The sequence below is a fragment of the Oryctolagus cuniculus genome, chromosome 5, assembly GCF_964237555.1.
Source record: "Oryctolagus cuniculus chromosome 5, mOryCun1.1, whole genome shotgun sequence".
Taxonomy (NCBI): domain Eukaryota; kingdom Metazoa; phylum Chordata; class Mammalia; order Lagomorpha; family Leporidae; genus Oryctolagus; species Oryctolagus cuniculus.
The window spans coordinates 153,596,078-153,717,973 of NC_091436.1; the positions used below are offsets into that span (position 1 = coordinate 153,596,078).

Consider the following 121,896-nt stretch of genomic DNA (forward strand, 5'->3'; position numbering starts at 1 on the left):
TATTCATTTTCAAAGTAAACTGTTTAGCTCTGAATGGTAGCTAGCTTGCTGTTGTGACAACCACACAGTTTGTGAACACAAATCCCCAGAAAAAAAGGATGCTGAAATGGGGGCAGGGTTGGTTTAATGGAGCAAACAGCATTTCTGAGAGGTGGAAACTTGAACAGGAAAGAGGGGGAGGGATGGCCTTACCCTGGAATGATAAATCTTAGGGAATGTCCGGGAAGATAGCAGCCCCATAGTACTTAGCCAGTGAGGACCTGCACGTTAGGGATAAGCTGTCCACTGCAATTGCGCTGGTAGTGCCTGCCTTCCAGACACCTAATCTTGCAAGATTAGCATTGAAAGTCTCACTTCTGATGTGCTTGTGTCTCCTGAGTCCATTCCATGGGTTTGGACAAGTGTGTTTCTCACACTACCCTAACCGTACCTTCCTCATCTCGCTGGGCTGTGCAGTTGTCTGTGCCCTTATATGGTTCTTATGTCCCAAGATGAAGGGGAAAATCAAGCTAGACATAAAGCCTAGTTCTCAAAGCCCCTTAATGAAAAAATAAATAAATAAAAACTGCAGAGGGGCTCTGCAAAACTCCAACTTATGTGTCTGATTCTACAGCTGGCTTTCCATGGACTGGAGCAACCGGCCAGCACCACCTCTACCCTTTCCTGACAACACAGCCAGCATTCCCTAACATGGACCAGCTGTAAGCCTGCAGGAGAGATGTTCCCTCACCACAAGGTTTCAGATGGGAAGGAGACTTGAGAAGCGTACGTTACCATTCACCACTTCTGAGTTATATAGTTAAAAGGTGCATGTTAAAGGCTTGAGAGCAAACCCTGAGAAATCTCTGTCACCAATAAGGGGCATTTTTAGGACAGGTGGACATTTGAGCCCAGAAGAGAGATCTGGACGGGAGGTGATCCTGAATCCATCAGCACAGAAGCTATGGTTTATCAATCTTCCCTTACCCTATTTCTGTATATAGATTGGAGCCATTGATGAAATACAGACCCATTTACTCATGAATATGCACAGAGATACTGGGGGGGGTGGTGGTGTGCAGTGTCAGGAATGTGGAGATCCAAGTGTCTTGTTCTTGCTTTGGAAGTCATCTTGATACACCTTTTCAAGCTATCAGCCACAAAATATCAGATGCAATTATTCTTCCCCTTGAGACAAGAGCCCACTTAGTGAAGGAGATTTGACTCTCAAATATTGTCTACCTTTGAGTTTCACCTACAAGTGTTCTTTCTGCTGGCTAAAACCTCTTGAGCTTAATGAAGAGCCAAGATAGGATTTTCTGTACAACACTTTAGTGAATCCAGATTCTTAAAGACAGAGGAGGGTCCAGGAATGTCTTTGTCAGAATGTTTATTGTGGATAAATTTCTTACCAGGCAAAAAAGTGAGAATTTCAGAAGTTATTGAAACACGCTGTTGATTAGCTTTCTAGAAAAGATAAAGAGCATTCTCAGCTCATTACCTCTGAGTCTGGAATTTTGAAAAAAAAAAAAAATTTCCCCCAGAAACCTTTTATTTAAGGAATACAAATTTCATGCATTTCATAGGTACAACTTCAAAAATATAGTGATTCTTCTTCTCACCATACCACCCTCCCACCCCTCTTCCTCCTCCGTCTCTTATTTCCATACTTATTTTTTACTAAGATCTATTTTCGTGTAACTTTATACACACATGATTAACTCTATACTAAGAGTTCAACAAATCGTATAAAAAAAAAAAAAAACTGTTCCCCAACAGTGGAGACAAGGGCTGTTCAAAGTCATTGCATCTCATGTCAGTTTCACTTCTATGAGTCTGGATTTGAAGCTGGTTCATTTTCCCTCCCGCTTTACTAATAGGATGTGAACTTGGTTGTTATTAAATCCTTAGTAACGTCAGGAAGTATACTATGTGATGTGGGTACCATGTGGGATATTGAAGAATCCTTGCGTATCTGTAGTCGTGGCCGAGTGGTTAAGGCGATGGACTAGAAATCCATTGGGGTCTCCCCGCGCAGGTTCGAATCCTGCCGACTACGGTAGTCACTTTTTTTTTCTTCTTTAAGGACTTGACCGATTAAACTTTAGCGTCACTTATGAATTACATCAAAACGTGCGTCTCATTGTGCATGAGTAAACTAACTTAAAGGACTCGGTGGAATGACGCTTCGCTGAGTTCCGAGAGTTTTTGAGTTAAAAATGGAGATGACCGTGAGTAATAACATGAAAAGAAAAGTTTTCCATATTCGGCTTTAGTGCAGTGCAGTAAATTCCACCACTTCCTTTTTCTACAAGGGTAACGACAGGGCCAACGTGGGTGGGCCAGTGGCGCAATGGATAACGCGTCTGACTACGGATCAGAAGATTCTAGGTTCGACTCCTGGCTGGCTCGACAATCCCTTTTGCTTATCCTTGAGATCGCATTAGTTCCATTTTCCCAGACCTCCGCATATTATTTTATTATCTTCTATATGTGAGTCAAATTGTAATTTGTTCGTTACCTACATTTTTGTAGAAACATCATTTTACACAAAATGACAAAATTGTTCATAATATAGACTCAAGCTTTAGTTCTCTACTCTTGTATACGTAAGTTTTCTTGAAGTCACATAGCTAAACGGATAGTTGTCAAAGTCGATCTTTCCACGCGTTAATCGATAACTCACTGAGATGAAAACTTTTAAAGACATCAGTCTAGGGTAGTTGCCAATGAGAGATTCACAGAGATCTCTAGAGAGCAAAATGTTTCAGGTTCTTTTCTACCCCTTTTACCAATTAAAGAATGAAACACTTCATGAGATTTTGTAACCAACACCAACAGTCCCCTCTCTGCTGCCTCCTCCAGCGTTTCCTGCCCTCCCGATGAATCTTTGAATATTTCCTTCTACATCTCTAAAGAACATGCTTGTACAATCCTTCCGTTGACTTCACTGATGGCCAGTTACTTTATTTTCCGTTTCACAGCCCTGGACCTCTGCCACACACTCGCACCCTTCCTGCAGCTCGATTCTTCCGATACCATTACAGCAAGGTTAAAGTGTGGCTTTGTGAAAAAACAATCCTGCTGGGGAGTTACAGAAGAAAATGTTACGTTTTCCCTGCCTCACAACTTTTATTTCCCCTGGGGAATTGGTAACCATTTGTTCTTCTTGTTTTTGTCCTTGCTGTTTAGTCTTCCGTGCATTTACCAGCATTTCAGCCCCAAGCTCTCCAACTTGTCTAAACAAGTCTTTAGAAGTTTGAGCGCGTCCTGTCTTTCAGCTCCTGTTAGACTGACTTCAGCCTGAAGAGCTGCTCAAAGCCGGAGGGCTTACCTCCTCACTAGGTGTTCACACGCCCCACGGGTCTCTCGAGATTCCCACTACTGTGAAGTGCACCCCGTCTCGATTTGCTCTCTTATTTTACAGTAGTGTGTCTTCCGATCACCTGCTGAGAAAGCATCGATGGGAGGTGAATGTTTGAGATCTCCATGCCTGCAAAAGGTCTAGACTCCACCACCTCACTTGGTTAATTGGGCCAGGTATAGAATTTTAAACTAGAAATCATTATTTTCTGGCATTTAACGTTGCGCCAAAGAAGTCTAACGCCATACTGAGTTCTGATTTATAACTGACCTTCTCTCTTCCTCTCTCTGTCCTTTTCAAAGATTTTAGGTTCTTTTCTGCGGGGCTGGTTTCTTCTTGGGTTGCTGGTAGCCAGCTTGCTGTGTCGCACAAGTTCTTTCCCGACTCCATGGGCATTTCTGGTGTGTCTCTCTGGCTATCCAAGTTCTACCCCCCTCTTTTTTTTTTTTAATAAATATATCTCTCAGTTTAGATCTGGGTCCACCTTCACAGCCTCATTTTAACATAACCCCTGCTTTGAAAGCCTTATCTCCAAATGCAGTCACATTCTGTGATGCTGGGAGCTAGAGCTTCAGCATATGAATTCTGGGGAAAACAATTCACACTGCAACGAAATTTACATGCGCATCAGCTATCGGATACACGAGTGATCTAATGGAAAGGTGTGGCTTCTTAGAACATGAATCCTCTTGCAGGAGACTTGTATTTTCACTGATGGTGCACTGATTGCTAATGGTTTAACTCAAGAAGTTACACACTACCCTCCCAACTAGATACAGTTTCTTAACGAAGGGCTTTTTCAATGTAAAGAACAGAAGAGAGGAAGGACAGAGTTCAGAGTGATTGGAACTAAGCAGAAACTTCTGCATGAAGCGGGTTGCTCATTCTCTCTTCCTTCCACAAAGTATTTCCCTTGCAGTTAAGACATTTCACTAAACGATAGAAAACTCCGTTTGTGCAGAGCTCAGCTGAGGAAACTCAGAAGCATGAATGTCACAGGGAACGACTGCACTTTAAGAAAATACACTTAAATTAAATTTCAGGGCTCAAAGCAGAACAGGAGTCCCCCACAGCATGTGAGCAATCTATGGCTTTAATGTTTCCAAAATCTGGCCCTTTATGAAACACATGAAACTTGTTCACCTTACAGAAATTAAAAAAAAATTGTTAATAAAAAAGTCAAAAAATAAACAAATCTGACCAAGAAACCTTTCTAATAGTAGCTTTTGCTCCTGGGTCACAGAGTTCCACACCCACCGACTGCTCTTCCAGGAATGCCTCAGGCACTGGCTCATCTTCCTACTGCAGGGACAAGATGGCACATCACAATCTCATATCTTTTCAGTCTTTACCCAAATGTCATCATTTAAGCAAGACCTTCCCTGGCCTCCTTGTTTACACTGGTATCCCCACCCACCCCAGTATTAACCCGCACACACAATGCACTTTACCCTCCTTTCCTGTCTCCTGTCATTTTTTAATTGTTTTCCCTTATATAAGGTGTCATAAGGGCAGTTAGTTACTCACTACCAGTCGGAGGACTACACAGTGACCAGCAACCATTTTTTTCTTTGAACTAATGAATACTTAACAAGTGTAACAAAGTAAAGAAAACCAGGAAATTGAAAAGGGAATACATGAATATATTCATTGGTCACTGCTGTGGCATTGAGTGCGCCACTTCCACATCATTATAATTACTGTTATTATTTTATTTATGATTATTCTGTTATTATTATCCGTCTCTGGCCCCAGTGTGCTGGAACGCTGGTGTTCACAGTCTGGCAGAGAGGTTTAGAGCATCTCTTCTGCTCTGCTGTTTCCTATCTGAAAGATGCTGAACAGTGTATCAGCCTCTAGAAACTCTAGTGCCGTCTTACTCGGCAAGTGAGTATTAACCAGAATTGACTGCCAAGTTGCAAAGCAGATGAGACAGTGCACAGCACATAGTAAGCCGTGTCTTAACCGCCCCCTACCACAATGCCGGCTGCCTGTTACTTTTAGTGAGCCAGTTTTTGTACAGTAGTGTGTTGTACCTGGAAAAGCAAAGCTTCAAGAGCAGTGAGAATCAAAATATTCCCTTCCATCTCCGCGACAGTAGCAAGAGCCTAAGTCGGAAGTCAAGTCTTCTGGAATAATAACAGTACATAGCAGAGGATGGTTTCGATCCATCGACCTCTGGGTTATGGGCCCAGCACGCTTCCGCTGCGCCACTCTGCTACGGGATAATAGTATAGCCATGTTACTGAGTGTTGTCCTTTCAGAGTTAGTAGTCAATTTCCAGAGTAAAGATCTAGAACACAGTAGAACACAATGGCTGAGGCCTACACTCTTAAAAACAAAGAGTTAACAAGAAACAGGTTATTCTGAATATGCTCCTCTGGCGCATAAATGCAGGACTCAATATGAGGGCTCTCACTGGATTTTGTGAATGTGTACAGTCCCGTGCAAACATCTGCGACATCCCAGCCACCTTCAATTATGAAAAGTACTAAAAACTCTTAGGAGGAAATAAATATTTCCCTTTTCCTCTACGCCGGAAAGTGCTAAGGCACAACCAGTTTAGGCAGCTCTGCCCCAGGTGAGGGAGACCGGCGCATCCGTGCCGTTTTTAACCTAGTTTTAGGGAGGGCGGGGAACTTCCAGCCCAGAAGTTGCAATGGTCCATTCCCCAGAGTCTTAATTTGGCAAAGCCCAGAGCCCAGAGCCCAGAGGTAGGCGCGGGGAGGCCGGAAGGGTTGAATCGGCGAAGCGTGAAAGTCAGAACTTTGCAATAAAAGGTTCCGTGGTTCGGCAAACAAACCTGACCCCGACGTGATTTGAACACGCAACCTTCTGATCTGGAGTCAGACGCGCTACCGTTGCGCCACGAGGTCCCCCGGAAGGTGTCCCTCATTCACCTGCTAACCTGACCTCCGGGACTGCTTTTCCGTGCTCGGTGCGAAGCGCACAGCTGGCTACAAAGAAACGCGTGGCTGCCTCCCTCTGCATCACAACGCGGTCCCCTTTATCGTTTTCTTTGCCTCCTAACTGCTTCTATTTTCGCGTCTTCCTGCTCCTATTTCATTTCCCTTTCTTATCTCGTTTTCTCCATAGGTTAAAAACAGGCGTTTGGGGAGTTTTGTTGTTAAGAAATACTAAAGGTGGTCGTCTGGGGCGTGAAGGAGGTAGCGAAAAGTAGCTAAGAGTGCCCCTTACCCACCTGAGCAGCTGAAGGTTTAAGATGCCTGCGACACTCCCGCAATACCTGAGGTTTCTTTTTTCTTTTCTTTTTAAAAATTTTATTTTACTTGAGAGGCAGAGTTAGAGAGAGGGAGCGACGGGGGGGGGGGGGGTTCCATCTGCTGTTTCACTCCCCAGATGGCCCCAAAGGCTGGAGCTGAGTCAATCTGAAGCCAGGAGCTTCTTCTGGGTTTCCCACGAAAGCGCAGGGGCGCAAGCACTTGGGCCATCCTCCACTGATTTCCCAGGACATAGCAAGAGCTGGATCTTGAACCAGCACCCATTTGGGATGCCAGCACCACAGGCAGCAGCTTCACCTACTACATCACAGCGCTGGCCCCCCAGTACCTGAGGTTTCATGGCCTGACTCCGACTGACCCTTACGGCATCAAAACCAAGGCCACAGCCTGCTCCTTTTGTCTCTGCTCTTTTGGCTTCTGGCCCGTCCCTCTGCCTGGGAACCTCCCCTTCATTCCTGCACCTTATCCTGATGAAACAGGTGCTTTGTCCCCGATGGGCCCCTCCTGGGACACCTTTATAACCCCAGCCTAAGTCGGCCCACCCCTTGTGCTGTTGTAGTTGTCCAGGCCTCCCTCACTGGCTCTTTACACAGCCCCCTCCCCACTTGGCAGCCTTGTGGGGGCCATCCTCCCTCGTGCCCCTCTAGAGAAGAGATGCCCTGTTCCATGTTTTTATTTTTTGACCCATTTCCACCAAGTCCTCCTTGTAGGTCATGTCCTGAAGGTTTCCCACTGTGGTCGATTTGTCTCTCCGTATCAAAATCTCTCTTCCCCTGACCTTGGAGCATCTGGCAATGAGGACTCAGGGTCATAGCAGAACTTCTAGAAGCCCACTTCCACATGACGGCCATCAAAGTTGGCAAAACGCCAAAAATCAGAGAAGGGGTGCTGGTCTCTGAGCGAGTCAGGGGAGGAGACAGGTGGAGGTAAGAATGTGTCTGCCTCCCCGGCTCGCCTCCACTGGGGGCTCCTTGATGCTATGTGTCCAGAGTTCGGGGACTGGGGAGACATCTCAAGTGGACAGACACAAGACTCAGGGATGGCTTGATTTGTCGTTCTATTGCAAATCGGCAATAAACATTTAAGCCACACCCCCTTCCTGAGTGCATTCTCAAGACACTGGGGTTCCTTCGACTCTCAAACCTTGAAGAAGAAACTCCTGGTCTTTGCGCAGTGGTGTGGCCAGGTGACAAACTTGGAAGATGGAGAGACCTGGCCCCAGAGAGGAGTACTGAGCACAACGTTGTTCTCCGGCCAGACCTCTGCTGTGGCCGGGCAGGGGAATGGCCGGTGTGGCCCTACACGTACAGGCTTTCCTTGCCCCCCGGGAGAAGCTACGCCACTGTCAGCTTTGTAAGGTAGATTCCTCATAATCGGGACCCCTAGGGGCATGGCCCAGACCTTTCTCCTGCTTTGGCCACGGTGGTCTCTGCTTCAGCCCCACCACCTCCTGGGCCTCTTCAGCCCCCGTTCTTGTCCCCCTTGCCCTGGGCCCCTCTCCAGCACGGCAGCCTCACTGTCGCTCCTGCAGCAGATGCCAAGTGAACCGGGACCTACTCAAGTGCAGGTTCCTTTGCCTTGCAACACCTAAGACAGAGTTTTACAGGTGATCCTGACCAATATGTGAGGCTTTCAGAGGTTTGTCCCAGGTACTTGCATTAACCTGGAAAGACGCAATGTTGCTTCTTAATCAGACCCTGACAGGCACAATAGCAGCCCTACCAGCAGCTGAAGGACTTGGAGACATTGGTCTCCAATGTTTCTGTCCATGGCTCTGACTTGATAGATCTGAGCCCAGGAGAGAAGTGTTTCCCACTGGTCCACAAGCAGTTCCCTGAGAACACCCTCCAGTGGGATCCTAGCTGTCCCATGGGAATGTGGAAGAGAAAACATTGCATGGCCTGGGTCTGTGCAAGCTTACAGGAGCAAGGACCAAGCCTTTAAATTATTCTAAATTATCGGCAATCCATCAGAGTCCAGAGGAAAGTCCCTCTGTGCATCTAGAAAGGTTGAGGGGACTTGGTCAAGCACACGTCTGTGTCACCTGAGTCGATGGAGAGACAGGCAATTGCAAAGGGTAAGTTTATCACTCAGCCAGCCCAGATGTGAGGATGAAGCTCCAGAGGCAGGCCATTGGACCTGAGAGCACCTGGACAATCTTTTCAAGGTTGCCACCCCAGGAGACCCAACAGAGGGCGAGGAGAGATAAGAAAAGCTGGCTGTCTTGGTGGCTGCCCCAAGACCTCCTGGGGAACTCCACATGCTCTGACACTACAAGACTTGTCTCCCTTCTCAGTAACTCTCCACAAGAGTTTCCGCATGTTAATCTCACCACCTGTGTTGAGTGACCTAAAGGTAAAGGTGAGTCCTTTGCATTAAATGGCATCTGTTACTACTCCCTTGTACTCTGTGGACACACTGCAATTGGTACCACACAAAATGACACCGCTGGGCAACTATCCATCCAGTGCCCAAGAAACATTCTTCTCAAACTCTTTAGGAGTCCTATCTGTTCCTGTCACCCCAATCGTTACGCCTGCAGAATCCTGAAATTCAATGGAACAGTTCCTTGGCAAATGAACACTGACACCCACTGGGCCTGCCCTGGGTCCTCCCTGACAAGAGAATGAATCTGCTCGGCCAGGGCACTAGGATACCCCTTTTCAGGGGCAATGGGATATTTGCTTCTCCACAGCACACAGCTACATCTAGTGCTGCCCTTGAAGTGGGCAGGGAGATGTACAGTGAACACCCATGGCTCATGTTCTTCCCCTACCAATGGCGTCCTCTGGACAAGTTTTAAATGTAGACTCTGAACACTCTCTTTAAGATTATGAGATAAATGAGATGTACCAGGCCCTGAGAACTGGAAAGTATAAATCACAACACCTTCTCCACTGGGCTGGGATGAGGTATCTATGGGGGCTATTCTGGTTTGTTGATAATCTCCTCTTAAAAAAAAAAAGACATTCTGAAATCTCACCATCGAGATCCACCAAGGATCAGAAGACCCAGTAAGAGCTGTCGAGGCTCCACAAACTTCTCTTAAATCTTTAACCCCAGTGATCTGACGAAATAGTTGGGCTCTAGACATTCTCACAGCCCTGACAAGAAGGAACCTGCACTTTATTGAACAAGATTTGTGGCTTTTGGATAATCACATCGGATAGAAGACAATGCACAGGTCCTTTAAAAAAAAATAAAATAAAGTATAAAAAGCATAGCTGACCTTGAGGCTCAAGCAGGATGGGGCATGGATGACTACCGTCTCTCCCTCCTCCCTTGGAGGTGCTCTTTGGAGGCAGGTCCTTCCCTTGCTGGCAGCTGTCTACTTGTGGTCATACTCATGTTTGGCCCTTGTCTGCTACATATTATGACAAGTCTTTTTTCCTCTCATATAGAGGCCTTCAAACTCCAGAGAGTGTTACAAAAGAGGCCCTGGATGGAGTACTCATGCCACCAGGGTCCCCAGACAGACCCACGGAGTAGAACTTGACCACAAGTTTGGCCCAGGCATCCTCTCTCAGCAGGAAGTAGTTAGAGCAGCCATCACCCAATCCTGACAGAGTTAGAGGACTTCCTGGTACTGGAGGAAGGGGGGAGAAGTGGGGGATGTTAGGAGCTGGCTTACACTGGGTGGATAGGACAAGGGACCTCTGTTCTCAGAGTGAGGAACAGATGTAGGGAGGTTACCGCATGGATGTTTTCTGTGTGTGATGTGCTCTCATTAATGCTGGCCTGCATTGGCTACTTCCAATGACTATTGTTTAGTCAAATCATTTAAAATCTTAATTTATTTATTTTATTTGAAAAGCAGAGAGATAGAGACAGAGAGACAGGAAGATGACCAATCCACTGGTTCACTTTAAATGCCCACTACAGCCAGGGCTGGACCAGGCGCTCCATCCAGGTCTCCCACATGGGTGGCAGGAATCCACACATTGAGCCATCACCTGCCGCCTCCCAGAGTGCATGTTAGCTAGAAGCTGGAATCAGGAGGCAGGACTCGAACCCAGGCACTCCAGTATGGGATGTAGGTGTCCCAAGCACATTTACCCACTTCCCCAAATTTTGGTGAAATTCTTAAATGCATATGCACACATCACCAGCCTTCATACAACAGATTGTGCTAAAACTTAAATTTGTCGGTAGTTGGTTTCTTCCACCGACTTAGAGTTTGATGTCATTAAACAAAAGTAAATGAATTTGTTCTTTAGAGATCTTCAAATTACTTTGTCTTTAATAAGGAAAAAAATTAGTAAAATTGGCCATCAACACAGGTTGCAGCTAAAACCAAACAAGACATTGACAACATAGGGCCACAGAAGAACCTGGAAATCAGTATCAATTCAAGTTGGTAACTGGAATTACAACCCAGAAAAACACTAACTCATAGAATATTCTTTATTAGGTTGTTTTATCTGGTATTTAATGGCAATTCATAGTAAGCTGGTTTCCTTCTTATTATTTATAAGTAATTATACCTAACAGTGAAGCAAGTCTGGATAAAATTTTAAAAATGAAGTCATTCAATCCTGGACACATTCAAGTTAAGGGTGCTTCTTTCATTCCTTGCCTTGGTTGGCAGCCTATGGAGGCTTTTCCTTTCCAAAACCGGAGACCCACGATCCTGAGACTTAGGAAGAGAATTTTCAGAACTCCAGCTCCCTGCACCCCAGCCCTGGTCTCAGCATTTAGTCACCCTTATTGTTAATTCTGACTGCGAGCACCAGTTCTGAGAGCTGGATTTGTCTTTGTATCCATATTCTTGTCACTACATAGTGCCAATTCCAGAAACTCAGATCTGGTCCTGAAGAGCTAAGGAACGGGTCTCCAGAAATAAACTTTGGCTCTGCTCGGCCCCTTGCCCACCATCACCACCCAGCACCACCTGCGGACAGATTCCCACGAGATCGGTGGCATAAGCCACTGGGTCTCCAGATGTCTTTGGTGCTGTCATTCAGCTCATCACAGATCTCTCCTGATTCCTGCAGTGAGCTGGCCTCTCTGCCTACCTCTGAGACTCATCGGGAGTGTAGACCCCAAATCTTATATTAATAATCCTAAGAGGGTGGAAACAAAACCCGGTATTTAGAGGTGAGGCCTCAGGGAAGTGACTGGGCAGAGTTGTCAGGGTGGAGCCCTAGGAGTAAACCTGGTGGCTTTGCCAGGACAGTCCCTGCAGCACCCCCAGACCGCCAGAGTCAGCACCATCCCCAGAGGCCAAGTCAACCGGAACCGGTTCATCCTGGACCGTGAACTCTCAGAACCGTGAACCCCAATAGATCTCAATTTTGATAAAGTCGCCTGTCTCAGGAATTTCATTATAGGAATGAAAACCTGGCTGACCCTGTTAGGGAATGCTTGGAATGTGTGAGCCTTGCAGAGAATGATTATTTCCCATCTTTAGACAGAGTCCCTCTTAATAACAATGTCAGCGATAACAACGCAGATCCCTGGCAGGTGACAGGCGAGGCTGATTCCTCAGTGACTGCACAAGCAGAGGTCTTCTCTTCCTGGCAACCTGAGAGGCCATCCCGAGGAAGAGGGGAGGCCCCCAGTTAAAGTCCTGAGCTGACCAAATCGGAGACCGACTTTGGAGGATTTGCCCAGGCAGGAGAGGACTTCGCGAAAGAAAACTCAGCTTGCGCACGAAGCTGCAGAACTTCGCTCCTGAGTTGGCGGCGGACGGGGCCCTCACCCTGTTGGAACCCCAGTGGGTTCTTTGCGCCCCGGGCTCGCCCCCGCCCCCGCCCCCGCCACCTCTAGGTCCCTCAGCGGCCTCCGCTCAGGACCCGGCGTTTGCGGCGACCGCCGCGGCCACCAGGGGGCGGAGAAGCTCCAGATTATTGCTGAGACGCGAGGAGGAGAAAGGGACATGAGGAGGGAAGAAGAGAGAGAAGGAGCCAGGGGGAGAACCCTGGGAGGGAAGGAAGGGAAAGGGGTGGAGTGGGAGAGCTGGGAGCAGGAGGAGAAGCAGGGGCGGGGAGAGTCAATGCCGGCAAGGGAGAAGTAACTCTGGACAGCAGTGGGGTGGGAGGCACTTGGCATTTTTTCGTGTGTCCACAGTAACACTCCAGTTAGGTGGTGATTGCTGTCCGCCTTTTATTTCGAAGCTGAAATATTGCACTTCATAAAACACACTTTCTGCATGCCAAAATAAAGAGAAACATGGGGACAAGTGTGAGGAGCGATGAACTGTTTCTACATTGTACAGTTTTTTCAGATGTGGCAATTCTGAGACCTGTGAGGAACCTGTCCCCAGAGGGTGCAGTCCTTACAGCAGAGGGATAGAGTAGTAAGCAAAAGTCCAGTGGGAGCAAGAGAGAAAATAACTAAGGGTGCATGTCAGGTGGTGACAGTGTCGGAGAAAAACTAAGAAGGAAGAGAGAATGTGGGAGAGAAAGGAGTGGCGTAGGTGGTTGGAAGGGTTTTGTTGTTTTTTTTTTTTTAATGTGCTTCTTATTCAAGTTGGCAGAAACTGTATAAATTTCTGATGTACATACAACATATTTTGAAATACTATATATATAGTGGCATGTCCAAATCAATCTTATTAACATATACATTATCACACATTTTTTTTTGGTGTGGAATGAGAACACTTAAAGTCTACTGTCCCCAGGATTTGTCAAATACACAGTACACTGTGGTTAATTATACTCACAGGAGGGCTTGGCAGTCTCTTCATCTGTAAAATGGGGGCAAGAACCCCCTCATAAAATTCTGGTGGGCAACAAATGAGTTTTTACGTGGATAATTCTAGCATCAATGCAGACAACATTAACAAAGGTAATTTATTACTGTAACCAATCATTTGGAGCTGTACCATTTGAGGGATTGGATTAAGGTGTTTTTTTGTTCTTAGCCTCACAGTACAAACAAAAGTTGAAAGCTACAAAGAGGTAGATTTTGTTTCATAGGTGCAAGAAGTTTCTCACAATTAGCTCTATCTTGTGAGATAATGAGTTCCTCATTTGGGGAGTTTTAATAAAATGTATAGAAGTCATTGGTTTGGACTGGGCTCTTATGCTGTGCCCCAGGTAGCTTAACCAAAATGGAGTCCCTCATGCTAAAGTTCCATGTCACCTCTGGAGAAACCAGGAGAGTGAGCAATAATAGCCAATTGTGAACCAAGCCAAACAGAGTGACAAGGGAGTTCTGTCTGCGCTAGGCTTTATGAAGAAAGTGACTGAACAACCTATCTGCTTGTTGTTCTTTGTTCTGATTTCTTCAGCCTTCCCTGTAAATCCAAGCTCCTCAGCTCAACTCATTGGAACAGTGATTTCTCTTTTCCGGAATGAGATGCTACCTGACTCCAGGCTTGCAAACAAAAGCCAAGCGCCATCCTGCAGCTCAGGTTCCTATAATTTGGTCTTTTCACAGGAGTGACTCAGCGGACACCTGATCACGCCGCGGGAATGGTGTTGAGGGGGCTCTTCCTGCTCTGCATGGACACCTGCGTTAACCAAGCTTGGAGAGTCCTTCCAAACCTCAGGCTTTATGAGCCAAGTCAAACTGAACAGTAGGTCGTTCTGATATGTATTGAATGGTGCACCTCCACTCAACAAATCCTTTTTGTTGGTCATTTTGGGTGACGAGGCATGGAATTTATAGCCTAGTGAAATACAACTGTTTCATCACGCTGGCAAGTAGCAGGTGGCATAGCATCTTTCTGCTTTCCTCTCATAAAGTGGAAATGTTGTCCTTCACGCTGTGTTTGGTTTGTAGAATCCACACTGTAAATAACGGTGCAGTGTTTTCTCCATCACCCCACAGAGGCAGCACAGCGTAGGAGTCGTGAACAGAAAGTTTCCAATGAGACAGATGCGGCTTTAGGTCCCAACTATCTGTTCATCTCCTAGTTACGTAACTCCTCTGCACCTCAGTTCCCTGGTGTGGGTGTGCAGAGGCAGTTCCATATCACCTTCAGAGGGTTCAGAGCACTTGCAGAGCCCCTGCATCCAACGATTGCCTTTTCTCCCCCACAAATAGGACTTTTTAATTGTCACTATGAAAGTCTAAATTTTAAACAGATTCTTGGACTAGTAGGTCATATCCATTGTGAGAGGCCAGAGCCACGCCATGACAGGCTTCTCACAAGACAAAAAACTGCCTAGGCCCAGGATGCGCCTGGTGTGAGAAGATGAAACCTGACACCGGGCAGTCCTTGGTCTGTTCCGCAGGACCAGGTGGAGGCAACCAATAAGATGGGCCATCCTTGGTCCTACAGGGCCAGGGGAAGGAAGGAATGCTGATGTAATACTTGTTTGCCTGGGAACTATAAACACACCCCCCCACCCCCCCCCACACCCGAGAACAAAGAGAAGGGGGTCTTGGTCTCCCAGCACTACACCGAATAGGAGGTCAGGCCCCAGCATGCTGGACCTACAAATAAAGTCCCTTTGTTCTTTGCATTACGGTGAGTCTCACTGGTTCTTTCTGTCTGGGCAATCCGGAACACAACACCATCAGCTCGTTCGACTGGGGCAGACGCCTTTTAATCCCACTTTGGTTTCTTTCATAGACTCTATCTGGGGCCAATTTGTGGAATTTCAGAAGTTCAAGTTCATAGTGTCCAGTCTAAAAGTAATGCTCTGAGGATTAAGTGAGATGATACATGCACAAGGCACTGGAACAGTGCCCATAAAAGAGTAAGCCAGTAATTAGCAGTTAACTAAACTAGGCTCCATTCCCTTCCCCCAGACAGCCCTGACTGTGACTCACATTAAATAATTTTTGGAGAATAGCAAAGTGTATTTTTTAATGAATACAAACTTTATGCATTTCATAAGTACAACTTGAGGAATATAGTGATCCTTCCCACCTACCCACCCTCCCATCCAGTAGCTTTGGGATCCACATGGAAGGAAGGCCTATACTTCTGGGAATGAAAAGTCCCTACCTGTACTTCTTGGGAAGAAAGTCCTTGTCAAGGTCCCCACGGGTGCCTAAAGGTCAACCAATGAGGATCAGACCCACCTCAACCTTTAACCCCCTTGCCCTGAATCTGTAAAAGGAGCTCTCCCAATCTCTGACGGGCAACTCCCCCCCCCCCCACTCTGTTGCTCTGTTGGGACCGGGAGCGGAACCCCACTAAAAGCCTGTGAATTAATTGATTCGTCTGCCTGGGAAGATTTGTTACGTGCCGAACACCTTGCACCATCCACTCTCCCATCCCCAGTCCCATTCTCCACTGCGATCCATTTTTGATTAACACATTAAATAATGATCTGATTTGTTTGGACCTTAATTTGAACAAACCTAATGTAAACAATATTGAGACAATTGGAGGAACTTGTATATGACTAGGCTTGGATGATTCAAAGCAACTACAGTGTGATCAGTTTTACTAGGCATGATAAAGACACTATGGTTCTGCAATTTAAAAAATGTATCTATTAGAGACTCATCCTACCATGCTTGTGGGTGAAAGTGTGTGGTGTGTGGGGAGAAAAGCCAGGATGGGGAGGTGGAAGTCTTTTCATCTGGCAAAATGCTACAGTTGCGGACGCTGTGACCCAGCCCCTGAAGAGCTGTCTCCACTTTCCGGCTGATTGAAAATTTCCATAATAACATGTTTTAAAAGGGACTGAAAAAGAAATGGTAAGAAAAGCGTCCTGGTACATTATTGAACCATAAAAACAGCAAGCTAAGGCTCCCTTCCAGGGGCCAGCAGGGTCAGAGTCTTTGTGAATTCCCCCGCATCTATGGAATGTGGCATACTCCTTTTAACCTGGTCTCTGTTTGCCTCGGTGTCTCCACCTGGGGCCAGTCTGTGGCATTTGAGAAGTGAGACTGTGTGAGATCCTGTTTCCTCCTGGGCTCCAGTTTCAGTTGCCCTGGCTTGCTGACCTGTTGACCCTCTTCCTTATCAGCCAAGCTCTGAAAAGCAAGACCCTTATTTATTTTCACATTCGCATACTTGAAAGGACCGGATTACTGCCTGATAGGGTACAGATGCCAAAATCATGGGTAGAAGGGAGAGAGAGTGAGCACGCAGCCAATTATCATGACTTACCTTTGACTTAAAAACTCATTCGCTCTACTCCTTTCACAATGCATCTTTTATTGCCAGTGGTGGAATAAAGGTCATGTCCCTCAATTAACAGACTTCCAAACAGGGCACCAGCAAGCAAGAGTAAGCAGGCTGGGAAGGTATTTTCTGCTGGGAGTCATCTCACCACTAAGATTATCCAAACCATTACCAGAGAAATTGCAGGGTTCTTGTCTTCGCGCAAGAAAGAATTCAGGCGTGAGACAGAGTAGTGGGAGGTAAAATAGCAAGGTTTATTAGGGAAGGGACATCTGTAAGGATGGATGGGCACCTCTCCAGACAGGACCCGAGAGAGTGCCCAGTCGCTTGGACGGGGGAGGGGGGGGAGTGAGGTTACATGGTTGAGAGATTACACCTGGCCAGACCAGGCGGGCAGCTCAGCAGAGAGGCAGAGGGCTGAGCGCGCAGTCCGGTTGAGGCTGGGGGTTTTTAAGGAGAAGGATCTTGCTTCCCCACCTCTGCTCCTCTTGGAACAAAGGGCTTTTTGGATGTAAATAGAGAAACTTCTGAGTTTTCCCCTGAAGGTATCAGACAGGAGGAAGCCTAGCTGGCACCATCCTGAATTTGGAAGAAGGGTGAGCAGGACCCCCTAGAGAATGGGGATCAGAGCAGGGTGTTTGAAATGCAGATACTGGGCTGCACCTGGGAGATTGTGGAAGACTGTCAGGCCGAAGGGGTGGGGACCCCCCAACCTGGCAGGTTATCAGGTAGAAGGGGGCAGGGCAGGGCAGGATGCAAATACCGGGCTGCCCCTGAAACACCACCAGGATGACTTTGAGATGCAGCATATGCTGGACATAGATGTCTTCTCTTTAGGCCTTTATGTCACACACAGAGAAGCTCATAACTGACTTCCTACCTAAAAAAAACCACGCCTTGGAGTTAATCCTGGTTGTAATACTTTCTCTGGGGTGGGGAGAGCAAGAGCCCCTTCTCCCTCATGTTCCTTCCCAGCTTTACCCTCTTGGATGATCGAACACTCGGAGCTGCAAAATGCGGCACTTCAGACCTCACCAAAAGAAACTCCCCTTGGAGCAGTGACAAAGAACCATCATCAAAAAAGAAACAGCGATAGTAGCAGTCATGTTGCACTGTGTGTATGTGTGTGTAAGGAGCAGCATTTAAAGGGATGTATCTGGCGGCTGCCCCAGGCTGAGTGGCTGGTGCCCCACAATGCTGATTTCCTGTTGCCACAGACTCCGGTATGCATGGTGGGCAGAATAGGGTGGGCAGTTGTGGACACCTGGAATTCCATCAGGTGGAACACTCTGAAGGTTTTAAAGGCACTGCCTGTTCAGGGCTTGGAGAATGGCTTCAAAGCTCTGCTGTTTCCAAGAGCTTCTTTCAAAGTTGGAGGCTTTGCTGGTCACCTTGACCAGGAGGCCAAAAGAACACCCAGGTGGGTACATTGTCCTTCCAATGCCCAGAGAGGCTTGCCAGTGGTTGGGCCTGCCGCTCACCAGTGGGTGCCTCCAAGGTTTGTTTTTTTATACTTGACTCTGTCTGCAACACTTCTTTGGCTTCCCACCTAAGTAGCCTTGGCATTTAGCCTGTTAGTCTGCATTGTCAGTCTCCATGCCCCTCAAGGCCTTTTGGACCTGCTGTCATATTGGGACCACAGAGTTGGTAGCATTTTGATCTGTAGCAAGTGCTGTGTTAACCCAATAATGTTCTCTTGTCCACATGGTACGTAGGGCTGCTTCTGCCGGACAACCCATGGTGGTCCGGGTGGCCTCCTGGAAGTGCCCAGTGCTATGCTTGTATTCTTGGCTGTGAGAGATGTATTCCTGCAGAACAGTGATGTTCTGTGCCACGGGCAAGGTGTCCTGAGGACCCAGGAGCTCACCCACATAACCCACTTAGAGCGACACAGGAACGTGGTGTCCATGGCTCCCTGTCAGGCTAATCTGCCGGTGCCTTCCCGGCCAGCAGGAACTGTTCTGTGTATTGCACACTTGGCTCCTGATACCATAGCTGCCACAGCTCCGAGGCATGCTTATCAAGTGAACTCACCCACTTTGTCTCCAGCTTAAAGCCTTAAAGAGGAAGAACACGTGGGCTTTGGCCTGATCTGAGGGGCAAGGTAGAACAGGCTGCTGGTGGCAGAGTCTGCTTGCCCCTGGCCTTGCTGAGAGCTCCGGGAGGCTTCCCTGCACCCCGATTGCTGCTCCCTGCAGCACCTGCTGTTTCTGGCCTCGCCACCTCCCAGGCCTTTCCCTTCTCCCAGCTCGGAGGCACCGGTGCTGGCCCTGCGGTCCGCACTTATTTCTGCCAGCAGCCTGGCCTGCCGCCGCCTGGCTGTCCCTGAGCCCTGACCCCTGGCACAGGCTCTTCTGCTCTTGTGATGACCCACCCAGCTCTGACAAGTCCAGAGAGTGACCGTCGCATGTGGCTCAGCCCAAGGTGCTCGAAGACTGGGTGGGGGGTGCGCTTAGAGGAACAAAGGGCGCAGTTGCAGGAAAACCGGTGAGATGAGCCCAGGTTCGTGTCCTGGTGCCGAGGACTGTTTGAGACCAGACACGATGGTGGGAGTGGAAGAAATGAAGTTTTGCTTAAGTAAGGAAAGGAGAAGCTCCCCACAGAGGGGAGGGGCTGCTGGAAGAGAGGCCGAGCCACTGAGGTCTCGCAGCCTAGGGCGTTTGCACATCTTGAACGTGCCATCCCCAAACAGCACACGCAGCGGTTACACATTAGCCTCCGTGAAGACGGGGGCAGTCTCAATGAGCCTTTTTCAACTTGTTTCTGTCGAAACCTAGATCTTGTTGTCCATTGGCAAATATTTGCTACAAGGGGCTCCCATGCTGTTCTGTGCCTTGTGTCTGTGCCAGGAGGCGCTGCAGTGTGTGTGTGCTGGCAGGGCGCTGTGGGATGGCAGGGATCTGGCCAGCTTCCAGAAAGTCCCGGGGGATCCCTGGGTGCCACGGTGCGGCTGAGCCGGTTAAGCCACTGCCTGCACCCCATGTGAGTGCCGGCTCCAGTCCCGTCTGCTTCTGACCCAGCTCCCCCGCTAATGTGACTTGGAAAGCAGCTGAAATGTCCAAGTACTTGGGTCCCTGCCATCCCCATGGGAGACCCAGATGGAATTCTGTGGAATTCCAGGTGGCAATTTGGGGACTGAGCTAACAGATGAAAGTTCTCGCTCTCTCCTCCCCCCCCCCACCCCTTTGTAACACTGTTTTTCAAATAAATAAATCAGTTTTGTAAAAGAAAAATATTTGTATATGGAAGAGCAAAGGGGAGGTGAGCCAGGAGCCGCATGTGGGAAGCAGGTGTGGGCAAGAACCTGTGACAGCCAACAGGAAATCCATGTCCCCCTCTCATGCCACTCTCTGGTGCATGTGAACTCTGGAGGGGCAGGAAAAAAAAAAAAAAAAAACTCCCTGTGTTTTGGCCAAGAGGCTTTGCACTGCTGTGTGCCATCTCTCTGCTGGCTAGCTGCACTGGGCCCAAGCTGGCTGGCCCGCTGATCGGTTTCAGTCACTAAGCTGCTAAGGTCCTTCTTTCCAGGGCCATTGCAGGTGACCCAGGTAGGCCAAGCCATTAGGCAGAGCTTGCGCCAGAAGCAAGGCCTCCGAGGTGGGGCTTGGCACACCAAGTGGCTCCAACGCGGGCATTTCTGCTCGCGAGGGTAGTGAGTCAGTCCACCTGCTCAGCTTCTCTTAGCCTCAATTTCCCGTAGAAGAGCGGCGCCATCCTCCCTGGCCTGCATGTTGCAATGAGAAGGAGAAATAAAAACTCAGCATGCCTGGGGCTTGCTTGAGGGATGCACCAGCCCCCTAGGGCAAAAGATCAAGCCCCAGGAACTACTGGAAGGGTGTGTGCTTAGAATGGACTCTCCCCCCTCTCCTACAGGCTTCCTCCCTTGGGAGAACTCTCCAGTTTCCTGGGGGAAGTGATAGAAGTTCAAGCAGTCTGGGGGGGGTGGGGCCCAGGGGGGCACAGCTCCTTTGCAAGGACTGGAAAAATACCAGCAGTGTAAAGAAGGGAGCTGACGCAGTTCAGGGAGGCACCTGCAGCTCCCATGGTCCCCCGCTTCGTTCTGCGTGGTCCACATCGCACTTGGAGGGGGAGGTATTAAACTAAACTTAGGAGTTTAGGTTACATAGACCAAGAGACTTCAAAGCTCTAAGCAAGTAAATTGTTGGTGTGTGAAGGGTTGGGTGTGAAGAGTTGGAGTAAAACTCACCATGTTCGGTCCAGAGGCCAGAGCGCTCACAACAGTGCAGTGATGCACACACGCTTTTGTTCTGCAGCTCCTCTAGCTCAGGGAGCAAGCAGTAGGGAGAGGGAAGGATGGAGGAGGAGCTGAGACTGGATGCCGCTTGGGTGGGGATCAGCAGTGATGCTGAAGGGGTGAGTGCTGCCCGAGTCTGCCCCAAAGCGCCACCTCCGCTCTGTCCTCCACCTACTATCACCTCCTCTCCTCAGCCCCTCCCTCTCAGGTCCATTTCGGCATGTCCCTTTCTCGTGTCCAAGGGTCCCTTGCCCTGTTGTAGGTCTCTGTCTTTACAAGGTCGGCCTTGTCTTCCATGCATGGAATGATTCCTTGGGCAGGAAACCTCTCAGCCTGAACACAGAAGCAAATCCACCAATCCCAGTCTCCAAATGCCTGAGAACAGACTGCCGCCCCCAGGAAGCCTCTGGAACTGGCACTCAGCCAGGCAGGAGCAGCTCAGGGCAGGGGAAGGATCGCTGGGCTAAAAATCCAAGAACCAACTGTGGGCTTGGACAGATCAGTTAAAGTATAGTGGCCTCGAACATCAGCGAAATGATAAGAAGAAAGGGGGCGGGGACTAGACAGGATTGGGGAGACTTGAGTTCCAAGAAGGAGAGTTCATAGGGTGGTAAATTTGTAACTCCTCTCTCCTGCCCTGTGTAATGGTATGGATGTTCATCTGGCTAAGAGAAATCAAGGATGGCTTCCTGGAGGAAGTGATATTTGAAGACACAAACAAAAAAGTGAGCTAAGCACCCAGTTACTCACATTCCTGGCAGGAAATAGGGCTTGGTATAGAAAATTGGTTGAAGAGTTTAATGGAGGGACTATTTTTGAAAACCAGGGAAGGGTTTGAGGGACATCAACAGGGGCGTTATATGATATCGTGATATACATTGAGCCTACAGCAGGAGCCACTACTGGGGTCTGAAGGAGCAAAAGGAAAGCACTTTCAGTCTTGTAGCCACAGGCGGAGGTCCCGGCAGCAGCTGTGGCTTCCGCGGCAGGAAGGCGGCCCTTTCAACACCTCCTGGTTAGGGAGGGAGACTGCAGGTACACACGTACCTGTACAGACATCAAGGCCTCTAACAGGAAGTAGTCTTATTATGCCAGCATAAGGCCCAGGTGGAATTTCTTATCCAAAATCCTGAACCCCAAACAAAGAAGGGTTTTGCCTTGTATATGGTTTTAGCCTCTTCGTCTCCCTTATATGGCTACCTGCAAACATTTGATTACATATTCTAATGTTACATGGGGGGCACAGTATTGATACAGTACTGCGGATGCGAAGGTAGTTAACTGAAGATATATATTTCTCACACACGTACTGAGCCGTCCAATGTCTGGCGAAGGTTAACAGCATGCTCTGTACTCACAAGCAGAACCTGAAGTGGTTCCATCCATTGGAGAAAGAGTTAGTAGAGCTGTAGTTGGTACCTACTGGGCCAGCACTGCCCCTGTTCCGGCTTCACGGCCGTCCTGGGAGGCCCTCGCCACTGCTCAGCTCATTTGGTAGAGAGGACGCCCCACATGCCCAGGATCACACAGCCCACCAGGGTGCCTGCACCCAGCGCGATCCCGACACTGGAACCCCGGCGCTCACACGCCTGCCCAGGAGTGAGACCCGGAGAGGTCTCACGTGCAGCTGGTCTGTCGCTCTCAAATGCTGATACTGAGAGCGCTTATCCCACCCAAGTTCTCTGAGCATATGAATAGATTGTGACCCACGTGGTCTGGGTCTTTCCTGGGTCCCAGCTGATCCAAGAAGTGAAAAATGTTCGGCAGACGCATTTTTGGCGCTGCGCTTTTTTGATGTCTGCTTTCATAAAAAATCGGTCTCCTTGAATTTGTTCTCCATTCCCAAGGCCGCCAGCCCAGTCGCCTGCTCTCTCCCAGCACACTCACGAGGGTGCTGTTGACAATCCTTGAAGCACCAAGGCCCTCATACGGGGTGGCCTGAGCGCCAGCGTGGTCAGTGAGGCTGTGTGTGGTCTGACCGACAGGCGAAGTCTTTTCCCCTGAAATCATCGCTCTTACATCATGAATGCAGGGAGAAGGGGTACACGGTCCAGAGTCCATGCTGCCATGACCTGCTTCAGGGCTGGAGGGCAGGGGCGTGGCGACTCGCGTCTCAGCCACTCACCCATCTGCACGGTGTCCAGCGGCACAGCCCGGCTCACCGGCACAGCCCGGCTCGGTCTCCTGCTCTGGCTTCGGACTGTGCTGCCGCTTGAGACACAGGAGGCGGGGCGAGTCCTGACAGCAGGGCGGCATCGGGGTCATCAGGTGATCCAGAGACTGTGTCCATCAGAGGCGCACAGAGAAGCGGTGGTCCGGGGCTGCGCTGGGGGGAGCTGCCTGGTGGGCGGGCGTGGGGGTGGGAAACAGGAGGCGTTCAGAGGGCTCCTGGAAGCCCAGGGCGCTGCCTGTCTCCGCTCTACCCAGCCCGCGTTTGGCCCATAGCACAGACACAGACGCTCTGCTCCTAAACTGCCCTAGGCTCCTTTTGCCTACCAGAACCGGCATGAAGGGAGGGCGAAGAACCAAAAAAACCGAATTGTCATGCACCCGTGACATTCGGCTGTGCCGTCCTAAGTACTTTTCCTGGGTCAGGCTGCGCCCGCCCACCTGCCTCCCACGTCTCACAGCAACGTCTTGGATCTGCCCACTGCTCTGCCTGGCTTGTCTGTTTCCCCAGCTACTGCCCCAAGCAGGCTAGCCTTCATTCCTTCCACAGATATTTCTTGAGAGGCTCCTATGTTTAGGGTTGCTCACTTGGGCAATAAAATCACAATACCTTTTATCTGACAATCTGACCTCCCTTCTGTTTTTGGTGCTGGGGATTGAGCAGAGGGCAAAACAGAAAAATCTCTTACATTCTAGACAGGGAGACAGAAATGCACAAAGAAGCTCTGAAGTTGGTGCTGTGGACAAAGATCACGCCGGCATTCAGATTTCCTGCGGGTTCCTTGGGGGAGGGAGGGTCCGGTGTCCTACCTTCGGATCATGCCTGTCTCCTCCTCCTAGCGCCTCTGGCAGGGAGTGCCCCTTGAAGTCACTGGTTTTCTGGCCAGTGTCTAGAGGACAGCCAGTTCCCCACACCTCGCTCCCCAAGGTGAAGAACCAAGTATTTGGAGGTAGAGCAGCGACCCGTGCCGTCAGCTCTGCTCATGTCTTTGGACCAGGATGGGACCAGTGTGCACCACAGAGGGGAGTTCTGTGTTGTGGACAGCGCTTCTGCCACGACGTGCCCCATCGGAGCCCCGGGATACTCAGCATTTGTACAATCACGCGCCTTCCCAGAAACCACCGCTGGACAGGAGGAGGCAGGTGGGGATGCTGTTAAAAGAAATGGAGAATTTGCATGTGTGTTGTTCTGCCTGCTCAACTTAGACCCTTTGCAAATGAGCTAGATAATGCCTGGGAAATCCCCTTTTCTGTGTTTTTTTTTTTTTTTTTTTTTAGCACTACTTAGCATTTCTTGAGGAAAGAGTCTGTTCATCTGTTTAATATTTTAAACAGATTAAAATATGTTAAATTATTTTATCTAATAATTTTGCTACCTTGTATGAAGTACTGCTGCCTGCTATGTGCTCAGGAAAAAATGTGAAAGACTAAAACTGTTTAAAATAAAAAGCACTGGGTGCGCAGGTTAGTGTCTTAGGACACAGTGGGCTAAGCAGCAGCTTGGAACGCCTGCATCCCGTAGGCAGAGTGCCTGGGATGAAGTCCTGTCTTCAGTTCCGAGCCAGCGCCTTGCTGATGCGCACCCTGGGAGGCAGCAGGTGATGGCTCCAGTGGTTGGGTTCCTGCCATCCACCTGGGAGACTCTGATGGAGTTTCTGGCTCTTGGCCCAGCCCCAGTTATTGTGGACATTTTGGGAGTGAACTTACTGGTGCCCACCACGGGCTGGATGCTAAGCAGAATTTAGAACAAGCACACACATAAAAGTTCATTTCGATAGCCCAGCTCTTGTCTCACATTTCTTGTTGATCTGGAAGGGTCAGGGCCCAGGTTAATAGTGAATTCTCCATTTTCTAAGTGGGAAACTAGACAGAGAGACAGTGCATGGCTTAGCCAAAGCCGTTAGAATAAAGAGAGGTGGGGGGCTCAACCTCAGAGTGCTTCTTTACTTATTTTTTAAAGACTGTTGGATTTTTTTTTTTTTTTTCTGTTTTGAGGCAAACAGAGAGGTCCCATCTGCCAGTTCACTCCTCAGATGCCTGCCATGGGAACTCAGGACTTCATCCAGGTCTCCCATGTGGGTGTCAGGAACCCAACTCCTTGGGCCCTCACCATGACCTCCCCAGAAGGCACTGGCAGGAAGCAGGAAGCAGACTGGAGCTGAGACTTGGGCGTTCAGATGTAGTGTGCGGGGGCAGCTGAGACGCCCACCGCAGGACTAGGGGCTCCCGCCCAGACTGCATTCAGGCCCTCAGGTGCAAGGCGGTTCTCAGCAAAAACCCCTTCTTCTGAGTGGAGGAAGAGGAAAAATTCCCACCCATCCCCCAATCCCAGCTTCCGTCCTGTTTTCCCAGCAGTGATCCTGTCTGTCCCTTCTCCTCCTGTCCATATTGGCCCTGGACCCCGGAGGCTTTTTTTCCTTTTTTTTTCTGTTAGTGATACAGAAGGTTTCCTAGTTGCTTAACTACCCGTGGGGGAGTATGGGGCGAAGCTGGAAGCACTGTCCTTGTTGGGCAATGGACTGCCCTGCCACTGGACCAGACCAGTGATGCTGGGGGTCCCGAGGCACCCGCAGCGCGTGACCCTCGCCTGTCTCCCTCCGCAGGAAGCAGGCACGGCCCCTGTGACGCAGGTGCTCCTCTCCCGAAGGAATTCCCTGGGGCGGCAGTTCTGACCTCACTCTCACTGCTGCTGGTGCTTCTCCTGGCGGCCGCGGTTGGCTTCATCTGGAAACTGCACCGAGAGAAAGAGCAGGAACGCGGGAGCAGAGGTAAAGTCCTCGGAAGACCAAGGCCGTGAGGGCCAGAGAGCATGGAAATGGGACTGGACGGGGGAAAGAGAGAGGCTCGGTAAGGTCTTCTTCCCGAGCTGCTTCCTGTGGTCTTTCCACTCAGCCCCACCAGCCCCCCCTGTTGACTCTGTCCCAGCTACAGCCTTGCCCGGGCCCCAGAGCTCCGTCCCGGGGGCTCCTGCAGGAAGGGGGTCCCACGTAGGAGACCACACCTGAGACAGCCTTCCCCGAGGAGCCTCGCTGCTCTGTGGTGAACACTGCCGATTTGTCTCCTGTCCTTTTGCAGAGAAACTCCAGAGAGAGCTCCGTAAGTTCCGCGCCTCCCTCTCTTCTGAGTAAGACCCGAGTCCTGGCGCCACGCCAGCCTTCTCACGCGCTTTCTTTGTTCTACTTCAGGCTGGAGAAAAGCCCAGAAAGTGGACGGTAAGTAGCCGTGGCTTTTCCCCTGCAATTTTGCCTGCCTCGGTGACTAGATGCCTTTATCTTGACTCTTTCCCTGGGGCCTTCCTCTTACCCAAGGCAGACTTAATCCATAGTCCAATCTCGCCTGGCTATCACCCCACACACTCACCAAATGTTTTCAGGCCCAAACCCAGCTTCATACCCTTCCTGTCAGCCTGCTCTTCTTCCTGTCGCTTGACCGTCTACCCAAGTGGGCTCCTTTCTCTCCTCCTGCCCAGGACAGGCCTTTTCTCAGGCAGGCACCACTCCTCCAACTTCCTCTTCTATCTTCTTCTTCTATCACAAATTCCCATGGAGCGTCTCTCAACAGCAGTCACCCACAAACCACGCACCCTCTCCTGGGCTCCCGCTTCCCTTCCGCCGAGAGCTTCTGCTGCTGCTCCGTTCATTTCAAGAGGTTCAGCTTAACTGAACATCAGGACGCAGACAGGAAGTCTGAAAACAACCAGCATGCCCAGCACATTGCTTCCCGGAAGTCTCAGAACAGAAAACGCACAGGGCCTTCTGTCGAGGGACAAATACTCTGCCACCCCCCGAAAACTGCCCGTGCCCTTGGACTTGGCCTCGCAGCCAGGGAGTCCGTCCGTCCATGGCGCTGTTCTGTCTACACGGTCCTCCCCGCATCGCTCGCCCTCCTCTCTGCCTCTCCCGGTTCTTTCCCCCCTCCTAGGCAGTTCAGTGCTGGGATCTCTTTTCACAGTGCACATACTCTCTAAGCTTCAATCTGTTTCCAGAGCTCTCGCCCATAAGCTGGCCCTTCCAGCCGCTGGGTCCTGGCTCCTTAGTGCTGTGCCCACTCCTTAAACTCAAGGGCCTCTAGACTCCCAGAAGCACCTCACAGCCAGTGCACCCAACACCAAACTGCACCAACCCTGGCCGGCTCTTTGTCCGAGCACAGGACACCACCGTCCAGTCATTTTCAAAGCCTCTCGATCTCTCCCACCCGCCGGAGCTAGCCAATAGCCATTTTCCCTTCTTTCAAGCACTGCTGCTCTCTGCTTAGAGTGTGGACCCTGGAGCTGGGCCACTTGGGCTCAAGCCAGCCCAGCTGGTAACCTGCTGTGTGGCCTTAGGTGAGTTATTCAGCCTTGCTGGGCCTTGGCTTGTCGGCTGTAAAATGTGGGGAGTACGAGTGTCTACTTCCCCATGTTGTGAGTGTGGTTAATGCCCGTCAGGTCCTAAGGGCAGTGCCAAGACCAGGGCGGGATCTGCGCAGGTGTCAGCTGTTGCTAGGCCACTCCCCTCTTCTCTAACCCTCGAACGTCACGCGCCCATCAGTTCCCGCCTGGAATGTCACCGTCGCTTTGTGCCCAGTGCCCTGGCTCTCCACTAAGGACACTAGGCAGATGTCATCATCGTTACAAAGAGCACAGTGCCAGTAGAACCCCATGCATCCTCTCCCCCACACCTGCCCCTCTATGATCATCAAACGTACACATTTCCTCCTGCCAGACTTCTCCAAGACTTTCCCTTCGGTCTTGAGCTAACCCCTAACTCCACAGCCGGCACCTGCTGATGCTGTCTCCTGCGGCACCGGTGCAGGGATCATAACTGGATCTTTCAAAACAGAAGGCAGGGACATTTACTGAGGTGAATATGCACAGGTTCTGTGCTAATCCCTCTCCAGCGAACATGAAACAGGTCCCACGTGTGCTGCAGATGAAGAAACCGAGACCCTGGTGGGGGGAGGTGTAATTAGCAGGCTTTGAGTTGCATGGCTAGTGAGTCATGGCTAACAACAGCTAGATGTAGAAAAGGACTGTGAGCCAGCAGGCAGTGAGCCATGGCGCCTGGGACATACGGAGGGCTGCTCAGAATAAGCTCTAAAGAAAGTCTATATTCTGAGTCCCTGATGGCAGCAAGAGGTGAACTAATACCAATGAGAGACAGATATTCCCTGACAAGGCTAGTGAAGTGAGAGACAGACTGAGAGACAGACTTCTGGACAGCTGGCCACGCTTGTCACAGGCAGGACACTGCAAGAGGAGATGGGCCGTGACACCTGTCTAACCACAGGCGTGTGTGGATCACGGCCACAGAGCAGAGCAGGGAGGGCCCAGGACTGGGTCCCAGGTGTCGGCAGTGTCATGTGACCTGGTGCGTGCTGGGGCCGTGCAGAAGGGCCTGTTTCCTCTGGCCCCACACCTGGACACCAGGAGTGTGAAAAGGGGAAGCCACGTAAGCACCAGAGCTGAGTGAGGTGGGCCAGGAGAGGCAGCGCCGGCACCAAGGATTGGGACATTGACGGCTCTGGTACTCACTGCTCTTTCCATTGCAGATTGGAGAAAAGCCCGGGCCTGTGCTGGTGAGTGGCCATTTAATTCCCAAGGCCTGAAGACGCCATAGGATAGGTCGTAGTGGCTTCTCTCCACCGTCCGGCTGCAGCCAGGCCCTGGCTGAGCTCCATGAACCCAGCTCAGCACCTGGGGCTCTTTCCTTCCCAGAAGTGCACATGCCAGGTCCTGTGCAAAGCCCTCCCCTCCCACTTTCTCTCAGGTCTCTCTGCCCCTCAGTATTTTCAGCTGACACAGTTCCTCCACGTACATGACCCATTCTCACAGAGGTCAAGTGCATCTTGGAGGAGACCCAGCACCTCCAAGCTCCTCTCCCCTCAGAACACAGGTGCCACCCCCTGAAAGGGTCCCATGCAGAACCCTTGGAAGGAGGGAGGAATTACATCATGTAAATTTTTAAGATTTTATTTGCTTATTTGAAAGTCAGAGTTATAAAGAGAGGGAGAGACTGAGATCTTCCATCCACTGGTTCACTCCCCAGATGGCCATAATGGCCAGAGCTGAGCCAATCCGAAGCCAGGAGCCTGTGTCTCACACACAGGTTCAGGGGCCCAAGCGCTGGGGCCATCTTCTTCTGCTTTCCCAGGTCATAGCAGGGAGCTGGATCAGAAGTGGAGCAGCCGGGACTAGAACCGGCACCCATATGGGATTGCCAGGTTGCAGGTAGTGGCTTTATGCGCTATGACACAGTGCCTTCTTAAGTAGCCAACATTGCAAGCAGCGCAATCCATCAAACACAAGGCACAGGTCTGAATGCTTTAACTGTGTTATCCCTTCATTTATTCTAGCAACAGCCTCAGAGGGAGGGGCCACTGTTATGCCAATGGGGGAAATGAATCCACAAGATGGGGGAAAAAATCTTGCTCCAAGAAAAAAAAAAAATGCCTTGCTCCAAGTCACACACCTAGGAAGCGGTGATGCCAGGATGTAAGCTCAGGGAGTCCGTGCCAGGCACTGTAGTCTTTAAGGTACTTAGTTAGCTGAAGATTTGCTTATTTATTTGAAAGGAAAAGGTATAGCGTAGCAGGCTGCCCACGGGTCTGCCTGGAAGTGGCAAAGCTTCTCCCAGGCACCGAGGAAGACTGAGAAACATCACACAGCTGTGTCCCTGGAGGGAAAAGGAGCCACAATTTGGTGAACAATTCGAGTTTCTCCCATCTGAGTCTTCTGAGTCTCACTGCCAGCTGCTGGCTCACCAACACACAGCGGCTGCCTCCTGGGCCCTGCTGAAGTCCGGCAGAGAAACACAAGGGACACAGCGCAGTGACACGGAGCGCTTTGCAGGAAGGCTGAGGGAGAGGAGACAGGTGCAGGAGAGGGATTCCCGAGTAGCTAGTCTGCTTCCAGGCCTTGGAATTCCAGCTTTCAGGAACTTGGAGTGTCTGCTCCTGGTGAAAGTGGCGGCTGTCCCTGTGGGTCTTGGAGGCTTGCCCTTGAGGGCACGTCGCGGGGAGATGCTATCACTCCAGCTCTTGAGCAGGGGCAGATCACTGGGGTCCCCCTTTGCCCAGTCCCTGAGGGTCCTGAGATGCCAGAGTTGACCTGGGGCTCTCTCTCTCCTCCTCCTCTCACAGCCACTGTGACTCTTGATCTAGACACCGCCTTTGCTGAACTCTTTCTGTCTGAGGATCGCCGAAGCGTGCAGCGCAAAATCATACCACAGCATCTCCCTGAAAAACCAGGAAGGTTCCTGCATGACCCCTGTGTGCTGGGCCACGAGGCCTTCTCTTCGGGGAGACATTACTGGGAAGTAGAAGTAGGGGATAGGACTTTCTGGGAACTCGGGGTCTGTGAAGATCATCTGGAAAGGGCGTGGGCAATCCAAGAGTCACCTCAACATGGAGTCTGGGCCTTAGAACTGTATGGGAATAAGTACCAGGCCCTCACCTCCCCACGGACCCTTCTCCCCCTGGGCGAGCCCCTTAGGCGAGTGGGGATCTTCCTGAACTATGAGGCTGGGGATGTGTCTTTCTATAATGCGGCTGATGGGTCTCACCTCTACACTTTCCCCCAGACCTGCTTCTCTGGGCCCCTCCGCCCTTTCTTCTGCCTCTGGTTCTATCACCCAGCCCCCCTGACCATCTGTCACTGAGGCCACGGTGGGTGGGGATTTTCAGTTGAGCCTGCAGGACAGACCGCTGCCTGGAGGTGAGGGATGGCTTCAGGGACGGCAGCCTGGGCTCCCTTCCTGGCCAGCTATGGAGGCTGAGCCGCTCTGGCCTTGCTCTCAAGAGTGCAGCCCTTTGGTTCCCATTCTTCATGTGGGGAGTCCTGGGGCTCAGTGATGCCGAGAGCCCATGGGGGACAGTGCAGCACCCCAGGGTCCCGTCAGGAAGGTTCATCTGATGTCACCATTGTAGCTAGAAACTAAAAAATGAACCTCAGAGGGAAACAAAGACAAGAAATCCTGATAGAAAGACAGGGATGGAGAGGGAGGTCTGACCTTGATCTCCTCTCACCGTCATGAAGAGGACAGGGTGCACCAACACGCTTGTCTTGAGCGCGTGCCTCAGAGAACAGCAGCAGGAAGCGGATCTGGGTGGGGCTCTGCCATTCCAGCTTTTCCTACAAATGCTTCATCTGTTTTGACCCACCTGGGACCCAGCAGACAATGAAGTGCATGGAGAAGAGTCACCTCACCAGAGCAGCCCGCTGGTCTGGGACTTGGCTGTCCACCTGCGTTCTTCCATCTAATGCCAGATAATACCGTCTCTGAGAATCCAATAAATCCTCTATCAAACAATTTCAATATCGTTTGCATTGCCTTCACCCCAGATGGCTCAATATTCCTTTTCCAATTTGCAGATTTGTTTATTCCTCCTCCCCACAATAGCTTTCTGCTGAAAGTATTTCCCTTCACCAGTTAAGGGCATTTGGACTAGCATTTAAGATGCTGCTTGGGATGCCTGCATCCCACAGCAGCCCACATCCCAGAGTGCCAGGGTTTGAGTCCCAGCTCTGTTCTGGGCTCCAGCTTCCTGCCAATCGGAAGCAGTGGAGCAGTGGTGATGGCTCAAGTAATTGAGTCCCTGTCACTAACACAGGAGACCCAAATGGAGTTTCTGGCTCCTGGGTTCAACCTGGCCCAGCTCCCGTTGTTGCAGACATTTGGGGAAAATCTCTCTCTCTTTCTCTCTCTCTGTCTCTGCCTTTCAAAAGAAAAAGATGAAACCCCCTGGGGGCTGTGCTCAGTGCTTTGGGTTGATTTTACTCAACTAATTCCGACAACAGCCTTGGGAGAAAACACCTGTGAGGCATTTTCACCTTGCAGGTATGGAAGCTGAAGGAGGGCAAAGTTGAGTAGTTTGTTAGCTCATGCTGTAGGTGGTGCTGCTGGGGGATATTCAGCCTCTGTCCCTGACCAACTTCCCGTTTTTTGCTGTCTTACTGTCCCCTTAGAAAAGCATCATGTGTGGCCCTGTGGTGGCCCACCCAGGGGAGAGATGGCAGGGTGGAGGACACACCCCCTCTTGATTCCTTCCCAGCTGATTGTCAAAGCCATAGGCCCCACAATCCTTTGGGTTGGCTTCCCGGGGTGTATTGGTTGGGAGAATTCTCTCACAGAAACTGTCTCGCACAGAACTGGGGAAGGGACTAGAGACTAAAATCAATAATGGAAAACAGCTGTGCCCACCCATATCTATGAGGTGTGATCATGGAGCCAGAACCAATCTCCCTGCATACTTGGTCTTTGATAAGCATAGCAAATAACCCAAAGATGGTCTATGAAATAATATAACTTGAGAGAAGTTAGAAGAACTTTGGGGGCATTTTTCACTGCATGTTCAGTCTGCCTCCAGGACAGGGGTACATCCACCACAGGTCACTGGTGGATGTTAAACCCATTCCCTTTTAACTGATACATGCTAAGCAAAAGCCAATATTCTCACCACTTATCCCCTAACCTGACACAGGTCAAGTTCTGTTTGTTCAGTGAACTTGTCCGTGATGCTCACTCTTCTGCTGGCCTTTTTCTGCACTCCAAGCCTGCCTGCCACAGCAGAATGGTCCACGCACGCATTCCACTCCCCGTTTTCAGTTCACTGCATTGTGACATTTGTACAACATCTTTATCAGATCAATTTTCTATTGCTGCCATAAAGAACTACCACAAATGAACAGACTTAAAGCAATGAATTCTTGTGCAGCAAATTAAGCCTCTGCCTGCAATGCCCACATCCAATATGGGAGTGTCAGTCTGAGTCCTGACTGCTCCACTTGTAATCCTGCTTCCTGCAGTGGATGATGGCCCAAGTCCTTCGGTTCCTGCCACCCTTGTGGGAGACCCAGACAGAGCTCCTGGCTCCTGGCTTCAGCCTGGCCCAGCCCTGGCTGTTAGCACATTTGGAGAGTAAACCAGCAAATGGAAGATCTCTCTCCTCCTCCCTTATCAGTCTGTCTTTCAATTAAATAAATTATCTTTTTAAACAATTCCATATGGCTGCCAGTTCTTGTCCCTGCTGCTTCTCTTCCAATCCAGCTCCCTGCTGTGGCCTGGGAAAGCAGCAGAAGATGGCCCAAGTCCTTGGGCCCTTGCACCCATGTGGGAGACCCAGAAGAAGCTCCTGTCTCCTGGCTTTGGATCGGTCCAGCTGTGGCCTTTGTGGCCATTTGGTGAGATCTTTCTGTCTGTCTCTCCCTCTCACTGTCTGTAACTCTAGCTCTCAAACAAATAAATAAAATCTTTTTAAAAAAGATCTATATCTTTCATTCCATCTAGAAGGTCCCTTTGCCATGTAATATATCATATTCATGAGTTTATATATTTACAAGCTTCACAGTGGACAGCCTGGGTGGAGGGGGGTGCTATGTAGCCTACCAAACTTTCTTGGGAGGTATTCCAGAAACACAAGTTCAGAAATAAAGTGAAACGGAGATGGGAGAAATCCAACTAAGTGACAAATGCTTTAAGTACTCATTACTGAGTTGGTTACCATGTGGACTAGCAGGCTCAATTCCACCCAGGACTCTGTCTGTATGAAATTATGGGATGTACTTCAGGATCTTCCTAAGGGATTGGGATCCTAGGTCACTTATGCACCCTTCTTATCCTCCTTTGCTTTCTGTATTGCAAAAGAACCAAGCTCACAGGTGTTAGAGAAAGTCTCAGAGGACAACAGAGGCAGGTGACTGAGGTGGGAAGTTGTTATCCTTGCAAGAAAAAGTCTGCCTCAGTTTTTGGTGAACTGAGATGGGCCAAGAGGCTACAGAATGGGCTGTAGTGCTGCTAGGGCCTGCCTCCGGGGATGGAGTGAATGCCTGGCCGCTCACCTCCAAGCCTAGCAACTTGAGACCTCTGAGTTTGGAAGGAGGGCTGACCCTGCCCACCTCCTCACTCCATGCCTCCCACCCCTACCCCTGCACACATCCCTTGGGCATCTCAAGGTTTTGGAAAAAAAGGAATGAAAAAGAAGAAAGAAAATAATCCTGCTTCTGAGCAAAGAAAAAGGAAATAAGATGACCGGATCAGCTCAAAAGTCTATTTCTCTACTTACTGGTTTTTGGTTTTTTTGTTTGTTTGTTTGTTTGTTTGTTTTCCTTTTTCCTCAAACTGTTTCTGTGTATTCTACCTGGTAACTGATGACAGATCAGGCTCAGGCACACCATTGGCTGGCAGACCCACTGGCTAGATTGCAAAGCATTCCGTGGTGATGTTGGCACTTCAGATGCCTTGAGGGGACGGTTCAGAGGTCCCGGCCCCGCAGTTCTGGACACCTCCACCAATGGCAGACAGAAAGGGGCTTTGTCTCCTCTTTCCTGACTGCTTGTTTCCTGGTGCTGACCGTGCCCATGGGTGGTCGCAAAGAAGAACCTCCGAGGATCATCCTTTGTGTGTCAGAGGAGAAAAGAAGATGCAGAGGTTAATTCTAGAAGGCAGAAAGGGAGGGGATGTGCTCTCATTTCGTGGGGGTGGGGGTGGGGTGGAGGGGTGCTTGTAGGTGGGGGTCGAAACCTGCTAGAGAGGAAAGCTGGGTCCCCGGGAGCTGGAGCCCACCTGTGGGGAGGTGGCCCTTCCGCCTGTCCTCTTTACCTGGGTCACCTGGCCTGATCTACAGGGAGGAGGGGGTGCAGGGAGGAATATCGAGTGACCTCTGGAGAAACCGGACTCTCAAAGAAGAGAGTGGAAAACTGCCTGCCTTGTCGTGCTGCTCTTGGCTTCTTGCACGGAAGGTTTACCAATTCCACCCACTGAAACATGCCTGAACCATGGGACAGTGGGGCTGCTGCCCAGACCGGAGCTGAGGCGCTGATGAGACCAGAAGGGGTGACAGGAACGTCTGACCTACACGACAACTGTGGCCCCAGCTTTCCTCACAGACTTCTCTGTGCCCCTAGGCCTGTGGTCCCTCCCTGTCCTGGGTGACTCGTCCTGGGCACTGATGCAGCCAGCTGCTTCCCTGCCGGCCTCCCTTCTCTTCTTCTCCGCTCTCAGCCTGTGTGCCCAGGTCTCAGGTAAGGATGTGTGCCGCTTGCTCCTAGCAGCTCCTCAGAGAGCAACCTTGCCCCTTCGCTCTGCAGACGAAGCTCCAAGGACTGCAGCAGCACCGGGTCCTCACCCAGCCTCGTCCTCACTCTGAGCGCTCTCCTCCTTCTCACCCTTGTTACAATGTGCGTGCTGGTTTATACCAGCACTGCCCAACAGCAAAGCAGTGAGAGCTACAAGCGCCCGCTGCACATACAGCTGCAGATCTCCAAGCAGCAACATTTCAAAAAGTGAAAAGAAGTGGATGCAAAAATGTTATTAATACTTAACCCAAATCACCAAATATTAATCTTTATATGACTACTTAATGAAAGATATCACCAATGTAATATTTAACATTAATAATTCTAAATATTCAAGATCCAGTGAACACTTTGCATTTACCACCCATTTCCAGTGAAACTACCTGGTGAATATTCTATTAGAGAGCTCAAGTTTGTCCTGCATGCAGGTACTAATCTAGACTGGGGACTAGACGGGAAAGCCCTTAGCCCTGGGTGTAGGGGATGTTCAGCGTGATTCTCTGAGGTTCCTTGCCCGAGAAGCATTAGCTGTTTCAAAAATGGCTTCCCCAAGGCTGCTGCCCTCCAGCCAGGCCCCCAGAATCCTCAGTCCTGTGGCCGTGAGAAGCCTATGTTCCCTGGAACAACTACTTCCTTTCCTGTCTTAGCTATCTGACAGCTGGAGTCCCTGTCTGATCCTACCCCTTCGTCCAGCAGCCCAGTTTACTGTCGTGGGGCCAACCGATCCGATCCTGGCCATGCTGGGAGAAAACATCACGTTAAGCTGCCACCTGTTGCCGGAGAAAAGTGCTGAGGACATGGAGGTGCGGTGGATTCGGTCTCAGTTCTCCCCTGCAGTGCTCGTGTATAAGGGCGGACGAGAGAGACCAGAGGAGCAGATGGAAGAGTACCGAGGAAGAACCACCTTCGTGAGCGAAGACATCGGCAGGGGGAGCGTGGCACTGGTCATACACAACCTCACCGCCCGCGAGGACGGTATTTATCGCTGTTACTTCCAAGAAGGCAGGTCCTATGACGAGGCTACCGTGCGCCTCCTGGTGGCAGGTGCGTCTCTTCATTTTGTTTCCTTGCCTTTCACAAGGTGACTTTGGGGGACAAATTCTCTCCTAATCACGGGTCATCTCAGATCAGCAGATTTTTGCCCAGGTCGGGGGTGCTGAAACAGGGAGGGGACTTCCTGCTGCCCAGTGGCTACCTGAGTGGGTTTGCCCTGCCATCTGTGGCGTCAGCTCTTGAGAATCAGCCCTAGAACACAGCGGAGGGCTCCGGCAGGGGAGAATGGTCTATCCCTGCAGACAGTTCTTAGGTCCACTCAGTCATTGCAACTGAGCACTTTGAGGGTGGCAGGAGCCCTCTCGGGACTTGCTCGGGGACAACTGGAATGAGGATTGTCCACGAGAACAAGGTGTAGACATCTCAGTGATTGAGCAACACCAATCCTACCTTCTACCCCTTTCCCCTCAGTATTGATTGCAGTTGAAGTGACTGATATGCAAATCGCTGATTTCATTAAAGCATGATTAAGCACTGAGACACAATTATGTGCTAAGTCTGGTGCCAATCCTCCCAACCCCCGGATAAAAAGAGAATTCAGCCTGGAGACATTGGGCAAGGGTGCAAAGTAGATGTGGTATTTTAAATGGGGGTTTCTAGGAATGCATTAATAATGGCTTTAAGGGGTTGGTGTTGTGGTGTAGCAGGTCAAGCCACTGCCTATGACACCAACATCTCATATAAGCACTGGTTGGAGACCCAGCTTCTCTTGCTTCAATCTAGCTCCCTGTTAATGCACCTGGGGAAGCAGTGGAAGATGGCCCAAGGGCTTGGGCCCTGGAATGGAGTTCCAAGCTCTCAGCTTTGGCTGAGTCTTCGTCCAGGCCCAGCCTTGGCTGTTGTGACCATTTGGGGACTGAACTAGCAGATGGAAGATCTTTATCTCTCTCTCTCTCTCTCTCTCTCTCTCTCGCTCTCCCTCTCTCTGTAACTGTGCCTTTCAAATAAATAAGTAAGTCTTTAAATAATAATTTTAAACAATATAATAAATATAACTTTAAACAATAATAACAATGGATTTAAGGGATGACCTCACTCCGTGGGTAAGTGTATTTTGCCTTAAAAGAAGCATCCGAAGACTGAAAGACTGCTAAGACACAGAAGACTGTGGTGGCCTGCCAGTCCCTGAGAGCGTGGAGTGAAGTTTGGGGAGTGTGAGAGTTCCCAAGGGGCTTCAGACTGTGAGTGGTGGGAGGCTGCATCTTCCGCTCCTAAGGAGTCTTGTATCTGATCGTACAGAACATCAGGGAAGGCGAGGTTCCCCACCTCTGTGTCCTGACTGTCCCAGCAGCCTGCACTGACAACCCATGTGTGGGGCAGGAACTCTCCATTCTTCCCCTTTCAGTAGGACCCTGGCCCTGTCTGGCCTGCCTTGCTCTTAATTCATTGTTGGGGAATGTTTTGTTTGTTTGTTGTTTTTTTCATTTGTTCTGTAGTTGAGTGACTGGTTTTTGTCCCCCAGTTTGCCTTTTCTGGACCCCACAGAAAGTGTCAGAGAACTTTTTTCCCCTCAAGTTTGCCGAGTTACTTTGATTCTAATTGCACTTTAAGATTTCTGTATGAAGTGCTTTCTCTCTCCCTCTTTTTCTTGGCAAAAATCAAAAGAACAGGAAGCACTGGACTTAAACGAATGTGTTAATTTGCTGTCTTCAGTATAATTTTTTGAGTAGGCTTATCAAAGCCTTAACTGCTCAAAAGAGGTTTAGATACTCACACACGGCTAATGGCTAACAGGTCTCCCAGGACCATGAACTTGCAGCTCCTTCATATTTGGTCATCTCCCTCAATGGCCACTCTTTTAAAGAAAGAATATAAACAGAAAAGCATCTGGCTTCTTAGGATTTCTTGTGATGGTCTTTTTGAAGAGGTGACATGGTTACCAAGAGCACCCAGATCTTTCTAATACACTAATATTCTCAAAGACGATAAGAAAATCACCTAACTGAGCTCCTGGGAGGTAAACATCTGTGGATCAGGATAAGGGTTGGTTTTGCCAGCCGGCTTTGCCCATTCTTCAATAAAAAGCAGTCTGCTTTAGGTTAGGGGATAGATGTGGTGATGGAAAGCTCTGAACTAGACAGAAAGGATGGTGTCTTGATGTCACAATATGTCTTAAGACTCTACCAAGCTGGCAGGCTTCGGTCTTTGCATTCTAGAACTTTAGGAAACTGGGGTCCACCTACCAGTCATCCCAGAGGCTGAGAGTGAAATCCTAAACTTGTCTGTCTCTGGACACACCTGCCTGGAAATGAGAAAAGCAAAGTCCATGGCTGAATAAATGGAAATTAAGAATGTGTATCAGACACACGGATGTGTGATACCATGATGGGACCCCTAGGTGGAGCTCACAGAAAGCACGCAATGTGACACTCGGACGCTGAGACATCTTGATTTACTCGGCATCTTGGTTTCCTGATCTACATCAAGGTCAAGTTTCTTTCTTCTTCCCCTTCATCCCTCCTCCTTGCTCCCCAGCTCCTTCCCTCTTTTCAAACCTCTCTGCTTCCTTGCTTCACAGAAGTGCAAATGCAGGAAGGTGTGCAACTTGGTGTTTCGTGTCCCCGCGTGCTGCCCACTCGATCCTCTCCAGCCCCAGGGCTGCCCGCCTCGGCCGCTGACCCGAGACACGTTGGCTTAGACGCCCCCTGGCTTTGGCGCTGAGCTTGGTCTCCCTCCGCAGGCCTGGGCTCTCAGCCCGTCGTAGAAATGAAGGACCACGAGGACGGGGGCGTGTTGCTGGAGTGCAGGTCGGAAGGGTGGTTCCCCGAGCCCCGCGCAGTGTGGCGAGGCCCCTACGGCGAGGTCGTGCCGGCCCTGGCCGAGGCGTACATGCTGGATGCAGACGGCCTCTTCACGGTCACCTCCGCTGTGGTGGTCAGGGACGGCTCTGTGAGGAACATGTCCTGCTCCGTCAACAACACGCTGCTGAGCCAGGAGAAGGAGACCGTGGTCTTCATTCCAGGTGGGTTCTCTGCCCCCTGAGACTCAGCACACGGAGGCAGGGTCCTAAGCAGATGGACTGGAGCCTGGGCTGGGGGTGCTGAGTGTGGGTAGCAGAGGTCGCAGGGGGACGGGAATGTGGGTGGAGAGGGTAACGGGGACAGCGGCTGGAGGGGGTGTTTTGGGGCCCTGAGGAGCCTGCCGTGGAAGTGAGGCCCATCCCCCTGTCGCAAGATCAAGTTGTCTGGAGACGCAAGCGTGGGAACCACTTCTCTAAGGACAAATCCCATCGTTTGCTCCCCTGAGGAGGTCCTTGTGCTGCAACTATTCTAAATTTATGTATTTATTGTATTTATTTGAAAGGCAGAGAGACAGATACAAAAAGAGACATAGATGGGGCAGACCAAGCAGAGAGAGAGCGCGCTTCCATCTACAGGTTCACCCCACAAATGCCTGCAACAGCTTGGGCTGGACCAGGCTGAAGCCAGGAGTCTGGAACTCAATGCAGGTTCCTCACACAGGTGGCAGGGACGCAAGTCCCAGAGCCATCATCTGGTGCCCTCCAGGGTGCACACAAGGCAGGGAACTGGCATTGGGAGCAGTGCTGGGACTCGAACCCAGGTGCTCTGATATGGGATGCAGTGTCTCAAGCAACATCTAAACCACTATGCTAAATGCCCACCCCTGCAGCCATTTTTAAGCTTTAAATAACAAAGAACAAGGAGAGTGGTAGGGGTGGGTGGCTATCTACACTTGGTGATGCTGTCTGCTCATGGGATTTCCTAGGAGGCAGCCCGGGGGAAGTTCCCTGTCTACAGATACCTGCGCATCCACTCATCAGATACTCAGCAAGCACCTTCTGTGTTCAAGAAACATAATCACAGAGCCAAAAGTAGGAAGACCCAGGCTGTGGTGGAATTCACATTCTAAGGGCCAAAAACAATGAAATAACTAAAACATGTGATTAAATAAATTGTTATATAAGGTGGTGATGAATAACTAAAACATGTGATTAAATAAATTGTTATATAAGGTGGTGATGAATACTAATGGGAAAATAAAGCAAGGTTGGCATGGGGAGTGCCTGGTGTGTGGAGTGTTGTGGTTTTTAACAGGGTGGCCAGGTGGACTGCCCTGCAAAGACAAGAATTGAGCAATCAAGCAAAGTAGCCATGCAGATAATTGAGATCTGAGCAACCTGCAGAACAGGAACAGGAATATGCACAGGGCCTGCGGTAGGAGCATCTCTGGCCGTTTTGAGGAACCCCAAGGGGTGATGTTGGTGCGGTTGGAATGCAGTGAGTGCAGTGGGAAGAGTTAATTCACAGAAGCAATGAGGCCACAGTACAGGCAGCTCAAGCCCCAAACAGACTTTGCCTTTTAGTGAGAGCCTGGGGCAAAGATTTAGCACAGTCTCCCTTAGGCTGCTCCAGCAGGAACAGGGCAGAACAAGCAGGAGGGCATCACACTACTCCCGACAAGGAGCCCAGGGCAGGGCTCCGATGCGCTGGATCCTTCCCAGGGTGGCTCCTGTATCTCTGCTTTTCTGTCTCCTGACCCAGCCCTGGGGTCAGCCAGCACAGAACGAGCATCTTTCCTATCTGGGGCTTCGGAGGGAGATGTGGACAGAGCAGGAACCCAGGGAGATCTTCCGATGGGCCCCCGGGGAGCACCCGCATCCTAGTCGCCTGTTTCCCACCAAACGGACTTTTCTGACTCCCTTTGCAGAGTCCTTTACGCCAGGCATTTCTGCTTGGATGGTGGCCTTGGCCGTCACCCTCCCTGTTCTGATCCTCCTCGTGGCTGGGAGCATCTGTCTTATCAGGAAGCTCCACAGGGAAAAGGAGATTCTGTCAGTGGAAAAGGAGATTGAACGTGAAGAGAAAGAAATTGCACGTAAGGGCCTGGGGGAAGAGTGTGTGGAAAGGGAAAGGATGCAGATGAGAGAGGAAAGGATAGAGATCAGCGCCCTTCCCAGGACACAGTTCCAACCTGCAGAAGCTGCGACTCAGAAAGGAACGCACAGACAGCAGCAGGGGTTGGAGCGCCCGTGTCCTAATCGTTAATGGCTCAGAGCTTGCACTCAGAGGCCTGGCCACACGCAGCACTTAACTGTTGAACAAAAACAAGCCTAAAAAGTGCTGACCCTGTGTTGCTGCCTGACTACCTATCATTTCTGGTTCCTGACAGAAATTGGGAGGGAGATGCTATATTCGTAGACTAGGCCAGTCTTGTGTCCTTTGATATAAATCCGAATTCTCTTCGTTCTTCTGTTGAGAACATTATTTTATTTATTTTTCAGAGCAACTTCAAGAAGAATTGAGTAAGTCTAGCCTTTCCTAAACTACTCCACGCATGATTTGTGCTCTACTGTGTTGGTCATTATCTCATGATCTTCACCTCTCTGTCACTTGCAGGGTGGCGAAGAACCCTCTTACATGCTGGTGAGTGCCCCTGACGTTCCCTCAGACCCTGGGCGTTCTCCCCACTAGCAAGCCAACAGGTGTCTTTAGGGGAGATAAAGAAGAGGATCCAAGGCTGGGTGGTGGGTAACAGGGGGCCAGGGCACTGGCTCACCGATGCCAGATCCTGGCTCTTCTGCCTGGGAATCCTGGCAGCTCTGGACCAGTCCTCCAATCGACTTCCCAGGATTCTTCTTTTTTAAGCATGTTTTGTTCCATGATTACCAGAGGTCCCCAAGAGTTACATTTCAGTAGTCGTTGCTCCTGGGTCTTGGCTTAATTTGAGAAAAGACAATTCTGTTTATCTAATTGAAACCTGGGGCATAGCATAGTCTCTGCATAACTAAAGATGCACCTGGGGAAAAGGCAACCCCATATCGACTCAGGGTGCATAAAATACGAGAGCGCTTCACAAAGCTCATGGAAAAATGGTATTGAAAGATAAACTTACTTCTATGGGAGGCTTTTTGAAATCCATGCCGTATGCACAGGTCTTCAAAAAGTGCATGAAAATGCATATTATTCAAAAACTATGCATGGATTTAAAAATTGTTTTGCCCCCAAATCAACTTATTTTGTATTCCTTTTTCCACGTACATTTTGAAGTACCCTCATAGACGAGCAGAAATTTCTTCCTTTCTCCAAGATGGCCCTGCCACTCTGCCTATCGCGGGAGGGGAGGGACAGGCAGAAATGCGCCTCCTGGTGAGCATCCTGGCCGAGAGCACACGAATCCAGGCTTCCCCAGATACCAGGCAGGTGAATCTCAGAATTCCCACTCAATCAGTGTGGTGCAGAACGACAAGTTCTCACAATCAGAAATAGCCACTCGAAGCAAAGAGGAAGTCCTTTTGCCCTAGTTGAAAGGTAGAGAAGTAGGTAAGGATGACTGCGGGTGGGTGAAGTCTGCAGGAAGTCGGGGGCCTGATGCATTTCTCTACCCTGATGGCATAGATGGCAGGTCCATGCTGTTAAAAGAAAAACTGGCTGGAAATATGTCCCCATGTGTTTGTCACGCATACCTCCCAGGTTGGCTGCTAGGGACATTTATCCTCCTTCTTTAGCCATTGGAGGATGCCTTTATCAGTTGTTTAAATCAGCTGCCACCTGGTTAAGGCAATGCAGGGGACCAATGAAGAAATCTGTGCTATCCAAGACGCTGTAGTACGAGACTCACCTTAATTTACTCATGGGTTGGAGACTAGAGAATGGGAGGTGAAACCTCCTCGCTCATCTAAGCCAAGCTGAATAATTTATTTTATTTATTTATTTGCAAGACAGAATGACAGAGACAGAGCGAGAGACAGAGAAAGAGGTCTTATACTTGTAGGTGCATTCCCCAAATACCCCAAACAGCTGGGGCTGAGCCAGGACAAAGCCAGGAGCCCAGAATTCCATCTGTGCCTCCCAACATGGGTGGCAGGGACCCAAGCACTTGAGCCGTCACTCGTCACTCGTCACTCGCTGCCTTCCCAGGTGCATTAGCAGGAGGCTGACTGGGAGGCACTTGGCGAGGGGTGCCGGCATCCCAGGCAGAGGCCCAAGCCGGAGACACTAACTAGAGTCCCAGAGACTCTACACCTTGTAAAAAAAAAGGGGTAGCTCGGAGAATGCTGGAAACGGTCTTGGCTCACTTGCAACGCTTTCTGCCACTGAGGACACTGCTCCTGTCACAGGAGAGACAGTGGCCAGCCACGTGGAGGAATCCCCCAGCAGGTGTCTCAGGCGGTCAGGAACCGCCCAATTCCCAGAGGACCCCAGACCTAAACCTAAGACTTCCTCTACAGCTGACGTGGTCCTGGACCCCGACACTGCTCACCCGGAGCTCTTCCTGTCGGCGGACGGGAGAAGCGTGAGGCGCGGCCCCTTCCGGCAGAGCGTGCCCGACAACCCTGAGCGGTTCAGCTGCCGGCCCTGCGTCCTGGGCCGGGAGAGCTTCGCCTCGGGGAGACACTACTGGGAGGTGGAGGTGGAGAACGTGATGGTGTGGGCCGTGGGGGTGTGCAGAGACAGCGTCGAGAGGAAAGGGGAGGCTCTGCTGCTTCCTCAGAACGGCTTCTGGACCCTGGAGATGTTTGGAAACCAGTACCGGGCCCTGGGCTCCCCTGACAAGACCCTCCCCCTGAGAGAGCGCCTGCGCCGCGTGGCCGTCTTTCTGGACTGTGAAGCTGGCGATGTCTCCTTCTACAACATGAGGGACAGATCACACATCTACACGTGCCCCCCGGCAGCCTTCGGCGGGCCCCTGAGGCCCTTCTTCCGGCTGGGGTCTGATGACAGCCCCCTCTTCATCTGCCCGGCCTTCACAGGCGCTCGCGGCCTCGCAGTGCCCGAGGGTGGCCTAATCCTGCACAGGGCAGGGACCCACCACCAGCCCCCACAGCACCAATTCCCTGGTCTCTGTGCCATATAGAGAAGCCCCACCATTGGTCCAGTGTCCCTGGCCGAGAGCAGTCTCTCTTTCCTTTTGGTCACAGGACAACCTTTTGCCACCCTCCTCATATCCACGGCCGCCCCTGCCCCAGTTCTGCCCCTCACAAGGCTGTGGCTTTACCAGCTCATTCGCTTGTAACCGAGGGCAGGGTCCAGTCTTAGGGAACACACTTCACAGCCAAGAACTCGGGAAAGTTGAGGATGGGATGGTGAGAAAATCTGCCACTTTAACATTAGGGCGGTGCTGCTGAGCCACCAGGACAGCAGATGCTGAAGACTTGAGGCAAAGGCCACTGGATGCAGCAGGAGTAAGACAGGGGAGGGGACCACACATGGAAGCCAGAGACAGAGAAAGTGGGACCGGAGGGCTGAGGTTTGGGAGAGAATGGGGGAGATGATGGAGGTGGGTAAGCCCCGTTGCAACAGCTGTGGGTCCTTAGAGCTGATGGCGCATTAACACGCAACCCCCAAGTCACCCAGCCTGCATATCCTAGGCCCAGACCTAGGATGAAGAATAAAAGACAGAGAGGTATCTGAGTCTGGCCCGGCTCCTGTCCCTGTAATGAACAGGAGTCAAGACTCGGTTCTTGAGCACGGCTTGCAGCCCAGGTCCTGGCTGCGCTGGCGAGTGCTGAACCAATCTGCCCAAAGCTCGGTGGGCGAGCTTCTTGGTCTCAGGATGCCTGCAGACACTCACAAAAGCGATGAGGGGGCAGGCATTTGGCACCGCAGTTGAGATGCCGCTTGGATCACCTGCTCAAATACTTGAGTCCTTGGCATCCACATGGGAGACCCAGACTGAATACCAAGCTCCTGGCTTTAGCCTAGCTCAGCCCCACTATTGGGGAGTGAACAGCAAATGAGTGATATCTTTCTACCTTTCAAGTAAAATGAAAATAAATAACATTGCTAAAAAAATTATTGGGGCTGGCACCGTGGCATAGCGGGTAGAGCCACTGCCTGCAGTGCTGCCATCCCATACCGGTGCTGCTTCGAGTCCCCGCTGCTCCTCTTCTGATCCAGCTCTCTGCTAGGGCCTGGGAAAGCAGTAGAAGATGGCCCAAGTCCTTGGGCTCCTGCACCCTCATGGAAGACCCAGAAAAAGCTCCTGGCTCCTGACTCCTGGCTTCGGATCAGAACAGCTCCAGCTATTGTGGTCATCTGGGGAGTGAACCAGCAGATTGAAGACCTCTCTCTGTCTCTCTCTCTCTCTCTCTCTCTCTCTCTTCCCCCCTCCCTCCCTACCCCTCTCTCTCCCTTTCCTTCCCTCTGTGTAACCCTGTCTTTCAAATAAATAAATAAATCTTTAAAAAAAATATTGAGGGGGCTGGCGTTGTGCCATAGTGGGCAAAGCCACCACCTATGATACCAGTGCTCATATGGGGCCAATTCAAGTCCTAGCTGCCCCACTTCTGATCCAGCACACTGCTAATGTGCCTGGGAAAAGAGAAGAAGATGGCCAAAGTGTTGGGGCCCCTGAATCCATGTGGGAGACCCAGAAGAACATCCTGTCTCCTGGCTCTGGCTTTGGCCTGGCCCGGCCCCAATCTTTGCAACCAATTGGGGGAATGAACCAGCACATGTTAGGTCTCTCTGTAACTCCAACTTTCAAATAAAAAAAAAAATTAAGGATCCCAAAAAGCTACAGTTCAATTGAGTTAATATCTGTTAATATTTATGGCATTTGGAATTGAAACTGAAAATTTTTTCTAGTTTTTTATATTAGAATAATAATAAAATTGTAGGTTAATAAAAATAGCATTTTTAATTTTAAGATTTATTTATTTTACTTGAAAGGTGGAGTTCCAGAGAGGGAGAGGAAGAGGCAGAGAGATCTTCCATCCTCTTGTTCACTCCTCAGTTGGCCATAATGGCTGGAGCTGGGCCATTCTGAAGCCAGGAGCCAGGAGCTTCTTCTGGGTCTCCCATGTGGGTACAGCGGCACAAGCACTTGGGCCATCTTCTGCTGCTTTCCCAGGCACATTAGCAGGGAGCTGAATTGGAAGTGGAATAGCCAGGACTCAAACCAACACCCATTTGGGATGCTGGTGCTTCAGGCAGAGGCTGAACCTGCTACACCACAGTGCTGGCCCCCAAAATAGCATGTTTTATGAAAACTAACTGCAGTTTCCAAAGCAAAGCTGATTTTATTGTTTAGTGTAGGAATATCATACTTCTTTCAAATCTAATGTCTGACTTCATAAAAGATGGTTGGATTCTGATTTCTGCCTCTGTATTTAATCTTTTTTGGGTATTATAAGACATATACCTGCTAGAAAACTATAGTGTAGACTAGTGAGAGAATGAGGGGAGGATAGATAGTGTGTTTGTCATTTTATTATTATTGAAATAGTGTTGGGGCCAGAGCTGTGGCATAGTAGCCTGAGCCTCCGCCTGTGGCGCTGGAATCCCATATGAGTGCTGGTTCATGTCCCAGCTGCTCCTCTCCTGATCTAGCTCCCTGCTGTGGCCTGGGAAAGCAGTGAAAGATGGCCCAAATGTTTGGGCTCCTGCATCCACGTGGGAGACCCAGAGGAAGCTCCTGGCTCATGACTTAGGATCGGCTCAGCTCCGGCCGTTGAGGCCCTCTGGGGAGTGAACCAGCAGATAGAAGACTTTCTCTCTCTCTCTCTCTTTCTCTCTCTCTCTGTCTCTGCCTCTCTCTGTAACTCTATCTCTCAAATAAATAAATAAAATCTTAAAAAAAAAAAAAAGGGAAGAAAGAGTGTTAGCCTCATGGGTCCCTTGAAACTATATCAAAAAAACACCCTCCCCCCAGGAATCTTCAGGCTGTATTTTCAGAATCAGAACATGGGATCTTGGAACTGAGTTAGGTAACTACAATGCTGCCTTCGATGGTATTATTTTTTGACTTCAAACAATTCAGACATCTCACTTCAACAATTTATTCTTTTCAAAAAGAAAGGAGGCCAAAATGGAGAGCAGAAGGGTGAACTTGATTCCTGGTAAGTCAAGCCATCTACATATCTGCATACAGAAACACAATTCCAGCTCTTCCAAAATTGGAAGAGAAAATAAAGACTATAGAGCCCCAGATACCCTTAGATCTGAAAGAGAATTGGGGTTCTGACTGGGAAAGAAAAATCAGGCCCAGCCGCTGGCAGCTAGGAGTTGGCCAAGCACTCACAGCTATGTGAGTGTTTCCTACTTTAACAATTTCACACCACACCAACCATTGAACAAGGCTGTTCTGTGACTATGATTGACAGATTTGGAAAAAAAAAAAAAAAGGCCACTCTATAATCATGTCAGAGCCCAGATGGGGGAGGAAAAAAGGAAGACAATACGAACCATAATATGATGGTGCCTCCCTCCCCCCAACTCCTGCTAAACAGAGAAACTCTTGCTTCTTTACCAAGCACAACTTCAGCCTACTCTGTTCCTCCCACTTCCTAATAAAAACTATTGAAATATTGATGGAAGACTTGTTCCCCCTTCCTGAAAGCATTCATCCAGAGCAAACCCCTTGCTTCCGTGAGTCTGACCCCAAGTTACACACCACGAGCCTAAATCCTAAAACGAATTCCTCCCACATCCAGTCACGGAGAAGTCCCCTGATGTGAGGGACCCTCTCCGGAGTGTGCAGACCAGGCACTGGAACCAATACTGGCAGATCCACCTGGACAGCCTGCGCTGGGCGTGGGCTGCTGGCTTCAGCGTGACCAAGGCAATCAGAGCCTCATGGCCAGCTGCCCAGTGCTCACTTCCCCCAAGACTTAGCTTCCCAGATACAGCAAAACTCTTAGCAACTGAAGCCAAAAGGAACTTCCCTCAGGTTTCCAAGAACCAAAAACGAAACAAAGAGCATGTTCAGGATTTATCTGATAATGTGTCAGTAAGCACATATTCACAGAAAGGAACAGGTGCTTCACTGTATGTTCCACGCACAATGCCATCTTTCTTCCCCCATCTTTAATGCAAATAATAATTGGTTAAGTTTTGTTCATTTTCTAAAGAAACCCATAAAGGGGCTTGGAAAATTCTGTTTTAGCCCCCACTGGGGCACAAACAATGAACCTTTTAGAAACCCCTGTTTCTACAGATGGAAAGAGCACACGGTGCGCTTGTCCAGTGGCTTTGCGTCTCTGGGGTTCTGAGCTCCTGCCACCCGAGAGCCCAAAGCCTCAGGTTACAGGAAAATGAAAAATGCCAACAGCATTTTAATGACGAGGATGGAGAGAAGGGCGATTGTCTCAACGTTTTCCTCGGGAGTTGAGCTGGGTGCGAGCTGACCCATTTGTCCTTTCCCAAGTCACTTTGGAGGTCTCCTAATGATGCGTGGTAATCAGGGAGTGAGTCTGGGCAGCAGGGGGCAAGTAGACAAGGAACAAGGGTCTGGGGCCAGGAGTAAGAGACTGAGAACAGGCTGGAAGGAGACTGTCAGAGGATACCTGGCGATTTCTATCATAGCATTCCATATTTTTGGAGAACAGAGTTGCTTTCTAAATCTCTGATTTGTCAGCTCTTCAGTCTCTTCCTTCCCTACACCCATCCTGTGCCTCTGAAAGGTCACCCCCAGGCAGTTTCCCAATGCACTGATGGCTTCCCGAGGCAATAGCTTGGGTTCTAAATAGTTTTGCTTTTCTTACCAAGCCCTTCTGCTTTTCAGTTGGCTCCCTCGGGTGCAAGTAAAAGCCTCTCTTACCGCCAATGTCCTTTGGGAACACAAAGCCTGGGCCAGAAGTCTAACTGAAGAAGACCAGTGACAGAAGTGAGATGAAGTAGAGGAAACATTGTAAGTGGCATTTTGAGAAAGTTAAGTCTAACCGGGAGCTAAAATCAGGGCAGACAAGCCAAGAACCAACTGGTTTGATTTAAGCTGCGAAATCTATTTCAGTCTGCTGGCTGAGAAAAGATGAGAGTATGCAATGAAAGAATGCAGTTTAGGAGAGGAAGATAAGCTCAGAAGTAGAATTTGACAATAAACACATCTGCTTCACAGCCAGGCCCAGCTCAGATGTGCCAGGAAGCTAGCTGTGTCCAGGATCAACCTGCTTTCTGGAGAGTTCTGAGTACTTGGAGAAGGCAAAAGCTATCCAGAGTCATATGGGAACAAATCTCACATAGAATGAAGTGAAATGCTTTAATTTTACTTTAAATTCATAGATAAGACCTAGGACTTCCAAGGTGTGTCTCACCTGGGTTGGGCTGTGCTGGGAGGGAAGGGGATTCATTCTCTGGATGCCTGGGGCATCACAGGAAGATGTTATAAGAGAGCAAAGGAGAAGCACTGGAAGTGAGGCTGCCTCTCATTGCTTCTGGAAGAGGCTGCAGAAGGAAGAGCCCTTCGATGAGTGTTTGAAGGCAACACAGGAGTTTGTCATGCAGGAAATAGGATGTTCTGAGCGGGTGAAGACAAGTAGCACAACCTAGAGGTTCTGGGTTGAAGGAACCGCACGCATTACATAAATTCTTCCTAGTAGGTGGGTAGGTGAGGGTAGAATGGGGCAGGTAGGGAAGTAGAGCGGAGAGAAAGGTGAGAGAAGGGAGTAGGTGTCTACTAGAGCATGCTCCTCACCAAATCAAACCAGACCAACAGCACTTTCTTAACCCAATTAAGGTGCTTGAACTTGGTGCTGAGCTCACTAGGGACACGCGGTGGAATTTTTAAGCAAAAAGGCAACATGATCACATTTGTATTGGGGGAAAAATCATTCTTCTGGCAGTCGGATGGGTCAAATGGAGCAAACGTCTTTTGTCTTAATCACAATCCCAATTACACAGCAAATAAAAAGGCTAGGAGGGATTTTTTTTTTTTCACAAATAGAATAAAGTATGGACATCTTTGATGTCTAAAAAGCTCATATAGACAGGTAAGAAACAGCACCAACACCAGTCTTGAAAACAATGGGAAACTGACCTCAGAAGCTCTTTCTAGAAAGTACTGAATAGCTAATTAACACATGAAAAATGACCAAATAAAGCCATAATAAAATAGTTATTTGATCATTTCACCACTCCCAATAGAAACAATGTGACTTGGGCAGCTGAGAAGGAAGTGACACACTCCAGGAAGGGACTCTGCCAGGGGCTCATACCCTTTGATTCCCAGGCTCACTTCTGGAATTTTATCAGACAGTTTATCAGAAAGTCATCCAAGGTGTGAAGAAAGACTTATATAAAATGCACATTATTTATTCCACAGCAAAGTGAGGTCAGGACAGCCCACAATAACCTATTATGTATGGATGAGCAAATAAGAGAGGACCTGTGTGCACTTACTCCTCATGTAGGATCTCTGTCCTTAACGTGCTGTACACTGAGGCTTAATGCTATAACGAGTACTCAAACAGTATATTTCACTTTGTGTTTCTATGGGGGTGCAAACGATTGAAATCTTTACTTAATGTACACTAAACTGATCTTCTGTAAAAAAAAAAAAAAAAAAAAAAAATTATCAATTCCCAACTTGACTCTCACTGGGATTAAACGTGACAATAGGTCTGATCTGATTTCATCATCATTTAAAAAAAATCATCTATTATTTTTCACTTAATGTTTCTGTGTGGGAGCAAACTGTTGAAATACTTACTTAAGGTATGCTAGGCTGATCTTCTGTATATTAAGATAATCGAAAATGAATCTTGACGTGAATGGAGGGGGAGAGGGAGTGGGAAGGGGGGGGGTTGTGGGTGGGAGGGACGGTATGGGGGGGGAAGCCATTGTAACACATGAGTCGTACTTTGGAAATTTATATTCATTAAATAAAAGATAAAAAAAAAAAAAATAAAAATAAAAAAAAAAAAAAAAAAAAGAGAGGACCTGGAAGGCTCCGAACATAAAGAAATGATGAGATGGACAGGTCAATTACTCTGATTTGGTCAGTGTATGCTGTCTATATGTGTTGAAATACCACACTATCCCCATAAATATGTATACTGGTCATCTGTTTATCCAATTTTTTTAAATTAAGAATTACATTGTTCATAACAGAAATGAAACTCAAAATGTCCTACAATACTGGCAATCATGTGACTATTAATTTTTTGAATTATGCAAAACCCCATATTGATTGTTTTTATGATGTACATAAGCACAAAATAAATCTAGAAGGAAATACGCTGAATTGGGAATTGAGACTATCACTAACTGGTGGATAAAAGGTGATTTCCACTTTATGAAACTATTAAAATATTTTCCCATAACTATAAGAGGTTTGGTCCAAAATAAGGAATAGCAGGCCTCATGAGCTGCTTTGAGGGAGATGGCTTTTGGGCTATAACTGGACCTCACCTCCTGAGCTGACCCATTCACTGGCAACCTTCAAGGATAGCCCCCAGGGCAGTTGTGCCAAAGAACTACAGCTTCAGGGGGTACTTGACAAAGAAGAGGCTGCCTAGGTCCCTCCCTACCCTTTCATTTTTCAACTCACAGAAATAATAACAGGTTGGGGTTAGCACTGCGGCACAGTAGATTAAGCCTCTGCCTGTGGCACTGGCATTCCATATGAGCCATGGTTCGAGTTCTGGCTGCTCCACCTCCAATCCAGCTCCCTGCTAATGTGTCTGGGAAAGCAATGGAAGATGAAGATGTCCCAAGTGCTTGGACCACTGTACCCATGTGGGAGACGCAGAAGAAGCTCCTGGCTCCTGACTGGCCCAGCCCCAGCTGTTGCAGCAATTTGGGGAGTGAACCAGCTGATGGAAGACTTTTCTCTCCGTCTCTCTCTGTAACTCTGCCTCTCAAATAAATAAATAAATCTTTAAAAAGAAAAAAGAGAAATAATAACAGATTAACAATTTACCTTCTTCTGAGTCCCTATTATGTGCTAAGCCCCTTTCCTGCTTAATCTCATTTAATATTCCCAACACATCTTTAAGGACAGTATTATAAATATTATTCCATTTTAAAGATTAAAAAAGAAATGGGGTTGGCACTGTGGCATAGCGGGTTAAACCACTGCCAGCACTGGCATCCTCTATGGACACTGGTTCAAGTCCCAGATGCTCCACTTCAAGTACAGCTCCCTGCTAATGCACCTGGGAAAGCAGCAGAAGATGGCCCAAGTGCTTGGGCCCCTGTACCCACATGGGTACAGGAAGAAGCTCCTGGCTTTGGTCTGGCCCAGCAGTACCCTTTAGGGTCATTTGAGAAGTGAACCAGAGGATGGAAATCTCTCTGTCTCTCTGTGTAACTCTGCCTTTCAAATAAAAATAAGTAAATCTTAAAAAAAAAAAAAAAAAGAAGAAGAACTGAGGCTTGGAGAGATGAATTAACTGCCTGCAGGCCTCACAGCTCATTTGAGAATTTCTGTCAATCCCCACCGCAGCCCACCCCCTTTTCCTCTCAATCCTTTTTATTTAGTCCAGCTTCCTGATCCATTCCCATCTCTCTGGAAAATGTTTCTTCTTCTTCTTCTTCTTTTTTTTTTTTTTTCCAAAGCAGATGCACCGGGCCACCTTGGGGCAGGCCTTCCTGAAAGCACGTCCCCTTCCTTCTCCTGCCAGCTTTTAACTTTTGCCCAGAGGCCCTAAGCAGTTTCGCACTTGGAAGCTGTGGTTCCTGGAGCCTTTTCCTCCAAGATCATCCAGGTCAGTGAGTGCCCCTGGGAGGGTGGGCAGCCAGCAGAGCACAGTTCTAGCCCCCAGCTCCTTCCTCCTGAGCCCTAGGCCCCCTTATTGTTCTTCAGCCACCCCTCCCCATCTCCTCCCATCTTTCTCGCTTTTCATTTCCTCAGTCCTCATTTTTGTCTCCATGCCTTCATCTTTATTATCCTTGCTAAAGGCAAATGCCAAATTATTGTATTTGGAAGGAAGCTTTTTAGCATAGTGAATTCCAAGATTTGTTCATTTAAATGCAACCCACTAATGGGTACAACGCCCCTCTTCTCTGACTTCTCCTTTGGGTTTTCAGGGTCTGGTTCATTGTCTTATACCTGCCAGTCTAAATGTAGGGAGGTGCTCAGGTGTTGACGACAGTAAGATGGAAATCCCCACCTGGGAGAAGGTAAAGAGCTGCAGATGCAAATGGCCAGAGCCCTCCAGGTTGGAAGGAACTGTAGGGAGATGCAGGCAGAGCAGGCGGTCTGCAGAACCCCCAGTTACCGCCTGTGCATGCCTGTCCTAGGCTGAAGCTCCTCAGGGACTCACTCCTGTGTGTTGCTGTCCCAGGAAGGAGGGAGATGGCCGTTTCCCCAAGCGCCCTCCCCAAGTGTCTGCTCACCCTCATCCTCCTGCAGCTGCCCACCCTGGATTCAGGTAAGTCTCCCCCATAAGGGATCCTGCCCAGTTCTCCCTAGTGACTCCCTCCGGAATCCACATGGTGTCTCCCCAGGCTGTCAAAGGAGTGGGAGACAGGATGGGAACCCGGCCTGTGTCAGCCTCCAGCTCTCACCCGCACGTCCTGACTGCACGGGTTCTGTTGTTGTTTGCTTTCATTGTTTTGGGCAGCCCCCTTTGAAGTTCTCGGACCCCCGGAGCCCATCCTAGCCGTCGTGGGAGGAGACGCTGAGCTGCCCTGTCACCTGCCAGTGAACGCGAGCGCCCAGAGCACGGAGCTGCGGTGGTTCCGACACACCTTCTCGCCGGCCGTGCTGGTGCTCCTGGCGGGGCGCGAGCAGGAGGATGAACAGATGCCCGAGTACCGCGGGAGGGCCTCCCTGGTGCCAGCGGTGCTCGCCGGCGGGCGCGCAGCCTTGCGGATCCGTGCCGTCAGGGCCTCCGACGACGGCGAGTACAGGTGCATCTTCAGGAAGGACAGCAGCTACCAGGAGGCCGCCGTGAGCCTTAAGGTGGCCGGTAAGTGGACAGAGGGCTTCGGCCTTCCCCGGGACCCAGGCTGTGAGTATATCCCTGTGGCTTCGTCACTTTTAGAACTACCGGATCCATTCCCCAATCCCTTTTGGGTCGGAGAGGTTGGCAGACCTTCCTTAGAGCAGCGGGCAGGGGGTGAGGGCGCCGCACAGGCCTTTGCTGTAAGGGTTTCCTGCAGTGATCTCCCCATCTCCCCCACTACTAGCCTGGGAAAACAGTTACGTAATCCTAAGCTGTGGCTGTGCGATGTTCTTTCACCACAGTACACCTTGTCTGCTCGATCAGGTCCTAGAGACGAATAGTTAGGATGTGTCCGTTTTCCACCAGCACAAAAGGCTGCAGCAAGCATGCAACGAACTGAAGCTCCTTTAGGGTTCAGTCTCTAAGGGCTGATTTCCTAAGATCATGGAGCTAATATTCTCGATCTGCCCAGAAAAGATTTTTTTTAATTACTTTTTTTGCTTCAAGCCAAAATTCAGATTGAAATGATAAAGAAAATGGTTAGCGTTCAGGAAGAAAAATGGGCACTGAGCCCTGCCGTTCCCACTCAAGATCAAGCAGATCTCCTCTGGCTGCCTTTCCTACTGTAAGACTGGGAAAGCATTATCCAGCAAGGTTTAGTAATTAGGTTAAAAAATGGTAAGAGCAGTATATGAGAAACCACGTTGTCACTGGAAAAGCACTGTATACTTACACTATTTCTATGACTTAGACCAATCTCAAATGCATAATATACAAGTGTATTCCTTATATATATTCAAATAAAGACAGTTTGAAAAACACTTGCCAATGCTTTGAGCAGTTATACACATGGGATAAAATAATATTGGGCCATTGTAAATGGAGATGAAATGAGTGTCATCTCTCCTACACAGTCTAGACATTGTGTGGGGAAAAAAAAAAACACTTGCATGATATTTGGGGTCCCCACTTCATAACAAAGTGCCCCCTGTGCAGCATCATATAGAACTCATATTTCATTTCTATGAAAGATACCTTAAAGGTATAAAAACCTAGAGATTTGATAGCATAAAACTGTTGTTGCCTTTTGTAAGTAACAGATGCCTTTTATAAATGGCAGACACCTTTGAGATCTGATGAAAGTGGCAGCCCTTTTTATGAAAAGAATATTCATTCTCACATATGCAAACCTAGAATATGGATTTGAACCATGGCTGTAGACATGTTTAAGAACTCTGATGCTCGGTGTTTTTCTGAGGTTGAACAGACTGGAAAGGCAGCACTATGTTGCTCTGTGTTAGGGCATGATGATATAAAGGAAGGTGAGGTTGAAAACATTAAGAAAATTTCTGAATCAGCATCACAGTTAAAGGGAACTTAAATTGTGGACTGCAGTCTCAGGGGAAACACCTCCACCTCCCCATCTCCTCAGTGATACTCCTTCTCTGTTCATCTTCGAATACCCAGCGCTAGTTCTCCTTCTCCAAAGCCTTTTCATAATAACTCCCAACAACTGAGCTCTCTCCCAGTTCTGGAGCCCCAGCCTCGACTACTAACCTGCCTGTAAGCCATTGGTCTTCCTGTTCCAGCTGGCTAAACAGTCATCCCCATGCCTGCCTATCACATTTCTGCCTAAATTTCAAAGGTTGCATCCCAGGAAGGTATGCCTCTCTGCTAAGGTAGATGAAATTCCTTGTACTGATGCCTCATTTCCTTGAGTGACAAATTATGGACTTGAGTCCCTCCCACTCCTAGTCTACTTGACCCCTCTCTCAAACTCTGTAGCCCTATGGTTTTAAGACTCCCAGAAGGGCATCCACTAAAATATTAAGGCCAGCTTCTCTCCCTACAGCGCTGGGCTCTGATCCCCACATCCACATGGAAGTTCAAGAGAACGGGGAGATCCGACTGGAGTGCACCTCAGTAGGATGGTACCCAGAGCCGCGGGTGCAGTGGAGAACTTCCCGGGGAGAGAAGCTTGCATCCACGTCCGAGTCCAGGAGTGCTGATGAAGAAGGCCTGTTCACTGTGGCTACTTCAGTGGTCATCAGAGACACCTCCCTGGGGAACATGTCTTGCTGCATCCAGAACCCCCTGCTTGGCCAGGAGAAGGAAGCAGGGGTTTCGATACCAGGTCAGCAGGACCACTTCTGGTTCCTGTGCTCACAGTACTCACAGCTACACTACCTGGGACAGCTGTCCAGAGAAGACCTCATGGCAGGGCTGTCTACTTTTCCCTTCTCATCTTTTTGCTACAGACTTGAGGGAATCCTACCAACTTCTCCAGAAAAGTAGATTCTGAAGGCATAAACTCTACCTGGATCTCATAGAAAGTTCAGTTTTCCATTTTATTTTATTTTATTTTTTTTAAGATTTATTATATTTATTTGAAAGGAAGAGTAGGAGAGAGAGAGAAGGAGAGACAGAAAGATCTTCTATCTGCTGGTTCACTCCACAGATGGCTACAATGGCCAGTGCTGGGCCAGGCCATAATTCAGGAGCCCGGGGATTCTTTCGGGTGTCCCACGTGAATGCAGAGTCCCAATCACTTGGGCTATCCTCTGTTGCTTCCGCAGATGCATTAGCAGGGAGCTGGATCAGATGTAGAGCATTTGGGACTCAACCCAGAACCCATATGGGATAACAGCACAGCAGGTGGTGGATTAACCTGCTACACCACAACACCAGACCATAGGTTTTCCATTTTAGGAGAATCAAAGATAGAGAAGCTTCACCCCTTGGGATATTCCTGGCCCAGAATCTTCTCTCCTTAAATAAACAAGAAGACAAAGTTCTTTATTTTAGTTTCACTACCTTCACTTCTATCCCCTTCCAATCCTCATCCCATGCTAGAGTACAGTCTAGCTTCCCAGGGTCCTCAAGAACACAAATCCTCTCATTATTTCCCAGAAGCTACCTATGGTTCAGGCAGGAACCTTTCCTGATTATTTTGTCAATGAATCCCATTCTGTTGCACACAGAAGTGACATTTCCTGTTCCTTATTTGCCCCCTGTATCCTTTTAGCTCCCATTTTGCATTGATAAGGACAGATTTCTGTAGTGACATGAATCGGCCCATTATTGCCTTTGGTTCACAAGGGGACAGTCCCCCAAAGGGACTCTCCATTCCTCTTTCTCTGTCCACTCCTGCTCAAATTTTTCTGCTTACAGTGACACTGAGAGATGGCATGGGTAGACTTGCTCAGACTTTCTCAACAATGTTCCTCTTGGGCATTCTGTTCTAGCTCCCTTCTTCCCAAGACTGCCTCCCTGGATTGTGGCTGTTGCTGTCATTCTGATACTCCTAGGACTTCTCACCATTGGGTCCATATTTTTCATCTGGAGACTATACAAGGAAAGAGCCAAAGAGAGGAAGCATGCATTCAGCTCTAAAGGTAAGTCACAGAATCCACAAGGCTACCTCTCAGGAGTGCTTCAGAGGACAAGTGGGTCCTGGTCTTCCAGAATGGCTTCTGACAGGAAGATATTTGACTGCAGAGCTCTGCAAGTCGGGCGGGATTATAAGGCCTCTGAAATCACAGATGGCCAACATGAAGAACAGAGGCTTGGGCAGAGTCAAAACCAGTTCTGATTGAGAAATTAGACCTGAGGCCTACTTACAACCCACCCCCAGGCCCAACCCCTCACCTCAAACTCCATTTCCGAGTAAGGATCTTACTATTAAGGATCTGATCCCAAGCCAGTAAGAACTTTCTGCATATTTCCTAGAATATAGAACAAAACAATCCTTGTTTTTGATTTCTTGATAATGTTTCAGTAATGAGGTGACCATGAAGTAAACAGTGTCGCCTTTGTTGTGTCTTCCACACCAGTTCTGTCCATTGAGTTATTTCTGTTTGTTTTCCAGAGAAACTCCTGGAGGAACTCAGTAAGTTCAGTCTTGTTGTTATCTCATGCACAGGGTTTTCTCTGTCTTATTAGGTAATCTGTCAGTGACAACCTCTCTTTTTCATTGCAGAATGGAAAAAGGCCACCTTGCATGCAGGTCAGTGGCTCATGGCCCAGGAATTCCGTCTACAACATTGAATATGAAAATGCCAGCACACTCTAGTTGAGAAGAGAAAGGGGAGAGGCAGTGCACAGGGCCTCGACACTCTCCTGGAGACACAGAGAGGCCCCTTGCTGATGGCCCAGGGACAAACACCCTCTGACAGAGTCCCATTAGGGACAGTCAGCCCTTACATCACATGTAGCTACCCAGGAGGGAGGGGCCCATGGGGATGGAGACCCCTGAGCAGCCCAGCTCCCACCTCTTCACCCATGGTCAGCCCTGCTCTCCCTCGTTTTCTCTCTCTCTCTCCAGTTGATGTGACTCTGGACCCGGACACAGCCCACCCGCACCTCTTCCTATATGAAGATTCAAAATCTGTTCGCCTGGAAGATTCCCGTCAGAAACTACCTGAGAAACCAGAGAGATTTGACTCCTGGCCCTGCGTGCTGGGCCGTGAGACCTTGACCTTGGGCAGGCATTACTGGGAGGTGGAGGTGGGAGACAGGACTGACTGGGCCATTGGTGTGTGCAGGGAGAATGTGGTCAAGAAAGGATTCGACCCCCTGACTCCTGAGAATGGCTTCTGGGCTGTGGAGCTCTATGGAAATGGCTACTGGGCCCTCACCCCGCTGCGGACTCCTCTCCCCTTGGCAGGACCCCCCCGCAGGGTTGGGATTTTCCTGGACTGTGACGCAGGAGACGTCTCCTTCTACAACATGACCGATGGATCCCATATCTATTCTTTCTCCAACATCTCTTTCTCGGGCCCTCTCCGGCCCTTCTTTTGCCTGTGGTCCTGCGGGAAGAAGCCTCTGACCATCTGCCCAACTGCTGGCGGGCCTGAGGGGGTCACAGTAGCTGCTGATGCTCAGGGCCTCTCTAAGGACATCCCATTGTCCCCTGTGGGGGAGTATGCTGCCTCTGGGGACACAGACACTCTCCATTCTAAATTAATCCCTACCCAACCAGGCCAAGGGACACCTTAAGGAATGTCCCAGTGCAGCTCTCTTCGCTCTAACCTTCTCCTCCATCACCCTGGGGCTTCAGCTGCCAGTGCCAGCCAGCCTTCGTGCCTCCTGTTGGGCAGCAATTAACTTGTCTTGGGAAGGTTACGCTGCTGCTGCTACAGAGTGGGGAGAAGGACCTTCCTAACCTGTTTCCATACCGATTTTCGAGAGATGGAGGGGTGACTCTTACGCTGCTCTTAGTATTTTCTTACCCCATAAAATTAGAAACTGCAGGGGAGGGCTTGAGGCAAACGCAAAGGATAGCTCTGGGATCAAAATGGGCCCAGGCTGGCATGGAGTTGTGGCAGAAGTGTCTTGGTATCCAGAACAGGGGCATGTGGAGGAATGGGTTTTAGGCAAATCCACAGGGTACCGGGAAGGATGATTTCAGGCTGAAATTCCTTATGGGAGTTTGGAGGGGACATCACGATGGAGTAAAGTGACATGAACCCCTTGGCCTGCCCCTAGGGTTTTTAGGCCTATATCTCAAATTTTCTAAGACATGTCCTAGAAGACAGAGGAAGCTGGTCCTACTTCTATGGGAGCTGAGCCAGGGAGTAGAAGAGCTTCACGGGGTTGCACAGAAAGTGTGACAGAGGAGATAATTCTGGACAAAAGGCAAAGCGATCTACACAGCCTTGCCTTGGGCTTGTCCCTCTCTCTGTACCCTGTGCCCCAGCTTTCCCTGCCTTGCCTGTGGGTCAGTCTAACCTCGCTTTGTTGACTCCACGAGTTCCACTTCACGTCAAAGATATGTCCAGGAACCATCCTCCATGATAGCAACACTTCATCAGCCACAGTCTCAGCCTCAGCCCCTCAGCCCTCACCCCCTCGTAGAAACCCTCCCCCACCTTCAGGCACCTTCCAGGGCCATGCGTTCCCACACTGTGCAGCTGCCCCCCCAGCTCTGCGTCACTGCTCAGCCCCTACATTGATTACCTCGGTTTGGATTTGCCCCGGAGCGTTTTCCTGCCAATGAGCGGCTTATTTTCCCAATGGACTGCAAGTTTACCCTGGGTCACTCCTTCCATTTTCACTGTATTTTTCCACCTTCCAGGATCGCTGTTGCCACAGTCTTTACCTAATAAATGAGTCTGTCTACATGCTGAAAGCAGCCTCTGAACCTTCCTTTCTTGACGGAAACTGAGGGAAGAATCCACATGCGGATGCGGCTGGCCAAGATAGTGCCATTCTGCATGACCCCAGGCCATCTCCAGCCTGACGGCTGTGGGCTCCCCAAGGCAGGGAAACATGGAATCAAACTACTTCTGAAAAGGCCACAGTACTGTGGTAGGCGAGGCCTCTGACTGCGGCGCCAGCATCCCATATGGGTGCCGTCTGATAAGCAGAGGCAAGCATGTGGCCACAGAGCTGGCAGTTGGCAGCACAAAATGAAGTCAGTTATTATTGTTTTAATGGCGTGTGCATGTTTGCCTCTGTTATCAGACCAAATATATCTTTATTTTCCTTTTCATATTCTGATAAAAAAATATATTGATCCAGTGACTGACTAAAGTGTCTGTTCAAACAGCTAAATAATGCTTGTCTGTGAAATCCAGAAACGTCTTGAGAAAAGCCAGCTGCACTTGCAAACTCATCTAGCCCTCCCTGATCGGCAGGACCAAAGGTTCGAATCTGTTTACCAAAATGCAAAGAGATACAAATAACCAAGGGTATGATAAGCACGGGCTTCAGGCTGAGTGGGCTTCACCCTGATTAATGAAACACTGAAATTTCTTAACTTAAGGTAATACTTCGCATCTTTCAGATCTCAGTCAAATACTGTTTCATAGCACATCATATCCTGCTATGTCTTCCCCGGGATAAAGTCAAGCCAGCTCGCGAGTTTCCCAAGGAACTGGAAGGAGGTCTGAGAGACACCAGCTTCCCACCTTCCCTTTGTAGTGTTCACGGAAACCCCAGACCATCATCACTAAGCAGGACAGTGGTTTCTAAGATGTCAACCTGCTACTGTCCTCATCTGCCAAGAGATAAACTTTCTCTTTCCTTTACTCTCCAACATTGTCCTCCTCATTCTGATTAGGCACTGGGGACAGTAACAAGGTGACTCAGCCCAGACACTCAGATTGAAAGGGAAACGCGGGCACAGCAGCAGCCCCTCCATGCTGGCCCTCAGTACCTCTCAGACCCTGCCTTCTCTGTCTACCTCTGACCTCACTAAGACTTCCCAGCTGCACCAGCCCCTGAGAGCCCACTCCCCACTCCCTAGCTATTTATTCCCGTTCCACAGCTCATTTCAAATTGGAAGGTACTTATTTTCCTGAAAACACATGACATTTTATTCTAAGAATTAAAATCTCATCCAACAAATATGACCAAATCCAACACCTGATTTGGGGTTTAACTGCAGTTTGAAATCCTTTGAGGTGCAGACATGGTTGCTATAACAGACATAAGAAATTTAAGCAGGCCACATGAATTAATGGGAGATACAGTGATAAACACATAGAAAGTTAAAGTTGAACGAGTCTCCATTTGATCCTCTTTGTGAGACTGGAGTCCCTATTTTTAATCCCACGTAACAGAGAGTGGTAGATTTCACCCAGATCTGCTCTTGCCTACTCCCAAATTTTAGCCGGACGCATAGCCGCCCAGAATGAAGATGACATTTTCCACTTGTATCTAGCGCACCCACGGACAGTGTTCTGGCAAGCAGAAAGTGAAAGCAATGATCTGTGCAGCTTTTGGCTTGTGTTTTTTCAAGATAGACACCTGACCCTTCCATGCTCGAACCAGGCATGAACAGAGGGTTCATCTCAGAGCAGGAGATACAGGTAACCAACCGCCCAAGACTGAGACAAGCAGAGCCTGGATCCTGGGGACTTCACCTGGCACAACCGCTTGCTGGCTTGAGTCTTCCTTTCTACAAAGATAAATTTCAGGGGCCAACATTGTGGCAAAACGTGCTTAAACTGCTGTGACCGATGCTGGCATCCCAAATGGGTGCCAGTTCAAGTCCTGGCAGCTCCATTCTGATGTAGTTCCCTGCTGGCAACATGGGAAAGCAGCAGAGGATGGCCCAAGTAGTGCTTGGACCCCTGCACCCATGTGGGAGACCCAGATGGATTCTGCCTGGCCATCGTGGCCATTTGGGGAGTGAATCAGCAGATGGAAGATCTCTCTATATATATATATAACTCTGCTTTTCATAAAAACAATAAATTTTAAAACAGAGAAAGCTAATTTTCTTTGTTGTTCATGCCACAGTGATCTTGAAACCTTCTTACACTAACTGAAGCCACCTCGTCCTAACTGGTACATCCCTCACATGATGCTTACTGGTGCCTTAGCAAGAGACTGAGAATTCCCAGGCTAGATCATTCGAATGAAATCTGTTTAAACTGGCATTTCCGATCTGGTGAACTTCCTTTGGCCTTACTGCCAAGTTTTCCAGTTTCATAAATGCACCGGATATGGTGCCAACAGCCTTCCAAGATGTTACCCCTGCCTCTTTCAAGAGATCTATGCGGTCTCACACCCTGTGTTCTTCCACACCCTACCCCCTGCATTCTTTTCGAAAGCCAGGCGCCCCCACCTCCCTTCCCGACCCCTAGCCCACCTAGGATATAAAAAGCCCAGCCCACTAAGGTATGGGCCCTGTGTGTCGCACCATCTCAGCCGGTCTGTGTGTGCGCTGACAGCTTGCCACCCACCTCTGTGAATTTATTTTCTGCAAATAAATCAGATTTGGCTGCGAGTTCGTATCCTGTCTCCTCTCCGATCTGTACCCCTTTTCCTTACTGTGTGGTGAGAATATTTAAAAACGTTCTGTCCGTTCTGAAGTGTAGAATAACATTGCCATTAAGTAAGATCACAGCTTTGTAAGCAGCGAAACTTCTGATTCAACAGGTCAGGGCCGGGCTGAACATCTGCATCTAACTGGTTCCCTGGAGACAGAAATGCGAAGCTTAACTTAAGGAATTCAGCGTTGTATCTCATCAGCCAAACTCACGTGAGACTGGCGGCTGCGGGACAGCGGCTGCCTAGGCCCACGACTCGGCGCCCTCGCCTCGGCCGCGCTTCCACGCCGCCATTCCGGCGCCCCACTTCCGGTCGGCGCCGCCGCCGCTTGCGGGGGTCCCGCGGGGGCCGCGACCCCGGAGAAGCCTGGCGGTCGGGGAGCTACAGAAACTACTCAGCGGTTTTGTTTTCTGTTTGGTTTTCAAAAGTTTTTTAATCACCGCAACCCCCACACCCAAAAAGTGCACAGACTCAGGCCAGGAAGCAGACGAGCCGTCCCTGGGCCCCCGCTCGCAGGGATGAGTACGCCGGACGCGCCTGAGGGGAGCCGCGGGGAGAAGCCGTTGAAAAGCGTTAAGAGACAGACTGAAGTAACTTTTGAGCGGCGCTGGTTGCCAGCGGGTCAGGATGGCCGAGCGGTCTAAGGCGCTGCGTTCAGGTCGCAGTCTCCCCTGGAGGCGTGGGTTCGAATCCCACTCCTGACAGTAGCTATGTCTTTTTCACGCTAAGTTTTTTTCCAGTTCGCTACAGTAGCCAAATTTTTAAAAACTACGAAACAAAAAATCATTTTACCTATAGAATGAGTGCGTACTGTTCTCAGAAGGTAATCTGAATGCCGGTAATTTTAAACTTAATCTCCTCCCTCTATTTTCGGTAGTTGTCTATCCTTCGGAGACAATTGAATGAATGCTACTGTTTAGTTTATGGCCCATTGTCAACACTGATGTCTTCAAGAGCCTCTCTTTTGTTTTGTGTATTTATATATTGCTTTTTTTCTTTTTGATTTCCTTTCCTTTTCACATTTATCCCCCTTTTCTTTCAATGCGTTTTGTAGAACATGTATTAGTCCTTTGAGTGCCTGTGTTTTAATTTACATAAATATCACTCTGTCACAGGCCTCATTCTGTTTTTTCTTTACTCCTTTGGCACAGCTATGTTTTGTGCACGCCTAGACCGGCTGCTTTTATTGCTGCCCGGAGGTCTGCTGAGTGAGGTCACGCTGGCCCTAGCCACTAGTTTTGCAGTCAGAACAGGACACAGGAACCAGGAAGCACGATTTCGACGCACAAAAGTTCATGATTAGTGACATCTGCAGAAATGTCCCTCAAGTTCAAGTTTGCTGATGTCCTCTCAACTTGAACATTAATAGCTACAAATATGAACACACAATGCTTCTGCTTTGAACTGATTTATTGCAAAGCCCCAGTGAATCAAAAAGCTCAGATGACTGCAATGTTCTCTTCACCATATCTTTTTAAAAATGAAATTCAATCTAATGCCAGGTTACAAAGGCAACATGTAGTGTGAATCTGTTTTACAGTTATCAGTATTCAAAATCTTTGTACTCATTCCCTCCCTCCAAAATTTCCCAAAATGCATAGTCATCTATCCATTGAAAGAAAAGTAAATGTATATATCTTAGAAAGACTATCATCTCCAAGGCTAGTGAAGAACAAATGGGGCCTCCTCTTACTGCCCAGGTGGCCATGCATTTATTCCATGTTGACCCATCCCAACATTGAGATTAAAGACGATTTCAAGTTTCCATCGGCTGTGGCAACATAAGAGAAAGGAGGAAATGGCAAGCAGGCACCCGTTGGGTGATGAGAAGCACTTCTAGCTGTTGGAAGGGCAGCAGGCTGCTCCAGTTCAAGCCAGGCTGCAGGGTTCACCCCGGATTCTGTCACCGACAAGCTATAGGACCTTCTAGGCAAGTAACTTTGCATCCTTGAGCCTCGGCCTCCTCCTCTTTAAAGTTGGAAAATAATTGTACCTTACTCCAGAAGTCAGTTGTGAGAATCTCTGACTTAGTATGCATGAAGTGGTTAGAAGATGCCTGGCAAATAACAAATGCTTGATGGATGGGTTTTTGGTCACAATTGAGTATTATGAGGCGGGGTTCTCCGGAGAAATAAAACAAATGGTCTGTCCATCAGGAGAGATTACTAGGAGTTGGCTCCTGCTGCTATTCAGGCTGCTGAGCCCCATGGTGTGTGGTCTGCAAGCTGGACCCCAAGGAAAGCAGCGAGTGTGATTCAGCCCAGATACAAGGCCCAAAAGCCGGTCAGCAGGTGGGAGAGCAGGAGGAGAGATGAGCTGGAGGCTGGGCTGGGGTAGGAAGTGGTGGGCCCCTGCTTCTTCAGCCTTTTGCTCTACCCAGGCCCTCAACAGATTGGAAGGTGCCCACCACACTGGTCTACTGATTCAAATGCTGGCCTCATCCAGAAATACCCTCAGAGAAAACACCCAGGAATAATTTTTAGGGGGGGGACCCTGATACCTAAAACTAGCCATCTCACTGCTGCCAGCCAGGCCCTGTGCTTGATCTCTGGAGGACCAGCAGTGAACAGGACAGGTGCAGCCCCTGCCGCAGCTGTCGACAGGCTGGCACAAAGACACACTACGAGCCTGGTTGTTCAGGATGGGAAGAGAAACGGCCCCTCCTCTCTCCACCTGCCCCCAGGAGAACCTCAGCAAAGGCCTACACAACCCACACTGGTAAATTCTCACGCCATCACACTGCTGTGGTGATTCTCGGTCTTTGAAAAGAAAGCATGAAACACTTGACTCTTAGCCACTGCCAAGTCCAGTCCATCTGTGAGGCCGCGTGTGGCAAAGATGCCCAAGGGCCCACAGTCCTCTCCAGACAAGGAGAAGCATCCAGACTCGCATGTGCCCTCCCTAAACACTTCCACTTTTCAGAGCTTGGCAAGCCCTAGCTCACCTTGGTATACATGGTGCCCTTTGCCTAGAACATTTATTTCACTCCTCCTGCCCATTCTCTTGCCTGGGTAAGCTTACATCTCCCACATGCAACAGTTTGGAAGTGAGTTCTCGTATGGTCTCTCCTCCTTGCACACCCACCCAGTCTAAATGTCCAAATACAGCTTGTGGTGCCCCCCACACACTCCCAGTGGACTACATCCCACTGTGTGATTCGTGGCACAAAATTGTCACCCTCACACCAGCCTCCTCAGGGCAGAACTCACAACTTGTGTGTGATGAGGGTGCCTGGCGCAGGAGAGAAAGATCTTCTACAAACAGCCACTGATCAGATACACAAGTATTTGATGGTGACTCACTTCCACTTGTACACATACATCACTTCCATAACTGATGACTATTAGGAGAGTTGGGAAATGAGTGGGCCGTTGGAAGAGATGGTGAGACTCCTCATGTGCAGCGTGCTATGGGTTCAGGAGCCAGCACCACCGCCTCCATATATAAACCATGCACTCCCCTGAGGACTCTTTGGCTGGCAGCTTCCCTGGGAAAATGTTCCTGGGGCTCAACTCAGGCAGGGAGTGGATAAGGCAGGTTTGGTAGCAGGATGAAGTGGTGTACCGCTGACAGCTGCACCCAGTGCATCTCATTATTTGAGGGAGATCTGCACTCTGAGTCTGGAAAAAAAAAAAAAATAGAAGGCATTCATGAGCAGAAAAGAGAAAAATCTTGTGGAAAAAGAGGGTTTATCTTTCTTTAGGGAAAGGTGGGGATTACATTGCAGGGGGGGAGCAGAAATTCCCCATAAAGGTGGAGTTGCTTCCTGAACCAGGTCTCCAAGTACGGGGACATTCAGTTTCCAAAGATAGGTCAGGAGGTCATATTTCAATCCTTGACTATCTACAAAAAATAATATGCTCCAATGGCAAAAGTCAAGCTGGCAGAATGTTCTTTTGGAACCTGGTCTTAAAAGACAGGAGAGGAGACTGGTAGCAGTGACAATGAACTTGCACTTCCCTGGTCTGGCTTTTTTTTTTTTTTTTTTTTTTGAAAGAACTCTTGGCTAACATAAAATTGACTTCTTTCTCCCTCTTGAAGAGTTTGGGAGAAGGAACCTCAGCCCTTCCTGGAGTTCAAGTCCGTCTTTTCCAGCAGCTAGCCACTGTGTTCTGCACTCAGATAGAGGCTTCTTCCCAACAGTGTCTTTTCTGAAGGCATGGTGACAAATATTTATTTTCACTTTGACTCCCCCTCATACCCCCCCCCAAAAAAAAAAAAAACTTTCAGCACAATGCAACTTTTTTAAAACAGTAAATTACTGTCTGTTTTGTATGGTTGGAGTTTACTGGCTACTGTGGACGGTCGGAGATGCTGGAGCCTTCAGCAGTTCTATCCATCACTCCAGCGTTGACCTTTCTGAAAGCTCTGAGTGCAGACGGTGAGTGTACCGGGGATACCCCGCGAAAGACACTGGAAGGACCAATTACGATGGTGCTTATAGTTCACATTTGGTGAGGTGTCCCTCTGCTTCTCCTGATCCCTTTCCTGTTTGCTGCACCAATGTTATATGGAATAAAAATATAAAGAAAATCATGAAACACAAGAATTCTTTCTTCTGAAAGACAAGCAAAGTCATCTGTGCATCCTCTTTGCCTACCATGAGAGTCCCCTTCGGATCGCATAAAACACTTGGACGAAACCCCCTTGGGGAAAGTAGCCTTCAAGGTCAGGATTGAATTATTTCCGTGATGACGAAGACAGGGAAAAACCACAAAAGGCCCCGCTGGGATTCGAACCCAGGATCTCCTGTTTACTAGACAGGCGCTTTAACCAGCTAAGCCACGGAGCCAGCACGCAAGCAGCTCTTGAGCCGGCAAGGAAAGGGATGATCTTTGCTTTTGTTCTGTGCGTTACTGAGTGCCTGTAGCCGCCGGGCTGCTTCAAAAATCCTGAAGGTGGAGCTGGGCCTCGCCCCCAAGGAGATAGGAAATCGCTCCGGGCACGAAAATTGAGTTTCCCGCGGAAGGGAGACCCTGAACCCCCACGCGCGAGGCGACTCCGCGCAGCAGTTGGCGTGGTCGAGAGTCCAGCTGCGCATCTCGCCGGGGTCGGAAAGGGCCGGAGTCGGGGGGTGGGCGCAGAGAGGGGGTGCAATCGCGTGTACCGGAGCACGCTCCAGCACCAAGGACCGGGCCGTGCGCGAAGCAAGCCTTCTGCTCTTATTGCATGGCTTGTAAATGAAACTGCAGGTTAATTCAAATTCTGGTCATTCTCTGCCACATTTTTTTTCCCTAAAATTGAGCTCCGTTTTATCATCTAAAACGTATTAATGAGATTTCAGAATTGTGCCTTAAAAATGCAAGACTTCCTGGTTAACGATCTCATCTTGGAAGGAGGTAAACGAGACCCCTTGCGGCTGCCACGTTGGAGGGGGAGCAGCCTTGGGGTCCTACTTCTTGTCCAAAGGATCTGACTTGATAAAAAGGGAGCACTCGCAAGAAGTTGTCTCCTTGCGGGGGCTTGGGTATTTGTAAACGTTACCAACGTGCTGTGTGCCTGTTGAAATTAAATCTGCCCTGGGAAGTATGATTTGAACAAAGGGAGTTAGTGAAACTCTGCAGACTTTGCAAGTATTTGTCTCAGCTGTGAAAGTCACTCCCAAGTGAAGCCTGTAAGTGCGGTTCACTTTCACATGACATCTGTTCCCTTACTTCTTGAATATAAGAACACTACCCACCAGGTTATTAGTGTGTGGAACCATATAACCGCAGGCAACCCAGCCACACCTGACGCTGGGTAGCACCAGCCAATAATGGGAGTTCCCTTTGAACTAGCAGCTGATGTTTGCACAGAATTGTTGGGAAGTTCAGTAGCCAAAGATAATTTTGGAAAATCATTTACAGCGACCTGGGTGTGAACCTGTCACCAGAGAGGATTGAATCTAAGGTTCTTGTCTTCCCAGATGCGAGACAGTGGCAGGATGCGGGCCAGCCAAGTTTGATGAAGAGCACACACCTGACAGACTCAGGGAAGAACTGAGAGCCCAGCCTGCATTCAGACTGGAGATGTTGTGGACTATTGTTACAGGGATTGGGAGTCGATTCTGTGCCTCACAGTGAGGAAGAATTGCAATACGGACAATGGGGGGTGGGGGTGAGCAAAGGGAAAGATAGTGAAAGATTTCATAGGAAATTAGCAATCAGGACTCCTGCTACCCAGGAGGGTGCCTGGGGGAGGGGTCCCTCCAGGCCTGCGTATTGGGCGCTTACATAGGGAGCGCATATCAATTGATCAATTTTCCTACATAGTGTTATAGGGAAAGAGGGTCCCTGAGGCAGGGCTGGAGAAGAATGGACTTTGGTCAGATTCTGGGAAAACTTCCACTCCTCTGGGTGATGGAGTGAGGACAAAGGCCTTAGATCTGTCACTGGAGAGAAGTCCTGGGGTTCTTGTCTTCACAACAAAGAATTCAGCCGTGAGACAAAGAGCAAGGTAACGAGGTTTTATTGGGGATAGAGCCTCCGTCGAGATGGAAAGGAGAGAGAGTGCCCAGTTACTCCAACTGGGGGGAGAGTGGGGTTACAGGGTTGAATGGAGAGAATACAGGCCAGGCAGGCAGCTCAGCAGAGAGCAGAGCTGAAAGTGCAGTCTTTGTTTATACTGGGGCCAGGTTTCTCCTTCCCCTCCTCCTCCTCTAGAACAAAGGGTTTGTGGAGAGTAAATTAGCAAATTCCTCCCCAGGTTTGCTGGGGCCTGGCTGAGCCAGGCACAGGGGTTCCCCTAGGGTGTCTGTGAGGGTTTTATTGCCCTATGTAATCAGGTCAGATAACCCATTTGGTCCTGAGAGAATTCTCCAGCAAGATGCGAGACAGAGAGTAGTGGTAAGCAGCTGGTTGAATAGGGTAAGGACATCCATCAGAATGGACGGGTGCCTCTCCAGATGGACTCTGAGAGAGCTCTCAATCATTCTGGATTGGGAAAACAAGGTTACAGGGTTTAAGGGAGAGAATACACCTCTCAGGCCAGGTGGGCAGCTCAGGAAAAACTTGAGAGTTGAGCGTGCAATCTGTGTTCAGAACGGGGCTTATAAGGGATCAGGGTCCAATTCTTCCATCATTTCTCCCACCCTCCTCCCTCTTCTCCAGGACAAAGGGTTTGCTGAGTGTGAGTTGGGCAAAGTTCCTTCCAAGGTTTCACTACCGAGTGCTATCAGACTGTGGAGCCCACCTGCCCCCACCTTCCCTAGCAGCAAACCTTCCCATAGGTACTTTCCTTGGAGGATGTAAAAATTCTATTGCCGAATATTATCAAGCTAGGTAACCGATTCGGTGTTGAGCAGAGAGGATTCTCCTGGGGAGCTTCCCTTGGGGTGATGGCTGAGAACACCTGTAAAGTTATCAGGGCAGGGGCAGGACTCTGGAGCGTAAAATACTAGGGCTGCTTCCAAGGTGTGCTTGCGAGCGTCTGTGGATGCCTTGTCCCCTCTCACACGCATAGGCTAATTTCTAACTTCCTCCCTAACATAGCCAGTTGGGTTCAAGCTGATTTCATAGGTACATTAGGGGACCTGTGACTTCCAGGGAGGTCCTAGGATCTGACATCTCCATTCTGAATATGTGATGAGAACAGAATAGACCAGAAAGTGCCACAATTTTCTTAATTTCTGAAAATCCTGGCATAGTTGTTCCACACTCCTCTTCAGAACAGAAAACTCCTTCTGTTAGGTAGGAAGTTAGGTATGAGCTTAGGTGTGTATGACAGGCCTAAAGAGAAGACATCTATATCCAGCATATGCATCTACATCTCAAAGTCATCCCGATAATGTTTCAGGGGCAGCCCGGCCTTGGCATCCTGCCCTGCCCCCTTCTACCTGATAACCTGCCAGGTGGAGGTCCCTGCCCCTTCTGCCTGACAAATCTTCCACAATCTCCCAGATGCAGCCCAGGATCTGCATTTCAAACACTCTGCCCCATCCCCATTCTCTAGGGGATCCTGCTCACCCTTCCTCTGAACCCAGGATGGCGCCAGCTAGGCTTCCTCCTGTCTGATACCTTCAAGGGAAAACTCAGATAGGAGCTTCTTAGTATTTACAGCCATAAAATCCTTTGTTTCAGGAGGAGATGTGTGAAGACAGAGACCCATCTCCTTAACACCTCCCCCCACACACCCACCACCTCAACCAGACAGCGCACTCAGCACACTCCCTGCTGAGTTGCCCGCCTGCCTGGCCAGGTGTAATCTCTCCACTCAACCCAGTAACCTTGCTCCTCCCCCCACCCCCAGTCCGAGCAACTGGGCCCTCTCTCAGGCTCTGTCTGGAGAGGTGCCCACCCATCCTTACAGATGTCCCTTCCCTAATAAACCTTGCTATTTTACCTCCCACTACTCTCTGTCTCACGCCTGAATTCTTTCTTGCTCAAAGACAAGAACCCTGCCATTTCTCCGGTAACATTTCTTCTCTTAATGCAGAGTGATCTGTTATGTACCTATCTTTCTCCACTATATTTAAAATTATACTTCCAAGAGGGAGTCTTCAATCACCAAGTGGCAATAGGAGGCTGTAGTGTTACTGGATCAAAATTAGGCTCAGGCTGCCAGGCACTGGAAGTCAGTGCACAGGGCAGAGTTGATGCAGGGAGTCAGTAGGGTTATTTATTTATTTTTTGAGTTTTTTTTTTTTTTAGTTTGTATGTTTCTCATAAATACAAGATTAAGAACATAGTAATTCTTAATTTTTCCCATGGTATCCACCCTCCCATTCACTCTCCCCTTTCTCTTCCTTCTCCTGTTTAGTCTGAGAAAGAACAAGAAACAGAAGAAAAAGAGTGGAATAATATCGTGAGCACCACTTGTCAGGTAGCTCAACAGGGCTAATTGGGCGTGTCGGAGCATGGGGAAGAATCACACAGAATCGGGATAGTCTTTTTAATATAATTTATTATTCAATATTCAATGCCACTTAATATGTATTCAATGCACATATCTAAAGACCAATACCGCTCAATATGTCTTTAGTCCACAGGGTATAACACACATCTAGGAGTAAGACAACTTCCAGAAATATCCTGCAACAGTAATAAGTATAACACATACAAAGCATAAAAGCATAACCAATGTAGACACTCATGGCTAAGAATGTAAAATGAATGCTGCATTCTCAAGGTTCATATCACGATCACGAAAAGTCAAAGTCCAGAGTCCAAAGTCTTCATGACCACTCGGAGAGATGGATCTCAAAACAGTCACTTACGGGCGGGAGTCGTGGGATGACTAGCACTCTGGGCAGTAGGCTCGACGGTGAAGGGCTGGAGAAGTCACTGATGAGAAGTCTGGTCCAGCTCCGATGTTGGCTCCGGCAGCGGCTGGACCATCCTGGTGAGGGGCTGGGCCATCCAGGCGAGGTTGGCTCCAGCGTGTGGCGGGGGAGCAGAGCTTCTTCAGTCAGTGAAGACTCGGGCAGAGTTTCACTGGCACTGAGCTGTGGTCCCCGAGGGGATGCAGAGCAGGTGTGCGGCTTGCCTCTTTATCCCCGCTCTGGGATAGGTGGGCGGCGAATGTGCCCTGATGGGTCACCGATCATAGGCTCATCCTTCGGGGTGTCACTAACCAGATGTTGGTGTCTGGGTGTGACCAATGGTGTGTTGGGGGTCTTCCGGGTGTGGCCAGTCGTGGTGCAGTAGTGTGGGTGAAATAACGAGTAGCCAGCTGGTTAGCCGCTGCCTATGATGTAGTGTCCCTCAGTCCTTATCAGGCTCACCACCTGTGTCTGCTTCTGACAGATGGCCCGGGCAGTTCCTGGTGCTTAGTGGCCTTAGCTTAAGTAACTCCATTTTGCTTTTGCTTTTTCTCTTTCTTTTTGGGTTAGTGGTGCTCCATTACTCTTTTGGGACTCCTGTGGGATTCTCCACAAATAAAAAAGCTAAGAGAACGGTTTTGCTTTTTCCCCTTCCTCTTTTGCATTCCTTCCTCCGCCTCCTTTCCTTTTAGAAACCTCATTGTCTTTAAAGAACCCAAGGATGACACATCCTTTGTGAGCTCTTCGACATAACTCTAACTTATGAGACATAATTATAGCCTAATTAATTATGAGACATAATTATAGCCATAATTAATACACTAAAAGGAAGTGTGAGTGAGTAAGTCTCATGAATCACTCTTTGGGGACAGAGGTCCTGCATGTATGCAGGTTAGGGAGAGGCCGAAGGAGGAAGGCGGGGACTCTGTGGTCCCAAACAGGCTCCTCCCAATTTGCAAGGCAGCAGGGTGAGTTTTCAAGAAGCAGCAGTGGCTGTAGGAGGTGGGGAAAGACAGTGGGGCCTGAAATTCTTAGGTAAACTGTTGGAGTTTCAAGACGGTAATGGTTTCTCTTAGCCAGAATGTGTAAGGGGAAGTAAAGATGCATTCGTTGCGGTTCCAACAGTACAAACCCGAGAGGAGCCCCATCTAATGCCGAGGGAGGGATGCATAACCAGGTCTACCCTTGTGTTTCTGCTGAAAGGTCAGAGACCTGCATTTTTTGGTAGCGGCTGTTGAACCCGTACGACCGACGCGAGCATTCTCAGCGGCAGGCAGTCAGTTGCCCTCGACTTCTGTGCAACGTTCACCAGGCCTGGAGATACTGCTGCTTCTCAGAAATACAGGGACTGAGAAACACACGCGTTTGCAAGCATCCGTGTGGGTGCCAGGGGCTCTGTGCTCCTTCGAAGGAGGCACAGTTGGAGACGTAGGTCCCGCGGCAGGAGCTGCCTGCAAAAAATGTACAGCCCACAGAGAGACAAGAAAAACATCAGGAGCTTCCAATGTCCGCCAGAGGTCCAGCCAGGGTCCTCCGCAGGCCAGCAAGGCGGCAGGCGCCTCCTGGGCACTGCTGCCCAGCGTGTGGAGCGAGCGGCCCCCCGGAGCCCACACGACTCTCGGCCGAGCGCAGGCGGGGGCCAGCGTCGCCCGCCGCCTGGTTTCTGAGGAGACAGGCCAGTGAGGTACCCAGCGTGGGCCAGTGGCGCAATGGATAACGCGTCTGACTACGGATCAGAAGATTCCAGGTTCGACTCCTGGCTGGCTCGGTGGCGGCGCTCCCTTTTACCATCTCCTTTTCTCCGCCCGACGCGAGATAAGTGAGGCCGGAGGCCTGAGGCGGGCATCGGGGACCGCCAAGCCACTGAAGATGGACTCCCGGCCTCCGCCCGCGGCGCCGGCCAGAGCTGGGCGCGGAAGGGCATTATTTCTTCCGTCAAGTGAGGTGAAGTTGTGAGGATCTGGAGCTCTGGGTCGAGCGATGATAAAGGATGCGTCGGTCTGAGAAGTCCGAGTCCCTTCTTTGTCCCGAACATCCGGGCATTTGCAGAATAAATCACTGGGGCTCTGGGCTCTGGAGGCACCGCCGGCCCCCTCCGCACTCCGCGCTCCAAGACTCCGGTGCGCGGCCACCGCGCGGGCCGCCGGGCGCAGACAGCGGCGGCCGCCACACAGCGAATGCTCCCGCGCCGGCTCTCGCTACAACGCGTTTCCGTAGTGTAGTGGTTATCACGTTCGCCTCACACGCGAAAGGTCCCCGGTTCGAAACCGGGCGGAAACAAGGTTTGATTTTTTTTTTTCCAATGGAATTAGCACTTTAAAATTTTTTGAGTATTTACTCGCCTTTATAAGTCCGTACTTAAGTACGTATTGCTCCTTTTTTCCTCTCTTGCTAGAGCCGCGGTGTAAGGTAATGCAGTGCAGGGCACCCTGCAAACGCACTGGCTGGAGCCGGCCCCTGCCCATGCGGTCCCCGCAGCAGGTGCTGGCCCGGGTCCTCGGAGGCAGCAGCAGCAGCAGCAGATTTCCACGCTTGGATTGGGCCCTCTCCCTCTCATTTAGGAGCTGGCTGCCCAGTTTTAGGATTCTAGGGTTCCAAGAAGGAGAGGAGGCGGCTAAAGCAGGGAAGACTTTATTTAAGGGGGACAGACCGAGGGTGGGAAGAGAGGGAGTGGAGGCTGAGCCTGCCCGGACAGGGGCTGCTGCAGTCCAGCTCCAGCCGGTCCAGGGGTTCCAAAGGGAGAACTGAGGTACACATTCACAGCAAGGCTGAAGGCATGGCTCTGGCCCTCGAGCACCAGACTTTATTTTTATATCATAAGTCACATAGTGATTCTTTCTTACAATAACAAGTCTGTTGTCCATTTTCATCTAATTACAATTTCTTTGATTTTCAAAGGCATGTTCAGAGCATGGGTTACCGTCACAGACAGGTGCGAGATAACGGGCTGCCCACACAAGCCAAGGCCTGGAGTGCTGCTGAGCTATGCAGAAATTGGCTACACAATCTAGAATAGCACCTTCCTAATCTAATCTTTACAAGAAGCCCCAATGTTTAAAGCAGGCTCTTTTAAAAATGTATCCCCTCTTTTGCGGTTCTTTCTGTAACTTTGATTTCTTTATTGTACTTATCTAAAGGTTCACTTAGATCTATTCTACAGTTTTGACCTCCTAACCATTGTTGTATTTGTAGTACATATTTATTTAAAGCTTTAATAACATTTATCTATATTCTAGTGGGAAGTATATACCAGGGAGCCTGTTACCTTTTAATTCTTTCCCACAAGCAGCTGAACCTTGCGTAAAGCATCAACCCCTTCTCCTACAGCAACATTTAATTTGATTAAGATTCTACAAAGCAATGGAGATTTTGGGGATTATGGGGCTAAGCGCTCGTCCCTAAAATTAGCAATACAGCTATCATTAGCGGGACCGCCAGGAAGCTCCGGCTTTCTCACGCAGAGTTTGGTTCCCTGCAAACCTAAAACCACCAAGAGGACCGCAGCTGTCCTTCTCACGCCTTGCTGAGACAGACCTGCTGTGACCTTGTCAGCCAGCCGAAGGTGCCTGGGCCTCACCAAGGGGCTTTGAAACCAGGCTTCATTCCGTCTAAGCAGCGGGCGGAGTCCCTTCTTAAACGGCTTGTTGCAGGAGGTGCAGAGTGCCAAGTGAACCGTAATAGGTGGGAGGGGGGCGTGCGGAAAGGCTGTCGGGGAGCATCCTCTCGGCAGCCTGCAGTGTCCCCAGCGGGGCTTTCCGGAGCAGTAACCATTGCACCAGCCCTCCCAGTCTCCACCTGCGCCCAGTTCCAGCGGGCCTGGGGGTTCAGGCCCGGTGTCCGCACAGTCCCCAGTTCAGAAGCAAGATCCAGGGTTTCGTCCGTCTCCCTTAGCCAGGGAGTCTTTGCCAGTCGTTTAGGACTAACCGAAAAGGAATTCACAGAGGTGAGGGATTGGTACAGCCGCCCTACGACATTCTAATCACCGGGCTCACGGAGCTATGTTTGTTTCCCATAGGAGAAACCTTTCCTGATCAGTACTGTCCAGAGGCATCTTGTTGGGGGAATTCTCTCTGGCGCAGAACCTGACTGCCCGCCTGCAGGTAACACGCCTCCCCGTGAGATGAAGCCCCCTGGCCATTGGAAACACCCCCCGGAGAGCAGGGCATCGCTGACCACAGGAAGGCCACGAACATCACCGCCCCTACGAGAACTTGGACATGAGCTGAACGTGCACCTCTTGGTGGTAACTTAACTCCGTGAGACCTTTTACCCGAACCCCTCCTGCAGCCGGTGAAATAAACAATGGCTGCCCAGTATCCTAGATATTCCACTTTTGGCCCAAAACAAGACATTTTTAGTTAAGCAAGCGACCCAATGTGGGTGCCGGTACGGGGCAATTGGATCACCTTGTCAGAGACACACTTGGCACCCCAGATTGAGAACCGAGGGACAGAGGGAGCGGCTTGATTTAGCAACCCTTGGTTTCGGCTGCCTTTGAAGAAAAGGAAACGGAAGGGTTCCAAATTTAAAATAAAATAAAAATACAACAAAGAAGGACTCCACTCTGCCTTTTTCTGTTCGGAGTCCCAAGCGGCTAGTTCCATCCCTGACAAGTGTCATGGCTGGAAAGATGCCGCACCGTGAACTGTTTCATGATTCTGTCGGACGAAGCACGATTCAAATGTAGCGCTCACCAAACACGGAATTTCTGGGGGCAGCGTGTGGAACTCGGTGCAAAGAACTGGGGAGAGCCCAGGAGAGTGGCGTCCCGGGGTCGGGGATGTAGCTCAGTGGTAGAGCGCATGCTTCGCATGTATGAGGCCCCGGGTTCGATCCCCGGCATCTCCAGATCCTTTTGCCCGACCTTAAATCCTGCTTTTATGGGTCGGGTCCTTCTCCCCACTACTTACTAGGATAAAAATCAAAGATTGCGCGGGGCGGGGAAGGCCTCGCATCCTCCGCTTCCTTACCGGTCTGCGGTGTGTGTTAGCCGCTGAGTCCTTGTCGAAGGGAACAGGCTTTTTTGAGACAACAGCTTGATCTGAAAAAATGCGCTTGGGATCCCAGGAGAGCCTGCCCAAGAGAAGATGACCGTGTGGGGGCGCTCTCGAGGGCATGGAACGGAGCGGATGGCGCACTTAGTCCCGAACGTCAAAGAACGAAAAAAACTGGACAAATACCTCAAGTCCGCCTTGGCGTCGCTGGATCCGCTGCTTGGACGGTGCGCGAATCTCACGAAAGAAAACAAATCAACACACAAGAACATTTCTTGAATGGATTTCTAAGGCGCAACAGAGCAGGTGGCCGGTTAGCTCAGTTGGTTAGAGCGTGGTGCTAATAACGCCAAGGTCGCGGGTTCGATCCCCGTACGGGCCAGCTCAACGTTTTGCATCAGTGCGATTTAAATTTCGCAACTTTTACACAGAGAAGGGAAAGCTGCGAGAGGTTTGCCGTTACAAGGCGAATAGCAAGTTCCTTTTGATTCTAAACCAGTGCCCCGGAAGTCGAGAGACGCAGTCTCGGCGGGTCAGGGCTCTCAAATCCTGTGTCCTCAGACGCCAGCTTTAAATTCCTCTGTAGACAGAGAGTGGCAGCGATTTGCTTGGCGGGCAGCACCACCCCCGCGATAGCCTGGAAACACGGAAGTCTTCGGCGAGCAGCCACAGCTCCCACCTGCGCCCTCGCGGGTGCGCTGACCCGGCAGATCCAGCCCGGAGGAGCCGTCCCGTCGCCTCGCTTTCCCGGGAAGCCAAGGACGGAGCCGTCGGGGCGGATCTGCCCGCCAGGGCCCCGCCGTGGGCGCGCGGCGTGAGGCCTCTCGCCCTCCTGAACCGACTTCCCTCGGACCGGAGAGCTCGCGGTCCCACAGCGGTGCATCCTGTCGCGGTTTCCTTTCCTCAGGAAAACGCCGAGACAGGCGGCCGGGCTCCACGCGGGCTCTGGGAACGCGCGGCTCCAGACGCGACTGACCGGGCCTCAGACGGGGCCCCAGAGTCTTCCACTTTGGTTGATTTTAAAGGTGCACAAGTAAAGCTGGTGTCAGCAGCAGCTGCATACAGTCTAGCCTTGAGGTTATGCCGAAAGAAATTGCTCGGCTATTTAGGAAATCGCAGAAGCCTATTTTACCACGTGGCTCGTTGGTCTAGGGGTATGATTCTCGCTTAGGGTGCGAGAGGTCCCGGGTTCAAATCCCGGACGAGCCCAGGTTTTGTTGCACCAGCTCCTGGCTCCCGTGAGCGCTCTCTGGAAGTCAGGGCTTCACACGCTGCCTCGGTGACACAGAACTGCGTGACATCGGGACAGGTGAAGGTAACATTGGAACAGGCGAGGAGCTTTCGGTTTTGCACGGTTCAGTGTTCCACGCGCCGTGCAGTGACACTCGCCGCCTCCTCGGGTGTGTTTGTAGGAACTATGTGGGCCACCCTTGGACAGCGCGCCTCCGCCTCTGCGGACGCGGCCGCGCGGGGGCAAAGGTCGCGCCGCTTCCTGGGGCCGCGGCGCCCCGCACCCTCGGCCCGCGGGTCCCTGTCCCGTGCCCGGAGGGGCCCCGCACCCTCTCCTCGCACGTCCCCCTGCGGGATCCCGTGCCCCGCGCTCCTCTGCGGCCACACCAGATTCCCTGGTCTTGTGTTCTAGCGCTTGCCAGATGCTTCCTATGAAACACAGGCAAGGCCTGTGTGCTGGTTATACAGGACCATGGACAAGCGTGAGGGGCCTGGGCAACACGGAACCCGTATTTTCCTGGCGCGGGTGGAGGGAGCAGAGGCGGAGACACGCGTCGCTGATATGCAGTGCGGCGGGGTGGACAGGCCCGGAAAACGCGGGCCCGGCAACTGTGCCTGGCACCTCGGCACGCTCCTCCCAGCACCCTGAGGCTTTCTGAGGGGATGTGCGCTTTAGAGTCACCCTGGGGAGTGGACGCGCCCAGCCCCTCGGCACCGTGACGGGAATCGTGGATCGGCGAGGCGCGGGCCCGCCAGGGGGCGCCCTGGCCTTCGGTAAACGCAGGCTATCCAGGTTGAACTGGTTTGAAAAAAAATATACGAAAGCGCCCAACGTGGGGCTCGAACCCACGACCCTGAGATTAAGAGTCTCATGCTCTACCGACTGAGCTAGCCGGGCACCTGGAGAACCGCTTTGTCCCCAGTGTATTAGGAGAACATAGAACTGTTTGGAAGCCAGGATATGCAGGATTTTAGATTTGATCTGATTATTTTCGTTTCATATGTAAAATGAGATGAAAGTCGAATAATGCACACAATTCCTAAAATTATTATTAGCACGCATCGCGCCCACTTTCTCTGTATCCGCCCTCTTTCCCCCATTCTCAGCAGCGTGTGTTGATTGACAGATAACAGAAGTTCCCAGGATGTAAGAGTCGGGTTTTCTGGATGCAGCAGGAGTGACCCAAGTCCGGCAGGCCCAGAGCTCCAGAACCGCTTGTCGCCGCGGTTGAGAGCGTGGTCCCCAGTCACCCAGCCTGCAGCCCAGACAGGACCCTGGGCTCTGTCGCCCACCGGGGCCTCCGGCTCCTGCTGCCACCGTCTCATCACACCCCCCATCCCCTTGCCTTTCCTGCCTGTTGTGTTAAAAACATCGCTTTCGCCATTTAAGTTTTGAATTCCAGCCCAGACCGCCTGCCGGGAGCCTTGCACTGTCCCGGGCTCGGAACCGCGGACTCGGAGCAGGCGTCGGCCAGAAGGGGGCGCCAGTGAGCCCAGCCGCGGGCAGGCAGGGGCAGCTCCCGGGACACCTGCGCGCGGCCAGCGCAGGCCAGGAAGTCGCCCTCCTCGGATCCCACAAGGGCCTTAGGATGGTTCACATCGCAGTTATCCGTATTAATCCCGTAGCACGCCAGGGAGACACATCTTAACGCCAGCGCCGGGAGGAATGATTCCTGCAGCCCCGCCTTGTCTCCTTGTTTTCAGTAACTGCTCCCAGCGCACATTTTTCTATTTTCATAATCAGCTTGAGCCTGGAGCTCAGAGAATCCCCGACCGTTTTCTAAAAGACAAATGCTTATATTAACAGAACACGCTTTTATTACAGTAGGGCCTAAATTACCAATATCTGGAAATAAGAAGAAAAAAAAGGTTGCATTTCTTGTCAATGACATCCTAGACCTCCAACATTTTCTAAGGGGTCTGCCCAAGGATCGCAGAGCAGGGCAGGGTTTTTGCCATCAGAACCAGTTACATTTGTACCAGATCAGTCTTTGTGTGGGTGACTGTGCTGTGCGTTACGGGGTGGGCGTTCATGTGCGCACCTGCTGTGTCCCAGAAGTACTTTTCTCCGTCGTGATGGTCAAAACTTTTTACATTTCCAGGTGTCCCTCGTGGGACATCTGTTTATTGAGTAAGATGCTTTTCAGCTCTAGATGTTAGCCTGCAGATGAATGATCGCCATGCGAAAGAACTTTGCAGGACACACTCAATTGCCTGCCCCATAGAAAAAGCAGCAGTTTAATTGCCCTGTGGGGCCATTTTCCAGTTCTGTGTCTAATTTTCCAACACGAATTTACATAGTTCCTTTCTGTGACTATTAGTAAATTCTTTGAAACAGTTTTCCCTATTGTTCGCTTCCTCATTAATGACTTAAGTCTTCCGGAAATGTTTATTTGATAGTTGCATAGAATTGTGCACTTACCCTCTGAAAGAGTGTTTTGATAAGCTAGATAACACTAACCGTATCTATAAAATAGGATAACTGAGTCCACTGAGTTTGGGGAGGACATCAAATGTTATATTTAATTTACCCAGACCGGCCTCACATCTTTAATAAAGATGAGGTTAAAAGTCATGTTGAGTGATTACTTCTTGTTAAAAAGAGGAAAAAGAGAGAGAGAAAGAAAAAGCAAAGGCAAAGATCCTTCTTTATCCCGTGGAAGAGTGAACGCGGATCGCCCCTTCCCTCCGTCTGTTCGCTATGTTGCTAAAATCGCAGATTAAGGTTTTTCCAATTCTGTGTATAAGTGGAGGTCAGAACTGCTTGTTTGAATTCATTCTCCGTATTTTTTTTAGGAATGTCGCGAGCGTCAGTGCTGTTTTCTCCCGGGTCCGCGGGATCCCGGACTCCCGGACTCCGGGGAGAGGCGTCAGCGCTCGGAGTGGGGCCGCAGGGGTCCGCACCGGAGCGGCGCAGAGATGGCATCGTCGGCAGGAGAGCCGTGCTCGCGGTTCCTTCGATAGCTCAGTTGGTAGAGCGGAGGACTGTAGTGGAGGCTTTCAGGCATCCTTAGGTCGCTGGTTCGAATCCGGCTCGAAGGAATTTGTGTTTTGCAATTTTTACAAGTCCCCACCTTCACCTTGGCACACAATGCAATTCCCACTCTTTTCCAACCTTCACGTTTTCCAATACACCTGCCTGTATTGGAAATACATTCAAACCTGTTCTCGATCCGCCGCAAGTGTAGCATTTTTTAATAATTATTCTCCGACACGATTGTTTCCATGCGTACGATCAGACTTCAATCCCGGAGTTCTCATAATTCAGCCCTTGTGAATACCCCCAGGCCCCGACGCTGCGGACCACAGAGGCCGCCAGGCTAGGGGGCGAGGGGGGCGTCCGCTCCCGGCCAAGGGGTCGCGCGGGTCGGCCGGCGATTGGTGGGGCGCGCGCTCCCCCTGCCGGCCGGAGCGGTCAGCTGCACACTGGACCTCCGCCGCCGCCCACGCGCCCTGGCAGGTGCAGTCGCCCTTCTGTTTAGCTAGGGCTCGCGTAGGAACATTCGGTGGGGATTTGATCTCTCGGGGAGAATTTACAAAGCGCCTGCACTTGTGCCACTTTAGAGTTGAGACCTAGGCCTTGGTAATTGGTAATTAAAAAAAAAAAACCTCCACAGGTGATAATAATATGCTTCGAGTTCTGAAAACACTGCTGGAAGAGAACAGTGCATTCAGGAAAAAAAAAAAAAAAAACTATAGAAGAGAAAAAATGCAGAGGAGTTCCTACCCACCTGTGGAATTCGCTGAAAAAGTAGAGTATAACACGTTTGCTACTTTTGCGCTAATCTCAGTAATAGGCAATAATCCCACTGCTACCCTGTCTCAGAAATGAGATCCCGGGTGCCTGTGGGAGAGTGCTCAATGACAAAAATATCGGATCCAAGTCTTGACAAGGGTGTTAAATCAAAGTAAAGAAGAGTTGTCTGAGGATTTTGTATCATTCTTCCCACGCTTCGGAAATCACCTGGACAGCCGAAAAAGAACACAGAAGCCCAGGTTTGTTGAATCAGGCTCGTTCTGCCCAAGACGCACTGGAAACCACTCCTATTAAGGGCTGGAGATTGTGCTAAAGTGGCAGCTCCCGAGTGAACTCAAACCGCAAACACGCCTGCATGCTCTTCATGCACTGCATTTGTTAAAGTTGCGGAACTGACGGTGGAAAATAGATACAGAAAGTTAAAAAAAAAAAAAAAATCCAATACTCGAACACATGTGGCGAGGGGTAGAGCTGTCCATCCACCAGGAAGAAACCGAAAGTCAGATATGCAAAACACACGGGCGCCCCCACAGAACTCAGCACAGGTCCTGAAAGAAAAAGCAGCGATGTTAGGAATGAGCAGACGTCGTTAAACGGCTTCGGTTTCCCTAAGATTTTAGCAGGAGAAGCAAAGCCAAAAGACAGGCACAAAACTGGAGAATGCGGGCATCGATCCCGCTACCTCTCGCATGCTAAGCGAGCGCTCTACCATTTGAGCTAATTCCCCACCTGGCCGCAGCGCTCGCTTGCTTTATCCCCTTTGCAAGCTGACCGTGAGGCCGGACTCGGGACAATTCAGACTGTCCAGTTCGTGCGGAGCTGCAGGTCTGCGGTGACCTGGCAGCCGCGGGGAGACACCCGCCCTGGACGCCGCCCACCTGGTGCTGCGGTGCAGGCTCCTGGCGGTAAAGGATCGTGGAGTGCGCCTGGGCCACAGCGCGGGGTTCCCCAGAAACACCTGTCTTGGGAATGGGGCAAGAGCTTAACACAGCATTTGACCTTCTGAAACGGGGGACTGGAAGGTTGAGGGTGAAGCCAGGAGAAAATCAATTTACTCAAGCAACGAGGTTCAACCTCGGCCTATGCAGCATTTCCGCCAATCTCCGCCCCCGCCCCTAAAATTTCCATCAGTTGGCTGAATGGGTCCCAGGAACACATTCGGATATCCTTGAAGACCCACTACGTGTCGGGCTTTCCCCATCACACAGAGGCGGAAGGATAGGAGAGGGCGCGGCCCACTTGGTTTTATTCTGGCTCTGTAGTTTGATCAAAGGGTGTTCAAGTTATTTTTCCAAGGTAAATATTACAAGAGCAGTGAACAACATATGGCGGGTCTACAGCTGGTGTCCTTGCAAAAAGACAAAGGCAGTAGTTGCCTTTTTCTCCTGGGCCGGTGGAGAGCCGGGTACCAGGTACTGTTCCAGGTGCCAGGGAGCCATCATTTTAGGAAACTCACACAAAGCCCCCCACCCAACATCTGCATCTTCTATTGAGATTTCATTATCAGAGAATTCCTCCTGTTTGCTTTAATGTTATTTTCTAATTTCAGTGAAATTGGCCAAGATGATCAAAATTGAAATGGAGAAGGCGAAACACTTTTTTAGAGAAAGTGATTCTGTCCCTACGCTGTGCAGGGCGACCCCAGCAGGCCCTTTCCAAGTCGGCGGAGACTGCCTTTAGTCCTTTTGCTTTTTCTTTGCAATCAGAGCTGACAAAAACTACGGTGAGAACGAAGGCCCTCATCTTCCTGCCGCTCGCTCCCACTCTCATATCTCAGACAAGAAAGTTCAAAACTCAGAGCACTATCCATCTCAAAACTGGCTCAAGGTCACACGTGTTTTCTCCTTACTCATCGCTGAGCAGAATTTTGTGTGGCTTCTCTTTTTTTCCCGGCTATTTTCCATGGATGGAGGTTGAGGAAAAGAAAATCAGCCCAATCCCATAACTCATATCCATGCGTTGTGTTTGGGCCATCGGTTTGTCTGAGGCTTTACCGAGTTAGGAGTTCTGGTTTCCAGGAATACTGGATTAGGTATTAAGTCTTTCTATCTCTAAGTTTCTAAAGAAGTAAATAAAGCCTAACAATATGTTAAGATTCACAGGGAAATTTTACTAGTTGTTAAGCTGCACCATTTCCTAATTGACTTATAGCAAAGGTATGAAAATACAGACAGTGCTCTACAACCCCGGAATCCTCTTCAACCCAGCTGTCTGTACCTAGAACAACTACAGAATTTACGGGACAACCAGGCAGTTTTGAGAGGAAGGAGGAGGTGGACCGCACAGGACATCAGCCACAGCGCAGAGCCTGTCCCTAGCTATGCGGTATCTAGAGGGGGACAAGGGATCGCGGAGGGCTTTCATTTATGGAATATACACAAATCACCTAATGTCTCATGTATACAACCCAATGGATTTTTCATATTTATAACGCTAGGAAACACGGTACTCAGATAAATGTATAGAAATTCCAGTGTGGGGGAACACTGCCTTACAGTTGGCCCTATTTTCCGAAGCGCGCGTGAATACAAAACTAAAAACCATCAGGCCATCCATTATCTCAGGTGTTGTAAGCGCCACCCTCACGTGTCCTTCGATAGCTCAGTTGGTAGAGCGGAGGACTGTAGTGGCGTGAAATCAGCCATCCTTAGGTCGCTGGTTCGAATCCGGCTCGAAGGACAACAGTTTTGAACCACAAAGACAGAGCAGCAGTAACGAGGATGCTTGGATGCTTATCGCTCAAACTCGCAGACCTTTATTATTTACGTGTATAAAATATGCCCCACAGAAACACGGCACGCCTCTCCCGCTCCCCGAGTATACCCGGAGCCCCCGGCCCACCGGGTTCAGCTGCGAAGACGCGTGTGCTACGCGAAGCGCAAAGGGAGTTCGCTCCCAATTTTCACCAGAGGTTTAGGGCTGGCCTTTGGGGCTCTGTGCTATCCTGGTGAGTACTGAAGAGACTTTAAGCAGCGCTGCGCCTCTCATCACCTAGCGCCTGCGTGCATTCGGAGTTTTTTTTTAAAGGCACCGTCTGCTCCCGGCACGCGCCCGCCCCGCCCGGGATCTTTCTGCACAGCCAGGAAGCGATCTGGCGCCCAGCGCTGTTCTCAGGGCAGTGTTAAAGGATGAGGAGGGAACCGCATCCACGCACTGCCACCAACACCCCCGCACACACACACACAGGACGGGGGAAGAGCTGCCTCCCTTAAAATGAACGCACGTGCAGGCGGCGAAGCGAGAAATGCACAGGATCTCTGGAAGGGAGCTGGGGCCTTTTAAGTGGGGACGTGTTTGCCCCCGCTCTGTCCCTCTGGGCTCAAGTCGGGATGCAAAACTAGTGTTGGGGCCCCCATCAAGGGCGTCGCGCATTGACGAAAAACTGAAAGGCGCCTTTGGGCGTCACTCTGCTCCCACCGAGCACGCGTCGTCAGGGCGCGTCCTGGGGGCGCCCCGGGGGCCCTGCCCGGGTCTGGGTGTCGGGAAGCGCGGTCGCGCCGGGGCCGCCGGGTAGGACCTGGGACAGGAGGGCTGAACCGCACCGGGCTGGCCTGGGTGACCTGACGAATACGTGTGACAGAAACGCACACATGGACTATCACACACACATAAGGAACAAGCCAAGTTCTTCAAATAATTCGCACGCACACTTACTTCAGACATTCACAAAATCAAATTTAAAGTCGTTAAACTGTCTAAAATTTCGAAAGTAAATCTAAACATCTGCAACGTTAAACCACATTTTCAAACATTCAAAACATTCAATACTGTCATGTGAGACTTCAAAACTCTTAGTTTTACATTGAAAATCGAAGTTTACAAAGATGAGTTATCCGTCACCGACACCATATCCGGGTTCTTTGTATAAAATGTTATTTCGATCGTTAGGGCACAAAGAAACTCGGCAAATACTGCCCCGCGAACTTCCCGGAGCCCTGCCTCACTCGCCCGCGCCTCTTCAGGGCGTTCAACCGGGCGTGTTACGTCGTTCTCGTAACGTTATTTCCGGTTCCGGTTCCGTCACCCCACCTCTGGAGAGGCGTCACTTCCGCTCTCCCGATTTTTCATCCTTCCCCCAGCTCAACTCTCACTTCTGACCTGACACCCTCAAATCCGCCCTCTTGGGCCAGCTTCCGTCCCTCAGTCTTTTCATTGTTGTCATCTCCTCGCCCTGCCCTTCGCGGCAAGCTGTCGCTCATTGCGTAGTCACCGCCCCAGTCCCGCCCCTCGTAGCACGTCGTCGCACGACGAGTGCGTAATCGCCACGGCGCTTTACGGCTGTCGTGCTCCCTGTCTCTGTCAGCATGGAGGTGGAGGAGTCGGAGAAGGCAGCCACGGAACCAGATCCGCCAGAAGGGACGGAGCAGGAACTAGAGGAGGAAGAGGACCAGGAGGAATCCACAGAAACGGGCCGCAGCAAGAAGAAGCGGGTGGTGCCGGGAATTGTATACTTGGGCCACGTCCCGCCGCGCTTCCGTCCCTTGCACGTGCGCAACCTCTTGAGCGCCTACGGAGAGGTCGGACGCGTGTTCTTTCAGGCGGAAGGTAGGAGCGCGGGCGCGCTCTGTGAACTCTCGAGGCGCTGGCCTGGTGCATCGTAGGAATGGGATCTCTGAGCGGGCGGGGCGGGGGGCGGGCCTACTGGCCCCTTAGTTCTGGGCTTGCGGCCTTTGGGTTCCGATCTCGTGTGCGCCTACTTCTGTGCCTACTGATGCGCTGAGCGATAGTGCAGTTGGAATAAAAACATCAGGAACTTTCCTATTTTAGCCACTTGAAAGAGTTAAAGAGAGACAGAGAGAGGCCTTCCATCTACTGGTTCACTCCCCAAATGGCTGCAGTGGCCGGAGCTGAGCTGATCTGAAGCCAGGCGCTTCCTCCGGGTCTCCCACATGGGTGTAGGGGCCCAAGGACTTGGGCCATCCTCCACTGCCCTCCGAGGCACACGATCCAGGGAGCTGGTTCCCTGAATCCAGGGAGCTGGATCGGAAGTGGAGCAGCCGGGACTCGAACCTGCACCCATATGGGATGTCTGCACTGCAGGCCAGGGGTTCAATCCACTGCGCCACAGTGCCGGCCCCTGTACAAGTTTTTGGTAGCGTGCAGGGCAGACCTAAGGAGTGACATTTGAGGAAGTGTTGATCTAGATAAAGGAAAGGGTGTGTGAGGCAGAGTGTATCTCACAGTTCATTCTTTCCAGAGACTGTGAGGGGGTACCCCGTAGGCGAGCTAAGAGAATGGCGCGGCCAGTGGGAGGCGCGTCTGGGGTGCCGAGTCCCGAGCTCAGCTCTGTCTTTGGTACGCAGATCGGTTCGTGAGACGCAAGAAAAAAGCAGCAGCAGCGGCCACAGGAGGAAAAAAGCGGTCGAAGTACAGCAAAGACTACACCGAAGGCTGGGTAGAGTTTCGGGACAAGCGCATAGCCAAGCGCGTGGCGGCCAGTCTGCACAACACGCCCATGGGTGCCCGCAAGCGCAGCCCGTTCCGTTATGACCTGTGGAATCTCAAGGTGAGGATTGGCCCACGTGCCAAGCTGTCCGCCTGTCTGTCTCCCAGTTCTTCTCCTTGATCTCTCCTTTTCTTCCTGCCCACAGTACCTGCACCGGTTCACCTGGTCCCACCTCAGTGAACACCTTGCCTTTGAGCGCCAAGTACGGAGGCAGCGCCTGAGAGCAGAGGTTGCCCAAGCCAAGCGGGAGACTGACTTCTATCTTCGAAGTGTGGAGCGAGGACAGCGCTTCCTTGCTGCTGATGGGGACCCTACCCGACCAGATGGCTCCTGGGCATTTGCCCAGCGGCCCACTGAGCAGGAGCTGAGGGCCCGGAAGGCAGCGCGGCCAGGAGGGCGTGAGCGGGCTCGCTTGGCTGCAGTCCAGGACCAGGCGCGCTCCAACCGAGGGCTCCTTGCCAAGATCTTCGGAGCTGCGCCCCCCTCGGAGAACACAGAGGGACCTTCTCGGGTCAGGGACTCCTGAGGGAATGGGAGACCCCTTCCGGCCCCCGGCTCTGCCTTTCTCGTTCTACCTCACACTAGGGAGACTGACCACACAGGCAAACATTTTATTGTGTTTCCCTGGTGAGGACCCAGAAACGCAAGTGTTTCAGGCTTCCTTTCTCCTTCCTCCCGACTCCTGTACGTGTTTGGCTGAAATGCCTAATTCCTGTGGTGTGGATATGACTACTGTAGGAGTTGGTTTTCCTCTGCTTGACTTTTGGCTGGCTGTCTCGCTGGGTTTCCCTAAAACTCCCACTTGCCGGTCCCAGAAAGGCCCTTTATTGCTAATCAGAGGAACGGCTTGTTAGGGAGTCAGGTTGTGTTTACCATCCATAGGTGAGGGGGCAGCAGCATCTTTGTTTCTTAATTGAAAGCAAGTAGAGCAGCTAATAAAGTGGGACTGGGATGGAAACCATCTTTGAAATTTTTTTACAGAAAAGGAAGAATATGACTGTTTCTACATACTTTTAGATTCGGGGGATGGAGCCCATTGAACAAGTTAGAAGTTTTTCTTGTATTCCATCTGTTCATTTTGCTTCATCTCCTGTTCTCAGCCTCCATTCTACCTGAACCCCACCTCCTCCCCGCCTTTCTCTGAGTGTCTGGTAGGCAGAATTTGTCATGGCAGAGTATGTCATGTCTCCCAAACTGAGCAGGAATCCTGAGACTGAAAAATTGAATTGGGAAGCGCCATATAGGAATACAAGAGTTTATTAAGGGAACTTACACACTGCATTCCAGACCAGGATGGCAGGTGGTCTGGGCAGAGCTGTAGCAAGGTTTATTCCACACACAACCCTTCAAGGCAAGCCTAGGGGCTGGAGTTGTGACATAGCAGGTTAAGCTGCCTTTTGCAACACCAGCATCCTACATCAGAGTGTCAGTTTGAGTCCCAGCTGCTTCTGATCCATCTCCCTGTTAATGTGCCTGAGAAAGCAACAGCAGCAGGTGGCCCACATGCTTGGGTTCTTACTCTCCACGTACGAGAGTAGGATAGAGTTTCTGGCTTTGGCCAGAAATAATCTTCAAAAGCAAGGCTTTATACATTGGCAAGTTAATGGAAAGCTGGGGTAGGAACTTTGTATTTTAACTCTCCTGTACTATTCTCTAGATACAGCCTTCTGGGCTGTCCACCTCTTTAGAAAGGTTTGTGATAGCACTTAAACTCTGACTGGAGAATGACACCACCAGTTAGCCTGGCAGGAGGTCCGTGTCCTGTAAGGATGAATAGTGTGGTAGCACTATGGTTTGCTGTCTCACACATTGATTTTTTTTCTTTTCTTTTTAATTTATTTATTTGAAAGGCAGAAATACACAGAGGGAAGGAAGGAGAAAGATCTGTTTACTGGACTCCCTTAATGGTCGCAACACATTCTGGGTCTCCCATGTGAGCACAAGAACCCAGGCACTTGGGCCATCCTCTGGTGCCCTCCCAGGTACATCAGCCGGGAGCTGGTTCAGAAGCAGAGCAGGCGGGACTGGAGCTGGCTCCCGTATCAGGTGCTGGTGCTGCAGGCAGAGACCCCACACACTGATTTCTTAGCCCACATTGTCAGTATCTAATTCGGTATTTACTAAGGCACACTTGAGGAAACAGTGGTGATGGGTGATAACATGGCCACTGGTGGTAGGAATGGGGCTGTGGAAGGGCGTGGAGTGCTCCTACTGCAGACCTGATTTGTGATTACAGTCTTTTTTTTTTTTTCTTTTTTTTTTTTTTTTTTGACAGAGTGGACAGAGAGAGAAAGGTCTTCCTTTTGCCATTGGCTCACCCTCCAATGGCCATCGTGGCCGGTGCACTGCGGCCGGCGCACCACGCTGATCCAAAGCCAGGAGCCAGGTGCTTATCCTGGTCTCCCATGCAGGTGCAGGGCCCAAGCACTTGGACCATCCTCCACTGCCTTCCCAGGCCACAGCAGAGAGCTGGCCTGGAAGAGGGGCAACCAAGGCAGAATCTGGAGCCCCAACCAGGACTAGAACCCGGTGTGCCGGCGCCGCAGGTGGAAGATTAGCCTATTGAGCCACAGCACCGGCCTGTGATTACAGTCTTAAGACTCAGTCTGCACTGTGTTTTCCAGATCATTCCTGCCAAGTGAACTAGGAAGATGATAGAGCAGTAGTCTGAAAGAACTTGTGCTCCCTTAGTTGGAAACGTTTGATGAATGAGTTGTCACATTCAGAACACTGTAAAGATGGGTAAAACCTAGAGGAGGGGGCTGGGAACAGATCCTTCTCAGGTGCACTTAACAGTACTAGAGCTTGCAAACAGGTGAGCAAAGCAGCCCTGGGGCTTCAGAGAATCAATGCAAGCCACTGCAAGGCATGGAGAACTCCAATATTACAATAAACTAAGAAACCTTCACACCGTGACTGATCATTCAAGCTGGTGACTTATAGGGAGTAGTAAGAATGTGGTTATTACTTGAATTTTGTTTGAAGATTTATTTTATTTATTTGACAGGCAAAGTTAGAGGTAGAGACAGAGATCTTCCATCCACTGGTTCACTCCCCAGATGGCTGCAATGGCCAGAGCTGCACCGATCTGGAGCCAGGAGCTTCTTTCGGGTCTCCCACACAGATTTAGGGGCCCAAGGGCTTGGGCCATCTTCTGCTTTCACAGGCCATAGCAGAGAGCTCAAATGGAAGAGGAACAGCCGGGACTAGAACCGGCGCTGATATGGGATGCTGGTGTTTCAGGCCAGGGTGTTAACCCGCTGCACGAAGGGCTCATGCCTGCATCCAAGCAGGCTGGGTAAGTCATAGGTGGAAGGAAATGAATTTCCCAGGAACTTTTCATCTTGACTTTGTCTAGACGAAGCCTTTTGAAGGCAGGAAAATTAAGTTTTTGCACTCAGAATTTTGTTTCCCTTTTGAAAAGCACACTTTTTTTTTTTTTCAAGATTTATTTCTTTATTTGAAAGAGTTACACTACACAGAGAGAGAGTTCCTGCATCTGCTGGTTCACTCCTTGATTGGCCGCAACGGCCAGAGCTGCGCTGATCAGGAGCCAGGAACTTCTTCCGGGTTTCCCATGCGGGTGCAGGGGCCCAAGGACTTGGGCCATCTTCGACTGTTTTCCCAGGTCATAGCAGAGGGCTGGATTGGAAGTGAAGCAGCCAGGTCTCAAACTGGAGCCTATATGGGATGCTGGTGCTTCAGGCCAGGGCGTTAACCTGCTGCACATATGTTTTTTTTTTTTTTTTATTAATTTACTTAATACAAAGTCATATAATACTGTGTCTCCTCACTAAAACTGAGCTCAGAGACAGTTTTCCATTGAGTATTTTACCTTTTAGTCCCAACATTCTCACTGTGCCTATGATGAATGGTTATTGCATGAATTTCATGAGAGGCACATTTCATAGACTAGGGCAGGAAGTGTACCTGCAAATATGAACAGATTGATTTCATCTAACACCAAGAGTAGCAAATTGCATAATTCTCTGTCATGGGTCTGCTTGCCACATAGTCCAGGATGCAACTTGGTTCCTTTCCCAACAGGAGCTGAGGCCCTGTCTGCAGCTCTACAGTGGGCTGATTGCTCAAGGAATGAAATGGGAAATTGCTTGGGGGGCGGGGGGGGGGGGAGGGGTTGGGGGAGAGGGCAGGCACAGAGTTGGGTTTCGTGAGTGCCTTGTGACCTTACTCCTAAAAACCTGCGTGTGTCACATCTCTAGCCAATCTTGAATTTGATTTTTCATGACTCCTCATGAAATGTCTTCCTGAAGTCTTGTAACAGAAGTTATGGAAGAAACCCTTGGTGGAACCCACAGGGATGTGCTCTGTGCCCCACAATAGAGTGATGAGCTCAGCAGACTGCTTGAGGTTCAGTAATGGTTTCCAGTGGTTTTTTTCTGCCTTGGTCAATTACAGTTCTCACCTCCATGGCCACCAAAAACTGAGATGCTGAATAACTTGGAGAGAAGTAAAATCATGTACTTTCCTAAATCTTTTTTTAACCCTTACAACATGTTGAAAACTGTTGAGACATGAACTGAGCTGTGAACATCAGTGTAAAGTTGTCTGGTTTTCTCCTGTTTTCAGCCTGTTCTTAGGATGAAGACACTTGGGAGGATGCAGCATTTGCACACATGTCCAGAGTAGGCAGGCAATGGCTGGTGCTGTAACCTTTCCTGCAGGGTTAGCAAGGGCAGAGCTGGAATTAGCGTGAAATCCACAAGGAAAGGCTGAAAGGGTAGACAGGGACAGGAAGAATACTTGAGCTTGTCTTCCAACTGGGAAGGAGCAGCCTCCCCTGAGGCCAGTGGGAGCCAGGAGGGCCTCGACAGTCCCACATCTTGGATGGGAGGTGTCAGTGAATAGCAGACTGCAGGTCCTCCCCCCACCCCCCTTTCCAAGTGGCTGTTGGATTTTCCAGGCCCCAGGCAGGCTAACCCTCAGCCTCTGTGCCATTGGGAATTTAGAGAGGACTGTGGAATTTCCTATTTTAAACTCAATCATTTTGGAATAACTAATTCCATTGTATCAAGGTTCATAGCCTGGGGAAACTGGATATCCACATGTGGAAGATTGAAACTAGAGTCTCCTACCCTTCCAACCATATGCAAAAGTCAACTCAAAATGCGTCAAAGACCGAAATCTAAGACCCAAAACTATGAAACTACTGGAATAAAATATAAGGGAAATCCTTTAAGATACCAGTATAGGCAATGATTTTTTTTTTTTTTTTGAGTAAGACTCCAAAGGCACAGGCAACAAATAGAGACAAATAGGATTTTATCAGCTTATTTAAGAAGCTTCTGCACAACAAAACATTCAACAAGGGGTTAATATACTAAGGAAATTAAAAAAAAAAAAAGGCAAAAAACTCAATCTGGTTTTTGAAATGGGCAAATGACCTGAGTAGACATTACATAAAAGAAGTTATACAAATGGGTAATGATTATAGGAAAGAAAAAAAAAAACTCCACTAAACAGCAGAGAAATGCAAATCAAAACTACAGTGAAATATCCCTCTCCACAGTTAGACTGACCATTATCAAAGGACAGAAAAACATTAAAACCATGCTGGCAAGGATGCAGAGAAAGGGAAACTCTTATATAGTGAGTGGGAATGTAAATTAGAACTGCTATTATGGAAATCAGAATGGAGGTTCCTCAAATAACTGAAAATACAAATGCTGCATGATCCAGTTATTCCACTACTGGGTGTCTATCCAAAGAAAAGAAAATCCACATACTAAAGAGATGCCCACATTCTCCTCAGTTTACTGCCATGGTATTCACAATAGGCAAGATAAGAATCAACCAAATGGCCATAATAGGTAAGGAAGATATGCTATATAATACTACTCACATGGAATGAAAAAAAAATGAAATCCTGTCATTACAATAAGCGAGGCACAGTGAGACATGCCACATTTTCTCATGCAAATAGGGAAGCTAAAAAATTGATTTCATTGAAGTACAGAGTAATGTAATGGTCACTCAGCTGGGAAGAGGAGGGGAGACAGAGGCAGGTCTGCTAATAAATCTTTAAACAAAATGTGAGAAAAGGAGCTGACATTGTGGCACAAGAAGTTAAGCCTCTCCTTGGGAGGCAACCCTCATGAGCATGGGTTCCTGTCCCAGCTGCTCCACTTCTGAGCCACCTGCCTGTTAATGCTGCTGGGAAAGCAATCAGTGTTCGGGCCCCTGTGCCCACGTGGGAGACCAGGAAGAAGCTCCTGGCTTCAGCCTGGCCCAGTCCTGACTTTTGTGGTCATCTGGGGGAGTGAATCCGCAAATGGATGATCTCTGTCTCTTCCTCTCTCTGTGTAACTCTGCCTTTCAAATACATAAGTCTTTAAAAATGAAAATGAAGGAAAACTACAAACATTTAAAAGGAAGTTGTTCAAAACATCCAAACATGTTAATTGAACGAGATATTTCAGTTCTGACATTTCTAAAAAGAGAATAAGTGAACAGGGAAGGTAAAATAGTCCACTAGAAAAAAAAAAAGTGTTACTCTTTAATAGAGTAAGTTAATGAAAATAGAAGGGGAAGCCAACCTGGCTCCTGACTTCGGATCAGCGCGGTGCGCCAGCTGCAGCGCGCGGCCGCGCCGGCCATTGGAGGGTGAACCAACGGCAAAGGAAGACCTTTCTCTCTGTCTCTCTCTCTCACTGTCCACTCTGCCTGTCAAAAAAAAGGGGGGGGGGGCAAAAATTGATAGTTACATAGACGCATTAGGGTAAGAAGAGAAAGCAAGAAATTAAATTAAAAAGCAAGAAATGAAATTTCCATTCTTAAAAAGCAATGAGCTTTTCATAGGAAACCAGTGGAACCAGGGATTTGCGGTATCATTTCTTACGTGAAGAGGAGAACAGAAAGAACAGGTAACGCACTTCCTGGTGCGCATTGTCTGCGGCCGCATTCGGAGGTCCACGGTAGGCACAGCCCAGGGGTCTCAAGGCCCTGGAGACAGGGTAAGAAGAGGAGTTGGGGCATCCTTAGGAGCCTCAGAGTCTGCTGGTGCCCCTGGAAGTTGGAGAGCTCTGGCAGGTGGCCAGGGCAGTGCAAGGGTGGAGTGTGAAATGCTGCATTGCCGGGGGCGTTTGGAGTTTGGTAAATTTTAATCTAGGTTCCTCTTTTAAATTGTGAAAATGCACACACGTGGATGTCAGAAAATGCAGCGGCAGTGTTTACCAGGAAATTACAGAGAGCACTCGTCCCTGGGTGGGCTTGAACCACCAACCTTTCGGTTAACAGCCGAACGCGCTGACCGATTGCGCCACAGAGACAGCGATGTGGAGAGCTTCTTATTCCAAAGGAATTATTTTACAGTTTTGTTTGTTTATCTAAACCGTGTATTTTAGAATGAAACTTTTCGGTCGGTGTGTTTTGGGGAAAAAGCAATTCTGCATGCTTTGATTTTCACCGTTCCTATGGGAACAGCGTGTGTTAAAGAACAGAAGTCTATTATAATGGGAGGCACAAGGCAGGACTGGTGCCTGCTTTCCCCAAGGGTAGACATCCTGACAGAATTCCTTTTCAGTGCAGTTCCCTTCATGTCCCTGCAGTAAACTAGAGAACCATTAACAAAATACAGATCCCAGCGTGGACGACTTTTAATAGTTCTCTTGGCTTTCATTCTGAACATTGTGATTTTTCTAAATTTGTGCCTGTTCTGCTTTTTAAGCATCTGTGGGTTGGCCAGAAGCGTGATGTGGGGTAGGGTGGGTGGACTTGGTGCTTACACAAACCTGCTTATGGTCTCAACCTGCGAACTTGACCTGGATTTCCTGTGTCCTTTTGGTCTCTTGGCAACAGTGGTTGAGCGTCTGCTAAGAGCCAGGCACTGTCCGGCACTTGGTTGCATCAGCAGAGCAAGGGAGAGAGACTGGAGTTGATTTTAAGCTGAGGAGAAACAGATAACAAACACAAATAAGTAAATTGTGTGGGATTTTAGGAGGTGGCAAGTTCTCTGGAGAAAAGAGTGGAGCGGGATAATGGACCAGGGAGTCGGAGGTTTGAAGTACTGGACACGCAGCCTCCATGTGTTCACCTGGCTTTGAGTTCGATATATCCGTCTATGCCTTGAGATGATGTGTCTATGAGAATCTAGGCTGCAACAGGCAAAGGAGACTGGGTAAGTGGTGCAGCAGCCAAATACTGGGAGTTTTGAGAGGGAAGACTCCCTGGACTTGAACGAAGATACCTGTTAGTGGAGAGGTGAGTGGCTTTTATTTAGGAATGGACCAAACCTCATCATCTCTTTATTTTAGGACCAAGAACTCTGTGTTTGCCTCTCTCAGGGGTTGAGGACATGAGTTCAGAGAAGCACTTTCTTCTATGGACTGCTCTACTCCGTGTTGGACATGTGGTTGGCTTGTTCAGGATCCCCCCCCCCCTTTTCTTTTTGACCACAACAGAAACACGGTTGTATTTTCAATACATAAATTCCATCAAACAAAAATAACACTACATTAAAATAAAAGGGAAAAACGCGGTATTTCACTTGCAATGAATGTCAAAATGTTAACATACTTAAACATAAATGAATGCTTGCAATTCACAACAAAGAGACTAAGGCTCTATGAAGATGACCACAGTCAACATTTACATGACAAGAAAATTGTTACGATGCATTATTATTAAAATACTGACATCTAATAGATTTTTTTCTTTTTTCAATCAATCCTAACTCCTCCCTCCCACCCTGCATCCACAAGAATACACAAACAAGCAAGTGGGGCTCCTTTTGATGAAACGTGATGTGGGCATTAAAAGAACTAGCCTCCCCATCACCCTCGGACTCCAATTTTCCGTATGCTGGACAAAACCCTTTGGCATCGGTCTACAGGACGTCCCTAGTTTAAGGATCAATTATGTTGCAGAATCGATAACCTAGAAGAAATGGCAAATTCCTGTACACAAGCACCTTATCAAGATTGAGTTATGAATGAATAGAATATACCTAAACTGACCATTAATAAGTAGCAAGATTGAATCAGTAGCAAAATGTCTTCTAACAAAGAAAAGCCCAGAAGCAGAGAACTTCACTGCTGAATTCAAGCAAACATTTAAAGAATATGCTCCAATACTTCTTAAAATCTTTTGAAAAATAAAAGAGGGAATTCTACCACATTCCTCCTAAGAGGCCAACATTTATTTCTGTATTTTAAAAAACTAGAGGATAGGATTGGGGATGTGATCTACATAAAGACACGTAAAATGTTTGATGAAACAGATACACTGACTGGACATTACACAATGATATGTGTATCAAAACATCACATAGTAGCCAATTAATATGTATAATTTTATATGTCAGTTACACATTTTTTAAAAAGTAAAACAATTTACTGAATAAATAATGTATATTTTAAAATACCCAAGGGGGTATGGAAGTGGACTAGCTAAACTAAGATTTCAAGAATAAAACTATATGTGAGATCACTAGAAAAAAGCTGGGAGGCATGGGGGAATTTGCTTACTTGGACACTCATCATCAGACCTACTTTAGGCGAGAAGATAACTACCATTACATATGCCATTATTTATCTGTGCTAGCTTGTTCGTGTCACAAGCTTTATATGGCTGTTCGTGTTGCCTCCACTGGAACATGTGAGAGGAATGTATTCTGAAGGGAAGAATATTGTCTTTTTCTGACATTTGCCATAACATTCCAGGTTTGAACCTGATAGGACCTCAATAAATATATATTAAGTAATTGCTCATTTAATGAGTGTTTGCATAGGATGACTTAGAATGCCAGTTCTTGTCATACATGACACATTGATGGCATTGTTTCCCAAAATTTGTGTGAAATTCTTCTGTTTCGGGCGGTTTTATGGACCATTTCCTAGTTATTTGAATATAAAAATACAAAAACATATATCAAGTGCTTTAAAACCATCTTGTTGGGCTTCCTGCGAGTGCTTATCCTCAGACTCGAAGGAGGGAAGTATCAGAGGTATTGGAGAGTCTCCTCTGCTCTTGATGCCTCTTCTAGACGCGTCAGCTCGCCGACCACTGAGAGGGAGGCCTCCAGGATCCTAGAGCGGCTCGGCAGCTGCCGGGGGCGGGAGTCTGCGGAAGTCGCCCGCTCTAGGCCGCCGGCTGCCTGCAGTTGTTCGGTGGGTTTCGTGTAGTCGCGGTGCTGCCGGTGAGTTTCCTCGTGACTTTGGCCTAGGTTTTGTGGGAGCCCCGAGGTGAGCAGTCTTGGAGGAAGGGAGAAAGCGCGTTCTAAGCAGGTCGCCTCAGCTCCGCTATTTCCCTCCCTTCCCAGCCCCCTCCTTTCCGCCTGCTCTCTCGCACTCCGACCCTTGCTCTCTCCCTCTTGTTCCCTGCTGCCCTTTCTCCTCCCGCTTCCTCCATCCCTTCCTTTCTCTCGCTGCGCCTGGCTGAACCGACTTCCCTGAGAGCCCGCGACCTGCGGCGAGAGCGTCTCCAGGCCGGCGTCCAGGGTCCAGTGCCCCCGGGCCTTGGATGAGCCTCGAGGACCGGAAGGCTCTGCTGCAGACAGGGCTGACTTTCTGGGGGCAGGGTGGAAGACTACAACCGTATTTTCTCTTAGCCCTGTGGCCCCAGCTCTCTGCGAGCTTTGGGGGGGGGGGCATGGAGTGGGGTGGGATGTTGCGCGATTGGGGTTAGACTTGTTGTCAGCATTATATGAAGTTCTAGGTTGGAGGGTGGGTGACCACAGAGGCGAAGTGCCATTCTCAAGAGTGCAAAATGTCAGCTGATCGCTGTTGAGCCAGTTTGTTGAATGGAAAAAGGCAGAGAGGGATAATTAGTGTAATTTTGAGTTTGGAGCAAAAGTTTTAACCAGTTAGGTAGCAACATTGGGGTTCGTTGCTAGAGGCTCAGAGAGTGTCAGCCATCGGCTATGTTCTTCACACCTTAATCTGAGCTTTGAAGATGGGATGGGCTGATGGGACCCTTTTGCCTTTAGAGACGGGAAGGATGTACTTTGTCACACTTGCAGAGGTGACGGAACAGCCCTGTTGCTAAGATACAGAGTATCATAGCGACAGCAGCTGCTTGCAATAATAATGGCATTGCAAGGGGCAGAGCTTCCGCTGTCCGCTGTGTCTCTTCCAGCTCCAGCAGTGTGGACTTCTGTGGGTGGTAAAACATACCTGTCAATGATACTGTCGTTTTTCCAAATTTCTGATTGAGCTTCTGTTCCTTTTTTCTTATCTAATTCTGTATTCCATCTATATCTGTGATTCTTCAATTTCTGCCTTATTTTCCAATTTAGTTAAGTATGAAGTCTTTCGAGGTAGAAATTCTGTTATTTTTATATCCCAGATTCTGTTTTAGATACCTTTATAGAGGATACTTTTTTAAAAAAGATGTATTTATCTTATTTGAAAGGCAAAGTTACAGAGGCAAAGAGAGAAAGAGGTCTTCCATCCTCTGGTTCACTCCCCAAATGGCCACAATGGCCAGGGCTTAGCTTCTCTGGAGCCAGGAGCTTCTTCTGTGTTTCCCACGTCGGTGCAGGGGGCTTAAGCACTTGGGCCATCTTCTACTTCTTTCCCAGGCCATAGCAGAGAGCTGGATCAGAAGTGGAGCAGCTGGGACTCGAACCAGTGCCCATATAGGATGCTGGCACTGCAAGCGGTGGCTTTAACCCCTATGCCTCAATGCGGACCCGGAGGCTACATTTAAATAGCCATTTGGGTCAGGTATTCATTCCAGTAGCTCTGTGATGTATCATGGTACAGGCTGAATGAAAACATTTGATGTGGCTGCCATATGATTGGTGTGTGCTGGGATTACCAAACATGTTGGAGAGCCCTCGCTAAGTCTGCATCACAATACATTACTTTAGCAGCTGGGAGTAACGTCCATTTAAAAAGTCTATTTATTATTTCAGGAATCAAGGCCAGAGGTGTGAATAAGGTGTCAGCTCTAAAGGGAAGATTTTCCAAGGATGCATCCGTACCACAAGGTTCATGGCATGTATAATGAGGATACTTTACAGATACCTGAGTGTGGAAAAGTCTCTGAGTATGAGGATCAGTTAGAGAAGCCGGAGGGCAGCCCCACAGAAGAAAAACAGTATAGATGCAGTGAGTGTGGAAAGAAATTTGCCCAGAGCTCGGGCCTCCTTCGACATCGGAGAATCCACACTGGCGAGAAGCCCTACGAGTGTGATCACTGTGGAAAGGCCTTCAGTGTGCGCTCAACCCTCACTGTGCATGAACGAATCCACACTGGGGAGAAGCCCTACACTTGTAACAAGTGTAAGAAGGCCTTTAGTGTGAGAGCACACCTGATTATACACCAGAGAATCCACAATGGAGAGAAACCCTATGAATGTAATGAATGTGGCAGAGCATTTAGTGTGAGCTCAGACCTGATTAAACACCAGAGAATCCATACTGGGGAGAAGCCGTACACGTGTCATGACTGTGGGAAGGCTTTCAGCGTCAGCTCAGCGCTCATCAAGCACCAGAGAATCCACACAGGAGAGAAGCCGTATGAGTGTAAGGAGTGTGGGAAGGCCTTCTATGTGAACTCAGCCCTGATTAATCACCAGCGGATCCACTCTGGAGAAAAGCCCTATGAGTGTGGGGAGTGTAGCAAAGCATTCAGCCAGATCTCAACCCTAATTCATCATCAGAGAGTTCATACTGGAGAGAAACCGTATGAGTGTAACGAGTGTGGGAAAGCTTTTCGTGGAAGCTCTAATCTCACTAAACATCAGAAAATACACGCCAAAGGAAAATATCAGTGACTTATGTGGTGAGGATATTCCCCAGGCCTCTTATTGCATCAGATTTTAGTATAAAAGAAGAGGATGGTGACAGTTTAAATGTATCGGTACTTTGTCTCTAGGAATGTTGATGTGAAAAGTCACTGAAAAGTGACTTAGACTAAGGCCCTGAAATCACATCTACTTCTCAGAATGAAGTTTTACAACTCATAAGGTAAGGACATTTAAAAATTACATACCGGGGCAGTTAAGATGCTGGTTGGACTCCCACATCCTGTATTGGAGTGTCTGTTCCTGGTCCTGTCTCTGCTTCCAATTCTAGATTACTGCTGATGGGCACCCTTGAAGGTACAAATATTTGGATCCCTGGCACCCATGTTGGAGATCTGGATTGGCTTCTTGGCTTTGACCTGGCCCAGCCCTGGCTGTTGAGGGTTTGGGGAGTTAACCAAGCAGATGGAAGATCCCCCTCTGTCTGCTGTCTGTCTCCACCTCTCCATCTTTTAAATAAAATGGAAATGAAAGAAAATTATATCATAGTGTAGTTTGTATTGGTTTAGTCAGAGAAAACAACTAATTTAAGCATTGTTTTTATATTTCTTATATGCAGACTTTTTATTGGTATTTTGCTGCTTCCAGTTTTATAGATGAAACATAAATTTTGAAGTTGGAAGCAATGGTGATTGGTTAGATAGGGAGCACATATCGTCATTGAATCTAGAAGTACAATGCGTGATCTTTCTTTGCCTTTGATGTAGCACTATGCGTTTAGCCATGATTAACAGAATTAGTGCCCTTTGGCGGAAGATACATGATCTCTGATACAAGAATACAGGATAAGAATCCTAATAGATAATTCTTCAAGATTGTTCTTGCTTAGTTAGCAGTTTCCCAGGCTTTTTGACTTATGGGTTAATAAATAAGCCTCTGAACTTGACTGAGGTTCATGAACAACAACAACAAAACCAGAAAATCTTCCAAGAAACTGCAGGTGTCTCTGACTTCTGACCCTTGCGTTCAGTGTTTCTCCTTTGTAGTGGAATATGCAAAGACTCAGAATATGACGCTCCTGGGAGCTGTGCCTGAGTGGGCGTTGACATTGATTTTAGAATGACTTTCAAGGGTTTATTTAAGTGACAAAGTGATACTTGAAAACCTACCTTTCTCTCTGTCTCTCTCTCTCACTGTCCACTCTGCCTGTCAAAAAAAAAAAAGTGATACTTGAAACCTATTATTAGCCAGGAGAGCCTAGATTTAAGAGATGATAGAAAGTTAATGAGTTAAGTTTGGAAAAAATGTTTTTACTACATCTGTGGGAATTCCTGTAGAGCTGTGCCCTGGACCCGGGACCATAGCCTAAATTATAGCCTTACTTCTTAACCCTAATCCTCAACCCCTATATCTGCAGATGAAATTCAAGAGAGTTGGCCGGCGCCGTGGCTCACTAGGCTAATCCTCCCCCTTGCGGCGGCAGCACACCGGATTCTAGTCCCGGTCGGGGTGCCGGATTCTGTCCTGGTTGCCCCTCTTCCAGGCCAGCTTTCTGCTGTGGCCTGGGAGTGCAGTGGAGGATGGCCCAAGTGCTTGGGCCCTGCACCCCATGGGAGACCAGGAGAAGCACCTGGCTCCTGCCATCGGATCAGCGTGGCGGCCATTGGAGGGTGAACCAACGGCAAAGGAAGACCTTTCTTTCTTTCTCTCTCTCACTGTCCACTCTGTCAAAAAAAAAATTTTTTTCAAGAGAGAAATCTGGGCTTTCAGATTACTTTGAAAATAATTTTTCTGTTTTAACTATGATTTTTCACACCTTGGTAACAGACTTGAAATTCTTTTGATCCCTGAAACTTAACTTGTTTTAAGATGAACACCAAATGGATAGAAATCGCAGATTGCTGTGGTCCACATTATGAATAGAACATTGCCTGGGAAGGTAAAAATGTGTACATTTCTCAGAACGGGACTTTTACTGCAAAGGGATGCACGATTTCCCTCAGGTTTTCTGTCCTCACTTCAAGCAGATCAGCTGTAACACACTGGGCTCCATGACCCCTGAGATAACTTGTGGCCAATAGGCAGTGAAGTCACGGCATTTTAAAAAGTGTCTTATGAAGACCGTGGGATTAGGGTAGTACCCACCACCCTCCCCAGGAAGTGAGGGTTGAAGGCAGGGAAGGTTATGTTTCTGGAGTTCAATTTGGGGAAGTAAAACCTCATGGAGTGGCGCATGTTTGAAGAAGCAAAGCATACACTTACAGGCAGAAACCCTCCATGAAGCACCAGGCAATTTTCTTGGCTAGGTTGAAAGTGTGAATTACTTTGCAGTGCTTCTTTCTGCCTTTGGCGACTGAGGGAGACTTTGATTTTCTCCTTGATCTTCCCTGTCACCTCATTTCTACACTGTTATCTGTGGGGAGCAAACCGGACTAGACTGAGTTACTGGAATTAAGACTTATTCTATGCATCTGCTCTCCCACAATATGGCGCTGGGAGAGAAGTAAACAGCTTCCGCACAGCTGCCTCCAGTTCAACCAATAAACTGTAGGACTTGCTACTGATTGGAGGAGAGCAGCGTACTCTGCGTGTGGGCAGCCGAGTTGGGATTGGCGGAGGAGGACTATAAAGGAGGAGAGAGACGGCATGCACGGGGAACGTCTAAGGGGAACATCTAGCTGAAGGAACACCTGTGCAGCCCCCGAGAAGAGCCGGCCGGCAGTGTGCCGCTCCCCTGCGGAAGTGGGGAATGTGGCCAGGGGGAACTGCCCTTCCACGGAGGTGGAAGGGATAGTAGCCAACCCGGGAAGAACCAGCAGCAAACTCGGGGAGGGCCGAGCAGACAAAAGAACAGCGCAGGGTCCTGTGTCGTTCCTCCACGAAGAGGGGGAGCGACAGATAGTAGCCAACCCGGGAAGAACCAGCAGCAAACCCGGGGAGGGCCGAGCAGGCGAAAGAACAGCGCAGGGTCCTGTGTCGTTCCTCCACGAGGAGGGGGAGCGACATAATGGTGCCGTGACTCGGATATGAAGCCTAGGCAGGGTCTTGTGTCATTCCTCCACGAAGAGGGGGAGCGACATAATGGTGCCGTGACTCGGATTAGGAAACCTAGGACGGATAGGAGACCTAGGAGAGAAGAAATGGGAAGAAGTGGAAAATACCGGAGAGAGAGACTAGCAAAGAGCCTAGGTGCCGGAAGAAGCTATTGAAAGCCTAGGCATAGACTCGGATATGGACTGTGGGAAAGAAGTTAGGATTGAAAGCGAAAGTGAAAGCTTTCATAGACTCGGATGCGGACTATGGCGGGGAAGCTAGGAGATTGAAAGCGAAAGTGAAACCTGGAGGAGGCTTGGACTCGGATACGGACTGTGGGAAAGAAGTTAGGATTTAAAGTGAAAGCAAGAAGAAACTTAGACTCAGATACGGACTACAGGTTGAAAGTGAAAGTGAAACCTATAAGAAACTTAGACTTGGATACGGACTGTGGGGAGAGGCCAGGAGAAATGAGGGAGGAATATTGTTGGAAGAAAACTTAGGGAAACATACCGGGTAGAGAAAAGTGTTAGGGAAATTGAAGCTGCGGGGGGCAGGCCGAGGCTGAAACGAAAGCCACTTTGGGATTCTCAAGTTAGCCCGGGAATAGGGGGCGAAAAGTTGAAACCAGAAGCTGAAACGTAAGCCTGGTTGGGATCCGTCTGATTAGCCCGGGGAGCAAAGGACGGGAAGCCAAACCGTGGGGCGGAGACGTAAGCTGGGTTGAATTCGCCAGGCTAGCCCGGGGAACTTAGATTGAATGCTAGTGGCGGACACGTAAGCTACGCTGTGTGACTCGTGGAGGCTGCCGCGCGCAGAGAGAGCGTGCGGGGCACAAGTAGATAGGGAACGGGGCTGGCGCGAGGCCGTGGTGCAGACGCGAAGGGCGTGGAGACCGCGGAGCGCGCGAAGCCAAGCCGCGCAAAGCCGGGAAGCAGCGCAGATGAGAGAGACGCGGGCTGAAGCGGCTCAGCCGGAAAGCCGCCGAGAAATAGCCTCGGGGCGGAGCCTGCCGGCAGGGCGAGGTGCCGGGAAGCTGCAGGGATAAGAGAAATAGAAATTTAGAAGTAAAGTGAGAGAAATAGGAATGCTGGAAGATAGAAGTAAAATGGGAGAAATAGGAATGCCCGGAGATAGAGAAATAGAGAAATAGAAAGGCCTCCCCTCAACATGGCAATGAGAAAGCTTGGATTCGGTCTGCCTGATTGAGGCGATGAGCACCTGCGGGCGGCTAGCAGCTTATGCGCCGCAGGTCACCGAAGACAGGCACGAATTAACATCAGTAAGGCCTCCCCACAATACAACAATTAGGAGGCTTGGATTCGGTCTGCCTGATTAAGGCGGTAAGCACCAGCAAGAAGCTCGACCAGAGTATGAGCTGCAGGTCACCGAAGATAGGCACGAACCAACACTAATAAGTCTCCCCCACAATACGGCAATGAGAAAGCTTGGAGTCGGTCTGCCTGATTAAGGCGGTAAGCGCCAGCAGGCGGCTCGACCAGAGTGTGAGCCGCAGGTCACCGAACACAGGCACGCATCAGCGCCTAAAAACCTCCTCACAACATGGTGAAGAGAGGACCCGGATTCGGTTTGCCTGATTGATAGGACTTGTAAGAACCTGTGGCAACTCTAGCAAGTAGAGCAGAGTGTGTGCCGCGGGACACCGAAGACAGGCGCGTATCAACGCCAAAAATAAAAAGAAAGGGGGATCTGTGGGGAGCAAACCGGACTAGACTGAGTTACTGGAATTAAGACTTATTCTATGCATCTGCTCTCCCACAATATGGCGCTGGGAGAGAGGTAAACAGCTTCCGCACAGCTGCCTCCAGTTCAACCAATAAACTGTAGGACTTGCTACTGATTGGAGGAGAGCAGCGTACTCTGCGTGTGGGCAGCCGAGTTGGGATTGGCGGAGGAGGACTATAAAGGAGGAGAGAGACGGCATGCACGGGGAACGTCTAAGGGGAACATCTAGCTGAAGGAACACCTGTGCAGCCCCCGAGAAGAGCCGGCCGGCAGTGTGCCGCTCCCCTGCGGAAGTGGGGAATGTGGCCAGGGGGAACTGCCCTTCCACGGAGGTGGAAGGGATAGTAGCCAACCCGGGAAGAACCAGCAGCAAACTCGGGGAGGGCCGAGCAGACAAAAGAACAGCGCAGGGTCCTGTGTCGTTCCTCCACGAAGAGGGGGAGCGACAGATAGTAGCCAACCCGGGAAGAACCAGCAGCAAACCCGGGGAGGGCCGAGCAGGCGAAAGAACAGCGCAGGGTCCTGTGTCGTTCCTCCACGAAGAGGGGGAGCGACAGTTATCTTTAAGGTTTGTTTGTCTTATTAACCCTAGCTATCTTGGTTTGTCTAGGATGGAGGTTTGTGGGCAGAGTCTTCAAGGGAAGAATGTCCTTCTGGGATCACCACTGCAGCGTTACCACATCCCACCCCAAACCAACACAGCTGTAAATATTCACCAGTGAGTGCTTCTGAAGAATTTAGTGTTAGAGGGCCAGGACACATGTATATAAATGGCTAGTCCTTTGGAGCTCAGTTTAAGATATTTATTTTAAGGTATTAATTTGGTTTTGGTTGGGTCTTGTTTAAATGAAGAAAGCACCCTACTCACAGGGGCCTTAGAGTTTATTTGGGAATGGGGAGAAAAGAGTCAATAGAAACTGTAATTTCAGTGAGGAAGCCACTAGTGGCTCTATAGAGCATGTTGCATGAAACTCATGAAACTGCTGAAAAGGTTTTGGAGAGAATGAAATCTTGGAGAAAACGATGACTTCTTCAACCACATGGGAAAGAAGAGAGAAGGAAGGCACAGCAGGAGGAGCATATGGGAAGCACACCCATGTGAGGGAAGAGAAGGACGTTTTCAGTGGCTGACCGTAGAATACATACACCCGAGAATATTTTGTCATGACACCAAGAAATTGCTTTTTATGCTAAGTGTGAAACATTCTTTAGGCCAGTGTTTTCCAAACACTTTGTGCAGTAAGAAATGCAGTTTACATTGTAACTCAGTGTACCATTTTTGGAAGAGGCATTTTGCTCTTTTACATGTCTTCCTGGATGGCCAGTACTACAAGCACATGGTAGCTCTTTTAGTCTGGCTACTTCTTAGCCTTGTTTATGCAGTTGGTAACCTTGAGAGATGAGACAACATCTCTTGAACAGTATAGATTAAATTACTGCTTGCTTTTTGGTCATTTGGTGTTTTTTGAATAGTTCCTAACTGAATTTTTATACATACTGTAGGAATTATTTACATATTCTGAACATGAGCCCTTTTCACAAGAAATGTAAATACCACCTCCAACTCTGTAGCTAGTGTTTTTATTCCCTTTCTGTGTCCTTTGATGGACATCAACTTTTGATTTTAAGAGAGTCCAGTTTATCAATCTTTTCCTTTTATTGAACCATGTACATCATGTACCCTTTTGTATCTGGCTTATTTCTTTCAACACTAAGTGAAATTGATCCATGCTGTGAGATGTAGTTAGTTCTCCCATGAAATTTCTAACTCACTGAAGCATTTTGGTTAAGAGAGTATGTTTAGGATTTTGCTTTGATAATCTTGCTTTACATGAAATTAAAAGTGTTATGAAGCTTCCCTCTAATTTCAGATACTTTAAGCAAGCATTAGACAAATATTGGCTTGAGGTTTACAGCTGAATTCTCTAATAAGGTTTTGTGGTCACATGTTCTGTGTAGCCACCTCGGATCCCTTTAATAATGATTTAGGGGATAGACACATGAGCAGGTCCCCTTTACTCTTGCTCATACTTCAGGCCAACATGCTCCAGTATGAACAATAGTGGTAGTTGAATTTCTTGTAAAGACAGTTTATTCCTCAGGGGAAAATCTTTGGATCCTTACCACAGTTAGGGTGCTTAGTTGGGATTATAAAGTTCACTATTAAAAACTATGAAAGAGACTACTCTAGAAGATGTTTAAAATAAGTTTTACTTGGTAGTTTCCCAATTCATTGAAATGTCTTAGATTGAGCTCTATTGATGTCTGATTTCTAAACAAATACACTTTCATTCTGTTATCCACTTCCAATTCTTCCTTTCTTCAATGTCCCATAGACCACATTATTTCTTTCTTAGGACAGTTACCTTCTATTTTGCTTTGTATTTGTCTCCATTGTCCTGCTCATTGGATAATGAGTTCTTTGCAAGGATTATGTGTGACTCCTTATGGATTCTCTGCAGCCTCTAGTGCAGTGAGAGGACTTGAGATTCTACAAGTCAGCTTGGGCTAATCAGGATCAGTTGGCTTTTTATTAGATAATTACCAACCTCCTACATTTCTGTGGCTTATAATAACAAAGTCTGGCTTTTATTTATATTGTCTGTCAATTGTGGGTCAGTTGCAGCTCTACAAAGCATTCTCTGCATTCTAGGATCTAGACCACAGAAATAGTCCTACCTTATGGATGTGCTGTTCTTATTGCAATAGAAAAACAATGGTAGGTCCTTGTGATGGCTTTTTAGGCATCTATCATGTCCACTTATATTTTGTTAGCCAAAACAAGTCAAGAAGCTAAGTTTGCTATTTATATAGTGGGCAGAAATAATTTTTACAACAAAATTCACAAAGTATTCCCACTATGATAGACAATATTCATGGCATGCTTTCTATGCTAGGACTTTTTTTTTTTTTTTAATTCCTGAAGCTCAAGGATATGTTTCGGGCTGGCCTGCAGCCTCAGCTTCTGTTTGCTGGTGTTTTCTTTTCTTTCTTTCTTTATTTTTCTTTTTTAAAGATTTTATTTGTTTATTTAAAAGGTAGAGTTACAGTCAGAGAGAGAGAGATCGTCCATCACTGGTTCACAACCCAAATGGTCACAACAGCCAGAGCTGAGCTGAAGCCAGGAGCCAGGAGCTTCTTCCAGGTCTCCCACATGGGTGCAGGGGCCCAAGCACTTGGGCCGTCTTCTACTACTTTCCCAGGCCATAGTAGAGAGCTGGATCAGAAGAGGAGCAGCAGGGACATGAATGGCACTCATATGGGATGCCAGCGCTGCAGGTGGATGCCTAAGCTACTGTGCCACAGTGCTGGCCCCTATGCTGTGACTTTTTATGAATATCTTTTATGTAGTTTTCTCAATGAAAAACAATGTTATAAGATAGATACTATTTCTCATTTACAGTGGAAAAAACCTTGGGAACAGAAATATTAAATAACTTTCCTAAGATCACAAAGCTTGGAAATGGTAGTGTCAGGAACTAAAAAGCTAAAAGTCAGGTTGGTAACCTGTTCTTTTAACCACTATGCTGTATTATGAGAGTTTTAATGGGAAGGTTATGTTCATGGGCTTTAAGAGCCAACATGGGGGGATCAGCATTGTGGTGTAGCAGATTAAGCTGCTGCTGTCAATGTTAGCATCCCAGTGGGTGCTGATTCATGTCCTGGCTGCTCCACTCCCAGTCCAGCTCTCTGCTAATATGCCTGGGAAAGCAGCAAAAGATGGACCTGTGCTTGGGCCCCTACACCCATGTGGGAGACTCAGTTGAAGCTCTTGGCTCTTGGCTTCCTTGCAGCCATTTGGGGGAGAGAACTTGCAGATGGAAGAGCTCTCACTCTTTCTCTCAAACAAACAAACAAACAAATAAATGAAAAGTTACACAGAGAGAGGGAGAAACAGAATGGGAAAGATCTTCTGTCTGCTGGTTCACTCTCCAAACGGCTACAACAGCTGGGGCTGGGCCATGCCAAAACCAGGAGCCTAGAACTCCATCTGGGTCTCCCACATGGGTGCACATGCTCAAGGATTTGGGCCATTTTCTGCTTCTTCCCCAGGTACATTAGCAGGGAGCTAGATCGAAATCGGAGCAACCGGCCAGTGCCGTGGCTCACTAGGCGAATCCTCCGCCTTGCGGCGCCGGCACACCAGGTTCTAGTCCCGGTCGGGGCGCCGGATTCTGTCCCGGTTGCCCCTCTTCCAGGCCAGCTCTCTGCTGTGGCCAGGGAGTACAGTGGAGGATGGCCCAAGTCCTTGGGCCCTGCACCCCATGGGAGACCAGGATAAGTACCTGGCTCCTACCATCGGATCAGCACGGTGCGCCGGCCGCAGCGCGCCAGCCGCGGTGGCCATTGGAGAGTGAACCAACGGCAAAAGGAAGACCTTTCTCTCTATATCTTTCTCTCTCACTGTCCACTCTGCCTGTCAAAAATAAAATAAAAATAAAAAATAAGTGGAGCAACCTAGACTCGAATTGGTGCCCATGTGGGATACTGGCATTGTAAGCAGCAGCTTAACCTGCTATGCCGCAATGCCAGTCCAAACAAATCAGTCTTTAAAAAAACAAAAAAACAATGTATTGTACTAGTAAAACTCTTAAGGTTCGATTCAAGGGTACTTGATTTCAGTTTGTCTTTTTCTGTAAATAACTGTAATACCAAGGCTAATGCTAATTTTCAATTTTAAATCCAGGAGATGACCAGATATTCTCTGGTATCACTTCTAACTTCTTCTTTTTTTTTTTTTTTTTTTAAAGATTTATTTATTTATTTGAAAGTCAGAGTTACACAGAGAGAGGAGAGGCAGAGAGAGAGAGAGAGAGGTCTTCCATCTGCTGGTTCACTCCCCAATTGGCTGCCAACAGCTGTAGCTGTGCCAATCCAAAGCCAGGAGCTTCTTCCAGTTCCCCACAGGGGTGCAGGGGTCCAAGGACTTGGGCCATCTTCCACTGCTTTCCCAGGCCATAGCAGAGAGCTGGATCAGAAGAGGAGCAGCCAGGTTTTGAACCAGCGCCCATATGGGATGTTAGTACTGCGGGCCAGGGCGTTAACCCGCTGTACCACAGCACTGGCCCCTTTATTCCAACTTTGAGATTTTATAATGTCTCCAAGTAAATAGTAGGATGTCTTGTGTATATAATGACCTCTTATTTCATCTGCTGCTTTCTATGTTATTATGTTTACAAGAGACCTTGAATAATTATTGAGTCTCTTTCCTATTTTCTTCCTTGTATTTTACTTTTGTATTACTTTAATGATAATTAGCCACCATTAATCGAGATCTACCATGTTAGTTGTACTTTATATAGCTCTTTAGGTAAATTATTTCCTTTCAAAATATAAGACTATATTAAGGAAAGCTGAAAATATGTAACACTTTAAATTTCCATTTTGAGAATTTTTTAAAAAGAAAGAATAGGAAAATAGACCCAAAGAAAGCAGAAAGAAGAAAACATGAAGATACTTTAGGATGTCCATGGAAAGTGGGATTAAAGAGATGTTTATTTTGGTGCAAAATTTTTGAAATCTGTGTATACAGTGGGTATTCATGAAAAATGTATATCATGAAAATATCATGCATAAATTTTAAAACTTTCTTACACCAAAATAAACTTATCAATTATGTATTCTTACTTAGGTCTTTTGTATTAAAGAGCTGTTTCTCTCTGTGGGTTACTGGCTATGTTACCTTTGAATCCCTCTCACTAGTTCTAGGAGAAGGATGCTAATTGTATGATCAACTTGTGTTTTCAGATGGTGACTCCTGGCCTTAAATAAGAAGCCCATTTGAAAGCAGAGTTTTCCAGAAGAATTCCAACGCAGGATGATGCCCAAGAGTCTAGATGGGAACATTCCGCAGGGGATCCACACTGGAAGAGTCCATGGGTTTCTGATTAGTTTACACAAGTGAGTGAGTGAGAGAGAGAGGGATTAGGAAGCCCCTTTAAAAAGCACAACCAACCCTACCTCACACTAAGTCAAGTACTGCTGATAAAGGGACCTGAGCCATCTGGAGGGATTTTCTCTGAAATTCAGTCTCTCAAAATGTTCTGAGAATTGGAAACCTCTATTCAGGTTGTTCACAATTCTCAACCTCAGTGACTGCACTAAAAGAAGTAGACTTTCATTGCAAAGTGAGTAGAAAAGTTGTTGTTCTGAAAATACCTCTTCCTAATCAAGCAAACCCCTGCTTAAATACTGCTGTGACCAAACTGAACGAAACCCAGTGAGTGTTCTCAGTCTTGATGTTCCTTCACTGCAAACCCAAGTCCCAGTAAACAACAAGGAGGTCATCTGGAGGGGAGTTTTGTCAGAGTAGAGACTATGGCAAAACTCAGGTCCTGCAGTGATCTTGTCAGCCATCACGAACCCTTCTGTCTGTCTTCAGTGTAGGAGGCCTTGGAGTGAGCTCAAGTCTCATTAAACTTAAGCAAGGTCATTTTGCACAGGAGTCTTAAATATAAGAGACTGCTGTAGAGATTTCCTACCCAACATCAGAGGACACACAACAGAAATGAAACTCAGTAAATACATCATATAGGTGTAGCAAAGGACTTTTTCACATTAAGCATCACCAGTAAAAAGAAAAAGCATATGTTCACTTAAAAAAATAAGCTTTCTTTATTTGAAAGGCAGAGTACAAGGGTAAAGGAGAGATAGAGATCTTCCACTGGTTCACTCCCCAGATGACTGAAATGACCAGGGCTTTAACTGGCTGAAACCAGGAGCCAGGAGCCAGGAGCTTCTTCCAGGTCTCCCACACAGGTGCAGGGGCCCAAGGACTTGGGCCATCCTCCATTGCTCTCCCAGGTCACAGCAGAGAGCTGGATCAGAAGTGGAGCAGCTGGGACTCAAACCAGCGCCCACATGGGATGCTGGCGCTTCAGGCCAGGGCTTTAACCCACTGCGCCACAGCACCATCTCCCATGGATAGTCTTATAAGTAAGCTACAGATAAATCTATTTTATAATTCACTTATTTACAAACACACCCTGGTTTTACACAAAAGTGGGATGTCCAAAAGACTATCAGCAAAATGATTTTATTTGAAATTACACAATACTGTCAAATAATTGCATAATAGTTTGATAATAAAATCTCAATGCCTCCCTGGTACTCACTGATTAAAGTTTAACCTTGCTGTGGAAAGGACGGCCCCTCCAATGTACTTTTCAGACTTGCCTTTTACCAATCCTGACAGAGTTGGTGTGACTCTTTTTATCTCTCTAACGTGTTACCATGTCCACATGATAACAGGTCATCTAGCTGAGGGTGACTGTTCCTCTCTTGTGAACTACAGCCCTCAGTTTACCAGTCATAGGCACTGCCCTATTTGTGTAAAAATCTTAGCAACCTTATACAAAAAGCCTAAGCCCAAGAACAGATGCACACGTGCATATACATACATGCACATACATGTATGGGTAGAGGCTTTATCCCTTTTATGCTATGCTATTATAGCATAGTAGGCACTCAAAAGCATTTTTCCGCTACTTTTCTTTTAAGACTTTCAGACTCAGAACAGAAAGGAGACAGAGTAGTCTTGTTAATATCAGTGAGTTGTATTTGTATAATGCTTTCTAGCTTGTAAAAAGTTTTCACATGCATCTCTTTATGTACTGTCAGAAACTGCAGCAAAGAAAAAGCAGAGTAACCATTTCCTAATGAGTTTTAGTGTTTAAGACCAAGCTATTAGCAAATATTTAGGAAAAGTAAAGATTAAAGGAGAGAAAAGGAAATGGTGAACTTTACAGAGATAACGAAAATAAGATTAGTTTAAAAGAATTTGAAAAGGCTAGAAAAGATTGAGTAGAGAAACTACAGAACTTTGGAAAGGAGATTTTAAATTAGGTTGAACTGAATAGGGGAATTAATAAAAGTAGAGGACTACAATTTGGCAAGTCCGTAATGAGAGTGAGAATCCAGAACAGGTAGTCTGAAATGCACAACACCACTAAGCTGGTGATAGAATAAAACAAGTTAGCCGGCGCCATGGCTCAATAGGCTAATCCTCCACCTTGCGGCGCCGGTACACCGGGTTCTAGTCCCGGTCGGGGCGCCGGATTCTGTCCCGGTTGCCCCTCTTCCAGGCCAGCTCTCTGCTATGGCCAGGGAGTGCAGTGGAGGATGGCCCAGGTGCTTGGGCCCTGCACCCCATGGGAGACCAGGAAAAGCACCTGGCTCCTGGCTCCTGCCATCGGATCAGCGCGGTGCGCCGGCTGCAGCAGCGGCCATTGGAGGGTGAACCAACGGCAAAGGAAGACCTTTCTCTCTCTGTCTCTCTCTCTCACTGTCCACTCTGCCTGTCAAAAATTAAAAAAAAAAAAAAACAAAAAAAACAAAAAAAAAAAACAAGGATTTCTTTAGAGCAAATTCATTCATGACACAATCTGGCAACACGAGAAACATGATATATACTCAAGCACCAGGGAAGAAGATATCAGTCTTAGAAGAGTACAAGTCAAAGCAGTGGATGGATATCACAAAATTCTTATTTCTTATGATTAACTCTCACAATTGTATCTTCTTTTTTTAAAAAAAGATTTATTTATTTACTTGAATGAGTTACACAGAGAGGGGAGAGAGAGAGAAGTCTTCCGTCCACTGGTTCACTCCCCAATTGGCCGCAACAGTCAGAGCTGTGCCAATCTGAAGCCAGGAGCTTCTTCCAGGTATCCCACATGGTTGCAGGGGCCCAAGGACTATGGGCCATCCTCTACTGCTTTCCCAGGCCACAGCAGAGAGCTGGATCAGAAGTGGAGCAGCCAGGACTTGAGCCGACGCCCACATGGGATGCTGGCACTGCAGGTGGCAGCTTTACCTGCTACACCACAGCGCTGGCCCCAATATCTTAGTAATTCATCAGGCCCAAGATAAGCAAAAGGTGAGAAACAAAATGTAAAGCATTACAGAAATAACATTAAAATTCATAATGTCTGATCTGACTTAAAAACTGATTACCATTTACCTGAATGTGAAAGGTTTTCCCTTAATAAATAGCAAAAGTAATGTGAACTTAGAGAGTTGACATTGACTGAAGTCTGGAGTTTGAGCAAGTCTAACAATGGTTTAATGATAGGGATGCTGTGTAAGGCATTTGTATTATAAATGCTGTCCTAGTGAAGAAATATGTTTTCCCCACCTCTGGAAATTCTGTGTACTTGGCACACACACACACACACACTAGATTGAGCCAGAATCTAGAACCCCAAACAAAAATACAAATGACCTTAGGAATTCTTCAGAAATCTAGACAAAGATTTTTCTGAGCTCTGCAGGTCATTTACTGAAACATTGAGTAAATGTTTAATAGCACCTATATGCAAGGCACAATGAGGAGCAAAATACTTTTGAAGGATTCATTATAGGCAAAAAGAATGGTAAGAGCAGCAGACTCCCACACCAGAGCTATCCACTGAGGAGACACAAATATTGGCTGAGGGCACTTAGCTACTCTGGAAGGCAATTTAAGTTCAGTGAGTAATAAAAAACTGTTTCAGGCGCTTCCTCTTCCAGACAATACTCCATGGCTTCCTTATCAAATGAGTATTTTCCCAATCATGTTGCAGGGAACAGAAGATACTGCATCTCAGCCCCCATATATATATATTTTTAAAGTTTTATTTATTTGAAAGAGTTACAGAGAGGCAAAGGCAGAGAGAGAGAGGGGTCTTCCATCTGGTTCACCCCCCAGATGGCTGCAATGGCAGGGGCCCAAGCACTTGGGCCATCTTCCACTGCTTTCCCAGGCCATAGCAGAGAGCTGGATTGGAAGTGGAGTAGCCGGGACTCAAACCGGGCACCCATATGGGATGCTGGCACTGCAGGTGGTGGGCTCACCTGCTACGCCACGGTGCCGGCCCCATCAGCCCATATTTTCTAACACATAATGGTGTGTGGTGGTAAATAAAGCCCCAGACCACACTTTGTAGTCAGGATGGACTGGGCCCCAGCGTGGCCTCAGCTCCATGAGGAATGAGCACCTACTGTGTCACGCACAGCATGGATCACTGCGATGGAATTCTCTTCCCTACATGGCTTCGCTGATGTTGAACAAGGTATGAGGTTCGGGTGAAGCCTTTTCCACACATGTCACACTGATAGGGCTTCTCACCAGTGTGGATTTTTTGATGTTCAAGGAGGCTTCTATTCCATGTAAAACTTCTTTCACACTCACTGCATTTGTAAGACACAGGAGTTTCAACATTTTCCCACTGGCCTTCCACCCGACTCTGGCATTCCCAGGCCTCCCCATGCTCAGGTTTCTGATTGCTTTTATCACCATGGATCCTCTGATGTCTTAGGAGATGGGAATTCCGCCTAAAAGCTTTGCCGCACAGGTTGCACTGGTATGGCTTCTCCCCTGTGTGAATTTTATGATGTTCAAGAAGGCTGCAGCTTTGGCTGAAGGTTTTCCCACAATCCTCACACTCGTAGGGCTTCTCCCCAGTGTGGGTTCTCTGGTGCTTGATAAGGTTTGAACTGTGACTGAAGACCTTGCCGCATTCCTCACACTCATATGGCTTCTCCCCAGTATGGACCCTCTGGTGAATAATGAGGGCAGAGCTCCCAATGAAGGTCTTCCCACAGTCTTCACATTCGTAGGGTTTCTCTCCAGTGTGGATTCTCCTGTGCTTAGTCAGGCCTGAACTCTGAGCAAAACTCTTCCCACATTCAAGGCAAATGTGCTGCCTCCTCCCTGAGGCATTTCTCGGCTTTCTCTGCAGCCTGCCCTCCAGCTCACCAGCTTGTGCACCTGTGGTAATCTGGGCAGTGTCACCACCCAGGTGCCCTGGTGTCTGGCCGGGCTCCTGTTCTGCATGTGGCTCGGCTGGAGGCAAGTCCCTGACCTTGGTCTGTGTGTCAGCACCTGGAACAACAATGCCCACCGTTAGTTCTGCACTGCCATGGAGGAAAGCGCTGTGATGAGTTATGGGGCAAGCATGACAGAGGTCTACACACAGGTCAAGGATAAGGCTTTAAGTGCACAATCACGATGAGTATAAAGTGGGGAACAGGGGTCCCAGGGAGATCTGAAATGGAAATGGGGACATCAGAAGAAGGGCACAAAGTGGAAATGGCTAGAGTAAAAGAAAAGAGGTGAGATTAAAGGGCTGTGCCGGGGATACAGTGGGGGAGTCTCAGCTCTAAGGATAGTAAGACAGCACCGTACACCTAGTATTAGATACTAAAAATCTGAGCAGCAGATGATAGAGCATGAATTCTGTAAGAGACTGTGAGAGTGGGGACTCAGAAATAGGCAGTGATCAATGGTACAGGCTGTCATCTTGGCTCGTATTCTTGGCAAAGGCAGGATCTCCAAACAGAACCAGCACTGGCACTGGGAGTTATGAGCTTCCAACAAGCTATGTGACCTCAGACAAGTCAGGCAATCTTCCATGCCTCTGCTCCTTCAACTCTTTAAGGTCAGGGTATGTAGCTAATTCCTGAGATCTCTTTCATCTCTCACACTGCCTGGCTCTTTTCCTGTGGTGGTCTGTCAGGCTTTCTCCTGAACATCATTGTCCACTTAGAGGGCACATAGGATAAGCCAGGCCCATTCTAAGGGCTGTCCCTACTTCATGTCACTTAAACTGACCAAGGCCCTGCAGAGTGGAGAAGAAACAGGGATCAGAATGGTTTAGGAACAAGTTACACAACTAGTCAGCAACAGGGGTTCAGAAATGGCAGTACTGAATCCACACTTACTCCAGTTTCTAACAGTCCAATGGGTTTTAATGCACAACAAAAACCGAGATGCCTTCAGAGAGATCACTACCCAGCAGCCTTACCCGGGGGAAGTAGGCTGTCACAGTTCTCCTGGATTTCATCTCTGCAGAGGTGCATCTGAGATGAATTTAGCTGTTTCCACCCAGGGGAGGCAGTCTGGGCCACATCTTCCATTTTCAGAAACCCCTAGAACAGTAAGTAATGGCATCTGGTTCTTTTTGCCCATAATCATTACCAAAATGGGGTACAGGCAGAGAATGAATATACCTTTTAAAGGGGCTCTTTAAAAAAGAGCCAACTTAACCATATCTCAATAACATCTTTATCACAAAACGAAAGAAATGCTACATACATTAGGAGAAATACTTTCACAGAAACATCTAAACAGAAAGTGAACAGTGTCATTGTGGCAAAACCATTTAAACCCTTCAAAAAAGATTTGGAGTGTGCTTTGACAAAATGGGTGTGGGGCTCATTTACATGAATGATTTTTAAAATACAATGACGTGTAAGTCTGAGATGAGGGGGAAAAATATTACAGAGCCTCTAACACTGAGATCTTTAAGCAGAATATGAAAGACTGAGTAAGATATTAAAATCTAGGTTAAATAAAGATGGTTCAGATTGTAGCATGAATAATTTTTGACTAGAAATACACATTTTATTTATCCTTTCAAGTGTAAGTTCTTTAAGGGCAGAGGCCAGGTCTTTGTATCACTCACCAATAGCACAGTGCATTGTACTCTAACAAACAAATCCACCATCACAACAAAACCTTCAATTTGCATTTGCTGGATTTCCCTCACTGAAAAATAAAATGTCACTGATAAAGGGGCTGACCTAAAAGAAGGGGTGGGAAAGATCTGAGAAGCACAGAGAGCCCTTACTGCAGAAAACAGGGAAATCGAAGTGGGTACCAAATTGAAGGCAGAAAATGATAAGCAACTTAGGGATAGATGAGAAAGCTCAAATCCTACATTTCTAGCATAGGCACGAAGCAGAACTGGGGAAGGGGGAATCTAACAGGAATCCTAACAGCAGTGAAGGGTATAGGCTGTGGGCTGTTGGGGGTGGGGAAAAAGGCAGACTCCGGCTCACCTGGGACTCTGGAGTGAGCCTGGCGCCTACCACCTTGTCTTCTCCGCAGCTTCCTCCCTGGGCAAGCTCAGGAACCTGGAGAACTAAGAAGGAAAGAAGCTCTGCATGAGATCTACCCTAGAATGCAGCCTCCCTGTTTTGTGGGATCCAAGTTTCAAAAACTGGGTTAGTAAATTTTGCCATGAAATTTATGGAGTTGTGTTCCTTTCCAAAATGCCTGATCCCTACCATCTCCAGTCCTAGGGCCTAAGGAGTCCTGGCAGGTACGGAAAACCCATGGGCAGAATCCTTGGTAGGAATGGTGAAATAAAAGCAACATAGAAACAAAGCTTTTCGTTTTCAGATATTTCAGTCCGAAATTTGCTGGAAGATGGGGACTAAAGAGGGATGTTGTGGGTTTTGGGTTTTTGTTGGCCTTATGTGGCTGTTGTTGTGTTTAGTTAGAATGTCTACAGTACCTGTTAGGGTGCTTTTGTGTTTGGAAAGACTAAAAGGGGTCCAGTGAAGTTGGGCTCATAAAGGAAGAAGTTGGAGTCTGTTTTTATAGAACTTGCTCAGATCCAAGAAAGAAGTAGAGGGGAACTGCATATTTCTCTATCAGAAGTAAACTCTGCAAGGGGTGAAAATAAGCTGATTTAGGCAGGGTCTTGGTTGGAAAAGGAAGACTGTGTTGGATAGCATGTCCAAAAGTTGCACGTTTCAGGAATCTGCCCAAATGTTCACTGCAGATGTAGAACAAGGACTGTAGTTGACTGATGTTCACCCTCTTCTAGTTTCAGATTCTTTATTTATAGCAGCCCTATTTTTTCTGGAATATTCTGGCTGAGTTTACAAATCCTGCCTTATTTTCTTCGTAGTACTTACTAATATCTGTAATTCTTTCTTTATTTAAAAAAAAAAACTTGAGAGGCAGAGTTTTGTTGAAGGAGTTGGGGGGAGACAAAGAGATCTTCCATCCACTGGTTCACTATCCAAATGGCCACAACAGCCAGGGCTTGGCCAGGCTGAAGCCAGGAGCCTGGAACTCCAACCAGGTATTCCACGTGGATGCAGAGGCCCAAGTACTAGCACCATCTTCTGCTGCTTTCCCAGGTGCATTAGCAGGGAGCTGGATTGGAAGTAGAGCAGCCAGGACTTGAACCAGCACACATATGGGATGCTGGCATTGCATGTGGGGGTTTAACTCACTGCACCATAAAGCAGGTCCCTATAATTCTATTACAAATTTATTTGTATCCTCCCTACCAGAATGTAAGCTCAATTGGAGAAAGAATTCTTACAGCTGGCTCTATCCCTAGTGCTGACAACACTGGCTACTACAGAGGAGGCCTCCATCAATTTATATTAAATGAGTGGAAACCACTGTGCTGTTAAAAACAATTCTTTTCAGATACCAATTTCAATAAGTCTTATTTACTATGTCCATCTTTTGGGAGAAGAGTTTTTTTCCACTACTGTTTGAAATTTCTGTTTTAGTCTTGAGTACAGTCAATCAGTGATGAACACACAAAGTAACTGTTAATGGATATGTCTTTTCAGGGATGCCTCAATGGAACTGGATGAAGTCTGCAGAATTCAAACAGTCCAGAAGATAACACTCACCTCTGTTTTGTGAGGGCTGGGGTTCCAGAGATTCATGTTTGAGCAGGAACTTTATCTGCTGGAACTGGCTGCTTTGTAACCCCTGAGCTGGTGTCAACAGGACCATCTTGCAACAGAGTGGTTCTTGCCCCTGGTCACCAGCTGGGACCTAGAAGTCATTCATTTATTTTTATTTATTCAACAAACACTTCTGTCATGCTTTCTTTGTGCAATGCTTTGTATTTTCCAGGCACTACTGCTAAAATTTTATGAATATTAACTCATTCAATACAGACAACACACATGTCAGTTACTAGATTTTTGTGATGGGCAAACTAGGGTAGAGGTTAGGCTGCTTGCACAAGTCACCCAGCTAAAAAGTGGCAATGCTAGGATGACAGCTCAGGAGGAGGACTCCCCAGCCCATGCTCTTAACCATTAGTCTACACTCCCTCATCACATACAGTTGTGCTTCTATGACAACTGTTTGGAAATTGCTGATAAATTCTCACAGAATACTAATATCTTCTCTGAAAAAATGAGAATAATAATTTCTAGCCTAAGGTTTGTTGGGACCAGTGAGGTCACAGTATGTGAAGTCTGTCCAGTACATGACATGTCTTCATTTTCTTCCCAGGACATTTATAGTTAAATTATACTTTTCAAGATATTTCTCCACGTGTACAGCTAAGAATTTCTCATGTCCTATACAAAGATCAAAGCTACGAGATTTGACATGACTGTTCACTGTCTCAGGGCTCAGGTGCAATAGTGCCAAGTCAAGAATCTTGGACTCCAGGCCACTGGTTGGAAGTCTTGGGCCAATGACCTCTGAGGGAAAGTGCAAAGGACACAGGAAGATGCCAGGGAGACTGCCTCATTAAATAGGAGAGGAGATGGAGGTTCCAAATGGACCCAGCTTCTCCCTGAGGTTTGTAACCAATGGCCCATGGACTCCTTCCCAAGTGGTCCATGAATCTGATAGGAAAAAACCATTATTTTTCCTTTGATTATGAATGAAAGCAGAAAACCAGTGTGGCATAAGCAGTGCCCAGGACTCTGGCACCAATAGGAACCACAGGTGTTTTCACATCACATTACAGCCAGGCACATACGGTCAATGTCACTCACACGCACTGCCACTTTGAAATCACCAGGCATTGGCCCTGTCCCTAGGTTTTATTTAGTGCTCTAAGTAAAAAGCACATGTATCATTTTATGACAAACGTAGTACTTTAACCCCCAGAATTCCAATAGCATTCAGTTCTTTTGGAACCCTCTGAATCTTCCTTTGTACTTAAAAACATTCCTCTGAGAAAGGGGAGGGCCTTCACCTACTGCCAGGGAGGTTCACAGCACAAAAGGAGACGGGGAGAGTAACGCCCTCCACTGGATCTGGAGGTTTCTGGAAGACACAGACCGCAGCGCTCAGATACTAAACCTGCTCTTTCTACCTGCGGCGGCGGCTCCTCCAGCTGCCTCTCCAAATACTCCAACAGCGCCACGACCTCCTCCCCGCTCTCTGGGCGCTGCTTGCGCACCCAGCGCTGCAGGTCCCCGGGCAGGATGGTCAGGAACTGCTCCAGCACCAGCAGCTCCAGGATCTGCTCCTTGCTGTGCAGGTCGGGCCGCAGCCACTGTCGGCAGAGCTCCCGGAGCCGGCTCAGCGCCTCGCGGGGACCCGCGGCTTCTGGGTACCGAAAGCCTCGAAAGCGCTGGCGGGATCGTTCGGGGCCCGGAGCGGGGCTGCCAGGTGCGCTCGCCGCCGCCGCCGCCGCCACCGCGAACGCTTCCTCCTTTTCTACCTTCACAGTCAGGAGCCCTGTCTGGTCCTCGGCAGACTGGGCGTCCGAGCCTGCGTTTTCTCTCGGATTGTTAGCCATCCTGAGCCCAGAGACTACTAAGGGCCTCACTCTAGCTGCGAGCTGTGTATCTTCAGAGGAGTCCTCAATCGCCGCTAGCCAGGAGAGCTGCAGGTGGCCCCCTGCTGTCATGCCAAGGGTCCAGGACACCCCGGACGCGCAGCGCTGAGCGTGCTTTGGCAGCGTCCTCCTTTGCACCTCACCCTGAACCCCACAATAAATAATTTCAAAGGAAGTCCTCAGGGAGAACAAGAATGTTCTCTAGGAGGAGAAGTTGAGGCTGGGGCGCAGGAAGCCTCGGTGGGAACCAAGGCCACTTCCTGGGCTCTCTAGGAACTTGCTCTCTGTGGTTTCCTCTGAATTAACCCCTTAGCGATCCTGTCCTTACTTCCGCTCCAAGGAAGGGTAGTCAGGGGAAGAAAGGATGACAGGCCCTGGATCCTAAGAAATACGCATGGCTCTTTAAATCCTGGAAGGATTGTCTATGCATCGCTCCCCCACCCCCCCAACACACAACACACACACACACACACACACACACACACACACGCATGCTTTCTGTTGCAAAGCTTGACTAACCCAAAGGCAAACACTGACCCTAAAATTCATCCAGAAAGCAGGATTTCCACAGAGCCCTGAGAACTTCGGCAGGAGGACCATCAGTTTCTCTCCTAAACATCAAACTAGTGGAACCCATCACCAGCCACGTGCTGAGGGAGGGCGGTGACTGCTCCCTTCTCCCTCCTGCATGGGCTGTTTTCATTCCTCCTCTTCTAGGCCGAACTAACTGAAAGAAAGCCCTGTCCACCAGCTTCTCTGGTTCTCACCTCCCCTAAACCTGAATACATTATAGGCACTAAACTGCCAAAGTAGCCATTCTGTTACTTTAACCATTTATCTGGCAAAAGTAGAGCGAGATCCCTTCCTGCCCCGAAGTGTCCACCTTCCATGACCTCCTATCAGACAGCTAAGCTCACA

General features: G+C 48.8%; 6 protein-coding genes, 1 long non-coding RNA gene and 16 other non-coding genes across 44 annotated transcripts; 15 read left to right on the forward strand and 8 right to left on the reverse strand.

The window, feature by feature from the left end:
* Nucleotides 1-1,956: 1,956 nt before the first annotated feature.
* TRNAS-AGA (transfer RNA serine (anticodon AGA)) lies at nucleotides 1,957-2,038 on the forward strand. Its single transcript has one exon. It is a non-coding gene; the product is annotated as a tRNA-Ser (tRNA).
* A 280-nt stretch (nucleotides 2,039-2,318) lies between these two features.
* TRNAR-ACG (transfer RNA arginine (anticodon ACG)) lies at nucleotides 2,319-2,391 on the forward strand. The gene has a single exon. It is a non-coding gene; the product is annotated as a tRNA-Arg (tRNA).
* Nucleotides 2,392-5,491: 3,100 nt separating this feature from the next.
* On the reverse strand, nucleotides 5,492-5,563 carry TRNAM-CAU (transfer RNA methionine (anticodon CAU)). Its single transcript has one exon. It is a non-coding gene; the product is annotated as a tRNA-Met (tRNA).
* Nucleotides 5,564-6,147: 584 nt separating this feature from the next.
* Nucleotides 6,148-6,219, reverse strand: TRNAW-CCA (transfer RNA tryptophan (anticodon CCA)). Its single transcript has one exon. It is a non-coding gene; the product is annotated as a tRNA-Trp (tRNA).
* A 16,990-nt stretch (nucleotides 6,220-23,209) lies between these two features.
* Nucleotides 23,210-33,285, forward strand: LOC103349692 (butyrophilin subfamily 1 member A1). Of its 5 annotated transcripts, XM_008262449.4 has the most exons (6): nucleotides 23,210-24,188; nucleotides 25,649-25,813; nucleotides 26,121-26,141; nucleotides 26,231-26,257; nucleotides 28,575-28,601; nucleotides 30,165-33,055. In XM_008262449.4, the coding sequence occupies exons 1-6, from the start codon at nucleotides 24,029-24,031 to the stop codon at nucleotides 30,680-30,682; spliced, it is 918 nt and encodes a 305-aa protein (XP_008260671.2). In that variant the 5' UTR covers nucleotides 23,210-24,028; the 3' UTR covers nucleotides 30,683-33,055. The 5 variants fall into 5 exon arrangements, 2 of the variants coding, with proteins under 2 accessions (XP_008260671.2, XP_008260672.2); XM_008262450.4 differs by lacking the exon at nucleotides 28,575-28,601 and having other exon boundaries at nucleotides 23,211-24,188; XR_011389044.1 differs by lacking the exons at nucleotides 23,210-24,188; nucleotides 30,165-33,055 and adding an exon at nucleotides 33,071-33,285 and having other exon boundaries at nucleotides 25,536-25,813; nucleotides 26,121-26,257.
* Nucleotides 33,286-34,094: 809 nt separating this feature from the next.
* On the forward strand, nucleotides 34,095-44,544 carry LOC138843060 (butyrophilin subfamily 2 member A2-like). Of its 3 annotated transcripts, none has more exons than XM_070074865.1 (7): nucleotides 34,095-35,043; nucleotides 35,791-36,141; nucleotides 38,831-39,112; nucleotides 40,819-40,986; nucleotides 41,393-41,413; nucleotides 41,508-41,534; nucleotides 43,340-44,544. In XM_070074865.1, exons 1-7 carry the CDS (start codon nucleotides 34,971-34,973, stop codon nucleotides 43,963-43,965), a joined length of 1,548 nt encoding a protein of 515 aa, XP_069930966.1. In that variant the 5' UTR covers nucleotides 34,095-34,970; the 3' UTR covers nucleotides 43,966-44,544. The 3 variants fall into 3 exon arrangements, with proteins under 3 accessions (XP_069930966.1, XP_069930967.1, XP_069930968.1); XM_070074866.1 differs by having other exon boundaries at nucleotides 35,794-36,141; XM_070074867.1 differs by lacking the exon at nucleotides 40,819-40,986.
* Nucleotides 44,545-47,247: 2,703 nt separating this feature from the next.
* On the reverse strand, nucleotides 47,248-63,015 carry LOC127493085 (uncharacterized). 2 transcript variants are annotated; one of them, XR_007923053.2, is made up of 5 exons: nucleotides 62,712-63,015; nucleotides 57,368-57,444; nucleotides 57,141-57,249; nucleotides 50,769-56,488; nucleotides 47,248-50,214 (listed from the first exon to the last, which is right to left on the reverse strand). It is a non-coding gene; the product is annotated as an uncharacterized lncRNA (long non-coding RNA). The 2 variants fall into 2 exon arrangements; XR_011389045.1 differs by having other exon boundaries at nucleotides 50,769-57,249.
* Nucleotides 53,104-59,852, forward strand: LOC103349691 (butyrophilin subfamily 1 member A1). Its single transcript, XM_008262444.4, has 7 exons — nucleotides 53,104-53,203; nucleotides 53,396-53,743; nucleotides 55,572-55,853; nucleotides 56,965-57,114; nucleotides 57,588-57,608; nucleotides 57,699-57,725; nucleotides 58,044-59,852. The coding sequence occupies exons 1-7, from the start codon at nucleotides 53,128-53,130 to the stop codon at nucleotides 58,715-58,717; spliced, it is 1,578 nt and encodes a 525-aa protein (XP_008260666.2). The 5' UTR covers nucleotides 53,104-53,127; the 3' UTR covers nucleotides 58,718-59,852.
* LOC127493353 (small nucleolar RNA SNORA20) lies at nucleotides 54,541-54,644 on the forward strand. The gene has a single exon (XR_007923410.2). It is a non-coding gene; the product is annotated as a small nucleolar RNA SNORA20 (small nucleolar RNA).
* Nucleotides 63,016-67,218: 4,203 nt separating the features above from the next.
* TRNAT-AGU (transfer RNA threonine (anticodon AGU)) lies at nucleotides 67,219-67,292 on the reverse strand. The gene has a single exon. It is a non-coding gene; the product is annotated as a tRNA-Thr (tRNA).
* A 6,141-nt stretch (nucleotides 67,293-73,433) lies between these two features.
* TRNAR-ACG (transfer RNA arginine (anticodon ACG)) lies at nucleotides 73,434-73,506 on the forward strand. The gene has a single exon. It is a non-coding gene; the product is annotated as a tRNA-Arg (tRNA).
* Nucleotides 73,507-73,945: 439 nt separating this feature from the next.
* Nucleotides 73,946-74,018, forward strand: TRNAV-CAC (transfer RNA valine (anticodon CAC)). The gene has a single exon. It is a non-coding gene; the product is annotated as a tRNA-Val (tRNA).
* Nucleotides 74,019-76,514: 2,496 nt separating this feature from the next.
* Nucleotides 76,515-76,586, forward strand: TRNAA-CGC (transfer RNA alanine (anticodon CGC)). The gene has a single exon. It is a non-coding gene; the product is annotated as a tRNA-Ala (tRNA).
* Nucleotides 76,587-77,040: 454 nt separating this feature from the next.
* On the forward strand, nucleotides 77,041-77,114 carry TRNAI-AAU (transfer RNA isoleucine (anticodon AAU)). Its single transcript has one exon. It is a non-coding gene; the product is annotated as a tRNA-Ile (tRNA).
* Nucleotides 77,115-77,869: 755 nt separating this feature from the next.
* TRNAP-AGG (transfer RNA proline (anticodon AGG)) lies at nucleotides 77,870-77,941 on the forward strand. Its single transcript has one exon. It is a non-coding gene; the product is annotated as a tRNA-Pro (tRNA).
* Nucleotides 77,942-78,787: 846 nt separating this feature from the next.
* On the reverse strand, nucleotides 78,788-78,860 carry TRNAK-CUU (transfer RNA lysine (anticodon CUU)). The gene has a single exon. It is a non-coding gene; the product is annotated as a tRNA-Lys (tRNA).
* Nucleotides 78,861-80,916: 2,056 nt separating this feature from the next.
* TRNAY-GUA (transfer RNA tyrosine (anticodon GUA)) lies at nucleotides 80,917-81,004 on the forward strand. Its single transcript is given in 2 exon segments — nucleotides 80,917-80,953; nucleotides 80,969-81,004. It is a non-coding gene; the product is annotated as a tRNA-Tyr (tRNA).
* Nucleotides 81,005-82,373: 1,369 nt separating this feature from the next.
* TRNAA-AGC (transfer RNA alanine (anticodon AGC)) lies at nucleotides 82,374-82,446 on the reverse strand. Its single transcript has one exon. It is a non-coding gene; the product is annotated as a tRNA-Ala (tRNA).
* A 1,863-nt stretch (nucleotides 82,447-84,309) lies between these two features.
* TRNAY-GUA (transfer RNA tyrosine (anticodon GUA)) lies at nucleotides 84,310-84,398 on the forward strand. Its single transcript is given in 2 exon segments — nucleotides 84,310-84,346; nucleotides 84,363-84,398. It is a non-coding gene; the product is annotated as a tRNA-Tyr (tRNA).
* A 1,351-nt stretch (nucleotides 84,399-85,749) lies between these two features.
* Nucleotides 85,750-88,123, forward strand: ABT1 (activator of basal transcription 1). The gene is made up of 3 exons (XM_002714190.5): nucleotides 85,750-86,264; nucleotides 87,023-87,225; nucleotides 87,311-88,123. The coding sequence occupies exons 1-3, from the start codon at nucleotides 86,024-86,026 to the stop codon at nucleotides 87,689-87,691; spliced, it is 825 nt and encodes a 274-aa protein (XP_002714236.1). The 5' UTR covers nucleotides 85,750-86,023; the 3' UTR covers nucleotides 87,692-88,123.
* A 6,257-nt stretch (nucleotides 88,124-94,380) lies between these two features.
* On the reverse strand, nucleotides 94,381-94,454 carry TRNAN-GUU (transfer RNA asparagine (anticodon GUU)). Its single transcript has one exon. It is a non-coding gene; the product is annotated as a tRNA-Asn (tRNA).
* Nucleotides 94,455-97,213: 2,759 nt separating this feature from the next.
* LOC100341617 (zinc finger protein with KRAB and SCAN domains 8) lies at nucleotides 97,214-119,365 on the forward strand. 14 transcript variants are annotated; one of them, XM_070074363.1, is made up of 6 exons: nucleotides 97,214-97,367; nucleotides 99,041-99,912; nucleotides 100,006-100,097; nucleotides 105,264-105,371; nucleotides 110,402-117,640; nucleotides 119,015-119,365. In XM_070074363.1, exon 2 carries the CDS (start codon nucleotides 99,098-99,100, stop codon nucleotides 99,902-99,904), a length of 807 nt encoding a protein of 268 aa, XP_069930464.1. In that variant the 5' UTR covers nucleotides 97,214-97,367; nucleotides 99,041-99,097; the 3' UTR covers nucleotides 99,905-99,912; nucleotides 100,006-100,097; nucleotides 105,264-105,371; nucleotides 110,402-117,640; nucleotides 119,015-119,365. The 14 variants fall into 14 exon arrangements, with proteins under 14 accessions (XP_069930464.1, XP_069930457.1, XP_069930462.1 ...); XM_070074359.1 differs by having other exon boundaries at nucleotides 97,224-97,321; nucleotides 99,041-100,097; nucleotides 110,402-110,554; nucleotides 117,525-117,640; XM_070074360.1 differs by having other exon boundaries at nucleotides 97,224-97,321.
* Nucleotides 114,249-121,229, reverse strand: LOC100347828 (zinc finger protein with KRAB and SCAN domains 4). 2 transcript variants are annotated; one of them, XM_070074346.1, is made up of 5 exons: nucleotides 120,970-121,229; nucleotides 119,078-119,225; nucleotides 117,476-117,558; nucleotides 116,440-116,563; nucleotides 114,249-115,517 (listed from the first exon to the last, which is right to left on the reverse strand). In XM_070074346.1, the coding sequence occupies exons 1-5, from the start codon at nucleotides 121,048-121,050 to the stop codon at nucleotides 114,655-114,657; spliced, it is 1,299 nt and encodes a 432-aa protein (XP_069930447.1). In that variant the 5' UTR covers nucleotides 121,051-121,229; the 3' UTR covers nucleotides 114,249-114,654. The 2 variants fall into 2 exon arrangements, with proteins under 2 accessions (XP_069930447.1, XP_008260663.1); XM_008262441.4 differs by having other exon boundaries at nucleotides 120,511-121,229.
* Nucleotides 121,230-121,896: the final 667 nt, after the last annotated feature.

Excerpts from the sequence above, each read along its gene's own strand:
- LOC103349692 (XM_008262449.4), top strand. The coding sequence starts at position 24,029 with ATGTCTTTGGACCAGGATGGGACCAGTGTGCACCACAGAGGGGAGTTC. Across the intron at positions 26,142-26,230 it reads GAAACTCCAGAGAGAGCTCC|GCTGGAGAAAAGCCCAGAAA; the intron begins GTAAGTTCCGCG and ends GTTCTACTTCAG. Across the intron at positions 28,602-30,164 it reads AAAAGCCCGGGCCTGTGCTG|CCACTGTGACTCTTGATCTA; the intron begins GTGAGTGGCCAT and ends CTCCTCTCACAG.
- LOC138843060 (XM_070074865.1), top strand. The coding sequence starts at position 34,971 with ATGCAGCCAGCTGCTTCCCTGCCGGCCTCCCTTCTCTTCTTCTCCGCT. Across the intron at positions 39,113-40,818 it reads GACCGTGGTCTTCATTCCAG|AGTCCTTTACGCCAGGCATT; the intron begins GTGGGTTCTCTG and ends CTCCCTTTGCAG. Across the intron at positions 41,535-43,339 it reads AAGAACCCTCTTACATGCTG|CTGACGTGGTCCTGGACCCC; the intron begins GTGAGTGCCCCT and ends CTTCCTCTACAG.
- LOC103349691 (XM_008262444.4), top strand. The coding sequence starts at position 53,128 with ATGGCCGTTTCCCCAAGCGCCCTCCCCAAGTGTCTGCTCACCCTCATC. Across the intron at positions 53,204-53,395 it reads GCTGCCCACCCTGGATTCAG|CCCCCTTTGAAGTTCTCGGA; the intron begins GTAAGTCTCCCC and ends TGTTTTGGGCAG. Across the intron at positions 57,609-57,698 it reads GAAACTCCTGGAGGAACTCA|AATGGAAAAAGGCCACCTTG; the intron begins GTAAGTTCAGTC and ends TTTTCATTGCAG.
- ABT1 (XM_002714190.5), top strand. The coding sequence starts at position 86,024 with ATGGAGGTGGAGGAGTCGGAGAAGGCAGCCACGGAACCAGATCCGCCA. Across the intron at positions 86,265-87,022 it reads CGTGTTCTTTCAGGCGGAAG|ATCGGTTCGTGAGACGCAAG; the intron begins GTAGGAGCGCGG and ends TTTGGTACGCAG. Across the intron at positions 87,226-87,310 it reads ATGACCTGTGGAATCTCAAG|TACCTGCACCGGTTCACCTG; the intron begins GTGAGGATTGGC and ends TCCTGCCCACAG.
- LOC100341617 (XM_070074356.1), top strand. The coding sequence starts at position 99,098 with ATGCATCCGTACCACAAGGTTCATGGCATGTATAATGAGGATACTTTA.
- LOC100347828 (XM_008262441.4), bottom strand. The coding sequence starts at position 121,050 with ATGACAGCAGGGGGCCACCTGCAGCTCTCCTGGCTAGCGGCGATTGAG. Across the intron at positions 119,226-120,510 it reads TGGAGGAGCCGCCGCCGCAG|GTCCCAGCTGGTGACCAGGG; the intron begins GTAGAAAGAGCA and ends AATGACTTCTAG. Across the intron at positions 117,559-119,077 it reads CCAGCCCTCACAAAACAGAG|TTCTCCAGGTTCCTGAGCTT; the intron begins GTGAGTGTTATC and ends TTTCCTTCTTAG.